This window comes from Phyllobates terribilis, unplaced genomic scaffold, assembly GCF_046119375.1.
Source record: "Phyllobates terribilis strain yellow unplaced genomic scaffold, ASM4611937v1 Scaffold_11__3_contigs__length_659146591, whole genome shotgun sequence".
NCBI classification, from domain to species: Eukaryota; Metazoa; Chordata; class Amphibia; order Anura; family Dendrobatidae; genus Phyllobates; species Phyllobates terribilis.
The window spans coordinates 571,321,655-571,465,833 of NW_027362771.1; the positions used below are offsets into that span (position 1 = coordinate 571,321,655).

General features: G+C 44.5%; 1 protein-coding gene, 1 long non-coding RNA gene and 1 other non-coding gene across 3 annotated transcripts; 2 read left to right on the forward strand and 1 right to left on the reverse strand.

Moving 5' to 3' along the window:
* Positions 1-17,341: 17,341 nt before the first annotated feature.
* Positions 17,342-47,454, reverse strand: PIN1 (peptidylprolyl cis/trans isomerase, NIMA-interacting 1). Its single transcript, XM_073654170.1, has 4 exons — positions 47,312-47,454; positions 40,624-40,824; positions 38,766-38,876; positions 17,342-21,671 (listed from the first exon to the last, which is right to left on the reverse strand). Exons 1-4 carry the CDS (start codon positions 47,367-47,369, stop codon positions 21,562-21,564), a joined length of 480 nt encoding a protein of 159 aa, XP_073510271.1. The 5' UTR covers positions 47,370-47,454; the 3' UTR covers positions 17,342-21,561.
* LOC141166943 (uncharacterized) lies at positions 47,399-92,489 on the forward strand. Its single transcript, XR_012251362.1, has 4 exons — positions 47,399-47,584; positions 49,343-49,429; positions 90,236-90,389; positions 90,559-92,489. It is a non-coding gene; the product is annotated as an uncharacterized lncRNA (long non-coding RNA).
* Positions 47,684-47,755, forward strand: TRNAE-CUC (transfer RNA glutamic acid (anticodon CUC)). Its single transcript has one exon. It is a non-coding gene; the product is annotated as a tRNA-Glu (tRNA).
* Positions 92,490-144,179: the final 51,690 nt, after the last annotated feature.

The following is a 144,179-nucleotide window of genomic DNA, read 5'->3' on the forward strand; positions in this document are numbered from 1 at the left end:
TTGTCATATAGTGTATCATTGTATTATGCTGCCCTCTGTTGGAAATTCACAGAATCACGGGTGACAAATTGCAAGGCTCTAAGAACCTTTCGCAATGTAAGTTTTTGAAAAACTAGCAATTTATATAAGATAAAAACTTAGAAATAACATCACAGAGATAGAGCTTTTTATATTAAGGCATCCTAGATACCCAGTAGGGTTATTTAGTTGTTAAATTAAGGTTCTTCCAATCAGGGGCCTATTAGATAAAGTGGTAGTCACACCCTAAACATTTACAGAATAACAGCATTTCTAATACAGTGCTGCTCACCATTGCTGTACTCCTTCATTTTTTTCATAGACTGTACAATATCTTCAGAAATAAATTGAAATGTACCAAAGTTATATCCTCAGGATTTTTTAATTAGTGGTCCAAAGTAATACAACAATAAAACATTGTTTTTCAACTTCCATTTTGCAATTTCAAAGAAAAAAACAGAGTAAACACCATGTGCAGCAATAAGGGCACCCCTAACTAATACTTGGTTGCACACCCTTGGGCATTGCTGACAGTCTCCAAACATTTCTTGTAGCCATCTATAAGCTTCTTGCTCTTGTCAGCTGGAATTTTCTCCCACTCTTCCTTTGCAGTTTGTTCAAACTCTTGAATGTTTTAAGGGTTCTTTTTCCCAATGGCAGATTTCAGCTCACCCCAAGGATTTTCAATGGGATTGAGGTCAGAATTAATTGCTGGCCATTTTAAAACAGTCCATTTTTTTCTTTTCCAACCATTCCTGTGTACTTTTGGATGTGTACTTTGGGTCATTGTTTTGCTGGAGGACCCATGATCTTCGACTCAAACCAAATTTGCTTACACTGGGTAGGACATTTTGCTCTAAAATCTTTTTATAATTCTCTGATTTCATGATTTCTGTGATATAGTCAAGGCCTCCAGTAGCAGACGCAGCAAAGCAACCCCACAGCATTATGGATCCTCCACCATGCTTAACTGTTGGTAAGGTGTTCTTTTCCTTATAAGCTTCATAGCAAACAAACTGTTTCTTTGCATTGCCAAAAATCTCTATTTTTGTTTAATATTTCCACAGTACATTTTCCCAGAAGGATTTTGGTTTATCAAGGTACTCTTTGGCAAAGATCAGTCGTTCCTTTTTATGTCTTTTCTTCAGTAATGGTTTCTTCCTTGGCCTTCACCCATAAAGCTCTACTTGGTTTAGTGTGCAGCATATGGTACTTGTTGAAACCTTTCCCGGCTGGCCTTCAGGTCTTTGGATATTTGACGTGGTGTTTTTACCACCATTCGCACCAACCTCTTGTCAATTTTCCTCTTTCCCCCATGTCCAGGTAGGTTCTTAACGGTTCCATGCTTGGAAAACTTCTTAATAACATTGCGCACTGTTCAAACTGGGATACCATGGTCTTTGGAGATTGCCTTATACCCTTTGGAAGTTTTGTGCTTGCTAATAATAGGAGTTCTGATGTCCTCAGACGGCTGCTTTGTCTTCACCATTGTGACAAAGGAACAGGGCTAATTCATGTCACATGGGCACCAACAATTATTCGCAGGTGAATCTCTTTTGCAATATACCGCAGGCGAGTCAAATGTATTTCCATACTAAATTAATGTAAAGGTTGCCAATACCAGTGTCACAGCAAGCTTTAGGTTTTTCTACTGCGCTATATAAAAAAACAGTTTCACTTGATTCATTTTTTTCAGGAGATATTCCACATTATGCACTTATACTTCATGGGGCCCAATAACGATGAGCAGGAATGTAGGTGTAACTCCTGGGCATAATGTGGCCACATCTCCATTGATTTCAGTGATGAAAAAAGAGCTACTGATGGACAAGTCAAATCAGTGAACATAGGTCACAGGATCCTGGTTTCTCCAATAAGTGAAGGTATTTGATATATCCTTGTCTGAATCTGCTCCAACAACTTTTGACACTCTGGCCAGGTGGCACTGCTCTTACACTGTAGATGGTGTAGGCATAGTTCAGCCAAACATATTGGCATGGCTGGACTTGTGGTACTGCCCAGGCAGGGAGCCTGTGTTTTTCTGCAGAGCAGTTAATCAGCAGATGTATTGAGCTTTGGGTGGAACTACACATGATTTAAACTCCTAGTTTTTAAGGAGTTGCCAGTTATACTGACACTCGTCTGTTTTCCTGTGATGCCTTGTTACCTGACCAAGCTTATGTGATAACCATAGTTGACCCTGGACTGGTTTAAACCTCCTTACCTGACGATTTTGCCTCTGACACCATTCATCTGGTTTTTACGTCCTGTCTTAATTATAATAGCACCCCCCTCCCTGAATGTCACAGTGCCCTGAAACGTGCAGTTTCAGTGCCGTAATCCCGCACCTGCGCCCTGCACTCCCTTCCATCATCCGCCGTCACCTGCGCAGAAGATTAAAGTATATACACTATTCAGTGATCCTGGGCGCAGGCACCGGCGAGTCACTTCTGGCGCCTACGCAGAAGATCACTGAATAGTGTATACCGTGATCTTCTGCCCAGGCGCTGACGAGTGACGGCGGATGGTGGAAGGGAGTGAAAGGCACAGGCACGGGATTATGGTGCCGCAACTGCACGTCACAGGGCACTGTGATGTGAAGGGTGGGGGGTGCTATTATAGTTAAGACAGGAGGCGGGATTTCTTCCGGGCCCAGTGCTTTGAAGGCATCATTAACATAAATATACAGAATAAAATTTCACAACAACAAGACCATTAACATGAGGCATATAGGTAGGACTAGATTAACATTTCTATCACTTGTATGCCCATATTAACAGGTTATACGTCCCAGGGGGTGACAGATTCCCTTTAAGGATTAATCCAGGAGAAATTTTCTCTAATAAGCTATATTACAGAAGTTTTCATTTTCCATGTGTAATATTAACTTATGAAATAAAAATTAAAACGATGTTCACTCTAAGACCTGCCAGGTGTTCATGTACAGTATACCCTTACAGTACTACAAGTGCATAGTTACCAACATTAGTGTTGGCAATTTAGGAATAATTTATGCCTCTAGCCTAATCTTTGGCAGAAACTTATATTTGTGGGGGTAGTTTGTGATAACTCTGCCCCTTTCCATCTGGACAATCCCAGCAAATTTATGTTAACATGTCCCCAACCCTTTTGGGTCTAGTACATGAGGGAGCGAATGCCACCTTAAAAACAGCTTCCTACTCTCTATTTGATTGACAGCAAGGAACTGAGCTTATTAATTTCATGCTTCACAATTACAGGTGGATTGTTAGAAAGACATAAGACAATGCTCTAAGATAGGTTATTAAAAGAGCAAGGGTCCCCCTCCTATTGGCCGTCCCTGCCTCGTGTGTAAGGCTGTGTGCCCCCTGTGCGTTTTTTAAGCGTTTCCTCAGCGGCAATTCCGCTGCAGAAACGCTAAAAAAAAGCTTGGTAGAAGGTCTGCCATGTTCCCCAACGATAATCCGCATGTGCTGTGCACATGATGCGGAAATTTCCGCTGCGGATTATCATTGCGGAAAAATCCGCAGCAGTACCAATTATTTTGCGTAATCGCGGCGTTTTCGCCGCCATTGACTTGCATTGAATTGCTTAATATCCGCATGACTACATGTGCACATGCGGATATTAAGCGATTCAATGTGCGGATGGTACCCGGGTCTGGAGAAGAGGAGACTCTCATTCAGACCCAGGTACCATAGTACCTGTAAAAAAATAAAAAATATACATTATACTCACCTTCTGATGGCCCCCAGTCTCCATAGCGATGCGTCCTGGCTCCCCAGCAGCTCGCGATGGTCTAAAAGGACCTGCCATGACGTCATTTAGTCCTGTGATGGGTCACGAGACCGCTGACGTCGGCGGTCGCATGACCTGCACATGTCTAAATGATGTCATGGTAGGTCCTTTTACACAACCGCGAGACACCGGGGAGACCGGACGCATCAGATAAGGAGACCGGGGGCCATCGTTCGGCGAGTATATGTTTTTTTTTTTTTTTTTTAACTAACTTGGTCACACTATATAAAATCCATGCCGGTTGCATGGATTTATATAGTGTGACCAAGTTGTCAAGCACTTTCCAAGTGATGCTAAAATCGCTTGGAAAGCGCTTGACAACCCGCATGCGAAATTACATGATGAAAACGCTTCACTTATAATTGTCCCTGGCAGGAAAAACGCATGTACAATCCGCATGTACAATCCGCATGCGTTTTTTCTGCCAGGGAGATGCAGAAATGCTCAGGGAAAATCCGGAGCATTTCTGCATCGTGGGCACATAGCCTAACATACATAAGTGAAATTCGTTTGGGTCAAATGCGCATGTTGTTCTAATAAATAAAAGTGAAATAAAGTCCTTAAATTAATAATACTGTGGTAGGCTGTAGTTGGGGGTCATTTAGCACACATAATAATTTCAATTAGGCCTTTTAATTTACCCATATCATTCAAACTCATTGGAAAAGATGTGGAAGGGGTGTTTTAGCCTAAAGTTAGGTGATAACTGTTCTCTGGGATCCCCAACTAATCGCCAGAATAGGAAACTTCTGTCCCTAGTTCTACACTGGCTTCCTAGACAGCAGCCAGGAGGAGATGAATGTAGTGGCAGGTTGCACATTTGCTCTCTTTGTCAGTGTCATAGACCTGAAAGGATTGGTGGCACTAGGAGAACCAATTTTTTTCTACGTTATAAAGTCGGTTTCACAGAAGTAATATTCACAGTCCAAGTATGGACCAAGAGTCTCATGACCTAAACTCAACAGCCTCAAATGTCTGTGAGGCTGCTAGGTTCAGGTCAAGAGACCAGCTGCCGATCTGGATTGTGGTCCATGTTCGGGCCGTGAATTTTGGAAGCAGGATGAACATCACTACTATTTTGACAAAATTCCTTTAGCATGGAAGTATCTGAATAACAGCAGTACATCTTTCACTACTGAGGTCCACCTTGCCTCTGGAGATGACATCAGCACAAGAACTTTGCGTCAAGAGATTTGCGAAACGGAGTAAAGCATATTGCCACTGGCCTTTGGAGTCGCAAGGAGGAAACTTAGTGGAGGTAGGATAATGTTATTGGGCTTTTATTCAGGGTATAAACACTTATTCAGGCTTACATTGTAAAAGTGACTCCCAGCTCACACATAGAGAACAGTGTGAGCCGGCTAGTTGGAATATTCATCACTTGACCCAGAAGAGGACAGTGACGGCACTGGATACAAGGTGAAGGCAGCTATCTGTAATTATATTGATGCACCTACCCCACATTATATACACATTTAGCCCATAACATTTTTTTATGGAAGTGCTTCTCTCACACACAAATTTCCACAAAACCCCTTACCAGAAGAGTATAATGATGTCCAACTCCATACTAAATGGGTTGGACACCTTAGAGGACATTTTTTTTTTTACTTCATGTATTGTAGACTAAAAATATTTTCTTTCTTTGTTTTCTGCACATTAAACCTTAATGAAGTCCATTGCAATAAATTAGCTGAAAGGAGCTCAGAAAGACAGATAAAAAGGATCAGTCCACCAGCCTCCTCCAATAGAACAGCAGCTTTCCCGTAGAAGGTGATTTACAACTGGAGGAGGCTGATGGGAAGGTCTGGTCACCTATCCATATAATAGCTGCTGTGGAGGAATATAAGTGTTTGGTCAGTTTGTGGTGGAAAGCTGCACTAACAAGAAGAAGTGGACATTTAGATGTGAGCAGATCGATTTGTGGGATTCCGGTCCAGAGTCCAAGGCAGTGGTACCTGGCGTCTAAACAGGAGACCTGTGTATCTCTTACCTTCCGGTGTCCCTGGCAGAGCTTTTGATTAGCCAAAGCTGGCATGACGCCCTCTGTGCATCACATCGGATGAAATTGCATCAGTCCTAACAAATTAAATGCCGTGTCGAGGATGCCGAAACATAAGAGATCCGGGGGACTTTTGTCTACCTGCCAGGTACCAATGACTGGAGTCCCACAAATCGATCCACTCATCTCTTCTACTGAGAACCCATCGTTGAGCTCGTTCTGACAGTCTAATAGGAGAGTTTGTAACTCTTTTTTGATCTCCTATCGGCTGATTTATGACCACAAACTACATTAAAGTTGAATTTTGCAGAGAAACAAAAGAGCCCGTAAAAGCAAAACGGTGAAAAATTTGTAATGGAATCCAATTTGAAAAATTATTTAATGGTCAGATGAGATCAGAAGTTTTTAAGCCAATGTTCTCTAACAGCTGGATCTCAGGGGGGAGAATCAATAGCTTCTGAAACTTTTCATGAACTCTATTGAGGAGAGAAGTCATCGACAAGTTGTAGAAATGTTGCCCGTAAGCTCTACAAACATCTATGAAACTGAACAACAAGCACCAACATATGAACAGAACCTTATGTTACAAAGGAAAACAAGACTAACAACCAAGACAGATTAGACTAACTACTGCAATTCTGTGTCATTAATCAATATAAATCTATCGCTTGTATGGATTACATAGGCTCTGGTGCATGAGATCCACTCATATCAGAAGCTTTGACTGTTACTAACCCTCCATAGTTAAGGTATTACATTGATAACAATGCCGTTCCCTTGAGGCCAGCATAACAATTGATTACAAAAGGTAGGAGTTAATTGGAACCTCATTTCATTTTCCACACCGACACAGAAATAATCAAATTTCCGTGTTACAAAAACACTTTCCTAAATGAGATAATAGATGATGTTCCTCTACAATAATTCAGGGTGTTTTATTGATCACTGAGAAATATTCGGCAAAAAAAATAAACGATGTCGGGGCCTTAACGAAGTTATTTATGGCTCACAACAGCAATGCAATTAAAATAAAATACATTTCCGGCAAAAGCGAGAGTCTCCTTGTCTAATTGTCTTACAAATACCACAAGCGAGGATGGCCTTATCAGATCTAAAAGCAATTTTGTCTGCTAGAACGAATATTACAGGGCAAAGTTTATTCTGATTGATCCGCTGTGGGTAATCTGTCTGTGCTCCCAGCACCAGTAATAGAGATAAATTATATCATCCCCCTGCACTTATTGCTGGGCGCTTCATTATCCTGCCGTTTTGTGTGACTGATGAAGGGCACTGCTGAGAAGTAGCGATTGTGGTTGCTACAGTACCACTAATTCTAGCACAATGCTGTGGACCCTACCTCTTATTCTTCTGACAAATAACTGCTATTCAGTCTGCGAAACTCTTCCAAGTATTAGTGCCGACACAGTAATGAATACTAAACTGGACAAAACTAATGCTTAAGCCCCATAAAAATAATTAAAGAGATTGGCCATTAGGACTATCACTCTGAACACGACCACTCGAAGCTGCGGTCTACGAAATAAAACAAGCCACCGTTCTTGCTCTCCCAGACTCAAGACGCCTATACACATTGGGTAATTGTCGATCAACAGCTATTTCTCCCGACTATCTCATACACATGACTAGAGATAATCGGATTGATCTGCCGAAGATAAAAGTTTGTGTCGAATTTTTCTGAAATTCACAGTTTCAAACTTTTTGAGATTCGATCAGTCCACAAAAAATAAATAACTAAATACATAAACTAGCTCGGACCCATTTCCCACACTGCTGAAGCATCAGAGCGTGGGCTAATGTCATTCTGCATTGCCACACGGGCTTTCCCATAATGCCCTGCAGCTATGACATCTAGCAGATTATCATACCTTGTACAGCGGTGGTCAGTACCTAGTCCAACAGATCAGCGGTTCCCTGGGGAGCACAGTTTATACGGCAGAATTGTTTTCCATCTCTAGTCATTGTGTCCTCTCTCCGTCTTGTCTGTACAGTGTAAGCGCTTATGGTCAGTGGGGTCCTCTCTCTCTCCTGTAGAGTGTAAGCGCTTATGGTCAGTGGGGTCCTCTCTCTCTCCTGTAGAGTGTAAGCTCTTATGGTCAAGTGGGGTCCTCTCTCTCTCCTGTAGAGTGTAAGCTCTTATGGTCAAGTGGGGTCCTTTCGCTCTCTACTGTAGAGTGTAAGCTCTTATGGTCAGTGGCGTCCTCTCGGTTTCTCTCTCCTTTAGTATGTAAGCTCTTATGGTCAGCAGGGTCCTCTCTCTCCCCTGTGGAGTGTAAGCTCTTATGATCAGCAGGATTCTCAGTTTCCTTTGGAGTGTAAGCTCTTATGGTCACCAGGGTCCTCTTTCTCTCTCCTGCGGAGTGTAAGCTCTTATGGTCAGCAGGGTCCTCTCTCTCCTGTGGAGTGTAAGCTCCTATGGTCAGCAGGATCCTCTCCCTCTCTCTCTCCAATATAGTGTAACCTCTTATGGTCAGTGGGGTCCTCTATCCTGTGGAGTGTAAGCTCTTATGGTCAGCAGGATCCTCTCTCTCTCGACTGTAGAGTGTAAGCTCTTATGGTCAAGCAGGGTCCTCTCTTTCCTAAAAAGTGTAAGCACTTACGGTCAGCGAAGTCTTCTCCCTTACATGTATTTTCTGATCAATTACAAGCTTTCCAGTATTGAGAGACTTGCGCAAATTAATTTGCCGCAAACCAAGTTATATTTGTGAAAATTCAGCGAATTAGCATTTCAGAAGATCAGCTCAATCCAGACATGAACACTAAGCACAGATGAGTGTTCACTGTTCATTTGTTCTCTGAGGGAAGTAGGGAGTAAGCTCCTGCCAAACTTATCAGCAGTTTATTTGTCTGAATAACAAAGGGATGGGTATATTACCATCGATAACTGTCGGGAGAGTTGGGAGGCCCACGCACACACTAGATAATCAGCCTACTTTAATGAGTATAGAGGCCTTCAGATTGTCCATGCGTTACAATGACAAGTCATTGATTTGAAGAGCTACAAGTAATACTTCATTAGTGGCCGTTTGGCAGGGGTCTCAGGAGACGGAACCATAGAAATCACCTAAACACTATGCAGCGATATTTAAGTGGTTGACTTTGATAAGATAAACCTTTACATACTTGTTCTCTCAGACTAGTACAGAACTTTTAATTGCATGGGATTAAAAAAAACTTGTTCACCTTGTGGCTTAAATTTTGGAAGAGACCTTATGTATCTTTACTAAATATTGTGGTCACTGTTTTCCTTAATGTTTTTTTTTTTTTATTGCTCATATCATATCCGGGATATTTTTCCAACCCAAAGAAGCGTCTATCAAACACTAATGAATCCCACCCATCATATTACCTTCATTATTTAAGGTAGATCCATACATTTAACTGCAAGCTATGAATTAGGGTTTATCGAGCCAAAACACGCACTTCAACGGTGAGCATTTTTAATTATGCGTGTAGTACGTATTCTCACAATTTTTAATTCCATGCAACTAAAGAAAGTGGGCGTTCTCAAGTTTTAAAGTTATACCCTAGCCACGGGATTACTTTCCCATCACTGGTGGTCTGAACTCTGTGGCCCACACTGATTCCGAGAACTGGGGCCAAATTGAGCGGAGGTCAATCATGCGCACTACCGTTCCATTCGTTCCTATTAGAATGAAAGGAGAGGCAAGATAGACCTGTGCGCCATTCTGCCGGGGGTCTGAGAGCCCCAGTTCTTGAGATCAGTGGGGGCCATGACAGGCAGGCTCCCAGTAATCAGAAAGTTATCTTCTATCCAAATAAAGGGGTATTCTCGAGTTTGAAAGTTAACAGTTATGTTTTAACTCCCTTCTTTGGGGCTAGAGGCTACTCTCGTGCTGAAGCTGTTTGATCTGGGAGCCAGCCAAGTGTTTCTTGATCACCTGGACCTCAAAATGTCTACATAATTATTTGAACTGCTACATATCCTATTAGGCGGTGAGCTGATGTCATCCTTTTCTTTTCTATGAAATACCCATACGCCAGTAATAGTGCCCCTACAAGACAACGTGGCTATCTCCCCTATGACCCGCTGCTTCTCAGGTATAGGTAGTCACAGACCAGCACCATAAAAGAAAAGTACTATGATGTGTTTTGGGACAGGACCAGGATTCTAGGAGTGTCTCACTGAATTCATGGACAGTACACATAGCTGTACAGGCCACAATCAAGCAAATGTTAGTCTCTTTCCTAACACACACAGTCACTGGTTTTGAGAAGAAGGAGGTTTTATTTATCAAGTGAATACAATTCTGCCAGGAGAAGCAGAATACTGGACCTGCAGGTTCTGTAACATGACAGTAATAAATGTTATATTATTTGCTTTGGACAATAGAAAATAGAGCAGATCCAGTATTGAAGTAACTACACAGAGCCCTATAGACCATTAGCGATATCATGGCCTAGGAAAGTACGTAGCCCACGGAAATAAAGAAAGTCCGCTTTCTGTTTGTCACGGAATAAGTCTATGGAGGAAGCTGCTGCTGCTCTTTATAAACTCTGCGGGACTCATTCTGATGGCCTTAAAGCGGTTTTCCCAAGAACAAAAGTTCATTTTATTCACTAGATCTTTGAATACAAATAAGTTCCCCAATTGGATGTGACTAATAAAAAATCTCCCTGTGCTGAGATAATCTTATAAATGAGCCCCTGCTCTATACTGTGTAATGGCTGTGTCTGACCGTACAGGAACATGGTCTGATCATACCACAGCTCCTGGGCAGGGGAGGGAGAAAGAGTATACAGACAGGACAGCACGGGATCGCAAATAATTCTGTGAGGTAAAAACATTACTTAAAAACAGGCAGGGAAATGTTTTGCCTCAAAAACAATTAGCTGTGATCCCCTGCTGTAATGTCTGTATACTCTTTTGCTTCCTCCCCTGTCCAGGAGCTGTGGTATGATCAGACTATGTTCCTGCACGGTCAGTCACAGCCATTACACAGTACACAGCATGAGCACATTTATAAGATTATCTCAGCACAGGGACATTTTTTTTTCAGTCACATCCAATTGTGGCTCCTGTTATTATTATTCCAAGATCTATTGATTAAAATTAACTTTTGTTCGTGGGAAAACCCCGTTAAGGTTTATGTCTCTAATAGACGATGTTCAAATGGGTGATATTTAACACATATTTTGTGTTAAGACCTGTCAAATTTGATAATCAGTATGTGAATGGGGTTACCATAACATCATTCACATTCAATGGAGAATTGCCATGCAGATTATTTGGTGCTGCTGCAAAACATGCTACATACTGATGTGAATGACAATGGGGCTAATCCTCATGCATATCTGAGGCAATGCAAATCTGATGGGAAAAAAAAGAAACAAACAAAAACAGGTCAGCCTTAAATTTCTACCGTTTGGAATTTTATTCCAAAAAAGTAAAAAAGGGTTTGGCACCGTGCTATCCAGTTGAAAAAAAAAAAAAAAGATTGCTCTTAGTGGGAAACACAAGATAATCTTGTAATTGGGATACCTTTTAATGGCTAACAAATAATAAATAAATGTTACAACAGCAAGCTTTCGAGACTTCTTAGATATACCATGCCCGAGGAAGAGACCTATGACGTCTCGAAAGCCTGAGGAAGAGACCTAAGAAGTCTCGAAAGCCTGAGGAAGAAACCTAAGAAGTCTCGAAAGCCTGAGGAAGAGACCTAAGAAGTCTCGAAAGCCTGAGGAAGAGACCTAAGAAGTCTCGAAAGCCTGAGGAAGAGACCTAAGAAGTCTCGAAAGCCTGAGGAAGAGACCTAAGAAGTCTCGAAAGCTTGCTTTGTGACATCATTTATTATTTTATTTTTGTTAGCCATTGAAAGGTATCATAACTACAAGATTATCTTGTTTTTCCCACTGCGAGCAACGAATTTCATTCCAACACGTGAACCTTTATAGTTCTTCCTTTTAATAAACTAGTTTAAAATGATTCTGTCCACTGATCTAAAAAGGTCCCATAAATAATTTTCTTGTCCAACTCCTAAAAATGCAAGAGATTTCCTCAAAAGCCTTAACTGGTGTCAGATTTTGTAATTACTGAAGACTTTAAAATATTGGTAGATGGATTAATGTAATTATACTATGTAGCATAAAGTAGAATACTTTGGTGAGTTGTGCCGGATATGCATCCACCTCCATGGAAATTCAAAAGTTCATATAAATGAGGAAAATACTGGTCCTCCATATGATAGATGGACATCTCAAGTCACGCAGGGGAGCCACTGTGCTCCGGCTCATTATAGGGGGTTATACGGTGGGGAAGACAGGTACAGGAGGGCTTTCAAATGCTCCAATAAATGAAATTAAAATGAAATGTAGCCTGTCTTAGGGGCCACTGTACAAGCTTCCGTTATGTATGGTCATATTTGACTCATTATTAACATCATGCAGGACCTTGACATCTCACAATCACCTTTCGCTAAAAGCATTACTAAGTAGCTGCCAGCAAGGATGGTGATGGAAATTCCATTATTAGTATTGTATTGACCAACTCGTTCACACTTGTATTTTAAGTTTTCGGAAAATGAAGTTAAAAAGCTTTTCCAGCTTTCTCGTACAGGAACCCTTCCTGTTCTTAGTAAAAACTGCATGGGTAAAATTCAATCAAAAATACCATTGTGTAAATGAGCCCTGACACGAGATGACATCACATTGCATTAAAATAAATCTCTGAAGGACAAATACAAAATGTAACTCCATGAGAAGATGGATAAGCAGGAAAGGAAGGAGATGGAAAAATACCAACATTTTTATTAACCTGGAATTATCACAACTAGGGATGAGCAAAAATATTTGCAACACCAAGTTCCGACCTCTGGTCTAATACGGTTGCAACCAGTCTTCATTTCTACTGCTGGCGCGATTGGAACTGGGTATCGCAAATCTTTTTGCTCTTCTCTAGTCCCAACACTGATTGTTAGGCTTTCCCACACTTTCTTTATCCATTTTATCAAAATTCTGTGTGTAATACTCTGGCTATACAATACCAGTCAAAACATTCAACTAGAGGTGAGCGGATCAATCCACTGTAAATTGATTTTGAGTTGTATTTCCTGAAATTTGCAGGTCCCCTTGAATTTGAAGGAGGAATAATTTTTGGACAGCTTGTGAAAAAGCTTTCACGTCTTCATTTAACAAATAAAAGCTTTTAAAACTCCCCAAAACAGGGATCCATTTAGCACCACTGGGTGTGAAAAAGCCATGGCTTATATGGTTTATAAAACAACAGCAAGACAGGAACGTGCTCCCAAATAGGAGTAATTTTTGGACTGTTTTTACAATTTAAGCAGCTCAAAAATGTCTGTTATTGTAGTGTTGTTAAATAGGTTGTTGGTTACCATGTTTTCCTCTTTCCACTTAGGTTGAGATAACTGACATTATTAAGGCTGTTTGCATTAAAGAGTTCACTGGGGATTCAATAGAGTCCTAGGAGACCTCAATTTTGGGGGCAATCAGAGGCTTTACAAATTGAGACAAATCTTCTGCCAATTCTCCATTGGAAGATTCAGCATAGGTGAATTCGAATTTCAGAGGATCCGCTCATCTCTACTTTCAACGGACCTAAACAAGCATTTCCTATGCCTTCTCCCGAACTTAGCATAATTTAATTAGTCCCTAGGTAGGTCAACCTATGGCATTTTTGATGGGTAGTTTAGTTGCATCTCTGACAAGGCAAAAATTAATAATCCATGTGACCAGCTAACACAAAATGAGTTTAAAAGCTCAAAGCATAATCTTGTCCCAGCTCTTAATCATCAGTAAACTGTGAATATCTATCTTTTTCCCCACTATATAGTGCACCAACATTTCTGTATAAGGGCAATAAAATATAGCTACTTGTAGTCCCCTGTTGACCAGGAGGAATAACTACCAACACAGTAGTAATCAGGGCTGTGGAGTCAGTAAGCCAAACCTCCGACTCAAACTCAGACTCCTCAATTTCCATGACACCGACTCCAACTCCGACTCCCTCACACATGGCTCATGTCGAAGTGATAAATTTACTGTAGCACAGATTCATCTCCGCTAAAAATCTAGACTCTTAATCAGGAATAGGACAGACATTTATAGGACATATCATAACTTTCCCAAATTCTGAAGAAAAAAATATTCCCCAAACTGCATTGAACTACTGCACCCAATTTATTATATATTTTAGGAGTTGGAGTCAGTCCATTTTATACAGACTTCTACTCCACAGCCCTGGTAGTAATAGGACTGTAACAAAACTGCTGCCTAAGTGCCATGAAAAAAATGCAACAGTAGGGTCTAATCCACGTAAATAATTGGTAAAGAAATAACAGAACCACTCACCTAAAAGGGTTGTGTGAGACACATAAAAAGCTTGGAATCCAGATGCAGCAACTTCCTGGAGATATGTCAGAAATAGGTGCCAAGAATGGAAGTTGTTCTGCGCTCTCTGGAGTCACGACAAACCAGTAGTAAGTATAAAAATGTGGGTTTATTGTCCACGCGTTTCAGAGACCACAGACTCTTTCCTCGGGACAACCTTATAATGCTTTTGTATGGTTATGTCTGGTTGTCCTGAGGAAGGAGTTGGTGGACTCTGAAACGCGTACACAAACCCACATTGGTCAGTGCGCTATCCATGTGATATCTGATTTTAACACGAGCTTATAGTACGCTCGTCTGAACAAGCCCTTAGGCTGTATAAAAACTAAAAACTGCACTACTGGGCACATCAAAAGAACAAGAGGGGGCATAACTACAGCCATGGCATTAACAATTGATATTTGTGGTTTGTCCCGATGAAGAAGTTTGTATACTTAGAAACGCGTTGACAAATAAAAATAACATTCATACTTCTTTGGTCTTCTATTGAATGTTGGACCATCGGCAACGCAGCATTAAATCCACATTTCCTACAATTCTAGATGTAATTATCAATTAGATTGATTTAATATACAGGTCCTTCTCACTAAATTAGAATATCATCAAAAACTTAATTTCCGTTATTCATTACAAAAAGTGAATCTCGTATATTATATAGAGTCATTACACAGAGTGATGTATTTCAAGTGTTTATTTCTGTTAATGTTGATGATTATGGCGGACAGCCAATGAAAACACAAAAGTCATTATCTCAGTAAATTAAAATACTTTATAACACCAGCTTGAAAAATGTTTTTAAAATCTGAAATGTTGTCCTACGGAAATGTATGTTCAGTAAATGCACTCAATACTTGGTCATGGCTTCTTTCGCATCAATTACTGCATCAATGCGGCGTGGCATGGAGGGATCAGCCTGTGGCTGCTGAGGTGTTATGGAAGCCCAGGTGGCTTTGATAACAGCCTTCAGCTCGTCTGCATTGTTGGGTCTGGGGTCTCTTATCTTCCTCTTGACAATACCCCATAGATTCTCTATAATAGATTCTCTATGGGGTTAAGGTCAGGCGAGTTTGCTGCCAATCAAGCACAGTGATACTGTTGTGTGTAAACCAGGTATTGGTACTTTTGGCAGTGTGGACAGGGGCCAAGTCCTGCTGGAGAATGACATTTCCATCTCCAAAAAGCTTGTCGGCAGAGGGAAGCATGAAGTGCTCTAAAATGTCCTGGTAGACGGCTGCACTGACTTTGGTCTTGATAAAACACAGTGGACCTACACCAGCAAATGACATGGCTCCCTAAACCATCACCGATTACGGAAACTTCACACTAGACCTCAAGCAGCTTGGATTGTGGCCTCTCCACTCATCCTACAGACTCTGGGACCTTGATTTCCAAATGAAATGCAAAATTTACTTTGCATTTACTTAGTGTCAATGACTGCCTTCTGGACATCTGTCAAGTCAGCAGTCTTCCCCATGATTGTGGAGCCTACTGAAACAGGCTAAGGGACCTTTTTTAAACGCTTAAGAAGACTTTGCAGGTGTTTTTTGTTAATTATTCTAATTTACTGAGATAATGACTTTTGTGTTTTCATTGGCTGTAAGCCATAATCATCAACATTAACAGAAATAAACACATGAAATACATCAGTTTGCAATGACTATATAATATATGAGCTTCACTTTTTGTATTTAAGAACTGAAATTAACTTTTTGATGATATTCTAATTTAGTTAGATGCACCTGTAGATGAAGGCCAATATCCCTTACTTCTTGCTTCATGTTCCTCAGCACAGGTATCTTAAGCAGGCCGGCATCTGAAACCGCAGTGGCGTCTAAAAGATGGGCTCGATGACCAAAACATGGGGAATCTTACAGCAACATTCATTAAGTTTTACCATAATTCTGCTTTAGGTTTCCGAAGCTCAATGGTCACATTTGGTGGTGTCCATTTGATTAAATACATCAATACTGGGGTTACTTGTGTACATACTGCACTTTTATTGTCATACAAGTTCTCAACAAAAACCAGTAGAAAAAGGGAAAAAAAAAAAAAAAAAAAGTTTCACACCAAAGCTGAACAAATATTAGGCAAACCACAACAGTAGCTTAATAAATATTTTGTTGCGTACGTCTTATGCTGGAAGAACTCAAAAGGCATTTGCAATCAGCCCCTACAGCCATGGTAGGTGATCGAGGGGTGCATTCTCTGCTTGGGTCGGCAGAGACAAGCGGAGGTTTAGTTACATGCATTGAACACCGTATCAGCCCAACTATCCTTGGCTAAAAGAAATAGATCTTCTGTTCTTTATACATGTAGGGTGCTAGTCAACAGCTTTACGTCACATTAAAAGGGGAATTCCACCTAAACCTGTACTCTTACGACAAGAGAGCAAAGACTCGCCAGCTCTTAGGCTTAAGTTAACTCTCGCGTCAAATGTATGTTGATGGACCTCGTTGACTTCTATGTACCTGGTCTGCGATTCGTGCATCTCTAAATAAAATTAGCTACAAGTCGCAGAGATGTTCTTGGTCGCATGACACGTGGCGCCATGTAGCCCTTGTATGAAAGCTGTAACCTCTGCACGACCAGAGCCGCCACCATAGCACAAGTCTTCTCGTACCAATGGAGGATTAGTGAGACGGTTTATGGAGCCGTGGTGACAAGAGCACTACTAGTTTAAACTGATAGTAATTTTGAAAAACTTAAAAACCAATCAAGCATAGGAAGTTATGAAACTTTGCAAATCACTTCATTAGGGGATTTGCCTTCATTCCAGTATATTTGCCTGCACAGCTATCAAAGCATACCTAATTTGGGGTACAGATGATGGCAGTGATGGGTCAGCTCCCGTCTCCCCCTCTAGGTGTTGTGCTCTGTAGAACAATCTCCTGTAGCAGCTTATCCCTAGAGTTAAGGCCTCATTCACACGTCAGTTTAGAGTTCCAACTGTGTTTCTCACGGAGAGCATTCATATCCAATGAATGTCTACGGGGCTGTTTACATGGCCGTGAATTTTTGCGGACCACAAAATCGCAGAGACACGTCTGATAGATGAAAATCTATGGGACAGTGGAAAAAAAAAAATTCAGACAGCAGTGGATGCCATCTGAGTGCTGTCCATTTTTTTCAAGGACTGATAGATAAAAGGATGTGACGAAAAAAAAAAAAAAAATTATCTTCAGAGAAACACCCTGATGTGTGCATGAGCCCTTAGGAGATACTCAGGTGCTGATTCTTTCACTACCATCATCTGTACTCCAAATAAGTAGGTTCTGAAATTAATGAAGTTGAAGCCAAGCAAATGGACTGGGGAAAAGCAGGGGCTTGGAAGCCATATTATATATTTATTTTTTTACAAGAATGAAGATATATCCTTTAATAAGTCACTTGCAAAGTTTCAGAACTTTCCATGCTGGACAAAATTATTTATAGAAAAAGTTTTAAGCAATCCATGTTTTGGTGCGTTTTACGGAACTTTTTAGGGCACTGGGTTCTTTTCTGCTTCAATTAGTTTAGTAGTAAAACCTGGAAGGGTTTTTGCAAGCAGAAACAATTGACTTTTTCACTTTTTTGGGAAAAAGTAGTAAGCACAGTGTGCATTGTAGACGTGTTTTCCTATGGAATTACATAGGATGCTTATTCAAAGTTTTTTTCCATGTGAATTTTAGAGCATAATGTGAACATACCCAAAAGCACGCTGCAACAGAAGCCTGGCGGATCCATTAAAATCAACTGGGGGCAATAAAAAGAGATCATAATGGATCTTGTGAGGATGGCGTCACCACAACTTACCACCCTACTTTATTCTACGAAGGTTGGCAGAGATGAACAGTTGACACCTCTTATGTTGTTCTAGTGGGGAAGGCAGAAAGGGTCAATGTCCGATATCTATCCTGCAGTAAGTTTTTCCAAAGTTTCCATGTCAGACAAGGTACAGTATAGCTCCCTAATGATCCTGTTGGTAAATCTATGGGCAGCCTTTATACTGCATAGCAAACTGTTTTCTAACAGAGGACGCTAACAGTTTTCCTGTCCCTTTGTCCCATCTCTGGGATATAGTCCGTTACTTTTTGGAAGTTTTTCAGATGACCAAATTGGGTTCAAGATCCAGATTTTAACTAAGGATGTAAATGGATTCCCCCGATGTAGAGGGGTTTCTTGCGCTCCTCTGTTTATTTATGGAAATAAATAGGAGGATGAAGATTGACTGTAGGAACCCAATCTGAAGTGGGTCTTCGTAATGAGCAGGTACACTCATACAAATAACATTAGTAAACCTGTGTGTAAAATTGATAATGCCAAATAAATAACCCAGTGATTGTGAAATGGTATAAGGTGTATTCACACGTATAAACTAAGATCTCTTCATATATCGAAATGAAAGGTTTTCCCATGAACAAAGTTGATTATAATCAATAGATCTTAGAATAATAATAAGTTCCACAATTGGAGGTGGTTAAAAAAAAATGTTCCTGTGCTGAGAATCTTATAAATGTGCTCCTATGTACTATTATTGGCTGTGTCCGACCATGCAAATCTGCTCCAGTTCATGGTCGGCCCATTGCCCACCTCCTGGTCAGATGGGGAGGAATCACAAGTCACTTATGATAAGAATATACCCATGAAACAGCAAGGGCTTGAAGCTGCTGCTTTCTGAGGTAACAAATTTACCTGCATGTTTTATCACAGGAGCAAGTGTTTCTGCCACATCTCCAGCCCTCTGAGCTCTTCATAAATCAAGACTGCAACAGGAGCTCCAGCGCCTGTTGAGCTTATATGTATCAGACTTGATTTATGAAGAGCTTACAGGACTGATGATGTGGCAGAAACACTCGCCCCTGTGATAAAACATGCTGGGAAATTTACCTGAAAGTAGCAGGTGCTAGCCTCTGCTGTTTTATCTGTAAACTTGCTTATGATAAGTGACTTACGCTTGCTCCCCCTACTTAAGGAGCTATAGTATGTACTGATTATAAACTGGAGCAGCTCTGCATGGTGACACACAGCCATTACACAGTACATAAAAGCACATTTAGAAGATAATCTCAGCACAGGAACATTTTTTTGTAACACCTCCGATTGTTGTACTTATTATTCCAAGATCTATTGATTAAAATGTACTTTATGGGATAACTCCATTAATCAATTGGGCCATTTTAGCGTTCTATTCACAAGCAAGGAAGTTAGGTTGTTCTGCGATGAAAGTTGGCAACCGAGACTTATTTGCAGGTTGTGCATTAATAGCAGTAGTGTCACAGAAAGAGGACTATAAAAATAAAACTTGCCATGTGTCAGGAGCTCGTCTTGGATATCAGTGTGTAACCTAAGAAGAAAATTCTAGTTTCCTGCACGGCTTCATGAATAAGCTAATCCCACGGCTCCACATGTACATATACTCGAGCCATCTGAAACACAGCAGGAACTCCGGCCATTTTTAGGCATCCAATTACAAGTCAGGATCGAAGACAGAGCTTCATTAAATGGCAAAGCGTGAGGAAGCATTTCACATATCACGTGAAGAATCTACAGATATAGATGTGCCAATTTTCATGTTGGTCCCAAATTTTAATTAACAAAAAAGGAATTTGGCCTGAAAATACATGGCTGAAAGAGAAAAAGAAATAAAGAGGTTCTGAGGGGTCATGACAGCTGAAAATAATTTGGTCGATTCTGCCTCGTAGCACTGTAAATGTAGAGATTGCAGGACATGGGCGCCTCTCTCCGTTTACTTCTATGGGATTTGCAAAAATAATTGAGCAAGCTTTCACAACCCTCATAAAAGTGGATGGAAAGAGCTGCAGATGGGCAGAGGTGGGAATCACACTTAAAGGGGTTTCCACACGAACAAAACTTCACTTTAATCAAATAGATCTTGGAATAATAATAAGTTCCACAATTGGATGTATTTAAATAAAATGTTCCTGTGCTGAGATAATCTTATCAATGTGCCCCTGCTGTGTACTGTGTAAAGGCTGTGTCTGACCGTACAGGAACATGGTCTGATCATACCACATCTGCTGGCCAGGGGAGGAGGCAAAGGAGAGTCTATAGACAGGACAGCACAGGATTGCAGCTTATTTTTTCTTTTGAAGTAAAACATAGTTTAAAAACAGGCAGTGAAATGTTTTAATCAGTTGTGATCCCATCCTGTCCTGTCCTGTCTGTATACTCTTTTGCTTCCTCCCCTGCCCAGGAGCTGAGGTAAGATCAGACCATGTTCCTGCACGGTCAGACACAGCCATTACACAGTACACAGCAGGGCCACATTTATAAGATTATCTCAGCACAGGAACATTTTAATTAAACACATCCAATTGTAGAACTTATTATTATTCCAAGATCTATTGATTAAAATGAACTTTTGCTCGTGGGAAAACCCCCTTAACATCTCAAACTTGGGCTATGCCATAAATGATTGATATGGTCTTCACATCTCTCTGAATAAAGAGGTCTGCTCATGCGCATCTATATCACTTTTATGGTGGTTCTGAAAATATCCAACCAAGCCTATGGATATGCCAGAAATGTCTGAGATGTTAATACTCCTTTTGGAGGAGTTGTCAGAGACCCCATAAGGATCTGCTATTTAAAAATAGAAACAGTGCCCCTCCTGAACAGCCTGTCTCATATTGTAGCTCAGCCCCCTTAACTTCAGGGATAAGGTGCAATACCAAGCACAGACACTGAACCAGAGTGGCGCTATCTTGTTGTCCCAGAAAACCTGTTGCACATCGATTTAGTATCCATGTTCTATAAACTGATTAATCCGACTATTTAGAACACTACGGCCAATACCTATAAAACTGGCCCCTGCGTCAATGTCTCGGGGTGAATAAAATAGCCTATTCCACAGCGGATCGATGACAGGAGCTCTTTAATGGAATGGCTTCATTTAACACAGAAATCACATGCAGTAGAGAAGACCTCCAGCAACGAGTGATCTGGCTCTTTGAACCATTGTGGTAGATGCACGGGCCACAACGACCGGCATGCAGGATGGTAAGCAATGCCATTAGTGAGTATACGGCCGATCATTCTAGCTAGCTCCAGCACATATACACGTGGCCCACAATTTAAGATGAAGCCCCCAACCCCTCATGCAAACCCTTTGCTGTATAATGAAATGTTCGACATCCGATACTAAACTCCCCATTATCGCTGAGACCCATTGCATGTAACGCTGGATAAAAAAAAAAGAAAAAAAAAAAAAGACCCTCTGAAATCTTCCATAATGGTAAAGAGGAATTCCCAAGGTATTGTAAAGCCTAGACTACCCCGTCCGTCCCACCTCCTCCTCTACATCCAAGGACTTAATGGTCTCCAAAGCCCCCAGATCCCTTCTACTAAAGGGCCGGGGTTCCCCTATAACAAGGGATTCATTCGGTGCGAAGTATAATGTGGATGCCAGAATCTGTGAATACCGGGCCGCTCATCTCTCCAGGCCGCAGGGCGAAAGAAGCATCTTCGAAGGGTTTCTGCATGTCACCTGCAGGACAGAGAGGGAACACAATGAGCAGTCTAAAAAAGGAACGCTGCATATTCTGGCAATCTCACAGTCATTGTTACACTCTGTATGCAAATTGCCTCCTCAAAGAGGAAGAGGACTAGAACTCTATAGCGCCACCCGTTGGAAGCAGAGATCCTTGAAGTCACTATTGACCGTTCAACGAGCCTTCCAATATAACTTGGGATAAAAGCCAAATCAGAATCTCAATTTGCAGACACGGTGTTTCGGGATATTGCCCCTCGTCAGTGCCAAGTATGAGATCACCTAGCCAGGTCAGAGCTCATACTTTGCACTGACGAGAGGCAATACCCCCCAAACACTGTCTGCAAATTGAGATTCTGATTTGGCTTTTATTAAAGTCATATTGCAAGGCTCGTTAAAGGGTTGATAGTGACTAGTAGGATCATTGCTTCCAACAGGTGGTGCTATAGAGTTCTAGTCCTCTTCCTCTCTGAAGAGGCAATTTGCATATTTAATCTACCAGAGGAGCTTTGCACAACTAATAAGCCTCCTAACATTGGCATGCCAGGACCGGTATGTCACTCTCCACATGGAGAAATATTACTTCTTGTTTCACTCTGGTAATCTCACAGTCATTGATTTCATTCTTATGGTACAGCACGGTGGCTCGGTGGTTAGCACTGCAGTCTTGCAGGGCTGGGGTCCTGGGTTCAATACCACCAAGGACAACATCTGCAAGGAGTTTGTATGTTCTCCCCGTGTTTGCGTTGGTTTCCTTTCGGTTTCTCCGGTTTCCTCCCACACTCCAAAGACATAATGATAGGGAATCTAGATTGTGAGCCCCAATGGGGACAGTGCCCATAATGTCTGTAAAGCGCTGACTGGGATCTTTACCCCTTCATGCCATAGCCATTTTCCGCTTTTACCTCTAGTCATAACTTGTTTATTTTGTCGTCATTTTCCGAGACGCATAACGTTTTTATTTTTGGTGATCTAGGGCTGTGTGAGGGCTTGTTTTTTGCGCCCTGAGCTGACATTTTTACTGATGCCATCTTGGGGAAGATATCATGTTTTGATTGCCTCTTATTGCAATGTTGTGGTGGCCAAAAAAAAACGTAATTCTGGCATTTTGATTTATTTTTTTTCGTTATGCCATTTACCAATTGGATTAATTTATTTTAAATTTTGATAGATCGAACTTCTAGGAATGCAGCAATACCAAATGTGCATTTTTTTTAATGGTTATATTTTTAATGGGACAAACAGGGGGGCAATTTGAACTTGTTTATTTTTATTTTTTCCCCCACTTTTTACTGGATTTATATGTCCCCTTAGGAGACTTGAAGCTGCGATCATTCGATCACTTGTGCTACACATGGCAGGGTTGATGCGCTGCCATATAAAGAGAAAGTCACCATCTCCTATGAATGCCGGCTACAGGCTGGCTTTTACAGGAGGATCCTAACAGGTATGGGGGTCTGCAGCAGAACCTCGCCCGTCATGATAACCTATTGGCGCCATGCGAGCACGTCTCAGGCGCACCAATGGGAGCATAGAACGACACGCGCCCCTGCCGGCGCGTATTATAGCAGGTTAACAGCCACAGGCGAAGCTCCACTCCACCCGCAGCTGTTAGAGGCACATGACGGCTGATTAAATCAGCCATCATGTGCGGTGAAAGTTGAGGGCTCGGCTTGTGAGCTCACAAAGGCAGGTACATAACATAGGACACAAATTTACGTCATATGTCGTGAAGGTGTTAAAGGGGGGTTGCCAAGGTATATAATATTGATGACCTATCCTTAACCCTCTATAAAGGGGTTGCCCCGATTTGGGGTACAAGTCACTATGTGCCTGCAGACTTGTGAATCCTCACAGCGTGCACACTGAGGATTATCCACTGCTGGGAGCGAGCAGGCATGTAACTGGAAATATGCAATGTGCATTTTCCCGGCCACATTCCGACTAGACATGTCCAGCCTTGCTCAATTCCCTTGTACTGAGGGAGGCCGCGCACATCTAGTTGGCAGGTGACGGCATGTATGTGTGACACCCCAGGGGTCTGGTTGCCACAGTGATAGAGATATTATGTCTGAGAGCAGGTGGGAGGTCCTTTGGTCAGGGATCCTGTGCATGCCACACCTCCTGCCCAGTCTTGGGAGGGGAAGAACTTCCCCTATATAAACCCGGGGCTGAAGCAGGGTGAGCAGTCAAGGAGAGTAGAGACAAGAAACAGCAGAAGCAATACTGCTACGAGTCAGGGGCTGGCAGCTGCAGAGCTCGCCCTGACTGAGAAGCTTTCTTACCGGACCCGGCGTCCGAGGCTGTGGGGACTAACTCTTACCCAGCAGCAGAAGCCGACCGGCAGGGGATTTCAGGTCCTCAGGCCCAGAAACCCGAAGGCACGGTCACACGCGTGGGACCAGCACCGCCATCGTGGAGCGGAAGCCATTAGAAGGCCCCGAGTCACCGGCCATACGGGTGAGCACCACACGGCACACTCAGGGACGTGGGCTACTTATATCCGCTTCTAGCAAGGTAGCCAGAAGAGTACAGTCAGTTTGGGAGGCCTACAACTCCGCCTGGCCAGGGGAGATCCCATCTGCTCAAGGACTGACCAGGCCCCGTTCACTAGCAAGTACTCCGGGAGGGTCTATCGTTGTTACCAGTAAAGACCCTGAATTACACCGCACCGTCTCTGAGTGGTTCCTGCTACCCCCATCATCCACATCTGCTGCCCTGAGGCCATACCCCTCCCGTTGGGGGTTATACCATCTACGCTGCACCATCCATCCACCGGCCTCAGCGGACTGTCCTGCAGCGGCAGCTCCACAGCTGCATTCAACGGGTGGCGTAGTCGTCCTACATCTACCGCTGTTACATCGCCGCTCAGTTTGACTCCCTGGGCACGGACCGGGTCACCGCCACGAGACTACAACCCTCAAGAGATCCGGCTCCGGGTAAGCTCCCGCGTGCGCAACGCAGCGCGACACAGGCCCAGGGGCGCGTCATATGCACATTTCGCCTGCCTGCTCTCGGCACCAGAGAATCCTGACAGCGCGCTGTGAGGATTCACAAGTCTGTATAGTCACATTCACAGACAAACCCTTTAAAGGACTAAAGAATTTCTAATTTTTGAGCTTTCGTTATTTTTCTTTGCCTTCTTCCAAGAGCCACACATCTTGTATTTCTCCGTCCACGTGGACATATGAGACCTAGTTTTTTGCAGGACGAGTTGTAGTTTTGAGGACATCATTCATTTTACCATATTATGTATTGAAACACGGGAAAAAAAATTCCAAGTGTCTTGCAATTTTCCAATTTTTTTGGGGGGGGGGGGTTGTATTTAGAGTTATTTGTATGGTAAAAATGATCTGGATAAAGAAAGAACAAGTGGATGGGTTTCTATTGGCTAGGTGCAAAAGGTTTGCTTCAAAAGAATAGAATATTTGTAAAGTATAACCCAGAAAAATTCCAGGTCAGCCCGATTACGGCGACACCAAACATGGGTCCTTTTAAGTGATGAAAAACATAAAAATCTAAATATTGCCAAAATTTATTACATTTTTTGCTTTGCAATTTTCCAGGACCTTTTTATTTTCCTGTCGATGAGGCCGATTGCCTGTTTTTTGTACGGTAAGCTGATATTATTGATGCCAATTTTGTGTACATACAACGCTTTGATTTCTTATTAACACATTTTTTAGGGAGGCAAGATGACCCGAAAAACCCTGCAACTTTGGCATCTTAATTTGTTTTCTCTTGACGGTTTCCAATTAGGTTAATTTCATATTGTAATAGATCAGACTTAAGAATGCCGTGTTTCCAAATATCTTTTTTCCCTTTTATTTGTACCTGAGAGAAAATAGGAGTGTGATTTAAGATCTATATATTTTTTGTTTTTTTAAACTTTATATTTTTAAAAACTTTATTTTTACATTTTTTTTAAAGGGACTTAAACCTGAGATTGTTTCATAGCTTGTACTATACACTGCAATACCAAACTATTGCAGTATAAGGTGATAATTTCGGTTTCCTATCAGCTTCACAAGAGGACCAAGTTGACGAGAGGGGTCTCCAGCAGACCCCCGGCTGTTATAGTAATCCATTGGTCCCCCTTGATCATGTCGCCGGGGCTGATTGGGAGTGCGTTCCATTTAAATGCCGCTGAAAGTGGCATATAAATGGCTAACAGCCGCGGCCAGGACACGGCGCCAGCCATGGCTGTTAAGAGATAGATGCCGTTAATATAGGGAGCCAAGCTCCTCTGCTTCCTCCACATATGAGGACCCCCCTGCCTAGGACCTGAATACAACGTCTTTTTGCGGAAAGGGGTTAAGATAAGTTATCAATATTAGATTGTTGGGCGTCTGACACCTCCACAGATCGGCTGTTATTCACTTTCCATTGCAAATTCTGGTAATTAGCAAAATTTACTGCTGTTTACATTAAGCCAAACAAGAACATTGTTAACATCCCAATTACCAAGTGGTTTCTCAAGAATCAACAAAAAAAATGCCACTTTTACTGAAGACTGCAGTCATTATTCACCCCTCTATGACAAGTGTTTTTACTAGTGATGAGCGAGCACTAAGATGCTCGGGTCGAGCACATTGGAATACTCGGGTGCTCGACCCGAACAACGAGCCTAATGTAAGTCTATGGGAAACTCGAGCATTTTTCAGGCGGCTCCCCCTGGCGGTCTGCAGAGGGCCTAAAAATTGCCCAAATCGATGGGAACAGTGCTCAAATTACATGGAAACAGAATGGGGAAGACCCCTGGAAGCATTTCTGACTCCCAGGTCACTGCTGTCAACAACGTTGTCACAGTATTATGCCACTTTTACGGACTCACAATAAAACATACAAAAACAAATCCAAAATGGATTTTCCTGGGAAATATGTTAAGGAACATCCTTTCCAGGGCAATGACTTGTATATAAGGCAAAATAAATAACCAAAAACAAAAATACTCCTGCACACCTTGGGCTATGTTCACACGTAGCGTTTTTGATGCGTTTTTTCACTTTTGCATTGCTTTCAACCGTGACAAATGCATTCACTGGGAAATGTCATTTTAACATTTTACAACCTTATCTGGCAATGTGGTGTGTGAGACATCATCAGACACATCCTGTTTTATTAATGAAGGAGGGACTCAAAGTCACAAAGCCTATTTTTATAGGTCCATCAGGCAGCCTTTACTATTCTTAAAGGGCCAGCAGTCGGCTATGCTTTGTTCTTCCCATTATTAACGAGTGGGTCTCCTATACTGTTATTGAGTATGCAGTAACTGCAAGGGCTGCCAAGAATTTGGACGCACCCTAATACCCCTTTGAAGAGACAGAGGAGGGTCTACATACAAAATTTTTTTTCTCATTATAAAGGAGTGGGTCTCCTATAGTGGTAATGCCCATGCAGTGACTGCAAGGGCTGGCAAAATTTGGGAAAAACCCCAATAACAATTTAAAGACACAGAGCTGGGCCACATTAACGACATGTTCCCATTAGAAAGGAGAGGGTCTGCTACACAGTTATAGGGTATGCAGTGAGTCCAACGGCTGTCAAAAATTTGGAGAAACTCCAATGCCCCTTGCAAGAGATGTAGAGGTCGGAGTGCCTCCTAAAAACAATGTTCCCATTAATAGGAAGTGGGTCTCCCATACCGTTTGCCTATGCAGTGAATGCAAAAGCTGCCAAAAATTTGGAGGAACTCCAATGCCCCTTGCAAGATACGTAGATATGGTGGTGAAGGGTGAGGAGAAGGAGCACAAGAGCAAATAGACAAAATAAGGAAGCGTATACCCATGTCTGGGTGTGAAAATGTGCATGGGAATAGTTAGACCTCCCCAAAAAACAACAACAAAAAAAAAACTGTATTTGAGTTTCTTACGCTGCTATCATTCGGTGGTGTTGAGAAGTCTGGCCCAATCCAGCCCTTGTTCATTTTTATAAGAGTCAGCATTTTCAGTTGACAGGCGGATGCGCTTATCAGTTATAATTCCACAAGCAGCACTAAAAACCGGCCCTGATAAAACGCTGGCGGCAGGACAGGCCAGGACCTCCAAGGCATAGAGAGCCAGTTCATTCCACGTATCCAGCTTGGATACCCAATAATTATAAGGCAAAGGAATCACATAGGACGTTTGTACGGTCGGCAAGGTACTCCCTCAGCATCTTCCCAAACTTTGCACTCCTTGTGAGAGTACCCCACGCCTCAGGGCCTGTGCGATGGGAGGGTCTGAGAAAACTCTCCTAGAACCTTGACAGTGATCCCCTGCCTCTGCTGGATTGCATTTGTGTCTCTCGCCTGTACTCCTTGGTTGTCCAAAAAACTGTGACCTCTGCCGCCAGCATTTTCAGATGGGAATTTTTTTAATAATTCCGCAACAAGGGCCTTCCGGTACAGCCCCATTTTATTAGGCCTGTCCGGCGTGGGAATAGACAGAAAGTTATCCTAGTACTGTGGGTCTAGAAGCGTCACCAACCAGTAATGACTGTCACCCAAAATTTGGACAAGGGTCAAGGGAAAGGCAGCGTAACAAACTCAGCCATGCGTGCCAGACTGCAAAGAGGCAAGACTTTCGTGTCCTCATCAAGAGGATGACTGACTATGCTCTCCTCCTCCTCCTATCTGTCCTCTGGCCATCCACACTGAACAGACGGTATGACAGTTGTGCAGGTAGTATAGTATATAGCGCAGGAAACTAGCTTCTGTTCTTCCTCCTCCTCCTCTTCCTCATTGTCACCCAATCCATGTTGGGATGAGATGAGGCTGGGCTCTGTGTAATCACCCTATATGTTTCCTTGCTCCATCTCATCGTGCTCTGCCTGCAATGCATCCTCTTTGATCATTAGAGAGTTTCAGAAGACAGCGTAGCGGGATGGTGACACTAAATATGGCGTCATCGCCGCTCACCATCTTGGTGGAGTCCCCAAAGTTTTGGAGGATGGTACAGATGTCTGACATCCACTCCTGAGGTCTTATGTGTGGAGTCTGAACTGAATACCGACGGCCTTGTTAATACTGGTAGTCAACAACTTCCCTCTTCTGCTCACAAATCCTTTCCAATATCTGCAATGTAAAGTTCCAAAGCGTGGGGAAATCACACACACCAGTCTGTGAGCCGGAAGCTGCAAACGCTGCTGAAGCATGGCAAGGGCGGCGGAAGCCGTAGGAGACTTTCTAAAATGCGCACACAGGCGGCGTACTTTGTTGACAAGCAGCTCGGGGTAGGTTGCGACATTACGCTTTCAAACCGTCGCCTTCGTGTGACCGTGGCTGCTCAAATATTTTGGCATCGCTACACGCGTTCTAATCTTGAATAGCTTGAAGCTGGCCGGGCCCGAATTTATAAATGGAGAAGTGAACAGCTCTTCTGAACGTCCAAGTGTGGGATCAGTTGTCTCCGGGCACTTGGCATGCTGGGAGGAAGGAGGATCAGGGTGAGGAATATGCGGTCCAGACTCACGGCTACTGAGACTTGACCGTGTGGAAGACAGGGTGGTGGTGGTGGCTAAGTGACTGGAAGCATTATCTGCTATCCAACCAACAACCTTTTAACACTGCTCTGTGTTCAATAGTGGTGCTCTGCGGTCCCCTAGTAATTGGAACAGGAAGGTCGAGTGACAAGACGTGGGTGTTTGTTGTGGATAATTTCAGGTTGCCCTCGGCCACGGCCTCTCCATGCACAATAACCATCACGTCCACTTCCGTCCCTTGCCACACACCTTGCCCATTTTAAATGGAGGACAATATTTTCCACGTTCACTAGAAATGGCAGATTTTGGAACGCAGTTATATGTGATACGTCTGACAGAGAACCACGGTTTTAAATAGCAGGCCTGTAGTTTACTAATATTATTCTTCAGAGACCTCGTGTGAATAGCTTCACCGACACCCTGCAACATAATGGAAATGGAGGCCAATATTTTCCAGGTTCAGTTCAAATTTCTGAATTTTTATCGCTGTAATATGGAAAAGATCTGGTTGTATTCTGCAGTGCCAACAAGCAAATGGAGCAGAAAAATGAAATGGTGTACTCTGCATTGCTTTTTAAGCAAATAACCAGGATTAAGATAAAAAAAAAATAATTAGCCCTGGCCTCTGATACCTGGGGCTATTTCTACTAATATTTGTCAAAGCAGGAAAAGTCAGCAGTTGAACATGCAATGGACCCTCTTGCTATATGCACTGCAGTCTGCCACATACCCTGTCTACCTGCCTCATTCCTGCTATCACCACTGAATATATGCAGCTGGATTAGTCCTCAGAAGGACTGTTAGTTCAGTTGGAAATATACTGCTCAAAAAAATAAAGGGAACACTCAAATAACACATCCTAGATCTGAATGAATGAAATATTCTCATTGAATACTTTGTTCTGTACAAAGTTGAATGTGCTGACAACAAAATCACACAAAAATTATCAATGGAAATCAAATTTATTAATCAATGGAGGCCTGGATTTGGAGTCACCCCCAAAATTAAAGTGGAAAAACACACTACAGGCTGATCCAACTTTGATGCAATGTCGCTCTCCACGGCGTCTCCAGACTCTGTCACGTCTGTCACATGTGCTCAGTGTGAGCCTGCTTTCATCTGTGAAGAGCACAGGGCGCCAGTGGCGACTTTGCCAATCCTGGTATTCTTTGGCAAATGCCAAGCGTCCTGCACGGTGTTGGGCTGTGAGCACAACCCCCATCTGTGGATGTCGGGCCCTCATACCACCCTCATGGAGTCGGTTTCTAACCGTTTGTGCAGACACATGCACATTTGTGGCCTGCTGGAGGTCATTTTGCAGGGCTCTGGCAGTGCTCCTCCTGTTCCTCCTTGCACAAAGGCAGAGGTAGCGGTCCTGCTGCTGGGTTGTTGCCCTCCTACGGCCCCCTCCACGTCTCCTGGTGTACTGCCCTGTCTCCTGGTAGCGCCTCCAGCCTCTGGACACTATGCTGACAGACACAGCAAACCTTCTTGCCACAGCTCGCATTGATGTGCCATCCTGGATGAGCTGCACTACCTGAGCAGCTTCTGTGGATTGTAGAGTCCGTCTCATGCTACCACGAGTGTGAAAGCACAACCAACATTCAAAAGTGACCAAAACATCAGCCAGAAATCATTGGTACTGAGATGTGGTCTGTGGTCCCCACCTGCAGAACCACTCCTTTATTGAGGGAGTCTTGATAATTGCCAATAATTTCCATCTATTGTCTATTCCATTTGCACAACAGCATGTGAAATTGATTGTCAATCAGTGTTGCTTCCTAAGTGGACAGTTTAATTTCACAGAAGTTTGACTTACTTAAATAAATCACGATTTAGTTATATTCTGTTGAAGTGTTCCCTTTATTTTTTTGAACAGTGTATATATTATATATATATAGTGGTATACCTATACTAACTATAAACAAGCAAATCTCTCCCTAGCTCAGCAGCTCCTCTCCCTACTCTGCCTGATTCCGGAGTAGACTGACGAGCATGGCGGCGCCCGGTCTGATATAGACCTGATGACGCTGTGCGGCCAGCCAATCACTGTAATGCCACAACCACCATGGCTGCGGCATTACAGTGTGTGGCAGACAATCCCTGCATGTTCATTGGCTCTCTAAAGAGCGCCAAACATGCAGGGAGGGGGCCCGAGTTCCTGCCCGAGCAACTCAAATACTCGCTGAGGACAGTGATGCTGGGGGAGTACCGAGTAGTGGCGAACACGTTCGCTCATCACTAGTCTTTACTACTTAGTACTGCCTCGTGGCTGTTATAACCTGCTGCAAACGTGATGCATGCCTAGACAAAAGCTTCTGGCAGTGTCCTGAGGAGTCTTAAGCCCAATCCTCATTGGCAATGGCCTCCAATTCACCAACATTCTTGGGTTTCCATGCTGAATATGCCTTCTTCACATCCCACTAAATCTTTATTAATGCGGCTATAAACTCAAAAGACTGACGTCGGAATTCAGCCTTAACCATATTTCTAAGTTGAAATCAAGTCTCAGTCTACAAATCCCCTAGCCAGTCCAGGTATTTGATGTGTTTTATCTCAAGCCTTCGTGATGCAAGTAATGAAGTCCTTGCTGCTTCAGTTATTCCCCAATTTGCAGATTCTCTATCTTATGGGGTATTCTTAGACTGCAGTAGTAGAAGTGGCACTTTGTGCTGAATCTGGAGAAACCAATTGATATATTAGTTTGGTTTATGGTGAAAAGAAAGTTTGTAATTTGTAATGAGGAGGGTATTATTTTGATTCCAATTATAGCCAGGAACTGATCTTCAGTTCTCGGGAGCTGCTGCTACACATTAACCCCATAGCACAAATGGAAATAGGAGAGGAGGGTTCAGGAGCTGAACTCTCTCCACAAGCACCAGATGCCAGCTATTATTCATAGCTGGTATCTGTCATTAACAGAGGTGGCCGGAGCTGAGATGTGATTGCTGCTGTTAAACATTTAGATGCTGCTGACAATCTCAGACAGTGGCATTTAAATTGAATGCATGCGCGCACTGCCCCGATCAGCCTCCCTTGACGCAATCGTGGGGTACCGATGGGTTACCATGCCAGCCAGCCTAGGCCCACATCGTGCTCCAAAGACATACTGATAGGGAATCTAGATTGAACCCCAATGGGAACAGTGATGATAATGTCTGTAAAGTGCTGCGAAACTAATGGTGCCATATAAGTGAGTAAAATAAATAGCTGCCATCTTGATATTCCTGGGATGCCCAGAAACAGGTTGAGATTCATAGGAGACTGCAATTCACTCTATCGCAATATATTGTGCAAGCGATCAGATGATCACAGGATCAAGTTCTCAGAGGGAATTATAAAAGGGAAAAAAAAAAAAAAAGTTTAGTAAGAAAAAAAAATTTATATATATATATAATAGTGTTGAGCGATACCTTCCGATATCAGGAAATATCGTATCGGATTGGATCGGACCGATACCCAAAAAGTATCGGATATCGCCGATTCTGATACCGGAAACCAATGCAAGTCAATGGGACAGAAATATCGGAATGAAAATAAACCCTTTCTTTCCTTGTAGGTTAATTCTACATGAAGTAAAACAACTAACAATAATGTAGAATGTATTATGCAAAAAGCCGGCAATTCAGCAGCGGCATACACCGGTACCCGACAATTTACAACAGAAAGAATAGAGCTTCACACATAGATTAGATAGATAGAAACATGTCAGTCACATATATATGAAGTACAGTGACAGTGTTGATTACTGTACTTGTCATTTAGTGTAAAGGATTTATTAAAAAAATATATTAGTGTTTTCATGCACCGTCTCTTTAAAAAAGCCGGCCGGCAATTCAGCATCTGTACCCGACAATTTATAACAGACAGAACAGAGCTTCACACACAGATTAGATAGATAGAAACATGTCAGTCACATATATATGAAGTACAGTGACAGTGTTGCTTACTGTACTTGTCATTTAGTGTAAAGGATTTATTTAAAAAAATAATAGTGTTTTAATGCACCGTCTCTTTAAAAAAGCCGGCCGGCAATTCAGCATCTGTACCCGACAATTTAGAATAGAAGGAATAGAGAATCACACATAGATTAGATAGATAGAAACATGTCAGTCACATATATATGAAGTACAGTGATAGTGTTGGTTACTGTACTTGTCATTTAGTGTTAAAATAAAGGATTTAAAAAAAAATTGGCGTGGGGTTCCCCTTAATTTTAGTCTCTAGCGGAGGTTAAGCAGACAGCTGGGGCAGATATTTGAAGCCTGGGAAGGGGGTAATACCCATGGAGCTTCCCAGGCTACTAATATCAGCCCCCAGCGGAATACTTAGCCTTTACTAGCTATTAAAATGGGGGACCCCCCCCAAAAAATGACGTGGGGTTCCCCCTAATTTAATAGCTAGCAAAGGCTAGGCAGACAGCTGGGGGCTGATATTAATAGCCCAGGAAGGGTGCCATGAATATTGGCCCCCTCCCAGGCTAGAAGCACCAGCCGTCAGCCGCCCCAGAAATGGCGCATCCATAGGATGCGCCAATTCTGGCACTTAGCCTCGCTCTTCCCACTGCCCTGTAGCGGTGGCAGTGGGGTAATAGGGCTGGGGTTGATGTCAGCTTATAATGCCAGCTGACATCAAGCCCAGGTTAGTAACGAAGAGGCGTCTATAAGACACCCCCATTACTAATCCCATAGTCAAAGTTACAAAAAAAACACAAACACCCAGAATAAAGTCCTTTAATTGAAATAAACACACAACTCTTTATTGTTCTAAATTAAACCATACTTACCGTCACGCCCATTCCAGCTGAAGCCAACGATCTCCTGCAATAAAAGAAAAATAATAAAGCAACCTCATCCTTACCTTTCCATGGTTCCCACGATGGCTCCAGCTCTGCTACATTGAGATGACAGGCTGGACCGCAGCAGAACGCTGCCATCCAGCCTGTCATCCGGCAGACACTGAGAAGCGCAGGCATGCTTGCGCTCCTCAGTGTCTCTCTGTGACGTCATCCAGATGAGCCGAGTTCATGTCCAATGAACTCAGCTCACCTCATGCACGTCACTGACAGCGTGGGAGAATTCTCCTGCACTCAGCGCTTCAGCGTGAGAATTTTCCCACGCTGTCAGTGACGTGCATGAGGTGAGCTGAGTTCATTGGACATGAACTCGGCTCATCTGCAGAGAGACACTGAGGAGCGCAAGCATGCCTGCGCTTCTCAGTGTCTGCGGGATGACAGGCTGGATGGCAGCGTTCTGCTGCGGTCCAGCCTGTCATCTCGATGTAGCAGAGCTGAAGCTGTCGTGGGATCCATGGGAAGGTAAGGATGAGGTTGGTTTATTATTTTTCTTTTATTGCAGGAGATCGTTGGCTTCAGCTGGAATGGGCGTGATGGTAAGTATGGTTTAATTTAGAACAATAAAGAATTGTGTGTTTATTTCAATTAAAGGACTTTTTTCTGGGTGTTGTGTTTTTTTTAAATACTTTACTAGAAATTCATGGTGGTCATGTCTAATATTGGCGTGACCCCATGAATTTCGGGCTTAGGGCCAGCTGATAATGCCAAGCTGGCCTTAACCCCTTTATTACCCAGTGAGCCACCGCACCAGGGCCCTGGATGAGTTGGGTACAGCGCCAGAAGATGGCGCTTCTATGAACGCGCCATTTTCCGGGGCGGCTGCGGACTGCAATTTGCAGCGGGTGGGGCCCAGAAAGCTTGGGCCTCCCTGCGCTGCAGATTCCAGCCCCCAGCAGCCTAGTTGTACCTGGCTGGACACAAAAATAGGGCGAAGCTCCACGTATTTTTTTTTTAAATTATTTCATGAAATTCATGAAATAATTAAGAAAAAAAGGGCTTCCCTATATTGTTGTGTCCGGCCAGGTACAAATAGGCAGCTGGTGGTTGGGGGCAGTCCGTTCCTGCCTGCTGTACCTGGCTGGACACAAATATAGTGCGAAGCCCCACGTCAATTTTTTTTAAATTATTTCATGAATTTCCTGAAATAATTAAAAAAAAATTGCCCTGGGGCTTCGCACTATATTTGTGTCCAGCCAGGTACAGCAGGCAGGAACGGGCTGCCCCCAACCACCAGCTGCCTATTTGTACCTGGCCGGACACAACAATATAGGGAAGCCCTTTTTTAAAAAAAATATTTCATGAAATAATTAAAAAAAAAAATATGTGGGGCTTCTCCCTATTTTTGTGTCCAACCAGGTACAACTAGGCAGCTGGGGGATGGAATCTGCAGCGCAGGGAGACCCAAGCTTTCTGGGCCCCCCCCCACTGCAAATTGCAGTCCGCAGCCACCCCAGAAAATGGCGCGTTCATAGAAGCTGGATGCTGTACCTGGCTGGCATACAAAAATATGGCAAAGCCCACGTCAAAATTTTTGGGAAAAATTAATTAAGAAATAAATAATAATTTAGGGACTGCATCTTTATTAACTCCTCAAATGTCATTTAGTGTTAAAATAAAGCATTTATTTAAAAAAAAAAAATTGGCGTGGGATCCCCCATAATTTTAGTCTCTAGCGGAGGTTAAGCAGATGGCTGGGGCAGATGTTTGAAGCCTGGGAAGGGGGTAATACCCACGGAGCTTCCCAGACTACTAATATCAGCCCCCAGCTGAATACCTAGCCTTTACTAGCTATTAAAATGGGGGACCCCCCCAAAGAAATGACGTGGGGTCCCCACTATTTTAATAGCTAGCAAAGGCTAGGCATACAGCTGGGGGCTGATATTAATAGCCCAGGAAGGGAGCCATGAATATTGGCCCCCTCCCAGGCTAGAAACACCAGCCGTCAGCCGCCCCAGAAATAGCGCATCCATAGGATGCGCCAATTCTGGCACTTAGCCTCGCTCTTCCACGCTGCCCTGGTGCGGTGGCAGGGGGTAATGGGGCTGGGGTTCATGTCAGCGCCAGCTGCCATGAAGCCCAGGTTAGTAATGATGGGCGTCTATAAGACACCCCCATTACTAACCTACAAAGTGTTAAAAAGAAAACACACACTACACCCAGAAAAAAATAATTTATTTGAAATAAAACACACCATTTTATTTAATTCTTAGTTTACTAAAAAAAAAATAGTTACCTGTCCACGTTCCTGCGCTGATCTCCCATGCACAGCTGTCACATCTGGAGATGGTGACAGCTGTGCATGGCTGCTGTAAGCTCACACTGCCGGGAACACGTCCGCTCCCGGCAGCGGGAGCCACTGACTGAGGTCACCGGAGTGCATTCAGGAAGCGCAGCTCCGGAGACCTCCTTTACGGCACTGCTGTACCGTGGGAATTTCTCACGATACAGCAGGGCCGTAAAGGAGCTAACCGGAGCAGCGCTGCCTGAACTCCGGTGAACCCGCTTATGCAGTGACGGGGCTGCTTTACGGCCCCATCATTCTAGCGGCGGCAGCGGTTCAGAGCGGTCACATTCTATGTGGCTGCTCTGAACTGGAGATCATCATGGGACACTCGTGGACTACTACGGAGGGGTAAGGATAAGGTTGTGGTTTATTATTTTATATTTTATTACAGGAAATCGATGGCTTCGGGGAATTAGGTGTCTAGGTGAGTATAGGTGTAGTTTTTTATTTTTTACTTTATTTTAGGTGGCGATCGGCGGGGACAGGTAATGTATGAACTAATTTATTGTAGGTAACCACTGGCCACCAATGACATGTATTTAAAATTTATTGGGGACACAGTAGGGCAATTTAAATAGCAGGATCAGGCTGATAGGAACTACTGCTCCCATCGAGCTGATCCTGCTGGCACGAGTGGACGGGGGACAGACATAGGCCGATGGGAGTAGTAGTGTCACATCGGCCTATGTCTGCCTGAACGCAGACACCGCGCAGACACCGCGCAGACACCGCACAGACACCAATCATGACGGGTCTGGGAGGTGAGGCTGACCTGTGCGACCATGGGAAAGTTCATGTGAGTTCATGCAGTGAAGCATGAACTCACGTGAACCCTCTGAGGGCACTGCGGCTACTTCAAATTAACAGCTGATCGGCATCACCTGATACCTCAGCTGTTCATTTGAAATAACCGGCGGGAAAGCGCAGCACAGAACGGGAAAGCCGGCGGTGAAGTCTTTTCACTGCCGGCTTCCCCGCCCGGGTTGTTCGCTCCCCGCTCCTTGGTGCTGCGCTCCCCGCCCGGTCCTAACTTACGATCGGGATGGGAGGTGGCGAGGGGAGCGGAGGATCGGGGTGGGAGGCTGCGGGGAAGCAGTATGGGGCTGTGTGATTGTTTAAAAGCCGGCGGCTTTTTACCGCCCGCCGGCTTTTAAACAATCAGAATTCTCCCACGCTGGGATGGCATTCTGATGACAGGCTGGATCTCAGCTGAGCGCTGCCATCCAGCTTGTCATCCTTCAGAGACACTGCAGAGCGCAGGCATTATGGGAACTTCCGATTCCGGTATTCGATATTGTAAAAGTATCGGAATGCTCAACACTAATATATAATATTCGAATCACGTCCCCGTCCCCCCCCCAATTAAAAATAAATAGAAAAAAAAATCATATTTCAATGTTTTTTTGCATACAAGTTCTATCCATGTTTTTCACGGCCTGTTTTCTCTGCGAAAAAGAGCGGACACATGTCCAATATTGACCAGAGTGTTGGATTAAAATCGGCAATGCAAATCTATGGATTCATGAAAGAAAAAGAAAAAAAAAAATCAAACAGCACTCGAAGTAATAGAAATGTCGGTGCTGGTGACTATTCTTTATTTCAGAGCATTCTATGTATATTTTCACAAGTGGCAGATATTTTTTGTAGAAGTTTCTGCAAATGTCCTATTTATATGATGAGACTTTAGAAAAAAAAAAAAAGAAAATCTCGCAATAACCACCTAGATGAGGTGATTAGCCAAAAGCATGACCCTTTCATGAGCCTTGCAACAAGACCAGGAAAAAAAATAAGGCCAAGTCAGAAACGTATGTACAGGCAGCCTGTTTCAGGGTGTTTGCCCCTCATCAGCGTGGAGCAGAGTCGAGCTGTGAGGCAAGTATGGGCTCTCCTAACAGAGTACGGAGCATCACTAGCATTGCTCTCTACCGATGAAGGACAAACTCCCCAAATCATCGCGTCTTTGGGCAATGCTCCAAGACTTCCTAAAGGTCAGACGTACAGGTTTACCTACCTCTCATAGATGGTTACTTTATTGCAAGAGAGCTGATTTGTAATGACACCTGCAGAAATCCATGTGCTTCCTGCCAAAACCGCCTCATTCTTGGTAAATGGACCATATTTACAGTTGTTGAAACATCTCCCAACAAATGTGCCGTGTGTGAATATCCCCTGAGAATTCGCTGGAGAAAGTAGGAAGCCACCACAGAAAAATAGCAGCGTGTTCAACTCCTGCACCGAAGATTTACAGGACAAGGGCTGACTGTGACTACACAGGGACTTTAGTAGGACAGGAGCATCAGGCACAATTTATAGGGCACATACAGTATCTTAGGGCCGTGACTCGCAAATTTACAGCTACAGCGACGCACAAACTTTGATTTGGATTTTTGCGGCAATAACTTGTGGGTCACATGAAGATTTTGTGCAGATTTCTGCTGAAAGGCGTGAAGCAGAAAACGACCATTAACGTTTGGAAGTAGTAAGGACTTACCTCTACCAAAATTTCCCAAGTCACCTCCGGCCTTAGCAGAACTGCAGTCGCTAAACTGTGAGGCTAAAGCTTCAAAGTCCTCCGCTCCAGATTTGATTTTCTGTATATAGCCTGAAAAGGACAATATAAATGCCTTAAGAAGGTACAGTTATGGTTTATCTTTCATATCTAAAGTTATGGGCGAGAAGTGTTGGCACCCTCAAAATTGTTCCAGAAAAAAGTATTTCTTCCAGAAAATTATTGCAGTTACAAATGTTTATTTCCTTTGTGTGTATTGGAACAGCACAAAAAAAAGGCAAAGTGGAAATAATTTCACACAAAACCCCAAAAATGGGCCAAACAAAATTGTTGGCACCTTTCCAAAATTATGGTTAAACAACTTTGTCTTAAGCATGTGATGCTCGTTCAAACTGCTGGAGATCAACCAGAGCGGCGCTGATAAGTATAAGGACGGGGCCACACGGCCGTCGATTCTCATGCAAGAGAAAAGGGACAATTATGCTAATGTCACTCACACCAAACACGGTCAGAGTCTGAGCTGACTCATCTTACCGTGCTCCGATTCTCTCACATGAGAGAATAACCTCACAACTGTGGAGAAGATGGATAACTTAATTTCTCCATCTTCTGTATTGTCTCTGTCCGCAGTTGACATCCAAGTGCAGTCCGATGTTTCACACGCACCCTTAGACTTTTATGGGTGCGCGTGATCTCTTCATTGGATGCACTTGTAGTATCACATTGGGCTGAGTGCTATCTGATAAAACATCGGATAGCACTCAGCCGTGATATACGCTCGTGTGAGAAAGCCCTGAGACTAAGTGCAGGGAATTTAGATTACTGGCACTATGCCAACGCAGCAATAATAAAAAAATGAAGTTGAAGTGGTGGTTTTAAGGATAATGTATACTATGCCATCAGCAAGAAAAGTTAGGCTGCATTCACATAAAGCAACTGCAGTTTTTTTTTTTATGTGATTTTCCAAAACCCTGGGAAAATTAATACGTTTTACTGAGATGTAGAAAAATGCAGCATGATCACAGAATGTAATCTACAAATCCAAGCTAGCAGTGATAAAGGGTTATTCCCCAAATGACAAGGTATCTCCTATATGATAGGGATCCTACTGTTGGGGCCCCAAGACATCCAGCGGTCGGGGCTCTGCAGCCCCGTCTTGATTGGAGAGGTGGTGCGCATGTTCAACCTCTGCTTCATTCATAGTTTATGAAACTATGTTTTTACCCCGTAATCCGACTGACAATGAATGGAGCGGAGGCCGAGCTTGCCCACCATCACTTAAACAACAAGCCATCTCCGGCCGATCCTCAGAGAATGAATGCAACATGTGCACAATGCAAACAGAAGACCCTCGTTCTAGCAATTTTCAGCGGTCAGACCCCTATCGATCTATGTGATCACCTTTCATGTGAATAGGCAATAACTTCTTTTTAACCCTTTAAGACTCTGCTCACATCTGTGATAGAAGCTCAATTAAAATTATGCTGGCTTCTGTTGAGTACTTTGGCTAAAACCAACGTGATCCGTCCTATGCCGCTGCTGTCTGGCATTACAGATTGGGCACAGGGCCACAACATGTAGGTTTACATTGACAGGAATTGCCCAGTGTTGTGCCCGGGCACGTCAGCGGTTAGCCGCTTTGCCTACAGCACTTCTTTTATGTCTACAGAGAATCTATCCAGCCACCTGGGAAGAATTATTTCTCTTAGATGATCAGGTCACAACACCGTGGGCTCAGATCCCTATAAGGGGACTGGCGATGGCCCCACTGGCTTCTATGTAATGTGAGCTGCTATCTTTGGATGCATTATTCCCCACACTTATTCCAGTGCTTACCTACCATTAATCAGCTCCAGAGCCTCATCTTTGGTGCGTGTGATTCTCTCCTGCCTCCACGATGAAGGGCGTCTGGACTGGGTATGCTTCACTAGCAGGTGAGAACATCGCACCTTTGCCGGCTCACCTTGCCCGTTTTTCCCGGATGCGGTAGGTCGCTCCCACTGGCTGGCGTTAGTCATGTGGTTGAAATAATACACACGTCCTGAAGCAAAAAAAAAAGCAAAATCAAACTAACCTTTAACAACCAGGCCTGAGTCTTAAAGGCGTAATCTCAAGTTCGAATTGGACAGTATCTAACTCCTGACCACCGGGACCCCATGGATCCAGAGAATCGGGCTCTGAAGAGAACCGTGTGAATGGATCAGAGGTCAATCATGAGCACTGCCGCTTCATTCATTCTCACGGGAGAGCCGAAGACCAGCTGAGCGCAGCAATGATCTCTGGCAATCCCATTAAGAATGAATAGCGCGGCAATGCCCATGACGGACCACCGCTCCATTTACACGGTTCTCTTCAGAGCCTTGGTTCTTGGGATCGGAGAGAGGTCCCAGTGGTCCAGAAGTTATACCAGCTCTAACGGCTTTCTTTTTTTTTGTGCTCTGAGTCGTCAGTTTTATGGAGTCTTCCTTAGGTGGAGCGTTAAAGGGGTCTCAAAATGAGTCTAGCTAGCAAATGCAGAAATACAGCGAAAAACTGAGCTGAAACTTACAGTCTCAAGCCCATTTTTCTACGAAGTGTTATATCTCAGCCAAAAAGCTGGATTCACATCTGCACTGCTCAGTATAATGTCCTCCATTTTGCTGAATATGGGTTACATAGGGACAGGAGAGCAGGAACTCCTCATATCTGTGTGTGCTGTATATGGGAGACCTTTGACAAACTATTTTTTTTTTTTTTATGAGCACAATTTTTCTGGATATATTTAATTGATTAGCTTTTATTAGAGGGGTTGTCTACTTCATTAAAAAAAAACATATACTTACCTACCAGACTGGCACCACACTTGCGATGTCAGCACGTGATTTCCCAGTCACGTGACATTTATGTCAGGTGATCGATGCGGAAAATTAGAGGCTCCAGAGCTCAGTTTCATCAAACAGAGCAGTTCCTATTGACAGAAGTAGGAAAGTGCAGAACGGCACATACTGAAAAGAATAGGAGTTGGGGGCGCAGTGGCCGGCAGCGGTCACCACAGTGTCCAGAACTGTCATTTCTGTCTCCGTACGCAGCCAGAGTAGATAACTGCTGATCGGTGGCTGTCGGACCACCACAAATCAGATATTGATGAAGTATCCCAAAGTTAGAACATCAATAGTATATTCCTAAAAACCATTTTTAAACCAAAACAAAAAAATGGTAGGTTAGACGTGGGGCTGATGGTTGTGCCTAAAAATAAATATTCCATTGATAAATCTACACCAAAGTTCACATAGGAGGGATGCAGGCATACAACCGGAGGTGGGGAGACAGGTGTGAGCAGGGGGCTTTACCGAGCCATCATTCAAGCATCTAGTCACGTTTCATGTCTCTCAGGTCCAGGTTCTGGGGCACATAATGACGCTCTGAGGTTTACAGCTCCTGCTGTTCTTGGGTTATGTGAGTGGTTACATGTTATCCTATAGATAGGCAATAAACATTAGATCACGGAGGGTCCCAGCAGTAGGACCACTACTGAGCAGGACAGGAGAGTCCTGTATCCCTCTAGTTTAAAGCACCACTACAGCAGGTTTTTTTCAGCGCTGGAGTGGTGCTTTAAACTCAAGTCCCCTGCCCCCGGTCACTTACCCTCCAGTGTCGTCACCGTTTTTTCAGTGCCGCTCCGGTCCTGCGGCACCATCTTGTGAGCGCAGCATCTGAGTGGCCAGAAGTCAGAAACTACGTCACAAGCTCTCAATGCAGGTCTATGACAGAACGAGGCTCTCATAGTCTTGTACTGATAAGTGACCTCCGCTCCATGAAACACTGGAGCAGCCGGCAGGTCACAAACTGCAGGAGACGGACCAGAGCGGTGACGAAAACTGATGAAAACGCCCGAAAGGGAGTATCACACAGGGGACTTGGATTCTAAGCACCACTCCAGCAGTGGTTGAGAGTGTGGTGTTGCTTTAACCCCTTTCTGACCCAAGGCGTACTAATACGTATCTGTGCCCTGGGCCTTATGGGCCAGATACGTATTAGTATGCCCTGGCGATTTTGCCCGCACACAGGCTGTGCGGGCGCGATAGCCGCCGGGTGTCAGGTGATTGTGCCAGGGGTGGTCCCACACTGCTCCCTGCACATTAACCCCCGAAATACTGCGATCGAAGTCGATCACAGCACTGCAGGAGCAAGGGGGTAGGTAAGCGCCGATACTTACCTCCTCTCCGGTGTCACGCGGTGTCTGTGCCGGGTCCCGGATGTCGTTATGACAACATCCGGGTCACCAGGAGGCAAGAACTTACTTTGGAGATCTCTCCCATGACCTGTTTATACCAAGGATGGTGACAAAGACGAGGGGGCACACTATGCGTCTGGAGGAAAGGAGGTTCCTGCACCAGCATAGAAGGGGATTCTTTACGGTCAGAGCCGTGAGACTCTGGAACTCTCTGGGAGAGGAAGTGGTGATGTCCAACTCACTTAATGAGTTCAAGAGAGGCCTTGACGCCTTTCTTGAGAACAATAAAATTACAGCTTATGCTTAGTGATAGTTAATTAATCCAGGGATTTAATCTTACTGCCAGATTGGTGTCGGGAAGTGAATTTTTCCTCAATGATGTAAATTGGCCTATACCGCATGGTTTTTTTTTTTACTTCCCCTGGATCAACGCTGCGGAATAGCTGCAGTGCACAAGAAATAGGCTGAACTGGATGGACGCTTGTCTTTTTTCAGCCTTATAAACTATGTAAACTATGTGATGCGCAGTGCGCGACCAAAGTAACTTCTGTAAGCAGAGCTGACAGGCTGCATAGCTATACAGCCGATCAGAATGTAAAAAGTGAAAGTTCCAGAGTGGGACAAAGTGTAAAATCTTCAAAAGTGTCAAAGTGGAGAGAAAAAAAAAAAAAATTGTACAAATATTAAAAAAAAAAAAAAGAAAAAATAATCCCCCAAAAAATTAATATACTGTACCCATAAATATTCTTATGAAAAAATAAACCAATAAAAGTACACATATTTGGTATCGCCGCGTCCGGAACGGCCTGACCTATAAAAAGGTCCCACTAGTTAACCCCTTTAGTGAACAAAGTAAAAAATAAATAAATAAATATGCTTTATCATACCGCCGAACAAAAAGTGGAATGAAACGAGATCAAAAAGGCAATGTAAATAAAAATGGTACTGCTGAAAACGTCATCTTGTCCCGCAAAAAACAAGCCGCCATACAGTTCCATCAGCCGAAAAATCAAAAAGTTATAGCTCTCAGAATAAAGCGATGCAAAAACAAATCTTTTTTCTATAAAATAGTTTTTATTGTATAAAAGCGACAAAACATAAAAAAAAAGATATAAATGTGGTATCTCTGTAAACATACTGACCCAGAGAATAAAACTACCTTATCAATTTTACCACATGTTGAACAGAATAAAAAATTTTTTAAAAAAATCAATTCCTGAATTTTTGGTTTTTGTTTACTCAGCCTCCCAAAAATCAGAATAAAAAGCGATCAAAAAATGTCACGTGCCTGAAAATGGCACCAATAAAAACATCAACTTGTCCCGCAGAAAACAAGCCGTCACATGACTCTGTCGGCCGAAATGTGGAAAAATTATAGCTCTCAAAATATGGCGATGCAAAAACTAGTCTTCAAAAAAAAATAAAAAAAAAGGTTTTTTTAGTGTGTGACAGCTGTCAATCATAAAAACCCGATATGATTATGGTATTGCTGTAATCGCACCGACCCGAAAAATAAACTCGTCTACTCAATTATACCACACGAGGAACGGCGTAAAAAATAAACTGTAGGGTTAGAGTTGGGCTAGGATTTTTTCAGAAGGAAAAGAAAAAAAAATTATGACGATACGGCGACTAGTGGAGCGCAAGTGCGCACTACTTGGGTTTGCATCGGGTGCTCAGGTATTCACCATGTATCGTGGGTGCTCGAGTGACATGCTCGAGTCTCCGTCCCACATGTTATGCAGCTGTTATACAGCCCAAAAAAACACGAGGGGATTGCCTGCCATGCACGACCGATCGCCGCATGTCTAACAACCATGAAACATGCGGAGCAGGGACTCGAGCATGTCACTCAAGCACCTGTGATACATGGTGAATACCTGAGTACCCGATGCAAACTCAAGTAGCGAGCACTTGCGCTCAAGACTAATGAAAACTTATCTAATATATATAATCGTCTTATCCCGTCTGTCTGCCTAGGAAATCCCGCGTCGCTGATTGGTCCAGCCGCGGCCAATCAGCGACGCAGGATTTCAGAAAAAGAAACCAGCCAGCCGTTAGCGGCTCATCTGCCGCACGGAGGTCAGCGGCGATGCAGCCGGGAGATGACCGGTGCTAGCCGGTCATCTCCCGGCTGCTCGCAGCAGAAGTACCCCGACCGGCGGCGCCACTGACCTCCATGCGACTACCGTCGGGAGATCAGCTGCTAGGGCCGCTGATCTCCCGACGGCAAGTGTGAAGGGAGGAGCAATCAGCGATATTGGCGTGACTTCAAATGTGATATCGTCCCTAAAAAAATGGTTTTGTAAATTTTGTTGTAAAAATGAGAAATCGCTGGTCAACTTTTAACCCTTATAACTTCCTAACAAAAAAAAAAATAAAAAATTTGGTTCCAAAGCTGTGCTGATATAAAGTAAGGGTGTGGGAAATGTTATTCAATAACTATTTTGTGTGACATATCTCTCTGATTTAAGGGCATGAAAGTTAAAAATTGTGAAATTTTCTAAATTTTTGTTTTTTTTTCACAAATAAATGCAAGTCATATCGAATAATATTTACCATAATCATGAAGTACAATATGTCACGAAAAAACAACCTCCAAATCAGGGGGATCCGTTGAAGCGTTCCAGAGTTATTACCTCATAAAGTGACAGTGATCAGAATTGTAAAAATTGGCCTGGTCACTAAAGTGAAAACCACCTTGGGTTGTAAAGGGGTTAAGAGACTTCTAATGATAGATAATGGGGCAATGGCATCGTGCATGGGCAATGGTAGTGGGGCAATGGCGGCGGGCATGGGCAGTGACGGTGGGGCAATGGCGGCGGGCATGGGCAGTGACGGTGGGGCAATGGCGGCGGGCATGGGCAGTGACGGTGGGGCAATGGCGGCGGGCATGGGCAGTGACAGTGGGGCAATGGCGGCGGGCATGGGCAGTGACAGTGGGGCAATGGCGGCGGGCATGGGCAGTGACAGTGGGGCAATGGCGGCGGGCATGGGCAGTGACAGTGGGGCAATGGCGGCGGGCATGGGCAGTGACAGTGGGGCAATGGCGGCGGGCATGGGCAGTGACAGTGGGGCAATGGCGGCGGGCATGGGCAGTGACAGTGGGGCAATGGCGGCGGGCATGGGCAGTGACAGTGGGGCAATGGCGGCGGGCATGGGCAGTGACAGTGGGGCAATGGCGGCGGGCATGGGCAGTGACAGTGGGGCAATGGCGGTGTGCATGGGCAATGGTGGTGTGCATGGGCAACGGTAGTGGGGCAATGGTGGTGTACATGGGCAATGGTAGTGGGACAATGGTAGTGTGCATGGGCAATGGCAGCGCTCCTTTTCCTGCCAGTCTCGTATGCATCACTGGGATTAAAAGCAATGTAAACCTCTGCACACATTAAACAGAGGTCGGTGGAAGCCAGATACCGACGGGCTCGGCCAACAGTCTCATGTGTATGGAGGTCCCTGACAAATGATTGTAGGGGGAACTAAGGATCCGATAGGTCTGCCTTTACACTGCCGATCCTTGTGTTCTCCCTGGGACAAGCCCCCAGAGACGTCTGGCAGCAGCACTCCATCATGGAGAACACAGGAGCGTTCGGACGAGCGAGCGCTGCTCTTTATGGTAGTGATGGACACCGGCCAAGCGGTCATTCGGCCATTAGCCATCTAAGGTGAAGGGGGAGGTGAACTGAAGAACTCAAAAGGGAAGATTTTTTTGCTTTTAAAGCAGATGTCATTAAAAAGGGGAGGGATCAATTGATCTTTATTGTCCAGCCATTGGCAGAGAGTAGACTTTACCAGCGGCCATTGCACCTAGCCGGGCCTTTCTGTACCCTGCACTTTTACATGGCGACCACTGGTTGAGCGGCCGATCACATAAAACACACAGAGGCCACAGCCAAATCGGGACCGTGTTCTGCCCTGTAGTGGGGGGTCCTGAGCGGGGTCTCGCTCCCACCTTGGATGAAGTCCGTATGGTATGGTGACCAGATGGTCTTGGCTTGTCTTCAGGAGCCAACCCCTCTAAGGGGCTTATCTGCCACTTTCACCTCTCGGCCACTCGCCCTCCTGGCTCTTAGACACAAGTACACGATGGCAGAGATCTATAGGGGGCGCTATCCCATCAACCATCGCTATAGTGGCCCCTGAGGCGATCAGTTCTGCCCTCCAGCCATGAGGAGCACGGCAGGATCAATGAATGAGCCCCAGAGGTGGCAGCACAATCGCAGCCAAGTGCCGGCTCTCCACAACAGAGCTGCGCAGATCTGAGCGGCCGCAGCGGTCACCGCTGGTCTGCCCGTCACTTCTTCCCTCCATTTACCAGAGCTGCGGCTCATCCGCTTCTCCCACCCGGACGGCAGCTTCTCCTCGTCCGCCATCTTGACTTCTGCGTCCAGCTATGCACCGCCCTCTATGACGTCACATCTAGATCAACGTTCCCTATTGGTCGTTCATCTCTGAGGCGCCGACGATGACGATGCAGACACCGGCCATCGCTGCTACTGAGAGAGGAGTAAAGGGCGGGAGAAACCGAACCAATCCAGATGTTTGTTATGTAGCTGCACATAGCCAGAACGTGTGAGGAAGGGGGCGGGTGGGTAAGAACTGCGCATTGTACAGCTGACTGCGCATGCGTGTCATATGTGGGCTGGAAAAGCGCTGTCTGGACACGACTCTGAAGTGACTGTCAGCTTCCCTGGTGGTCTAGTGGTTAGGATTCGGCGCTCTCACCGCCGCGGCCCGGGTTCGATTCCCGGTCAGGGAATAGATCGTTTTATTTATTTTTTTTCCATTTTATTATATATAAGTATATATATAGTAAATATATAGTTTAGTATATAATTATAATATATATACTTATATACTATAATTTATAAATATAATTAGATATTATAATATATACACTAATTACATATATTAAATATTTTATTATATTTTAAATTTGTTTCCATATGAAAAAGTTCATCACTATATTTGATGATAAGGAAAAACTTCCTTATTTGTCGACATTTATTTAATAAATATCAAGATGGACCACGACTTTGGCCAAGCTTTTAATTTTTTTCCATCTGTGTATTTAAGAGTTTGACATCCCTGCTTTAGATAGTAGTTAATGTCCCCATACACATTCAAGGCTGCCATCAGGGCATTACTGCCCTTACTGGCGTATGGGGCCCCGTTCTTCTGCTCACCGGGCCCCCGTGGCAGGATTCTGCCAGTTCAGTTACTGTGAACGTGCGATCTCGGAACGCACGTTCACTTGAAATCTATTGCCGTGTGGGAAACTTCCCGCATGGCAATAGTTAACAGCCGCCAGCCAATCACATTGGGGTCAGAATGGGGAGATAATGAGGGCAGCATGGAGACATTGGGGGCAGAATGGAGAGACATGGGGGTAGGATCAGAAACATGGGTCAGAATGGAGAGACACTGGGGGCATGATGGAGACATTGGGGGCAGGATGGAGACATTGGGGGCAGAATGGAGACATGGGGGCAGGATGAGACAATGGGGGCAGGATGAGACAATGGGGGCAGGATGGAGACATGGGGGCAGAATGGAGTCATGGGAGCAGGATGAGACAATGGGGGCAGGATGGAGACATGGGGGCAGAATGGAGTCATGGGAGCAGGATGGAGACATGAGGGCAGGATGGAGACATGGGGGCTGGATGAAGACAATGGGGACAGAATGGAGACATGGGGGCAGAATGGAGTCATGGGAGCAGGATGAGACAATGGGGGCAGGATGGAGACATGGGGGCAGAATGGAGTCATGGGAGCAGGATGGAGACATGAGGGCAGGATGGAGACATGGGGGCTGGATGAAGACAATGGGGACAGAATGGAGACATGTGGGCAGGATGAAGACAAATGGAGACATGGGGGCAGGATGAAGACAAATGGGGACAGGATGAAAACAAATGGAGACATAGGGGCAGAATCGAGACATGGGGGTAGGATGAAGACAAATGGAGACAATGGGGGCAGGATGAAGACAAATGGAGACATTGGGGCTGAATGGAGACATTGGGGTAGGATGGAGACATTGCTGGCAGAATGGAGACAAAATTGAGACATTGGGGACAGGATGGAGACAATGTGGGCTGGATGGAGATATGGGGGCAAGATGTGGGACATTATTACTGTAGGGGCTAATTAAAGAATATTATTACTGCTGTGATGTATTTTATTTTTGAAGATACTGTTTTTAGTGAGGGGGGTCCTGTTACTGTTCAGGGCGGCACTATGTCGCTTTTTTTTCTTAACCATGGTGTATTGTTGAAGTTTGGAAAAAATTGGGGAATGTGCTCTGAAAGCGGTGCTCTAGATAACTGTGCTATTTTATGCAGCGATGAGTCCTGGCTGGTAGAAGTGATGGCGGTCTGTGCTGGATGAAGAGGAAAAGCGATGAATGACTTCAACTAGAGACATCACTGGTGAGTCAGTATTACCTGTACACTGACACTATACACTGTATACTATGTACAGAGATCCTATGTGTAATGACACTTATGGTAATATAAGTATTTTGTTTTCTTATTAATGATCAGTATTGTAGTATTCGGTCACTATGTGGCAGTAATATGTGGTCAGGTCATGGTGTGACGGTATTTATTCCTTGTATGTGGTATTATTCGGTCACTACAGTACAGACCAAAAGTTTGGACACACCTTATCATTTAAAGATTTTTCTGTATTTTCATGACTATGAAAATTGTACATTCACACTGAAGGCATCAAAACTATGAATTAACACATATGGAATTATATACAGTACTTAACAAAAAAGTGTGAAACAACTGAAAATATGTCTTATATTCTAGGTTCTTCAAAGTAGCCTCCTTTTGCTTTGACTGCTTTGCACACTCTTGGCATTCCCTTGATGAGCTTCAAGAGGTAGTCAACAGATATGGTCTTCCAACAATCTTGAAGGAGTTCACAGAGATGCTTAGCACTTGTTGGCCCTTTTGCCTTCGCTCTGCGGTCCAGCTCACCCCAAACCATCTCGATTGGGTTCAGGTCTGGTGACTGTGGAGGCCAGGTCATCTGGCGTAGCACCCCATCACTCTCCTTGGTCAAATAGCCCTTGCACAGCCTGGAGGTGTGTTTTGGGTCATTGTCCTGTTGAAAAATAAATGATGGTCCAACTAAACGCAAACCGGATGGAATAGCATGCCGCTGCAAGATGCTGTGGTAGCCATGCTGGTTCAGTATGCCTTCAATTTTGAATAAATCCCCAACAGTGTCACCAGCAAAGCACCCCCACACCATCACACCTCCTCCTCCATGCTTCACGGTGGGAACCAGGCATGTAGAGTCCATCTGTTCACCTTTTCTGTGTCGCACAAAGACACGGTGGTTGGAACCAAAGATCTCAAATTTGGACTCATCCGACCAAAGCACAGATTTCCACTGGTCTAATGTCCATTCCTTGTGTTCTTTAGCCTAAACAAGTCTCTTCTGCTTGTTGCCTGTCCTTAGCAGTGATTTCTTAGCAGCTATTTTACCATGAAGGCCTGCTGCACAAAGTCTCCTCTTAACAGTTGTTGAAGAGATGTGTCTGCTGCTAGAACTCTGTGTAGCATTGACCTGGTCTCTAATCTGAGCTGCTGTTAACCTGCGATTTTTGAGGCTGGTGACTCAGATAAACTTATCCTCAGAAGCAGAGGTGACTCTTGGTCTTCCTTTCCTGGGGCGGTCCTCATGTGAGCCAGTTTCTTTGTAGCGCTTGATGGTTTTTGCAACTGCACTTGGGGACACTTTCAAAGTTTTCCCAATTTTTCGCACTGACTGACCTTGATTTCTTAAAGTAATGATGACCACTCGTTTTTCTTTACTTAGCTGCTTTTTTCTTGCCATAATACAAATTCTAACAGTCTATTCAGTAGGACTATCAGCTGTGTATCCACCAGACTTCTGCACAACACAACTGATGGTCCCAACCCTATTTATAAGTCAAGAAACCCCACTTATTAAACCTGACAGGGCACACCTGTGAAGTGAAAACCATTTCCGGTGACTACCTCTTGAAGCTCATCAAGAGAATGCCAAGAGTGTGCAAAGCAGTCATCAAAGAAAAAAGTGGCTACTTTGAAGAACCTAGAATATAAGACATATTTTCAGTTGTTTCACACTTTTTTGTTAAGTATATAATTCCACATGTGTTAATTCATAGTTTTGATGCCTTCAGTGTGAATGTACAATTTTTAAAGTCATGAAAATACAGAAAAATCTTTAAATGAGAAGGTGTGTCCAAACTTTTGGTCTGTACTGTATGTGGTGGCAATATGTGATCTGGTTATGGTGTGATGGTATTTGTCCCTTGTATGTGATATTATTGGTCATTTTAAAAAATGTATGTGACACACTCCTTTAAGCAAAAATATACCCAAAAAGGGTATTATAAGAAATGTTAGCTAGGTTAGAGTAGAGTAGGGTCCGGCCAGAAGAGTCTACCTTGTCCAGGTGGCGGCTTAAAAAATCTTTTGGCCAAAACAAAAGCTGCTGGCTGTGTGTTATATGGTGTTTAATGGGAACTGTTAATGTGTGATTTGTGAGGAGTCGGACGTGGTGCAGAAAGTAGAGTTTTTCCAAGAGTGGGCGGTGGGACTGTGTAAGGTTCGAGGGCTGGAGGCGGAGCTGGGGTGGAGGCGGAGATGGGGTGAAGCCTTGGCGGAGTTTCAAGGGGGCCCGAAAATTTTGCCAGTATGGGGCCCTGAAATTCCTAGTGGCAGCCCTGTACACATTAGACTAAGGTCGGCCAAACCCACCGATATCACCAGGTTCAGACAACAGTCTAATGCTAATCCATGTGTTACAATCCAAGAGAAACGGACTGATTTTTTTTTCAGTTGTCATCCTAGTTGCTTAAATTTTTTTCTCTTCCATTTTTTTTCACTGAAGAGGTTCTTGCTTCCAGCCATTACCAGCAAGCCTTGGAAGGTCATGTTTTAATTCATGTTTATCACTGAGCAACAGATTCGTAAGACACAGACACAAAACAGAAAACTTCCGATTTGCATCGGTGTTTCATGGATACCCGTTGATTTGAGTGTCCAAATCTAATCCACAAATCTGATCAGAATAGGATCAGCTCTGAGTCACACAGTTCCGTAATGTAACAGATGTGTGAAAACATCCATTCTACTCTATGGGGCCGAGTACTGACCAAGAAAAAAGATCAGAACAGCACTAGGACATGTCACATGAATGTTTGAAAGCTGCTCATGGCTACTTTTCCACGATGAGGTTTTGGTGAATTTTGTTGCTGCTGCAGATTTTATGCAACATTTCTGCACCAATAAACTAAATTAGGTTACTTGCGTTTCTTCATTGCATTTTTGAGTGTATTTTTTACATGAGTTTTTATCATGTTTTTCCGCTGCTGTTTTGTCTATTTTTGGTGTCATTTTTTTAAAAAAAACATTTTTTTAATGGAAACTTCCAGTTATTTGACTTTCATAAAACTTCACTGATACAGTGGGTACGGAAAGTATTCAGACACCTTTAAATTTTTCACTCTTTGTTTCATTGCAGCCATTTGGTAAATTCTAAAAAGTTCATTTTTTTCTCATTAAAGTCCACTCTGCACCCCATCTTACCTGAAAAAAAAGCATAAATGTAGAAATGTTTGCAAATTTATTAAAAAAGAAAAACTAAAATATCACATGGTCATAAGTATTCAGACCATTTGATCTGCATTGAGTAGAAGCACCCCTTTGAGCTAGTATAGCCATGAGTCTTCTTGGGAATGATGCAACAAGTTTTTCACACCTGGATTTGGAGATCCTCTGCCATTCTTTCTTGCAGATCCTCTACAGTCCCGTCAGGTTGGATGGTGAACGTTGGTGGACAGCCATTTTCAGGTCTCTCCAGGGATGCTAAATTGACTTTAGGTAAGGGCTCTGGCTGGGCCAGTCAAGAATGGTCACAGGGTTGTTCTGAAGCCTCTCCTTTGTTATTTTAGCTGTGTGCTTAGGGTCATTGTCTTGTTGGAAGGTGAACCTTCGGCCAAGTCTGAGGTCCAGAGCACTCTTGGAGAGGTTTTCATCCAAGATATCTCTGTACTTGGCAGCATTCATGTTTCCTTCAATTGCAACCAGTCGTCCGGTCCCTGCAGCTGAAAACACCCCCATAGAATGATGCTGCCACCACCATGTTTCACTGCTGGGATTGTATTTTGCAGGTGATGAGCAGTGCCTGGTTTTCTCCACACATACCGCTTAGAATTATCACCAAAAAGTTCTATCTTCGTCTCATCAGACCAGAGAATCTTATTTATCATAGTCTGGAAGTCCTTCATGTGTTTTTGAGCAAACTCTATGTGGCTTCCGTCGGGCCACTCTGCCACAAAGGCCAGACTGGTGGAGGGCTGCAGTGATAGTTGACTTTGTGGATCTTTCTCCCATCTCCCTACTGCATCTCTGGAGCACAGCCACAGTGATCTTGGGGTTCTTCTTTACCTCTCTCATCAAGGCTCTTCTCCCACGATTGCTCAGTTTGGCTGGATGGCCAGGTCTAGGAAGACTTCTGGTGGTTCCAAACTTCTTCCATTTAAGGATTATGGAGGCCACTGTGCTCTTAGGAACCTTGAGTAATGCAGAAATTCTTTTGTAACCTTGGCCAGATCTGTGCCTTGCCACAATTCAGTCTCTCAGCTCCTTGGGCAGTTCCTTTGAGCTCATGATTTGGTCTGACATGCACTGTGAGCTGCGAGGTCTAATATAGACAGGTGTGTGCCTTTCCAAATCAAGTCCTATCAGTTTAATTAAACACAGCTGGACTCCAATGAAGGAGAAGAACCATCTCAAGGAGGATCACAAGGAAATGGACAGCATGTGACATAAATATGAGTGTCTGAGCAAAGGGTCTGAATACTTATGACCATGTGATATTTCAGTTTTTATTTTTTAATAAATTTGCAAAAATTTCTACATTTCTGTTTTTTTTCAGTCAAGATGTGGTGCAGAGTGTACTTTAATGAGAAAAAAAATGAACTTTTTAGAATTTACCAAATGGCTGCTATGAAACAAAGAGTGAAAAATTTTAAGGGGTCTGAATACTTTCCATACCCACTGTACAGTCATGTGCTTTTATCTGTAGATATTCCTCACAGTGCTGGGAACTACAGCAGCCAAAGTGCACTGAGCAACATAGTGTAGATCGCTCAGTGTGCATTGTTTGTGCATTCAAACATCCACCAATCGGTAAAAGTTTACCGATCGGCAGTAGTATTGTGCCGTTGGTCAGTCGTAAATAGACATTAACTTTTTCACACCGAAGCCTGTTTTCACCTTCCTGACCAGGCCATTTTTTTTTTATTCTGACCAGTGTCACTTTGAGGTAATAACTCTGGAACGCTTTAACGGATACTGGTGATTCTGAGATTGTTTTTTTCATGACATATTTTACTTCATGGTAGTAGTAACATTTTATTTGATATGACTTACGTTTATTTTTGATAAAATTGGAAATTTGGCAAAAATTTTGAATATTTTGCAATTTTTAAACTTTTAATTTTTATGCCCTTAAATCAGAGTCATGTCACACAAAATAGTTAATAAATAACATTTCCCACATGTCTACTTTACATCAGCACAATTTTAGAAACATCATTTTTTTTTGTTAGGAAGTTATAAGGGTTAAAAGTTGACCAGCGATTTCTCATTTTTACCATAATTTACAAAACCATTTTTTTAGGGACCACATCACATTTAATGTCACTTTGAGGGGTCTGAATGACAGAAAATACCCAAAAGTGACACCATTCTAAAAACTGCACCCCTCAAGGTGCTAAAACCCCATTCAAGAAGTTTATTAACCTTTCAGGTGCTTCACAGGAATTAATGGAATGTCTAAGGGAAAAAATAAATATTTAACTTTTTTTCACAAAAATTCAACTTTAGAGCCATTTTTTTACTTTCACAAGGGTAACAGGAGAAAATGCACCCCAAAATTTGCTGTACAATTTCTCCTGAGCACACGCATACCCAATATGTGGGGGAAAACCACTGTTTGGGCGCACGGCAGGGCTCGGAAAGGAACGGGCGTCATTTGACTTTTTGAATATAAAATTTGCTTGAATAATTAGCGGATGCCATGTCACTTTTGGAGAGCCCCTGATGTGCTTAAACAGTGGAAACCCCCCCACAAGTGACACCATTTTGGAAACTAGACAGCTCAAAGAACTTATCTAGATCTGTGGTGAGCACTTTGATCCCCCAGGTGATTCACAAAAGTTTATAAAGTTGAGCCGTGAAAATAAAGAAATCACATTTTTCCACAAAAATGCTTTTTTTAGCCCCAAATTTTGCATTTTTACTAGGGCACCAGGAGAAAATGGACCCCAAACTTTGTTGTGCAATTTCTCCTGAGTACCCTGATACCTCATATGTGGTCAAAAAACTACTTTTGAGGCATAGTGCAAAGCTCAGAAGGGAAGATTCGATATATTGGAGGTCATATTTTGCTGGACTGGTTTGCCATGTCACGTTGGTAGAGCCCCTGAGGTGCCACATCAGCCTTACCCCACATAAGTGATCCCATTTTACAAACTACACCTCTCAATGAATTCATATGGAGGATCATATTGACACCACAGGTGTGTCACACCATTTTTTACCATTGGGCAGTGAAGAAAATATAATTACATTTTTACCACCAAAACTTTGTTTTAGTCCCAGATTTTACATTTTTACACTGGGAAATGAGTAAAAATGGCACCAAAAATTGTCCCATAATTTCTGCTGAATGTAGAAGTACCCCATATGTGGCTGTATAGTACTGCTTAGCCATACGGCGAGACTCAGGACAGACAGAGCGCTTTTTGGCTCCTGGAACACAGATTTTCCTAGAATACTTTGCGGACTCCATATACTGAGCCCCTACGTGCTAGCAGAGCAGAATCCCCCTCAAGTGACCCCATTTTGGAAATTAGACCCTTTTGTGAATTTATCTACTTGTGTATTGACGATTTTGACTCCATGGGTGTTTTCCAGAAACAAGCAGCAGTGGATGTTGCTAAGTGAAGATTGCAAACTGCCATTGTAGTGACCAAAACGCTGTACTGACCAGTTCATGCTTCTGGAGACATGCACCCGTAAATTAGGCCGGCTTTCATCGCTACAGGAATGCCAAACATGTGGACGCTAACTGCGGTTCAGGCACATTGTGGAGCTCTGAAGGGAGGGGGACATTTGGATTTGGGAGCACAGAATTCACTGGATTTCTTTTGAAGGGCGAGGAGCCATTTCGCTTTTCCAGAGCCTTTGTGCTACCAGTAACATGGAAGCCTCCTATATTTCCGTTAACAGATGACAGACCTGAGTAGGAAACTTACTTTTATTTGTGAATGTAGTGGAAGCTTTTATTGGGAACATTTTACATAACATTTGGGATCACATTTATCCAGCGTTCTATGCTGAGCATATATATCGGGGTTTCCATCTAAATCTCCGAGTGACGTGATTCCGATGAAACTCTGAGGGATCCATTCACTATAATGATGCAGCAGAGTTACTCTGGACTCCATCTGGCCTCTGTTCAGTGTCGTCCTTCTTTTCAGAAGTGCACAAAACTGTGGCCGATGGCACTGTTATGTACACCTAATAAAAAGACGGACATCACCAGATCATAGGCCAGATGGTGTCCACAGTGCCTCCATCTGCCTCATTATAGGGAATCTTCCGCCGGGGCTTCCATCTGAATCACGTATTTCAGAGATTTACATGGAATCCCCGGTGTAAGCGCTCAGCGCAGAGGGCAGGATAAATGTGAGCTGAGCCTTACTGCGATCTTTGAGAGGCAGAATGAACAAATCAACAGAATGTGAACAATTAGTTTTATTTATTTTTTTACGCTGTTCCTCGTGCAGTATAAGTGATTAGGCAACTTTATTCTTCGGGTCAGTGCGATTACAGTAATAAAAACAAGATTTTGCACCCCTACATTTTGATAGCTATAATTTTTCCATATTTCTGTCATTTGACAGCTTGTTTTTGGCAGGACAAGTTGACTTTTTTATTGGTATCATTTTCGGGCAATTGACATCTTTTGATCGCTTTTTATTCTGTTTTTTTGGAAGGCAAAATTAACAAAAACCAGCATTTCAGGAATTGTTTTTTGGGGATTTTTTTATGCTGTTCCGCGTGTGGTAAAATTGATAAGGCAGCTTTATTCTTCAGGTCAGTATGATTACAGCGATGCTACATTTATATAGTTTTTTTATGTTTTGGCGCTTTTACACAATAAAAACTATTTTATAGCAAAATAATTATTTTTGCATCGCTTTATTCTGAGAGCTATAACGTTTTTATTTTTCCGCTCACAAAGCTGTATGGTGGCTTTCTTTTAGGCGGGACAAGATGACGTTTTGAGTGGTACCATTCTTATTTACATTCGTCTTTTTTATCGCTTTTTATTCCACTTTTTGTTTGGCAGTATGATGATAAAGCATCGTTTTTTGCCTTGTTTTTCTTTTTTTTTTTTTTACGGTGTTCACTGAAGGGATTAACACGATGTACAGCTTTATAGGTCTGGTCATTCCAGATGTAGCGATGCCAAATATGTGTACTTTTTTTTTTTTTTTCACAGATAAATGTATTTATTGGAATAATATTTTTTCTTTTTGTTCTTTTGTGATTTTTTTTTTAATTATTTATCATTTTTATTATCTTTTTTTTTTTTTACTGTTTCACATTATCCCAGTATGGGACATCAACTTTCTCTGCCTTGATCGCTGATCTAATACTCCCCCCGCAACCTGCCGCCCTAGTCACCCACCCTCCAGTGCCTAGTGGCTAATATGGCCCTGCCCATGACACAATATTTTGTTTTTGCACTTTCAATTATTTTCTTCTTCTTCTTCTTCCAAAACCAATATCCTTTTTTTCCCAGCAATATTGTTGCACAGCTTCTGGATACCCACAGTTGTGGTAGAACCTATACCAACAAATATATCTGTGTGAGGGTTTTGTTTTTTATGGGACAAGTTGTGTTTTTGAACGACACCAGTCATTTTATTTGTATCATGTGCTGAATAACAGTAAAAATTTCAAGTGAAGCGAAATGTTGAAAAACATGCAATTCCAACATTATTTTTTGGGTTTTGTTTTCACAGCAATCATTGTAAGGTAAAAATGACTTGGAGACCTGACGGTGCATGTCAGTACAATTACAATACAATTCATGCTAAACTTCCATTTTTTTTTATTTAAGTAATGAAAGAAAGTTTAGAATTGTGTTGTGTCACCATTTTCTAAGACCCATAACTTTTTTACTTTTCCATCACTGGAGCTAAATGAGAGCTGTTTTTTGTGTGAAGCGAACCGATGTTTTCATTGATACCATATTGGGGTACATACAGAATTTTGTTCACTTTTTATGGTGCTTTTTTAGGGGGGTGTTGTGACTGAAAAGGAAAAGGACCCAGTTCTAATATTTAGATTTTTTTTTCCATTACGGCGTTTACCGATCGGGTTAATTATTTTAATAGATTGGACTTTTACAAACATGGCAAAAACATAAATGCATATGTTTTTATTTATTTTTTTTAATGCGTGTTTTGCCAAGTATTTAAAGGGCTCGGATACGGCTTTAAAGAAGCCGATTAATTTTTATTATAATTAAATGATTACACAAAATAGGAAATAGTGTGATACACTTTTGCATAATATAGATGACAAAGGTAAAGTACTTACAGTGCACACTATACAGTAAAAACTTCACCAGGAGCAACATACATCATCTAAGAAGCAAAACAGCGAAGACAGAGAAAAGTCCTGGGATGAATCCACACTGCGACGTCAGGGCGTCCCCTTTTAGTCCACAGGTCAACAGGCTTCTTCTGTCCTAGCTGAAAACTTCACTAGCTTATATCTTGTTTGAAAACAAATGCTTGCGTAACCAAATGTTGCACAAATTCTGACAGGTTCTATTTGTTCGATATATTATCTTTCTTCTGAGTGGCCAGCTCTGAAGATGTCAATTAGCACCAAACAAATATATGAAACATATCACCGGAGATGAAACATGCCAAAGGCTCCGGGTACCTGATGTTTTACCATTCTATAAACACAGCATATTCTCACCAAATATTGGTAACGAATATAAACATGCATCGTTCTCACTAAACATTGATAATGAAGCTATGCGGTCCAGGTGTTGGGAAAATTACAGAAAGTACAAGGCTAACAAGTTGAACTGTTACTGTGAAATATCTTAAAGGGTTCTTTAAAAATAGGCTACCAATATGGATTCCTGATGGCCATTAACATCTTAGCACTACAATCCACCCTTAGCAATCTGGAAGCCATATGTCATTTATATACAATACCATATCCCAAAGGAATAGCTTCAGCAGATGCAATATTTTGAGTCTTTATAGTTATCATGTCTTCAGTAAGGAAGTCCTCTCCAGTACAGTTTGTACAAGCGTAATATGGGTTGTATGTATAATTCTGGATCACATCTCCTTCTTCAATCTCCACATCTTGGACAAATCCCCCTATCAATTTTGTCCACAGTTGCAAGGGGGTTGGTATAGCTACCATACAAGTCTCTAGTATATTGGTATCGGTAGTAGTTTTTGTCATACAAAAATGGCTCATGTTCATCAATTGTGCCAAGTAACTCCATATGTTCTGTTTAATTTTCCACAATGCCACATTTTCTTTGACTGGCACTTCTTCTCTTTTTTGATACAACGGTTGGGTAGTGACAGAAACCAAAAGGACCATGCCTGTAACACCGATCAGCCACCATCTCCATATTTGAATTGGACACTAAAAAGAAAGAACAGACTTATTATTCTCTGAGATAACACCTGTTTGCTGGAACATGTTCCCATTTTTCCTGTCCTGGTTTCATCACTTTTAACACATTACCTGCCCCTCTAGCAATCACTTCTGCAGGCTCTGGGTGACCCTTATCCCCAGCTTGTTTTACCCAAATTTTTTCACCATCATTTAAAGAATGAGTGGATCCAAAACCTTTAACTCCTCTGACACTTATTACTGTGGGGGCTGTTCCCTTGATCACCTTCATTTTCTGGATAGACACATTCAACAATTGAGCTATCCTATCTCCTTTTTGAATCAACAAATCACTATCCCCACTATTCAGCAGAAGTACCTTAATTTCACCTTGATAGTCCTGATCTATCACTCCTCCCATCACTTGAATTCCCTTTAAGGCTAAACCTGATCTTGGAGCTATAAGACCAAAATGCTCAGGAGGCATTTGTAATCCTATAGCAGTTCTGATTGCCTTTACAACTCATTTCTCTAATCTTATTTCCTTATGGGAATGTAGATCTAATCCTGCAGCTTGTGGAGTAGCCCTATAGGGTCCTAGAACTCCTGGCTCCAATTCCCAATAGAGAACTGTCTCTTATGTGGTAGAAGCTTTTAAGAGCATTATCTGTAAATTGGGGGTAATCATCCTCATTAATGGTGTTTCCTGTTCTCCAATTGGCCTGTTGTTAAGAATATTAAGGGCTTCATTTAAATGTTTTCTCCACCCTTTTTAAGTTCCATCTCCCAATTTTTTTAATTGTTCTTTCAATAACCCATTCATCCGCTCTACCAATCCTGCGTCTTAGGGATAATATGGGATATGAAAGATCCACTCAATGTTATGTTCTGAGCAAAATTCTGCAACCTTCTTGTTCCTGAAGTGACTACCATTGTCACTCTGAATCTGTAATGGAATTCCGTAGTATAATACTATGGTTTCCATTGTTTTGATGGTACTGTTGGCATTGGCCGCTTTACACGGACAAGCCATCATGCACCCTGAGTATGTTTCCACAGCTGTGCATACATACATACATCCTTCATCTTGTGGAAGGAGACCAATATAATCCACCTGCCAAATTTGTCCAGGCAATTTGCCTCGGACTATATGGCCCCTAACCACATGGGGAAGTAGCTTTTTCTCCAAGATGTCCCCATTTCTGATGTGCCCATTGAGCAAATCCAAGTAGCTTTCCAGCTGAATCAGGCTCCTCACTGGCATCAGCAACTGATATTTTGCAATGTTCATACGCTATTGAATTGAAGAGTCTTTTCAGGTTATCTGAAGCACAATGAGCGTCAACGTGAAATACAGTCACTTTAATTCTTTGCTCAATTGCCCAAATATCTTGCCACAGTTCTTTCCCCTCACACATCTTTGCTGTATATTTTCCAATCATTCTGAGCCCAAGTTGGTAAACAGGTAGTCAACCCATTTGCCACAGACCATGAATCTGTATACAAATGACATTCACTCAGTGACTCCTGTCTGAAGACACTGTAGATTGCATAAAGTTCTGCATATTGGCTACTCTTTTCCTCACCAGTGGTAACTAGCATCCTGTTGCTGGATGGCTGATACCCCACTGCTTTCCACACTCGATTATTACCCTGATATCTGGCAGACCCATCAGTAAACCAAGCATGTTTTTGCTGTTCAGGACTCAATTGTTCAAAAAGAACCCCCCATGTCACCGGTGATTCCTTATATGACCTTTGTAATTCTTGCTGCTGAAGTCCTATAGGAAGTTTAACTATTTTCTCATGCAATGATGTAACCCCACTCACTCCTGGTTTTGCCCCATCTTGAATATATCATTTCCATTTAATTACTGCTGATTAGTGTTGAGTGAGCACTAAAATGCTCCGGTGCTCGAAGCTCAGGCCGAGCTCACCGTGATACTCGGGTGCTCGACACGAGCAACGAGCCCAATGTTAGTCTATGGGAGACTCGAGCATTTTTGCGGCGGCACCCCCGGCAGTCTGTAGAAAGCCTAAAAAGTGCCCAAAACGATAGTGACAGTGCTCAAAAGACATGGGGACAGCATGGACATCGGCCCAGGAAGCATTTCTGACCCCCAGGTCACTGCTGTCAACAACGTGGTCAGAGGTATTAAGCCACTTTAACGGGCTCACAATAAAACGTTCAAAAACTAAACTGAAACGGTTTTCCTGTGAAATATGTTAAAGAACTTCCTTTCCAGGGTGAAGACTTGTGTATAAGGTAAAATAAATAACCAAAAACAAAAATACTCCTCCACACCTTGGGCTATGTTCACAAGTAGCATTTTTTATGCGTTCACCGGGAAATGTCATTTTAACATTTTACAATCTTATCTGGCCATGTGCTGTGTGACACATGCATACAGTGATGAAAAGACATGAGAACAGCATGGGGAAGACCCCTGGAAGCATCTCTGACACCCAGGTCACTGCCTAAAAGTGTGCCCATCAGAAGTGATCCTTTCCGCATCAGAAGATGCAGACTTGCAACTAGCCCTGTACAAGTACATGTCCCAGGGCAGTGTTCAATTGTACCTCCCCCATTCCTTGCAATGCAAGCGCAAGTATACAGCCTGCCACCCACCCACCTCCAGGCTGCAATACCATACTGCTAGCTTGCTTGCACTTGAAATGTGGCCTTTTAGTTTAGAGGATGCCGAAGCTGGTCACTACCTCATGGCTGCTTCGGCTGCAAGGTATCCATACTCAGTCCCCAGCCGCCCGGCGCCTGGGTGTCCACGCTCGGTCCCCAGCCGCCAGTGGGCGGCCAGGTGTCCATACTCGGTCCCCAGCCGCCCCGTAGCCGGGTGTCCACACACGGTCCCCAGCCGCCTAGGGGCGGCCAGGTGTCCATAAATGGTCCCCAGCCGCCCCTATTTCTCCTTGGAATATCCCAACACAATCTTTTCTTAGCCCGGCCTGCTATATGGCAAATTGGACGAGCCCACCACAGAACCAGACTCCTCCGGTGGGCCCTGGCTTCTCCATCAGGGGAGTTGAGAGTGCCAAGGTGAGGAGCATGATGATGATGATAGAAGTTAGCATCTGCTTTGTTTTCTTGGAATGCAAGCATAAGTGTGCAACCTGCCACCCACCCACCCCCAGGCTGCAATACCATACTGCTAGCTTGCTTGCACTTGAAATTGGGCCTTTTAGGCATGTCGAGGCAGACGCCGGCCACCATGTCATGGCTGCTTCGGCAGCCTGGTATCCATACTCAGTCCCCAGCCGCCCGGCGGCCGGGTGTCCACGCTCAGTCCCCAGCCGCCAGGGGGCGGCCGGGTGTCCATACTCGGTCCCCAGCCGCCCCGTAGCCGGGTGTCCACACACGGTCCCCAGCCGCCTAGGGGCGGCCAGGTGTCCATAAACGGTCCCCAGCCGCCCCTATTTCTCCTTGGAACATCCCCCCACACTTTTCTTAGCCTGGCCTGCTTTTGGGCAGCATTGGACGAGCCCACCAGAGAACCAGACTCCTCCGATGGGCCCTGGCTTCTCCATCAGGGGAGTTGAGAGTGCCAAGGTGAGGAGCATGATGATGATGATAGAAGTTAGCATCTGCTTTGTTTTCTTGGAATGCAAGCGCATGTATGTAGTAGCGGCTAGGCCTGAGGTGGTCAGCGTTTTGGCGCATATCCTACCTCCTCCGAGGATTGCTGGATGTTTTCCTGCTACTATCCCGGTTCTATGACTCCCGTTAAAACTAAGCTTCAGGTGATGAATGATGGATGAGGTGGTGGCAAAGGAGAAAGATCAGGAGGAACAGGGACCATTCACATCAATATCAGGCCAGTCAACCACACATGTCTAGTAGGATATGTTTGTGTACCAAAAGGAGAGGTTCGGCTACACAGTTATAGGGCATGCAGTGAGTGCAATGCCTACCAAAAATTTCGAGGCACTCCAATGCCCCTTGGAAGTGACATGGAGGCCAGAGGGCCTTAACTAAACCGTTTTTCCCATTTATAGCAACTGGGTCTCCTGTGCACTGTTCTCCTAAGCAGTGAATGGAAGGCTTTCCAAAAATTATGAGGAACTGCAATGCCCCTTGAAACAGACGTGGATTACAGCATACTAAAAACCTTCTACCCATTATTGGGGAATGGGTCTCCCTTAATGTTCGCCTATGCATTGAAAAGCAAAAGCTGACTAAAATTAGGAGGAAATGCAATGCCCGTTAGAAGAATGGTGGAGTTCGCAGTGGAATAAAAAGACAATATCAATGCCCCTTGAAAAAGTGGTGGAGGTCGCAGTAGCTTAACAAGACGGTTTTAATGCCCCTTGGAGAAGTGGTGGAGGTCGCAGTGGAATAAAAAGACAATATCAATGTCCCTGGGAAAAATGGTGGAGGTCGCAATAGCTTAACAAGACAGTTTTAACGCCCCTTGGAAGAGAAGTGGAGGTCGCAGTGGAATAAAAAGACAATATCAATGACCCTGGGAAAAGTGGTGGAGGTTGCATTAGCTTAACAAGACGGTTTTAATTCCCCTTGGAAGAGCGGTGGAGGTCGCAGTAGCTTAACAAGATGGTTTTAATGCCCCTTGGAAGAGTGGTGGAGGTCACAGTAGCTTAACAAGACAGCTTTAATGCCCCTTGGAAAAGTGGTGGAGTTCACAGTAGCTTAACAAGACAGCTTTAATGCCCCTTGGAAAAGTGGTGGCGGTCGCAGTAGCTTAACAAGACGGTTTTAATGCCCCTTGGAAAAGTGGTGGAGGTCGCATTAGCTTAACAAGACGGTTTTAATGCCCCTTGGAAGAGACGTGGAGGTTGCAGTAGCTTAACAAGACGGTTTAAATGCCCCTTGGAAGAGTGGTGGAGGTTACAGTAGCTTAACAAGACAGCTTTAATGCCCCTTGGAAAAGTGGTGGAGGTCGCAATAGCTTAACAAGATTGTTTTAATGCCCCTTGGAAAAGTGGTGGAGGTCGCATTAGCTTAACAAGACGGTTTTAATGCCCCTTGGAAGAAACGTGGAGGTTGCAGTAGCTTAACAAGATGGTTTAAATGCCCCTTGGAATAGACGCGGAGGTCGCAGTAGCTTAACAAGACGGTTTTATTGCCCCTTGGAAAAGTGGTGGAGGTCGCATTAGCTTAACAAGACGGTTTTAATGCCCCTTGGAAGAGACGTGGAGGTTGCAGTAGCTTAACAAGACGGTTTAAATGCCCCTTGGAAGAGTGGTGGAGGTTACAGTAGCTTAACAAGACACCTTTAATGCCCCTTGGAAGAGACTTGGAGGTTGCAGTAGCTTAACAAGACGGTTTAAATGCCCCTTGGAAGAGACGTGGAGTTCGCAGTAGCTTAACAAGACGGTTTTAATGCCCCTTGGAAATGTGGTGGAGGTCGCATTAGCTTAACAAGATGGTTTTAATGCCCCTTGGAAGAGACGTGGAGGTTGCAGTAGCTTAACAAGACAGTTTAAATGCCCCTTGAAAGAGTGGTGGAGGTTACAGTAGCTTAACAAGACGGTTTTAATGCCCCTTGGAAGAGTGGTGGAGGTTACAGTAGCTTAACAAGACTGTTTTAATGCCCCTTGGAAGAGACGTGTAGGTTGCAGTAGCTTAACAAGACGGTTTAAATGCCCCTTGGAAGAGACATGGAGGTCGCAGTAGCTTAACAAGATGGTTTTAATGCCCCTTGAAAGAGTGGTGGAGGTCACAGTAGCTTAGCAAGACGGTTTTAATGCCCCTTGGAAGAGACGTGGAGGTCGCAGTGGAATAAAAAGACAATATCAATGCCCCTGGGAAAAGTGGTGGAAGTCGCATTAGCTTAACAAGACGGTTTAAATGCCCCTTGGAAAATACGTGGAGGTCGCAGTAGCTTAACAAGATGGTTTTAATGCCCCTTGAAAGAGTGGTGGAGGTCACAGTAGCTTAACAAGACGGTTTTAATGCCCCTTGGAAGAGACGTGGAGGTCGCAGTGGAATAAAAAGACAATATCAATTCCCCTGGGAAAAGTGGTGGAGGTCGCATTAGCTTAACAAGATGGTTTAAAAGCCCCTTGGAAGAGACGTGGAAGTCAGAGTGGTTTAACAAGACTGTTTTAATGCCCCTTACAAGAGCCATGCAGTACAGCATATTAAAAACATTATTCCCATTATTGGGGAGCGGGTCTCCCAAAGTCTTTACCTCTGCCTTCCAAGCAAAAGTTGCCAAAAATTAGTATGGAGGAACTTGCAATGCTGGCAACACGGACCACAGTCACGCTGGTGGTATAGTGGTGGTGGAGGCTGAGGATAAAGAGAAGAGCAAAAAAAAGCCGAATTGAGGAAGCGTATACCCATGTGTGGGTGTGAAGCGGTGCATGGGAATGCACCTCCTGAAATAACCCAGTGGATTTGACTTTTTGTTACTCTGCTGTCATTTGGTGGTGATGAGAAGTCTGGCCCATTCCAGCCCTTGTTCATTTTGATAAGGGTCAGCTTGTCAGCATTGTCAGTTGACAGGCGAGTGTGCTTATCAGTTATAATTCCCCCAGCGTCACTAAAAACACGCTCCGATAACACGCCAGCGGCAGGGCAGGCCAGAACCTCCAAGGCGTACAGAGCGAGTTCATTCCAAGTGTCCAGCTTGGATACCCAATAATTAAAAGGCACAGAGGAATCATGGAAGACGCTGGTACGGTTGGCAACGTACTCCCTCACCATCTTTTGAAACTTTCCACTCCTTGTGAGAGTACCCCGCGCCTCAGGGCCTGTAAGCTGGGCGGGTCTCAGAAAACTGTCCCAGAATGTTGACAGTGTTCCCCTGCCTCTGCTGGATTGGAGTTGCGTCTCTCTCGCCTGTACACCTTGGTTGGTCAACGAACTGTGACCTCTGCCGCTAGCGTGTTCAGATGGGAATTTTTTTAACAGTTCTGCAGCAAGGGCCTTCTGGTACTGCCCCATTTTTGTAGACCTCTCCACCTCAGGATTAAGAGAGTGAAAGTTTTCCTTGTAGCGGGTGTCTAAAAGTGTCACCAACCAGTAATGACTGTCACCCAACATTTTGGCAACGCGAGGGTCACGGTTAAGGCAGCGTAACATAAAGTAAGCCATGCGTGCCAGACTGGTAACAGGCAATACTTCCGTGTCCTCACCAAGATGACGACTGACCATGCTCTCCTCCTCCTCCCCCCTGTCCTCAGGCCACCCACTCTGAACCGACTGTATGACAGTTGTAAAAGTACTACCGTCTACAGCGCAAGATACTAGCTCCTGTTCTTCCTCCACCTCCTCCTCTCCCTCATTGTCCCCCAATGCACGTTGGGATGAGATGAGGCTGGGCTGTGTGTAATCGCCCATTATGGGTGCTTGATCCTTCTCATCATACTCTGGCTGTAATGCCTCCTCTTTAATTCTCTGCAGAGAGCGTTGCAAAAGACAGACAAGTGGGATGCTGACGCTAATGATGGCGTCATCGCCACTCACCATCTTGGTGGACTCCTCAAAGTTTGTCAGGATGGTACATATGTCAGACATCCAGGTCCACGCCTAAGGTCTTATGTGTGGAGTCTGACCTGAATATCAACGGCCTTGTTGCAGCTGGTACTCCACAACTGCTCTCCTCTGCTCACAAATCCTTTGCAACATGTGGAGGGTAGAGTTCCAACGTGTGGGGACATCACACACCAGTCGGTGTGCTGGAAGCTGCAAATGCAGCGGAAACACAGTAAGGGCGGCGGAAGCTGTAGCCGACTTGCGAAAATGAGCTGACAGGCGGCGTACTTTGACGAGCAGATCTGGCAACTCGGGGTACGATTTAAGAAATAGCTGAACCACGAGATTAAGCACATGAGCCAGGCATGGTACGTGTGTGATCTCGCCTCGCCTCAGAGCCGCCACCAGGTGACGGCCATTGTCACACACGACCATGCTTGGATGTAGGTTCAGCGGTCTCAGCCACAGATCTGCCTGCTCTTTCACAGCTGTCCACAACTCACAAGCAGTGTGAGGTTTATCAACTAAGCTTATGAGTTTCAGCACAGCCTGTTGCCTCTTGGCTGAGGCAGTACTGCAGTGCTTCCAGCTTGTAACTGATGTGGTGATATCTGAGATGGAGGCTGAACATGAGGAGGAGGAGGAGGATGATGCGCAGGAGCTGTACACTGTGGGGGCAACTCTGACTGATATAGGGACCACAATCCTCGGTGTGGGGAGGATGTGTTCCGTCCCAAGGTCCAACTGGGTCCCGGCTTCCAATATGTTTACCCAGTGTGCCGTCAGAGAGATGTACCGTCCCTGGCCACAAACACTTGTCCACGTGTCTGTTGTCAGGTGGACTTTCCCAGTAACTGCTTTGTTGAGGGCACGGCAGATGTTTTGGGACATGTGCTTGTGTAGTGCGGGGATGGCACACCAGGCAACATAGTGTCGGCTGGGGACAGAGTACCGAGGGACGGCCACCGCCATAAGGTTGCGGAAGGATTCCGTCTCCACCAGCCTAAAAGGCAGCATTTCCAATGCAAGCAGTCGTGAAATGTGCGAATTTAGGACTGTGGCCTGTGGAGCGTTGGCTGAGAATTTGCTCTTTCGTTCAAAGCTCTGGGATATGGACAATTGAACGCTGCAGTGGAACGTGGACGTGGACGTTGATGATGTTTCTTGAGAAACTGCCTTAACAAGTGAAGACTGAGAGGAGGGGGCATCTTTGCATGCAGTATGGACAGGGGATTGCCTTGCACACACAACAGGGGGTTCTATTGCACGCACAACAGTGGAAGAAACAGTGGTGACACCCGCTGACACTGGTCGTGGACCCTGGGGTTCGCCCTACAAAGTCGGGTGCTTTGCTGCCATGTGCCTGATCATGCTAGTGGTGGTCAGGCTGGTAGTTTTGTCACCCCTGCTGATGCTGGCATGGCAGGTGGTACAAATGGCCTTTTTGGGGTTATCAGCACAGTCTTTAAAAAAATTCCAGACTCTGGAAGACCTACCGGTTGTACTGGCAACGTCCCTCGTGTTGGTGTTACGGGAAACTGTTGCCCGCCTTCTGTGTGCGGCCACCACACTGCTTCTTCCTGCCTGTTAGGATACTCTGCTTCCCTCCCCCTGTGTGCTGCTGGCCTCGCTCTGCGTGTCCTCCTGCCACGTTGGCTCAGTTACTAGATCATCCACCACCTCCTCCTCTTCCACTTGCGCACCACGATCCTCCTCCTCACTTCGTGGCAATTGTGTCTCGTCATCGTCCACCTCTTGTTACAAATTGCCAGCGTCGACTTCCTGTGGCCATGGCTGTTCAAATATTTGGGCATCGCTACATGGAATCTCCTCTTGCACCACTTCAAGCGGAGAAGGCGAGGGGCACAAATATGGAAATGGACCAGTGAACAGCTCTTCAGAGTGACCAAGTGTGGGATCAGTTGCTGTCTGACGACACTCGGCATGGTGGGAGGAAGGAGCATCAGCGTGAGGAGGAGTATGCGGTCGAGACTCACGGCTACTAAAACTTGACCGTGTGTAAGACTGACCGGAGGTGGTTGTGCCCAGGTAACTGGAAGTATTATCTGCTATCCAATTAATAACCTGTTCACACTGATCAGTTCGCAATACTGGTGTTGTAGTGTACTTCCCTAGTAATTCGGTCAAGAAGTGGGAGCGAGAAGATGTGGCTGTTGGTTGTGGCACATATTCATCTTGGCCACGGCCCCGTCCTCTACATGCACCATCACCAGAGCGTCCAGTTCCACGTCCTTTGCCACGCGCCTTGCCCATTGTAAATGAAGTAAAATAGCTTACACTCGCACTATCAATGGAAAAAGGGTAATAAAAAGGAGATTAGAACCGTGGAAGAGGAAAACCACAGTTCTATTTATCTGGCCTACACCAGACTCTTTTAAACAGATATATTGGTGTCTGACCAGTCAGGGAGACACTATTACAGTTTTGTTTTATGGCAAAAAATGCCCAAAACAGGATAATACAGAGATTTGACCCGTGGAACTGCAAAACCACAGTTCTATTTTTCTGGCCTACACCAGACTCTTTTAAACAGATATATTGGTGTCTGACCAGTCAGGGAGACACTATTACTGTTTTTTTTTGCGGCAAAAAATGCCAAAAATAGGATAATACAGAGATTTGACCCGTGGAACTGCAAAACCACAGTTCTATTTTTCTGACCTACACCAGACTCTTTTAAACAGATATATTGGTGTCTGACCTGTCAGGAGAGACACTATTACAGTTTTTTTTACTGCAAAAAATGTCAAAAACAGGATAATACAGAGATTTGACCCATGGAACTGGAAAACCACAGTTATAGTTATGTGGCGTACACCAGACTCTTTTAAACAGATATTTTGGTGTCTGACTAGTCAGGGAGACACTATTACTGGTTTTTTTTTTACGGCAAAAAATGCCAAAAACAGGATAATACAGAGATTTGACCCATGGAACTGCAAAACCATAGTTCTATTTTTCTGGCCTACACCAGACTCTTTTAAACAGATATATTGGTGTCTGACCAGTCAGGGAGACACTATTACTGTTTTTTTGTACGGCAAAAAATGCCCAAATCAGGATATTACAGAGATTTGACCCGTGGTACTGCAAAACCACAGTTATAGTTATGTGGTGTACACTAGTGTTGAGCCACCCCCATAGTGTTCGAGTTCGGTTCGGTTCGTCGAACACCCGTATGTTCGCCGAACTGTTTGTCGAACTGTTCGTCGAACGCCTTTGAACACCGTTAAAACCAATGGCAGGCAAACAAAAACACATAGAAATACATAGAAAACACCTTCAAAGGTGTCCAAAAGCTGACAAACTGCTCAGAAGACACAACTAACACATGGAATAGTGACAAGTACATATAGTCATGCGAAAAGAAAAGAGGTGGAGGAGTAAAAGGAGGGGGAAACACAGATATAGGCATGTCATGCCCTTCTAAAACCAAAAAAATGCGAAGCTGACACGGCCAGTCCGTTCCTGCCCGTGCGACCTCCGTGTCGCCGGGTTTGTGCCAGAGCTGCGGTGGACCCTGACGGCCAGCCCCCCTCTCCCAATACTGGTGCCTGTCCGCTGGTGGGTCAAGCGAGCCCCCCTGTGGTGGAGGCAGGTCTAAGCTTTTTAATTTAAATTGTCTCTCTAATTTGAATGAATACATTTTAAATCCTTTTACAAGGATCTATTGGAGGGCAAGTCTCATGCCAGCAGCCGCGTAATTCCAGCTCCAGTAGCGTCCACTAAAGCTGCTGCAGTTAAAAAGCTTTTATAAGGATCGAGCTCGGCGGTCCACGGCAAGGCGTCCTACCGCCAGTCCCAGCCCCTATGCCTTGGGGTGTCTCCCCAATGCTCTTCACTGAGTATCCCGGGGGCCCGAACCATTTCCTTTGAAAAAATTAAGTGTCCAAACTACAGGTGGTGTAGCTTGCTTAACAGCTGGGATAATCCGCTGACTAGCAGACACTGCTACTAGGCACAAAGTATTTCCTGGGCTAGATGCAGTTAAAAATTTGTAATTAGATACTCTCGTTGGATGCTGAGAAAGCACTCCATGGAGTCTCCTGGCACGCCATATATTATTCCCTTAAAAAACTTGGGGTAGGGGTCTAGGGGACCCTTTTATAAGCAAAATCACGGCCCTGTATCGCAATACGTCACCTAGGCTGAAGATAAATGGAACATTTTCATCACCTTTCATAATCACCAATGGGACAAGGCAGGGATGTCCTCTGTCCCCTCTCTTATACATCCTAGTGACGGAGCACCTGCTCTCATCAATTCGCCATAACCCCAATATTATGTGGATTGAGGTGGGAGGCACCGAGTACAAGTGCTCTGCATTTGCTGATGATGTCCTAGTATATATCACTCAATCACATATATCCATCCCTGCTGTTATGGCTGAAATAGATCACTTTGTTACATGGTCAAATTTTAAAATCAATGCAGCGAAGTCTGAGGCCCTCGATGTCTCCCTCCCCAAATCCATACAGGATTCCATCCAGTCCAACTTTCACTTTGCCTGGCCCTCACAGGGTATCAAATACTTAGGAATTCCTATTCATAGAGACCTCTCCCGTCTATGTTATCTTAATTTTGGGCCCTTTATTGAACAACTCCATACAGACCACGGTTCGCAAGTTAGAACTGTAAGATTCACTACGTGAACCACTGGTGTTTTGTGGAAAAGCACATGTACACTGTGTTCCAAATTATTATGCAAAAAGTGTTTAGGAGTGATAAGGAAAGAATTTGGTTGTTTGTCAGTTAAACTCATTGATGGTGATGTGTGTCAGGGCTCTTTATATCACTGTAAGCAATTGCTGACACCTCTGCTAATTAGTTTGGCAGATGTGTACAATGAAAGGCAAGACTACTTAAGAAGGCTGTCCCACATTATTAAGCAGCCTACATTTTCTGCCAAAATGGGAAAGAAAAAGGATGTGTCGGCTGCTGAGAAGCAACAAATTGTGGAGTGTTTAGGTCAAGGCATGACTACAATCAACATTGCCAAGACACTTCATCCTGATCATCGCACAATCAAGAAGTATGTAGCTGATTCACAGTACACACGTGTGCGTGCTGATAAGGGAAAATTGAGGACTCTTTCCACCAGGCAATTACGTCAGGTTAAAAGAGCAGCGACAAAAAAGCCTTGTCATAGCAGCAGACAAATTTTTGAAGCTGCGGGTGCCTCCAACGTCCCCCGAACAACAAGATGCAGAGTCCTTCTGAGGTTTGCAGCTGTGCGTAAGCCATCCTGTTGACCTCCTCTATCCACTGCACACAAGCAGAAACGGCTCCAGTGGGCCAAACAATACATGAAGACTGACTTCAAAACTGTTTTGTTCACCGATGAGTGCCGTGCAACGCTCGATGGTCCAGATGGATGGAGTGGAGGATGGCTGGTTGATGGGCACCCCACGCAAACACGGCTACAGTGCCATCAAGGAGGAGGTGGAGTAATGTTTTGGGCTGGAATCATGGGGAGATAGATTGTCGGCCCCTTTAGGATCCCTGAAGGGGTAAAGATGAACTCCATAATGTATGTGGAGTTTCTCAAACAGCACTTCCTGCCATGGTTCAAGAAGAAGAACCATGTATTCCACAGCAAGATCATTTTCATGCATGATAATGCACCGTCTCATGCTGCACATAACACATCTGCATCTCTGGCTGATATGGGCATAAAAGGGGAAAAACTTATGGTGTGACCCCCATGCTCCCCTGACCTCAACCCCATTCAGAACCTCTGGAGCATCATCAAAAGGAGTGTCTATGATGGCGGGAGGCAGTTCACATCTAAGCAACAGCTCTGGGAGGGTATTCTGTCCTCATGCAAAACAATTGAAGCAGAAACCATCCAAAACCTGACAAATTCAATGGACGAGAGAGTTCAGAAGCTCCTTTCAAACAATTGGGGCCTTTGTGCAAATGTAACATCACCCAGAATAAAGTTTTGAGTTGAAAACTGTTTGATTTCAGTTTCTAATAACCTGCTAATGCTTATAATTTCAAAAATGACCATTTTTTTGTTCTTTATTAAAATGAAAAGGTTGATCGAAGAGTGTGGGGGATCTAAGAGTGTGGCAACCCAGTAGTCAGGATTACTTCGAATTCTGACAATCTGAGGGTCATGTTGCAGGTAGTGCAGCAAGAAGGCACTCATGTGTCTTGCGCATCTAGGAGACCCAAAATTATTTTCCGGGCTAGATGCAGCTAAAAATTATTATTGATTTGAAAGCTGGTGGAGCTTAGTATAGATGGCCTAATAGAATCAGTACTGCAAACTGCTACAAAGCCCAAATTATTTTTCAGCCAAGATACAGATAAACATGATTAGTAATTATAAATCTGGTGGAGCTTAGTATAGATGGCCTAATACAATCAGTACTGCACACTGCTACAAAACCCAAATTATTTTCCAGCCAAGATAGCGATAAACATGATTAGTAATTTTAAATCTGGTGGAGCTTAGTATAGATGGCCTAATAGAATCAGTACTGCACACTGCTACAAAGCCCAAATTATGTTCCAGCCAAGATACAGATAAACATGATTAGTAATTTTAAATCTGGTGTAGCTTAGTATTGATGGCCTAATACAATCAGTACTGCACACTGCTACAAAGCCCAAATTATTATCCAGCCAAGATACAGATAAACATGATTAGTAATTTTAAATCTGGTGGAGCTTATTATAAATGGCTTAATAGAATCAGTACTACACACTGCTACAAAGCCCAAATTATTTTCCAGCCAAGATACAGATAAACATGATTAGTAATTTTAAATCTGGTGTAGCTTAGTATAGATGGCCTAATAGAATCAGTACTGCACACTGCTACAAAGCCCAAATTATTTTCCAGCCAAGATACAGATAAACATGATTAGTAATTTTAAATCTGGTGTAGCTTAGTATAGGTGGTCTAATAGAATCAGTACTGCACACTGCTACAAAGCCCAAATTATTTTCCAGCCAAGATACAGATAAACATGATTTGTAATTTTAAATCTGGTGGAGCTTAGTATAGATGGCCTAATAGAATCAGTACTGCACACTGCTACAAAGCCCAAATTATTTTCCAGCCAAGATACAGATAAACATGATTAGTAATTTTAAATCTGGTGGAGCTTAGTATTGATGGCCTAATAGAATCAGTACTGCACACTGCTACAAAGCCCAAATTATTTTCCAGCCAAGATACAGATAAACATGATTAGTAATTTTAAATCTGGTGGAGCTTAGTATAGATGGCCTAATAGAATCAGTACTGCACACTGCTACAAAGCCCAAATTATTTTCCAGCCAAGATACAGATAAACATGATTAGTAATTTTAAAGCTTAAAACCGTTGGTGAGGTGATTTTAACAAATCATCAAGCTTTTACTCTCCCCAGGATGACACAGGGGTAGAAAAGTCGTTTCGGATCCAAGATTTGTTCATCTTTATGAACGTGAGTCTGTCTACATTATCAGTGGAGAGCCGCGTGCGCTTATCTGTCAGCACACCACCAGCAGCGCTGAACACACGTTCAGACAGAACGCTGGCTGCAGGGCATGACAAAATCTCCAAGGCGTAAGTGGCGAGCTCCGGCCATTTATCCAGATTGGAAGCCCAAAAAGAGCAAGGATCCAGTGACACAGTCATGGCTTCAATGTTTACTTGGAGATACTCCTGTACCATCGTCTCTAGGCGTTGACTATGTGTCAGACTTCTTGTCTTCTGTGGCCTTGCCAAGGATGAGCTAAAAAAGTGGTGAAATTATTCCGCAAAATTGATGTTACCAGCAGATACTGTGTTTCTGTTATGGTTTGAGTGCTGAACACTCGACGGTCCCACGGTTGGCAAGTTGGAACTGTGAGATTCACTACGTGCACCACTGGTGTTTTGTGGAAAAGCACATGTAAGTTTCTGCAACAGTCTCTGCTGATACTCCTGCATGCGTGCATCCCTTTCTATGGCAGGAATAATTTCTGCAAATTTACTTTTGTACCGGGGATCTAACAGTGTGGCAACCCAGTAGTCAGGATTATTTCTAATTCTCACAATTCGAGGGTCATGTTGCAGGTAGTGCAGCAAGAAGGCACTCATGTGTCTTGCGCATCCAGGAGCACCAAGTCCCTGTTGTGTTGGTGGCGAGGTAACAATCATGCTTCCTTCCTCTGTCCTCTCCCCCCAACCTCGCACAACAGAAATGTGATCAAGTTCTCCCTCATCTGATGAGTCTTCCATCAGTTCGTCCTCCACTTCTTCCTGGGCTCCTGCACCTTCCTCACTAGTTTGGCTGCTACCATGCGCCCTGGTAAAACCATCTCCCCCACCCTCACATGCCTGCCGCCTTGGTGCTGCCGACCGTCTGGACCTTGCAGATGTTAGCCCTTCCGCATGCAACTCCTCCTCCTCTACTTCCTCCACCTCCTCTTGTGCCACCACCTGACTCCAAATTCTGTTTAACATGTGCTCCAGCATGTAAATCACCGGAATAGTCATGCTGATAATGGCATCGTCAGCACTAAACATCTTTGTTGCCATTTCAAAACTGTGCAGAAGGGTGCATAGGTCCCTGATCTGAGACCACTCCTACAGCGTGATTTGCCCCACCTCTGGATCTCGTTGGCCCAGGCTATACGTCAGAACGTATTGCACCAGGGCTTGTAGGTGCTGCCACAGTCGCTGCAACATGTGCAGAGTTGAATTCCACCGGGTAGGCACATCGCATTTTAGCCGGTGAAGTGGCAGGCCCAACGACTTCTGTAGAGATGTAAGTCGCTGAGCTGCGGGATGCGAACGGCGGAAGTGAGCACACAGCGAAAGTGCCCTCTGCAGAAGGCCATCTAGTCCGGGATAGTGGGCTAAAAATTGCTGGACAACCAGATTCAACACGTGAGCCATACAAGGCACGTGTGTGACATTGCCCCGGCGAAGGGCCGCACCCAGGTTTGCAGCATTGTCCCACACGGCCTTCCCTGGTTTCAGGTCCAGTGGAGACAACCATTCATGAACCTGGTTCTCCAGAGCTGACCACAACTCCTCAGCTGTGTGACTCACATTTCCCAGACATTTCAAAGTAAAAACCGCCTGATGACGTTGAGCCCTGCTGCCAGCATAGTAAGGAGGTGTGCAGGATCCCTTCTGCGCAGTTAGAAAGCTTGTGGCATGACCAGATAGGCTTTGGGTGCAGGTGGAGGACCGAGAGCAGGTTGAGGAGGCAGAAGCAGTGGAGGAACTTTGAGATAAAGAGGATTGATGCACAACTCGTGGAGACGGCAAGACTTGGACAGCAGCCCCTTGACCTGATGTCACCATAGTTACCCAGTGCCCAGTCAGCGACATGTAACGCCCCTATCCATGCCTACTCGTCCAAGTGTCTGTGGTGAAATGCACCCTGTCACACACAGAGTTTCTCAAAGAAGCTGTGATGTTGTGTGCGACATGCTGGTGGAGTGCAGGCACACCTTTCTTTGAGAAGTAGTGCCGACTGGGCATCTGGTACTGGGCACTGCGACGGACATAAGGTCTCGAAAATCCTCTGTGTCCACCAGGCGGAAAGGAAGCATTTCTGTAGCCAAGAGCTTGCAGATGGTGAAATTCAACCTCTTAGCTTTCTCATGGCTAGGAGGAAATGGTCTTTTACTTGTCCACATCTGAGGGACCGAGGGTTGGCAGTTGTGCTTAGACGGGGTTGAGAAGGGTGTCCCCGGCAAACTGCCGGTCTGTGAGGAAGATGCAGGCGGACGTGATAGGTTGCCTTGATCCAAAGGTGGTGCTATCGATGTCGGAAAATGATGACCTGCCAATCACGCTGGCTGTTGCGAGTAAAGAGGTGGTAGGTCTGCGTCCCAAAACAGGTGTGACTGCTGTCCCCCCAGTCACAGAGGATGAAGAGGCCGCGGATGCACAAGATGTGCCAGACGGCGGTTGGCCCGGCCGGCTAGGCCGCATTGTAGCACAGTGAGCTTCCCACTGCCACTTATGCTTCATGTCCATGTGCCGGTTCATGCAAGAAGTACTCAAACTATGTATTTTATGGCCTCTACTTAGCTTTTGCTGACAAATGTTACAGATAACACGAGTTGGGTCATCTTTATCGATCTGAAAAAATGCCCAGGCTATGCAAGGCTTAGCACCCATGCGAACTGAAGAGCAACCACGACTTGTGGTCAGAGGCAGAGTTGTGTTTGAGGATGCAGTTGTTGACATGCTTCCAGTACTACGTCTCTGTCCAGGAAGGCGCAACCTGACCTCGTCGTCACTAGCATCCTCCTCCACCTCCTCTGCTGACCTCATCTCTTGGCTGACTGTGGGTTGACAGTAAGTGGGATCTCCAACCTCATCATCATCACCCTGTGTGTTATCACACCCGTCGTCCTCAGAGCCTACCTGTTCCTGCCCTGACAAAAAACTGAAGTTGTCGCTCCAATCAGGTATTTGAGTCTCATCATCGTCTTCCTCATTGTCTCCACCAACAGGAGTTACAGTTTGGGAACGAGGGTCTACATTATGGTCAGAACCTTCTGCGTCTGGTCCTGGATCCGACTCATAAAGATTCTGGGCATCAGTGCAGATCATTTCCTCGTCTGGATTCACAGAAGCTCTGGAGCCGACCTCTGATTCCCAGGCTATAGTATCAGTAAACAGCTCTGCAGACTCAACCATCTGTTCTACCCCATACTCAGACGGGCAGCTGGAGACTTGGGAGCTGTGAGGAAGCAAGTGCAATTGGGGTGACACCTCTGAGGACTGGAGTATTTGTGATGTTGAAGTTGAGGTGGAGGAGAGCCCACTCAAAGGAGCAATTGATATCCGTTGAAGCACCTGCTGTTTTTGTGCCTCATTTGGAATTTGTAGCGATTGGCGTGGCCGTAAGAAAGGGATCTTATCACATTGTCCGCTAAAAGAAGTAGACATTTTAGTTTGGCTGGAAGATGGTCTTTCTTCTGCAGATGTTACTGTTGCTTTAACACCTACCCCACGGACTCAACCTTTTTTTCCCTTCCCAACACGCCTATTCCCCTTTCCACCAGCAGCAGGCCTTTTTCTACTCATTTTGGTGGTTAACTAATTCACAACTCTGGAGTTGTTTGCACAGAAAACAATGGATAGGAACCGAGCAGAGCTGAGTGGCCAAACTGTGGTATTAGCCCAAAAGTATTGGCTGGGTTAGATGCAGATAAAAATTATATTGAATTTGCAACCTGGTGGAGGTTAGTATAGATGGACTAATAGAACAAGTCCCACACATTGCTAGAAGCCGAAATATTTTTTCAGAGCTCGATGCAGAAAAAAATTATATTGAATTTGCAACCTGATGGAGGTTAGTATAGATGGACTAATAGAACAAGTCCCACACACTGCTAGAAGCCGAAATCTTTTTTCAGAGCTCGATGTAGAAAAAAATTATATTGAATTTGCAACCTGATGGAGGTTAGTATAGATGGACTAATAGAACAAGTCCCACACACTGCTAGAAGCCGAAATCTTTTTTCAGAGCTCGATGCAGAAAAAAATTATATTGAATTTGCAACCTGATGGAGGTTAGTATAGATGGACTAATAGAACAAGTCCCACACACTGCTACAAGCTGAAATATTTTTTCAGAGCAAGATGCAGAAAAAAATTATATTGAATTTACAACCTGATGGAGGTTAGTATTGATGGACTAATAGAATGATGCTATGCCCAAAAGGTTTTACTTCACTAGGTGCAGTAAAAAAAATTGTATTCTATACACAGGTGGTGTAGCTTGCAACACAGGCTACTCCACTGACTAACACACTCTGCAATAGGCCAAAAATTATTTGCTTTGCTAGATTTAGCCAAATGCTGTGAAAAAAACGTGCACAGCACTGGCACAGACCTGCCTGGCAAAAAGTGATAGGAACTGATGTAACCTAGCCCTGAAAAGGACTGCAATTAGAATTAGTCTTTACTCCCAACCTATCTATTTAATAGCACAGACCTGCCTGATAAAAGTCGTAGGAAATGATGTAACCTAGTCCTTAAAAGGACTGCAATCACAACTCTTCCCTACTCCCAAGCTACCTGTAGATTTGTGCGAAAATTGGCTTGAAATTAACAAAGTATAGCGCACACAGCAACAGCGTTGCCGTCTAACACGCAGCTGCAGCAGTGAGAAAATGGTGGCGACGGGGAAAATGGCTGGGTCTTATAGGGCAAGGACATGTGACATACACTGCCAATGACACATGCCCTTGCTTGTGTGAAAAAAAGCATTTCGCTCGGTGTGTGCACTGCTGATAGGCTGACAGACTGCATCGCCCCACTGTAAATGCAGGGAGGAGAAAAAAAAATGGAGATCTTCATTATTTCTGCAGAGATCCATCCCCTGCCCCTCCCCCCGCCCCGCTGTACATTCAAACTGCGTATTAACATTAATTTTCAGCATTACTGAGAAAAAATCCAGTTATGATTTTGGTGCACGAACAGTTATCGAACATAACCTCGAACAGCCGAATTTTTTTCAAATCGTTCGTGTTCGAACACCGCCCAAAACAGCTCGAATTTGAGATTGGCGAACAGTTCGAGTCGAACACCGCTCATCTCTAGTGTACACCAGACTCTTTTAACCCCTTAATAACATCTGACGTACTAATACGCGTCTGTGCCCTGGGACTTAAGAGCCAGACCCGTATTAGTACGTCATCGCGATCGCGCCCGCACACAGGCTGTGCGGGCGCGATCGCCGCCGGGTGTCAGCTGATTGTCACAGCTGACACCCGGTACTATGTGCAGGGAGCGGTCACGCACCGCTCCCAGCACATTAACCCCCGCGATGCTGCGATCGAAGTCGATCGAAGTCGATCGCGGCATTGCGGGGGCAAGGGGAGGTGATCGGCGATACTCACCTCCTCTTCCGGCTTCCAGCGCAGTCTGCAAAGGCTTCCCGGGTGTTGCCATGACGACCCGATGTCGTCATGACAACATCCGGGTCACCAGAGAGCAGGAAGATTGCTTGGACATGCGCAGTGCATCTCCAAGCAATCTTCACACTGTGCACTTCTGACAGCCTTCATGGCATAGGGATGGTGCTCCATTCCTGTGCCATGCAGGCGATCAGAAAAAAAAAAGTGAAAGTCCCAGAGTGGGACAAAGTAATAAAGTGTATAAACTGTGTGAAAGTGGGAAAAAAAAAAAAAAAAAAAATGTGCAAAAATATTATAAAAAAATAAAAAAAATAATACACCAAAAATAAAAATATAATGTACCCATCAATAAATATTATTATAAAAAAAATAAAAAAAAAACAATAAAAGTACACATATTTGGTATCGCCGCGTCCGGAACAACCTGACCTATAAAACTGTCCCACTAGTTAACCCCTTCAGTGAACACGGTAAAAAAAAAAAAAAAAAAAAAACCAATCAAAAAACAGTGCTTTATCACCATACCGCCAAACAAAAAGTGGAATAACACGCGATCAAAAAGACGCATATAAATAAAAATGATACCGCTGAAAACGTCATCTCGTCCCGCAAAAAACAAGCCACCATATAGCTCCATCAGCCGAAAAATAAAAAAGTTATAGCTCTCAGAATAAAGCGATACTAAAAAATATTTTTTTCTATAAAATAGCTTTTATTGTGTATAAGCGCCAAAACATAGAAAAATGATACAAATGTGGTACCGCTGTAAACGTACTGACCCGAAGAGTAAAGCTGCCTCATCAATTTTACCACACGCGGAACAGAATAAAAAAAAAAAAAAAAAACAATTCCTGAATTGTTGGTTTTTGTTTATTCTGCCTCCCAAAAATCGGAATAGAAAGCGATCAAAAAATGTCACGTGCCTGAAAATGGCACCAATAACAACGTCAAGTCATCCCGCAAAAAACAAGCCATCACATGACTGTCTGCCAAAATCTGGAAAAATTATAGCTCTCAAAATATGGCGATGCAAAAACTAGATTTTACAAAAAATGCGTCTTTTAGTGTGTGACAGCTGTCAGTCATAAAAACCCCATATGATTCTGGCATTGCTGTAATCACACCGACCCGAAGAATAAAGTCGTCTAATCACTTATACCGCACAAGGAACGGCGTCAAAAATAAACTCTTGAGTTAGGATTGGGCTAGGGTTAGGGCTGGGTTTGGGGCTAGGGTTGTGCTGGGGCTAGGGTTGTGCTGGGGCTAGGGTTGTGCTGGGGCTAGGGTTGTGCTGGGGCTAGGGTTGTGCTGGGGCTAGGGCTGGGGTTGGGATTTTTTTCAAAAGTAAGAAAAAAAGATGACGATATGGCGACTAGTGTTGAGAGCAAGTGCTCGCTACTTGAGTTTGCATCGGGTGCTCTGGTATGCATTTAGTATCGTGGGTATTTGAGTGACATGCTCGAGTCTCTGCCCCATATGCTTCGCGGCCAAAAAACTTTACGGGGATTGCCTGCCATGCACGAGCGATCCCCGCATGTTTTTTTTTGGGTGTCTAATAACCGTGAAACATGCGGAGCAGGGACTCGAGCATGTCACTCGAGCACACGCTGTACATGGTGCATACCTGAGTACCCGATGCAAACTCAAGTAGCGAGCACTTGCGCTCAAGAATAATGAAAACTTATTCAATATGATGACCTAATGTAAACAAATAATGTGCCGTACCTCTGGGTTCAAAATGTTCACTATACACCTTAATAAAATCTTTGAGGGGTATAGTTTCCAAAATGGGGACACTTGTGGGGGAGCTCCACTGTTTAGGCACATCACGGGCTCTCCAAACGCGACATGGTGTCCGCTAACAAATTGAATGGAAAATCGGCTCAAATTGTTAGCGGACGCCATGTTGCGTTTGGAGAGCCCCTGTGTGTCCAAACATTGGAGCTCCCCCACAAGTGACCCCATTTTGGAAACTAGACCCCCCAAGGCACCTATCTAGATGCATAGTGAGCACTTAGAACCCCCAGGTGCTTCACAAATTGATTCGTAAAAATGAAAAAGTGAAAATAAAACACTTTTTCATTTTTATGAATCAATTTGTGAAGCACCTGGGGTTCCAAGTGCTCACTATGAATCTAGATAGGTGCCTTGGGGGGTCTAGTTTCCAAAATGGGGTCACTTGTGGGGGAGCTCCAATGTTTGGGCACACAGGGACTCTCTAAATGCAACATGGTATCCGCTAACAAATTGAATGGAAAATCGGCTCAAATTGTTAGCGGACACCACATTGCGTTTGGAGAGCCCCTCTGTGCCCAAACTTTGGAGCTCCCCCACAAGTGACCCCATTTTGGAAACTAGACCCCCCAAGGCACCTTTCTAGATGCATAGTGAGCACTTGGAACCCCCAGGTGCTTCACAAATTGATTCGTAAAAATGAAAAAGTGAAAAAAAAAACACTTTTTCATTTTTATGAATCAATTTGTGAAGAACCTGGGGTTCCAAGTGCTCACTATGAATCTAGATAGGTGCCTTGGGGGGTCTAGTTTCCAAAATGGGGTCACTTGTGGGGGAGCTCCAATGTTTGGGCACACAGGGACTCTCCAAATGCAACATGATATCCGCTAACAAATTGTCGGCTCAAATTGTTAGCGGATATCATGTTGCATTTGGAGAGTCCCTGTGTGCCCAAACATTGGAGCTCCTCCACAAGTGACCCCATTTTGGAAACTAGACCCCCCAAGGCACCTATCTAGATGCATAGTGAGCACTTGGAACCCCTAGGTGCTTCACAAATTAATTCGTAAAAATGAAAAAGTGTTTTTTTTTCACTTTTTCATTATTACGAATCAATTTGTGAAGCACCTGGGGGTTCCAAGTGCTCACTATGCATCTAGAAAGGTGCCTTGGGGGGTCTAGTTTCCAAAATGGGGTCACTTGTGGGGGAGCTCCAAAGTTTGGGCACAGAGGGGCTCTCCAAACGCAATGTGGCGTCCGCTAACAATTTGAGCCGATTTTCCATTCAATTTGTTAGCGGATACCATGTTGCATTTAGAGAGTCCCTGTGTGCCCAAACACTGGAGCTCCCCCACAAGTGACCCCATTTTGGAAACTAGACCCCCCAAGGCACCTATCTAGATGCATAGTGAGCACTTGGAACCCCTAGGTGCTTCACAAATTGATTCGTAAAAATGAAAAAGTGTTTTTTTTTTCACTTTTTCATTATTACGAATCAATTTGTGAAGCACCTGGGGGTTCCAAGTGCTCACTATGCATCTAGAAAGGTGCCTTGGGGGGTCTAGTTTCCAAAATGGGGTCACTTGTGGGGGAGCTCCAAAGTTTGGGCACAGAGAAGCTCTCCAAACGCAATGTGGTGTCCGCTAACAATTTGAGCCGATTTTCCATTCAATTTGTTAGCGGATACCATGTTGCATTTAGAGAGTCCCTGTGTGCCCAAACATTGGAGCTCTCCCACAAGTGACCCCATTTTGGAAACTAGACCCCCCAAGGCACCTATCTAGATGCATAGTGAGCAGTTGGAACCCCCAGGTGCTTCACAAATTGATTCATAAAAATGAAAAAGTGTTTTTTTTTTTCACTTTTTCATTGTTACGAATCAATTTGTGAAGCACCTGGGGGTTCCAAGTGCTCACTATGCATCTAGATAGGTGCCTTGGGGGGTCTAGTTTCCAAAATGGGGTCACTTGTGGGGGAGCTCCAATGTTTGGGCACACAGCAGCTCTCCAAACGCAACATGGTGTCGCTAACAATTTGAGCCAATTTTGCGTTAAATTTGTTAGCGGACACCATGTTGCATTTAGAGAGCCGCTGTGTGCCCAAATATTGGAGCTCCCCCACAAGTGACCCCATTTTGGAAACTAGACCCCCCAAGGCACCTATCTAGATGCATTGTGAGCACTTGGAACACTCAGGTGCTTCACAAATTGATTCATAAAAATGAAAAAGTGTTTTTTTTTTTCACTTTTTCATTGTTACGAATCAATTTGTGAAGCACCTGGGGGTTCCAAGTGCTCACTATGCATCCAGAAAGGTGCCTTGGGGGGTCTAGTTTCCAAAATGGGGTCACTTGTGGGGGAGCTCCAAAGTTTGGGCACACATGGGCTCTCCAAACACAACATGGCGTCCGCTAATTATTCAAGCAAATTTTACAATCAAAAAGTCAAATAGCGCTCCTTCCCTTCCGAGCCCTGCCGTGCGCCCAAACAGTATTTTTTCCCCAAATATTGGGTATCTGCGTGCCCAGGGGAAATTGCACAACAAATTTTGGGGTCCATTTTTTCTTGTTACCCCTGTGAAAATAAAAAAAATTGGGTCTAAATTAACATTTTTGTGAAAAAAGTTAAATGTTCATTTTTTTCTTCCACATTCAAAAAATTCCTGTGAAGCACCTGAAGGGTTAATAAAGTTCCTGAATGTGGTTTTGAGCACCTTGAGGGGTGCAGTTTTTAGAATGGTGTCACTTTTGGGTATTTTCTGTCATAAAGACCCCTCAAAGTGACTTCAAATGTGATGTGGTCCCTAAAAAAATGGTTTTGTAAATTTTGTTGGAAAAATGAGAAATCGCTGGTCAACTTTTAACCCTTATAGCTCCCTAACAAAAAAAAATTTTGGTTCCAAAATTGTGCTGATGTAAAGTAGACATGTGGGAAATGTTATTTATTAACTCTTTTGTGTGACATATCGCTCTGATTTCAGGGCTTAAAAATTCAAATTTTGAAAATTGCAAAATTTTCAAAATTTTCGCCAAATTTTCGTTTTTTTCACAAATAAACGCAAGTGATATCGAAGAAATTTTTCCACAATCATGAAGTACAATATGTCACGAAAAAACAATCTCAGAATCAGGGGGATCCGTTGAAGCGTTCGAGAGTAATTACCTCATAAAGTGACAGTGGTCAGAATTGTAAAAATTGGCCTGGTCATTAACGTGCAAACCACCCGCGGGGCTTAAGGGGTTAAACAGATATTACAGTTTTTTTTTCACTGCAAAAAATGCCAAAAACAGGATAATACAGAGATTTGACCCGTGGAATTGCAAAACTACAGTTATAGTTATGTGGCATACACCATATTCTTTTAAGCTGATATATTGGTATCTGACCAGTCAGGGAGACACTATTACTGTTTTTTTATGGCAAAAAAATGCCAAAAATAGGATAATACAGAGATTTGACCTGTGTAACTGCAAAACCAGAGTTCTATTTTTCTGGCCTACACCAGTCTCTTTTAAACAGATATATTGGTGTCTGACCAGTCAGGGAGACACTATTACAGTTTTTTTTTACGGCAAAAAATTCCAAAAACAGGATAATACAGAGATTTGACCCGTGGAACTGCAAAACCACAGTTATAGTTTTCTGGTCTACACCAGACTCTTTTAAACAGATATATTGGTGTCTGACCAGTCAGGGAGACACTATTGCAGTTTTTTTTTCACGGCAAAAAATGCCAAAAACAGGATAATACTGAGATTTGACCCGTGGAACTGCAAAACCACAGTTATAGTTATGTGGCATACACCAGACTCTTTTAAACAGATATACTGGTGTCTGACCAGTCAGGGAGACACTATTACAGTTTTTTTTTATGGCAAAAAATGCCAAAAACAGGATAATACAGAGATTTGACCCGTGGAACTGCAAAACCTCAGTTATAGTTATGTGGCATACACCAGACTCTTTTAAACAGATATATTGGTGTCTGACCAGTCAGGGAGACACTATTACTGTTTTTTTTATGGCCAAAATGCCAAAAACAGGATAATACAGAGATTTGACCCGTGGAACTGCAAAACCACAGTTATAGTTATGTGGCGTACGCAGACTCTTTTAAATAGATATATTGGTGTCTGACCAGTCAGGGAGACACTATTACAGTTTTTTTTACGGCAAAAAATGCCAAAGACAGGATAATACAGAGATTTGACCCGTGGAACTGCAAAACCACAGTTCTATTTATCTGGCCTACACCAGACTCTTTCAAACAGATATATTGGTGTCTGACCAGTCAGGGAGACACTATTACAGTTTTTTTTTATGGCAAAAAATGCCAAAAACAGGATAATACAGAGATTTGACCCGTGGAACTGCAAAACCTCAGTTATAGTTATGTGGCGTACACCAGACTCTTTTAAACAGATATATTGGTGTCTGACCAGTCAGGGAGACACTATTACAGTTTTTTTTTATGGCAAAAATGCCAAAAACAGGGTAATACAGAGATTTGACCCGTGGAACTGCAAAACCACAGTTATAGTTATGTGGCGTACACCAGACTCTTTTAAACAGATATATTGGTGTCTGACCATTCAGGGAGACACTATTACAGTTTATTTTTTACGGCAAAAAATGGCAAAAACAGGATAATACAGAAATTTGACCCGTGGAACTGAAAAACCACAGTTCTATTTTTCTGGCCTACACCAGACTCTTTTAAACAGATATATTGGTGTCTAAACAGTCACAGACACACTCAATTTTTTTTTTTTGGGGGGGGGGGGAAATACCAAAAGGTTAATAAGACGTGTATTTGTACAGTCTAACTGAGGAAAAAAGAAGGATTTAGATTAAAAAAAAAAAAAATTTTCCTGGCCCCTGAGACCGGGTGATAAGTCTAGCAATTTGACCAACAGGAGCACACAGTACTGTAATGCAGGGTTTGGTGGTATACCCACTGCATCTCCTATACAGCCTGCCTGCCTGCCTGATATCTAGGATGGATATTAGTCCTGAGAAGGACTGTTTGTTTGATTTGGCAGCCTTTAGAGACCCTACACTACCTATTTCGCTCTATATATCTCTCCCTAACTCAGCAGCACTGACCCTACATTGGCTGATCCGGAGCGACTGTGTCCAAGATGGCGGCGCCCGTTTTTAAATACTCGAGGTGACGCTGTGCGGCCAGCCGATCACTGTAATGCCCACAAACAACATGGCTGCGGCATTACAGTGACTAGCTGGCAATCCCTGCATATTCATTGGCTCTTTAAAGAGCGCCAAACGTGCAGGGCGGAGACTCGAGCTCCTGCCCGAGTAACTTGGAAATGCTCGGTGCTCACCGAACATCCCGAGTAGTGAGATGCTCGGGCGAGTAACGTGCAGTGTCGAGCATCCTCGCTCAACACTACTGATGATTCCTGGGCATGCCCTATGCGAAGGGTTTTTGGAGTGCTGCGTAGCCACTGCATGATTGGGATCTCTGGTCTCATAGTTACGTCATGTCCTATTGTTAATTGCTCTGTATCAATTAATGCCCAGTAACATGCCAATAGCTGACATTCAAAGGGAGTATAACGCTGAGCTGCTTCAGGTAATTTTCTATTCCAAAACCCTAAGGGTACTTTGTTCCTTCCCTGTTTTTAGTTATACTTTAGTTTGTACTGCTTCTATTTGTTTGCCTCCTAATCCTTTGATTATTACTTTCCTTCCTTTTAAATTGTTTTGGATTACCATAGATCAGGCTGGCCTCCGCCCCCGTATCCAACAGGGCTTTCACACATTGCCTATTCTTATTTTGCCAATTAATGACCAAATTTACATGAGGGCGTCTATCCATGTGGAGGGCTAGGCCAAGAAGTCAATCACTTGTGTCTCCCTCTGACTGGGAAACCGCTCTGGAAGAAAAAGTCAACCACTGTCGCTGTGTTTTGACCTCCTGCAACAGAGATTTTACTTCAGCGGAAAGATCCTCAAACCCCAGCGCTGTGGGTTTCACTGGGGATGAAGAAGGAGTGAGCCCTCTCTCTCTCTGTCCGACTACGCCCACGCTGTGGGGATCCAGAATCTTCCACTGTCACCTTTTTATTTTGTGAACTTCCTGATTTCTTATGAAGCCCTCGCTTTTGGTATAATTTTCACATTTCATCAGTACCAATCCCATCAATTTCCTCTTTGGGAACCCCATCTTTCAACAAGGCAATAAACATTAAACATATCCTTGCGCGATATGTGGGAGCTATTGTTATTATTTTTAGATCTCTACCCTGCTCTCCGGAAACAAAATTGCCACTATTCCTGGGGCCCCAATCTCCCAAATCCCCCAAGTGCCGAATTGCCTCTAGGGTGTTGGAGATGGTCTTCCCAGTCCGGTTTACCATCAGGGTCATCATTATATGTTTATAAGCTGGGGGAGCAGCCCTGATTAAGCGATTTCTGACAGACACACTAACAAGGACTGCCATGTAGTCATCATAGGTCCCTGCAGAAATAGCATTTTTCATGACCTCTTCCTTCAACCTCTGGGAACAATCTTTTAATGTAATCCATGGCTTCTCATTAGGGCGCCAATCTGCTTCAGATGGATATTTATGCTGTAATGCCATAGCCACAACATCCAGCATACTGCAGGTCGAATGTTGCGACCGAATCCACAGTGTACTGAATTCTTCTTTCTCTACAGGTTCATGATCAGTTGCACAAACTTGGGACCATCTACTTCATCCACTTGTACTCCATGGGCCCCTATCTCCCACAGTCTTACCGCCCAAGTAATCAATGATTCATTGGCTTTTTGAGAAAAACGATCATGAGGCTAAGTGCCCACGATGCAGAAATGCTGCATATTTTTTCCGCTTCTCCCTGGCAGGAAAAACGCATGCGGATTTTACATGCATTTTTCCTGCCAGGTAGAAGTGTTTGTCAAGTGGTTTTGCATGCATTTCTGCTTGCGGGTTATCAAGCACTTTTCTAAGCGATTTTAGCATCACTTGGAAAAGTGCTTGACAACTTGGTCACACTATATAAATCCATGCAACCGGCATGGATTTATATAGTGTGACCAAGTTAATAGTTAAAAAAAAAGAATAAAAATGGTAAAAAATAAAGATTATACTTACATTCCGATGGCTCCCGGTATTTTCTCCGCTCCATCCAGTCTGTCGTATGGCTCGCGATGGTCTAAAAGGACCTGTGGTGACGTCATTTAGTCATTTGACAGGTCACGCAACCGCCGACGTCAGCGGTCGCATGACCTGTCACATGACTAAATGACGTCATGGCAGGTCCTTTCACACCACCACGACCCATACAACAGACCGGATGCATTGCTGAGGGGACCGGGGGACACGAGAAGGTAAGTATAATCTTTTTTTTTTACTTTAAATTCTTTTTTTAACAGGTTCTATGGTACCCGGGTCTGGATGAGAGTCTCCTCTACTCCAAACCCGGGTACCATCCACACATAGAAACGCATAATTTCCGCATGTTCAAATGTGTTCACGCGAATGTTATGCGTTTCAATGCAAGTCAATGGCTGCGTGTCCGCAAAGTTAATGGACATGCTGCATATTTTTCCGCAATGATAATCCGCAGCAGAATTTTCCGCAGCATGTGCATAGCACATGCGGTTTTTCATTGGGGACCATGGGGCACGTATTACCAAGCGTTTTTTAAGCATTTTCGCTGCGGAAATTCTGCGGCAAAACTGCTTGAAAAACGCATAGTGGGCATGCAGTCTGAAGATCATTAACTTCTTGCTGACTATAATCCTCCAACACATCTCTATGTTGTGCACCTGCAGGGGTATCTATGATCCGCCTGCGATGTATGGGATGTGCACTTACTGAGTCAGTGGGGGAATTAATCTCTCTTTCCTCATTAAAGCACTCATCCTTCTGATCAGAATCAGAATCAGTGGAATCCCACACATTGCCATCCCATTGATCGGGATCCCACTGAACCCCAGCTTTGGCTATGGCCAAAGCGACCTTTTTCTTATTCACTTTACCACTTCTCTTTGTATATTTGTACTGTGCTACTCGTATGGCTGCTTTTTCCGCGACATGTTGATATCCATCACATTTATCCATAACCAGCCTGTTCTGTCATTGTGCTACTGTCAGAGCACTCTGCATCTCACACACTTGCTGTTCTAATGCTTGCATTTTTTGCAACAGCTGAATATGCTCTTCATGCTGCTTCCTATAAGCATGTAACAAGATCTAACCTCTTCTGCTCACTGCATTCAGCTCCTTGTTACTTTCAACTTTCACGTTTTGCAAACATGTCACCACATCAGCTGGTTCAGCATCTTTCATACACTTATCCCATGATTCACTTAACCCTCCGTCACATACAATAGGCCTGACAGGCACATCTCTTTTACTTTCATTTCTCCTTCCTCACCAGATTGTGAGGAAATCCCCTCCCTCCAGGTAGTCTCCTGTCTCTAGCAGCTCTGTGAAACCTCATACCACAGTTGGATTGCAGAGCTTCAGGAGGACAGATATAACTGCGCTAATCTCTCAGGCTCATTGCATGTGAACACGTCACACTCAATAAGGTTGGTATTTTATGTTTTTATTCATCACAATTGTTTATTTAGCTTGTTTTATGAATGTATAGCACAAAGTGTGAGGATATTTCATAGAAATAAGGCAGATTAAAAAAGAAAGTGTGCTGCTCAGGCATATACAGTAGTTCCCTAACACATATTCCTTCTCTTGCTTCAGATTATCTGCTGAAATGGAGAGGAAAATGTACAATTTATCAAAAAACCTTGATGTTGAGGAAGTAACAAACATGCTGTTAGATGATGCAGACCCCACACTGAATGAGGATTTAGGAGAGGAAAGTGAGATTGATTCTCATGATGAGGTGGAAGTATGTGAAGTGTATTCTGAAACAGAGCAAGATGGTGACAGTGATGAGGATGAAGATGTAGAATCTTATTAAATGGGAAAAGATAAAAAAACCCAATGGAACAAGAAGCCACTCCAGAAAAAACGTAGGGAACCTCAAAACATTATTACTCACCTTCCTGCAGTTATAGGAACTGCAAGTAATGCAAAAACTGCAGTTGAATGCTGGAATAGTTTATTCACAGATGACATTCTGGACTCTATTGTCACATATACCAACCAATATATAGACATTATAAAGGACAAGTTCATCTGCAACAGAACCATCAAGGCCACAGATGAAATAGAACTGCGTGCTTTTTTTTGATTATTATACCTTGCAGGAGCTTATAGGACAAATAGACAAAGTTTGGAGGAACTTTGCAGTAAAGATGGGGATGGAGTTGAAAAATTTGGCCTTGTTATGTCCATAAACAGATTCAAGCTTCTAATTCGTTGCCTTCGGTTTGACGACAGAACTACCCGAACCGAACGTAAAACACATGACCGACTTGCTCCAATTCGTGATATATTCCAAAAATTTGTTGAAAACTGTAAAAAAAGCCATGGGGAGAATCTCACTATTGACGAAATGCTCCCTGGTTTTCGTGGTAGATGTGCCTTTCGTCAATATATTCCATCAAAGCCTAACAAATATGGAATAAAAATGTATGCCCTTGTTGATGCCAGTAAGACCTACACTTACAACCTGAAAGTTTATGCAGGAAAACAACCAGAAGGTCCTTACTGTGACAGCAACAAACCCAGTGATGTTGTAAAAAGACTGGCTGAGCCCTTATTTGGATCGGGTCGCAATATAACAGCTGACAATTGGTTTTCAAATTGTGATCTGATTGATTATCTGAAAATGCAGAAGCTTTCATATGTCGGAACTGTAAGAAAAAATAAAAAATAATTGCCTACACAGTTTGTAAGTGTGAAAGGGAGACAACAGTACAGCAGTATGTTTGCATTCCATAATGGAAAGGTTTTGGTTTCCTATGTACCACAAGCAAAAAAAATTGTACTTCTTCTATCAACACTTCATGATGATGATGCCATCGATCCTGGGACTGAGGCACAAAAAACCCTGGAGATAATTACATTTTATAATGCAACCAAAGGGGGTGTTGATACAGCTGATCAGATGTGCTCAACTTTCAACGTCAGCAGAAACACCAAACGCTGGCCAATGGTCATATTTTTTGCTATGTTGAATTTGGGTGGTATAAATTCACAAGTCATTTACCTTGAAAACAAGCTTGAACCACTCCGTAGACGATTCTATCTGAAAAAATTGGCCCATGAACTAGTGCTTGGAGAGCTACGCAGGAGAAGTATGAAAACAATCGGTATCCCCTCTCGCCTTCAAGTTCAGCTCAAAAGATTCCGCCCAGAAGATGATAGTGAAAATTCACCACCTGCACCACCTCCCAAAAGAAGGAGATGCACCACCTGCACCACGGAAAGCGGAATCAGAAGGCTTTCTAATTATGAATGTCACAAATGTCATAATGCAATCTGCCTGACACATGCAAAAATGATGTGTAATTCTTGTTCTTTGCTCTGCAAGTGTAATTTTTCTGGGGAAACTTAAGGATCTAATTCTGATTGAATATGTGTTTAATAGTACTTAAGGTACCTTAAAATTAAGTTTGTTTCCATAAATTTTCTTTGTAGAGTTTTTTGACAGAGTCGAACTGGGGACTATTTGGCGGGAGTTTTGAAATGTTTGTATTTCAGAGTTATTAGTTTAATGTTAAGTAAATGGGTTTTTTTTGCACCTGATTATGTGTAGTCTCTTTTATTACATCCCTATGAAGGTCACTGATCACTTTTAGAGCACTGAAATTGCAAACATTAGATATTATAGGTATTTTTCTAGCCTGCGCCTGACAGTCACATTGTATGTGAACTCGTTAGAACCGATATTGTATGTGACGGAGGGTTAATCCAACACATTGCGACCACTCACTGCTCCCAGCCTGGAATATCAACTGATATATTTACAACCTCTTTTTTTCTTAAAGAGAGACATGTTTTATGCAACTTTACACACTTCTCCGGACTATTGGAATTTGGTCTCAAATTTCCAGATTATCGGAATTTAGCTGAAATTTAATTTTTTTTTCCAATTCTTTATTTTAATTTTGCAATACAGAAGAAACACTATGCAACACAGAGACATATGTCGATACTAAAAGTAAAGAAGACAAAATCACTGCAATGCACAGACTTAATACTGTACATACAGTATTTAACAATTTTCTCTTAAGCAGAGAAATAATATTAATCGAAACAGTTCAAAACATTCCCAATTACAGGAGATTATCAATAAAGCATAGCTCATTCCTAAAAATTAAGTAATTCTAGAGATATACCGAAATTAAATATACATTAGAGAAATCTGCAATTCTCGGCCCTCACTGGACCAATGCCCAAAGGGCAACATACTCCCAATTCAACCTACCAGAATTGGCTATATATGTGAAAGGTTAGTATTGTGATACACAACACCTAAACAAGGATTTGGTACTCAACTGACAACTGTGGCGCCCCCCAGACACCCACGGACTAAGAAACAGAGCCCCTCATATATTGTATCCACGGGGCCCAGATCCTCTTAAACTTCTCATGCGTCCGGGAATCCCAACTCGTCAGTTCCTCCAGCCTAAATAGGTCTCTCATTTTACATTTCCATTCATCTAAAGTTGGTGGGGTTTGCAGCTTCCACTTGAGGGCTATCAATTGTTTCGCAGCCCCTAACATCAATGGGGCCAACTCATGCTTTTTAGGGTGGAAGTTATTTGTAGGAAGGGACAAAAGCATTTCTACTTCGGTCAAATCTGCAACAAGTAGTTTGAGAAAACGCATAACCCCCATAACCTCAGACCAAAATTGTCAAAGGACCTGACAGTACCAAAAGACATGGGACAAAGTATCTCGGTACCTCTCACACCTCCAGCATTAAGGAGAACTAGTTAGTCCCAAATGATAAAGTTTATCCGGTGTGTAGTACCAACGCGAGAGCTATTTGTACGCCATTTCCTGAGACACCACACACCGTGAAAAACCATGTGAATTGAGGCATATCATTTGTTTGTCTTTTGGGGAGAGTTGGATATTCAATTCAGATTCCCAAGAGTGTAAGAATATCGGTGGGGCATTATCTGTCATGTTTGCGAGACTTGAGTAAAGTTTAGAAACAATTTTCGGAACAAGATGGTTAACTTTTGTTAGAATCTCAAGCCAAAGCCAATTAGTGTGGGGTTCAGGTAGTTTTGTGATCAAGTTCATATAGTGGGCAATATGTGAGTGTTGTAGAAAATTGAGAGGGCGTTTCCCCGGAGCCAATGGGCAACCGTTAACACACGGAATTTTCCCCTGAAGCAGATGTGAAATGGGTTTAAGTGGTAAGGAGGACCACAGATCGTAAGGATCTGTGAAATCCGGAGAGAAGAGGTAAGGTAGAAGTCCCATAGGTATTTTATCTAGAAAATTACAAGATGGTGCTTGGATTGGAATCAAGGCACGTCTGGTTTGTAGAGTAGCTAGGAGAATGTCTCCCAGTCCCTCTCTAGGAAGGGGGCAGTCTGTCCATAAATATTTCAATGCATGTTTTCCCAAAAGTTGCATTTCAATGTGTGAATCATGACCTTGTTCCGCCCATCTTATTAATTTTAGCCAGTTAGCCAGGAGAATGGCCTGATGATAAGAAGCTAAGTTCGGTAAACCCACACCTCCCCCGCATTTTGAGCGCATCAAGAGTTTCAAAGGTAATCTGGCTTTTTTAGATTTCCAAACAAATTTGGCTATTAATTGATTGAGAGAGCGTATAAAAGAAACGAGGAGTTGAGTTGGGATCATATTCATCACATAAAAAATCTTGGGAAAAACATAAGACTTAAACACGTTAACTCTGCCGAGCCAGGACAGGAGAGGAGTATTATAGGAGTGTAAGAGAGCTTCAGTTAGACCTATCAGAGAGAAGAAATTATGTTGGAAAAGTGTACTGGCATCATCTGTTATATATATCACAAGATATTTAAGTTTGTGCTGTCGCCATTTAAAAGGGGCAAGGCCCTTAAAGATTTGTACATCCTTTTCGGCTGCCGATATATTCAGTGCTTCAGATTTATCCAGGTTGATCTTAAAGTTGGAGAGTTCTCCAAATAGGGAGAAAAGCTCCAAAATCTTTGGGACTGCTATTTTTGGGTTGGACAAGAGGAGCAAGAGGTCATCCGCAAAGGCAGCCACCTTCAACTCTAAATGGTTGATCTTCAACCCCTCAATCCCAGGCTGTTGTCTGATTGCTTGGATAAAAGATTCCATCACTAGAACAAATAAAGAAGGAGAGAGAGGGCAACCCTGCCTGGTACCATTATTGATATTAAAAGATTAAATTCCATTCACCCTGACCCTAGCCGTAGGGAAAGTACACAGTGACATGATTGCGTCTATGAAAGGAGGGGGAAAGGTGAACCTTCGCAAAACACACGCCATAAAACGCCAACTGATACGGTCGAATGACTTTTCAGCATCTGTGGAGAGTAATATAAGCGTCTGATGGTTGTGTTTGGCATAAGAAATCGCCTGTAAGACTTTAATGGTATTGTCCTTTCCCTCTCTTCCCCGAACAAAACCAGCCTGATAAGGGTGAACTAGGTCTGCCAACACTAAATGTATTCTATTGGCTAAAATTTTTGCCCATAGTTTAAGATCTGCTTTCAACAAGGAAATAGGGTGATAACTGCTGCATAGGGTGCCATCCCTTACCTCCTTAGGGAGCACAGTGATATGTGCCTCTAGAGCCTGTGGTGGGAGTACCGAACCTGAGAGGAAGAGGTTAAACAATTCAACCAGGTGAGGAACGAATACCTCCGCAAACATCTTGTAATATATGATGGGGAAGCCATCTGGACCGGGGATCTTTCCACTAGGAGTAGAGGCAAGTGCTTCCTCGACCTCACGAGAGGAAATTGGGGCAAGTAGGATAGAATGACCCGAAGCAGAGATCTCCGGTAGCGCAAGAGTAGAGAGAAAATCATGTATGCGGTGGAGTGCTGTAGGAGGGTCAGACATGGAATCATGGGGGTGTAGGTTATACAGGAAATGATAATATGTGCAGAAGGCTTTCGCTATCCCTTCTGATTCCGAAGTTACTCCCCCCCCCTCAGATCGAATCTGCCTGATGAAGCATTTGTCCCTCTGTGCCTTTAGCATTCTGGAAGTAAGTTTGCTACCTCTGTTACCGTGTACATATATTTTTTGCTTGCAACACGCATACATTTTAGCTGAGCGTACATTGAGTATGTCCTTTAGTTTTTCTCTCAAATCCCACAACTCTGTTTGGATGCCATCCGTTTTTTTTTGTTTATGTAAACGCTCCATAACATTAATTTGGTGCAAAAGAGAGAAAATTTCTTTGTCTCTTTTCTTTTTTATGTAGGAATCAAGGGAAATCAGTTCCCCCCTTAAGACAGCTTTATGGGCTTCCCATACCATGGGGGTAATTTTCCCATTGACCTTATTCTCCCTAAAGAACCTTTGCAGTGAGGAGGCAATCTGGGAAACATTATCAGCATTACCTAAAAGAGTTTCGTTCAGACGCCAAGAGGGAGGGTGTCGCGATAAAGAAACTATTTTAACCGAAAGGAAGATCGGGGCATGATCCGATAGTGTTATGGATCCGATTGAAGCAGAAGTAATCAATTTAATGGCAGAGGATTGAACTAATAAATAATCGATTCTGTGGTACGTGTCATGAGTAGTGTTGAGCATTCCGATACTGAAATATTGGGTATCGGCCGATATTCGCGGTATCGGAATTCCGATACTTAATTCCGATACTTTTAGAATATCGGATACCGGAATCGGAAGTTCCCATAATGCAATGAGCCAGTTTCATTTTATTCAGCTAATGAGGATCCTAAGAAGTGTGGGCACATCCTGTTAGGCATGTAGGCATGTTAACTAATGGCATGGCTGTGATTGGCTGCTGAAATGATGTCATGATGCACTATAAAAGCCGCCGCCGCCATTTTGAGCTCACTCTGCTGTGAATTCAGTTAGGGATAGGACGCTGCTGTTCTGAGGGACAGTTTTAGCTACCTATTTGCTCTATTCTGCTTTACCCAAGCTACTTTATAAATCGCTGTGCCTTGCAGCACTAGTGCACAGTTCTCTGTGCTGTTCACCGCTGTCTGAAAGGTCTCTGTGTGTGAGTGCAGCTCACGCTGTAGTGTGTGCTTCAGCCACGTCTGGTTGTAGTGCACTCAGCGTGTGTCACTGCCTCATACATTGTCCTTTTTTGCTAATTGATCATTGTTCCTGATTTCTCCTATTAGTGTGGTGGTTCCATCCGTATTCAGCTACATTGGTTCCAAACATACTATATAGGAGTAGATAGAGAAGTTTTATTTTGTCTTGCAGCGCTAGTGCACAGTGCTCTGCATCTGCACTGTTCACGGCTGTCTGCAAGGTCTCTGTGTGTGAGTGCAGCTCACCCTGTAGTGTGTGCTTCAGCCACGTCTGGTTGTAGTGCGCTCAGTGTGCGTCACTGCCTCATACATTGTCCTTTTTTGCTAATTGATCATTGTTCCTGATTTCTCCTATTAGTGTGGTGGTTCCATCCGTATTCAGCTACATTGGTTCCAAACACACTATATAGGAGTAGATAGAGGAGCCTTTCTGCAGCATTGTGCCCTGCAGCCCCAGCCAGATTAGTATTAGCCTATTTTTTGTAGCCTCATCTATTGCATTGTAGGTTACCTTCCTGCATTGTAATAGCTACAAAAAGTTTGTGATACTATCGGTATTACATCTTTGGGCACATCCAGTGTCATTTTGTGACAAAAAAAACGTAAATAAAGTTCACCAAACACTCTACTTTACAGTTGTGTAGGCCACATTAGCTCATATTAAAGTCTAGTCCACACTATATAAAATTAGTGTTTCTTATACCTGTTAGCAGCTGTTCAGGAAAAAGCACACTAAGCCCTTAGTACTTTTCTGCCTATCTTTATCAGTCTACCAAGATGAAGAAGGCAGGGAGTAAGGCATGTGGTCGTGGGCGTGGGCTTGGAGTTTCTGCAGGGAGAGGACGTGGGGATTCTGTGCCTGCTGCGGGCACCAGTGACTCAGCATCCCCCAGTTTTACCAGGGAACAGTCCTTTATGCGCAGCTTTGTAGGAGCTAGCCGTACCCCACTGCTGCGGGAGGACCAAATTGAAGCCGTTGTCGGATGGATGGCAGCTAACGCATCGATTTCAATTAGTTCCAGATCCTCTCAGGTCCTGAGCACTGAAGAGCACCCATCTGTCTCTTCACCACCTGCCAAATTGCCCAGGCAGTCATAGAGCCCTGGACAGGAGCCATCTCTACTTCTGATCTCTGAATCTCTTGGCTTGGAAAGAGGGGGCCAGCCAAGCAGAATTAGAGAGCTTGAAGAAGAGGTAGTCTGCAGTGATGTGCAACCGTTTTTTCTCTCTGAATCTGAAGAGGCGGGTGGGCCAGTGCCTATGGTCAGCAGCTGACCTCAGTACGCATCTGATGATGAGACTCCGGTGCCACTTTCTGGTGCGTACTGTGCTGTCGAGACTACCCAGGAGAAGCAGTTGTTTGAAGAGGGTGGCGTAGATGATGAGGTCCTTGACCCATCATGGCGTGAGGGACAGGAAGGTGGTGGGAGCAGCCCTGAGGAAGAGATTCCCCAAACGGCCCAAAAAGGAGGGAGAGGGAGGGGGCAGACTTGGTTGCCTGTAGCCTCCACTTCGGCACCCATTAGGAGCATGGCTCTTCCAAAATCCAAAGCGGGCGCTCCCAAGACTTGCAGTGCCTGTTCCTTTTTTGACACAGTTGCAGATGACATTTGCTTTGTCAAATGCAAGCTGTGTAATCAGAAGGTGAAAAGAGGAAAAAGTGTCAGCAACCTCAATACCACAAATATGTGGAAACATGTGCGGACCAAGCACGTGGTGGAGTTACAAAAACACACTGAAGACCTAGGCTAACCTACAGCGCCACCTACCACCTCTTCAGCTCGTGTTGTAGCCTCTTCCTCCAGCTCACACACAGCTGGTTCGGCTTCCTCACAGGATCACCATGGAAGAACCTCTGGCACTGTTGTACAGAGACACAGTGTAATTCCACCCACAGAACCTCGTTCCCTGTCATCCTCACACTCTCAGGTCAGTCTACAGCCATCGTTAGCACAGGTATGGGAGAAAAGGCGCCCATACTCGGCAAACCACCCCCGAGCACAGGCTCTGAATGCTGGCATTGCAAAACTACTGGCCCTTGAAATGCTATCATTCTGGCTGCTGGAGACTGACACCTTCCGTAACTTTATGGCATTCGCAGTAGAGATGAGCGTTGTTCTACTCGAACTGTTCGCCAATCTCAAATTCGAGCTGTTTTGGGCGGTGTTCGAGCCGGTCGGCGAACACGAACAATTTGAGAAAAATTCGGCTGTTCGAGGTTATGTTCGATAACTGTTCGTGCACCAAAATCATAACTGGATTTTTTCTCAGTAATGATGAAAATTAATGTTAATACGCAGTTTGAGTGTACAGCGGGGCGGGGGGAGGGGCAGGGGATGGATCTCTGCAGGAACAATGAAGATCTCCATTTTTTTTTCTCTTTCCCGCATTTGCAGTGGGGAGGTGCAATCTGTCAGCCTATCAGCAGCGCACACACGGAGCGAAGTGCTTTTTTTCACAAAAGCAAGGGCATGTGTGATTGGCAGTGTATGTCACATGTCCTTGCCCTATAAGACCAAGCCATTTTCCCCGTCGCCACCATTTTCTCACTGCTGCAGCTGCGTGTTAGACGGCACCGCTGTTGCTGTGTGCGCTATACCTTGTTAATTTCAAGCCAATTTTCGCACAAATCTACAGATAGCTTGGGAGTAGGGAATAGTTGTGATTGCAGTCCTTTTAAGGACTAGGTTACAGCATTTCCTACGACTTTTATCAGGCAGGTCTGTGCTCTTAAATAGATAGATTGTGGGAGTAAAGACTAATTGTAATTGGAGTCCTTTTCAGGACTAGGTTACATCAGTTCCTATCAGTTTTTGCCAGGCAGGTCTGTGCCAGTGCTGTGCAAGTTTTTTTCACAGCATTTGGCTGAATCTAGCAAAGCTAATCCTTTTTGGCCTATTGCAGAGTGTGTTAGCCAGTGGAGTAGCCTATCTGTGTTGCAAGATATACCACCTGTGTATAGAATACCAATTTTTTTACTGCACCTAGTGAAGTAAAATCTTTTGGGCATAGCATCATTCTATTAGTCCATCTATACTGACCTCCATCAGGTTGCAAACTGAATATAATTTTTTTCTGCATCTAGCTCTGAAAAAATATTTGGGCTTCTAGCAGTGTGTGGGACTTGGTCTATTAGTCCATCTATACTGACCTCCATCAGGTTGCAAATTAAAAATAATTTTTTTCTTCATTTAGCTCTGAAAAAATATTTGGGCTTCTAGCAGTGTGTGGGACTTGTTCTATTAGTCCTTCTATACTGACCTCCAGCAGGTTGCAAATTGAATATAATTTTTTTCTGCATCTAGCTCTGAAAAAATATTTGGGCTTCTAGCGGTGTGTGGGACTTGGTCTATTAGTCCATCTATACTGACCTCCATCAGGTTGCAAATTAAAAATAATTTTTTTCTGCATCTAGCTCTGAAAAAATATTTGGGCTTCTAGCAGTGTGTGGGACTTGGTCTATTAGTCCATCTATACTGACCTCCATCAGGTTGCAAATTAAAAATAATTTTTTTCTTCATTTATCTCTGAAAAAATATTTGGGCTTCTAGCAGCGTGTGGGACTTGTTCTATTAGTCCATCTATACTGACCTCCATCAGGTTGCAAATTAAAAATAATTTTTTTCTGCATCTAGCTCTGAAAAAATATTTGGGCTTCTAGCAGTGTGTGGGACTTGGTCTATTAGTCCATCTATACTGACCTCCATCAGGTTGCAAATTAAAAATAATTTTTTTCTGCATCTAGCTCTGAAAAAATATTTGGGCTTCTAGCAGTGTGTGGGACTTGGTCTATTAGTCCATCTATACTGACCTCCATCAGGTTGCAAATTGAATAAAAAAATTTTCTGCATCTAGCTCTGAAAAAATATTTGGGCTTCTAGCGGTGTGTGGGACATGGTCTATTAGTCCATCTATACTGACCTCCATCAGGTTGCAAATTAAAAATAATTTTTTTCTGCATCTAGCTCTGAAAAAATATTTGGGCTTCTAGCAGTGTGTGGGACTTGGTCTATTAGTCCATCTATACTGACCTCCATCAGGTTGCAAATTAAAAATAATTTTTTTCTTCATTTAGCTCTGAAAAAATATTTGGGCTTCTAGCAGTGTGTGGGACTTGTTCTATTAGTCCTTCTATACTGACGTCCAGCAGGTTGCAAATTGAATATAATTTTTTTCTGCATCTAGCTCTGAAAAAATATTTGGGCTTCTAGCGGTGTGTGGGACTTGGTCTATTAGTCCATCTATACTGACCTCCATCAGGTTGCAAATTAAAAATAATTTTTTTCTGCATCTAGCTCTGAAAAAATATTTGGGCTTCTAGCAGTGTGTGGGACTTGGTCTATTAGTCCATCTATACTGACCTCCATCAGGTTGCAAATTAAAAATAATTTTTTTCTTCATTTAGCTCTGAAAAAATATTTGGGCTTCTAGCAGTGTGTGGGACTTGTTCTATTAGTCCTTCTATACTGACCTCCAGCACGTTGCAAATTGAATATAATTTTTTTCTGCATCTAGCTCTGAAAAAATATTTGGGCTTCTAGCGGTGTGTGGGACTTGGTCTATTAGTCCATCTATACTGACCTCCATCAGGTTGCAAATTAAAAATAATTTTTTTCTGCATCTAGCTCTGAAAAAATATTTGGGCTTCTAGCGGTGTGTGGGACTTGGTCTATTAGTCCATCTATACTGACCTCCATCAGGCTGCAAATTAAAAATAATTTTTTTCTGCATCTAGCTCTGAAAAAATATTTGGGCTTCTAGCAGTGTGTGGGACTTGGTCTATTAGTCCATCTATACTGACCTCCATCAGGTTGCAAATTGAATAAAAAAAATTTCTGCATCTAGCTCTGAAAAAATATTTGGGCTTCTAGCGGTGTGTGGGACTTGTTCTATTAGTCCATCTATACTGACCTCCATCAGGTTGCAAATTAAAAATAATTTTTTTCTGCATCTAACCCAGCCAATAGTTTTGGCCTAATACCACAGTTTGGCCACTCAGCTCTGCTCGGTTACCATCCATTGTTTTTTTGTGCAAACAACTCCAGAGTTGTGAATTAGTTAACCACCAAAATGAGTGGAAAAAGGCCTGCTGCTGGTGGAAAGGGGAATAGGCGTGTTGGGAAGGGGAAAAAAGGTTGTGTCCGTGGGGTAGGTGCAGAAGAAAGACCATCTTCCAGCCAAACTAAAATGTCTACTTCTTTTAGCGGACAATGTGATAAGATCCCTTTCTTACGGCCACGCCAATCGCTACAAATTCCAGATGAGGCACAAAAACAGCAGGTGCTTCAACGGATATCAAGTGCTCCTTTAAGTGGGCTCTCCTCCACATCAACTTCAACATCACAAATACTCCAGTCCTCAAAGGTGTCACCCAAATCGCACTTGCTTCCTCACAGCTCCCAAATCTCCAGCTGCCCGTCTGAGTATGAGGTAGAACAGATGGTTGAGTCTGCAGAGCTGTTTACTCATACTATAGCCTGGGAATCAGAGGTCGACTCCAGCGCTTCTGTGAATCCAGACGAGGAAATGATCTGCACTGATGCCCAGAATCTTTATGAGTCGGATCCAGGACCAGACGCAGAAGGTTCTGACCATAATGTAGACCCTCATTCCCAAACTGTAACTCCTGTTGGTGGAGACAATGAGGAAGACGATGATAAGACTCAAATACCTGATTGGAGCGACAACTTTAGTTTTTTGTCAGGGCAGGAACAGGTTGGCTCTGAGGACGACGGGTGTGATAACGCACAGGGTGATGATGATGAGGTCGGAGATCCCACTTACTGTCAACCCACAGTCAGCCAAGAGATGAGGTCAGCAGAGGAGGTGGAGGAAGATGCTAGTGACGACGAGGTCAGGTTGCGCCTTCCTGGACAGAGACGTAGTACTGGAAGCACGTCAACAACTGCATCCTCAAACACAACTCTGCCTCTCACCACAAGTCGTGGTGGCTCTTCAGGTCGCATGGGTGCTAAGCCTTGCATAGCCTGGGCATTTTTTCAGATCGATAAAGATGACCCAACTCGTGTTATCTGTAACATTTGTCAGCAAAAGCTAAGTAGAGGCCAAAAAATACATAGTTTGAGTACTTCATGCATGAACCGGCACATGGACATGAAGCATAAGTTGCAGTGGGAAGCTCAGTGTGCTACAATGCGGTCTAGCCGGCCGGGCCAACCACCGTCTGCCATATCTTGTGCATCCGCGGCCTCTTCATCCTCTGTGACTGGGGGGACAGCAGTCACACCTGTTTTGGGGCGCAGACCTGCCACCTCTTTACCCGCAACAGCCAGCGTGATTGGCAGGTCATCATTTTCTTTGGAGGTGGTAACACCAGCTGGTCTTGAGCGCTGTCCGACATCGATAGCACCACCTTTGGATCAAGGCAACCTAACATGTCCGCCTGCATCTTCCTCACAGACCGGCAGTTTGCCGGGGACACCCTTATCAACCCCTTCTAAGCACAATAGCCAGCCCTCGGTCCCTCAGATGTGGACAAGTAAAAGACCATTTCCTCCTAGCCATGAGAAAGCTAAGAGGTTGAATTTCACCATCTGCAAGCTCTTGGCTACAGAAATGCTGCCTTTCCGCCTGGTGGACACAGAGGATTTTCGAGACCTTATGTCCGTCGCAGTGCCCCAGTACCAGATGCCCAGTCGGCACTACTTCTCAAAGAAAGGTGTGCCTGCGCTCCACCAGCATGTCGCACACAACATCACCGCTTCTTTGAGAAACTCTGTGTGTGACAGGGTGCATTTCACCACAGACACTTGGACGAGTAGGCATGGACAGGGGCGTTACATGTCGCTGACTGGGCACTGGGTAACTATGGTGACAGCAGGACAAGGGGCTGCTGTCCAAGTCTTGCCGTCCCCACGAGTTGTGCGTCAATCCTCTTTATGTCATTTTTCCTCCACTGCTTCTGCCTCCTCAACCTCCTCTCGGTCTTCCACCTGCACCCAAAGCCTGTCTGGTCATGCCACAAGCTTTCTAACTGCGCAGAAGGGATCCTGCACACCTCCTTACTATGCTGGCAGTAGGGCTCAACGTCATCAGGCGGTTTTTACATTGAAATGTCTGGGAAATGTGAGTCACACAGCTGAGGAGTTGTGGTCAGCTCTGGAGAACCAATTTCATGAATGGTTGTCTCCACTGGACCTGAAACCAGGGAAGGCCGTGTGCGACAATGCTGCAAACCTGGGTGCGGCCCTTCGCCGGGGCAATGTCACACACGTGCCTTGTATGGCTCACGTGTTGAACCTGGTTGTCCAGCAATTTTTAGCCCACTATCCCAGACTAGATGGCCTTCTGCAGAGGGCACGGTCGCTGTTTGCTCACTTCCGCCGTTCGCATCCCGCAGCTCAGCGACTTACATCTCTACAGAAGTCGTTGGGCCTGCCACTTCACCGGCTAAAATGCGATGTGCCTACCCGGTGGAATTCAACTCTGCACATGTTGCAGCGACTGTGGCAGCACCGACAAGCCCTGGTGCAATACGTTCTGACGTATAGCCTGGGCCAACGAGATTCAGAGGTGGGGCAAATCACGCTTTAGGAGTGGTCTCAGATCAGGGACCTATGCACCCTTCTGCACAGTTTTGAAATGGCGACGAAGATGTTTAGTGCTGACGATGCCATTATCAGCATGACTATTCCGGTGATTTACATGCTGGAGCACATGTTAAACAGAATTCGGAGTCAGGTGGTGGCACAAGAGGAGGTGGAGGAAGTAGAGGAGGAGGAGTTGTATGCGGAAGGGCTAACATCTGCAAGGTCCAGACGGTCGGCAGCACCAGGGCGGCAGGCATGTGAGGGTGGGGGAGATGATTTTACCAGGGCGCATGGTAGCAGCCAAACTAGTGAGGAAGGTGCAGGAGCCCAGGAAGAAGTGGAGGACGAACTGATGGAAGACTCATCAGATGAGGGAGACCTTGATCACATTTCTGTTGTGCGAGGTTGGGGGGAGAGGACAGAGGAAGGAAGCATGATTGTTACCTCGCCACCAACACAACAGGGACTTGGTGCTCCTGGATGCGCAACACACATGAGTGCCTTCTTGCTGCACTACCTGCAACATGACCCTCGAATTGTGAGAATTAGAAATAATCCTGACTACTGGGTTGCCACACTGTTAGATCCCCGGTACAAAAGTAAATTTGCAGAAATTATTCCTGCCATAGAAAGGGATGCACGCATGCAGGAGTATCAGCAGAGACTGTTGCAGAATCTTACATGTGCTTTTCCACAAAATACCAGTGGTGCACGTAGTGAATCTCACAGTTCCAACTTGCCAACCGTGGGACCGTCAAGTGTTCAGCACTCAAACCGTAACAGAACCACAGTATCTGCTGGTAACATCAATTTTGCGGAATCATTTCACCACTTTTTTAGCCCATCCTTTGCAAGGCCACAGGAGACAAGAAGTCTGACACATAGTCAACGCCTAGAGACGATGGTACAGGAGTATCTCCAAGTAAACATTGAAGCCACGACTGTGTCACTGGACCCTTGCTCTTTTTGGGCTTCCAATCTGGATAAATGGCCGGAGCTAGCCACTTACGCCTTGGAGATCTTGTCATGCCCCGCAGCCAGCGTTCTGTCTGAACGTGTGTTCAGCGCTGCTGGTGGTGTGCTGACAGATAAGCGCACGCGGCTCTCCACTGATAATGTAGACAGACTCACGTTCATAAAGATGAACAAATCATGGATCCGAAACGACTTTTCTACCCCTGTGTCATCCTGGGGAGAGTAAAAGCTTGATGATTGGTTAAAATCACCCTACCAACCGTTTTAAGCTTTCAAATTACTAATCATGTTTATCTGTATCTTGACTGGAAAATAATTTGGGCTTTGTAGCAGTGTGCAGCACTGATCCTATTAGGCCATCTATAATAAGCTTCACCAGATTTAAAATTAAAAATAATTTTTAGCTGCATCTAGCCCGGAAAATAATTTTGGGGCTCCGAGATGCGCAAGACACATAAGTGCCTTCTTGCTGCACTACCTGCAGCATGACCCTCATATTGTCAGAATTCGAAGTAATCATGACTACTGGGTTGCCACACTCTTAGATCCCCCAAACTTTTCGATCAACCTTTTCATTTTAATAAAGACCAAAAAAATGGTCATTTTTGAAATTATAAGCATTAGCAGGTTGTTAGAAACTGAAATCAAACAGTTTTCAACTCAAAACTTTATTCTAGGTGATGTTACATTTTCACATAGGACCCCTTGTTCGAAAGGAGCTTCTAAACTCTCTCGTCCATTGAATTTGTCAGGTTTTGGATGGTTTCTGCTTCAATTGTTTTGCATGAGGACAGAATACCCTCCCAGAGCTGTTGCTTAGATGTGAACTGCCTCCCGCCATCATAGACACTCCTTTTAATGATGCTCCAAAGGTTCTGAATGGGGTAGAGGTCAGGGGAGCATGGGGGTCACACCATAAGTTTGTCCCCTTTTATGCCCATATCAGCCAGAGATGCAGATGTTTTATGTGCAGCATGAGATGGTGCATTATCATGCAGAAAAATGATCTTGCTGTGAAATACACGGTTCTTCTTCTTGAACCATGGCAGGAAGTGCTGTTTGAGAAAATCCACATACATTATGGAGTTCATCTTTAGCGCCTTCAGGGATCCTAAAGGGGCCGACAATCTCTCTCCCCATGATTCCAGCCCAAAACATTACTCCACCTCCTCCTTGTTGGCGCTGTAGCCGTGTTTGCGTGGGGTGTCCATCAACCAGCCATCCTCCACTCCATTCATCTGGACCATCGAGCGCTGCACGGCACTCATCCGTGAACAAAACAGTTTTGAAATCAGTCTTCATGTAATGTTTGGCCCACTGGAGCCGTTTCTGCTTGTGTGAAGTGGATAGAGGAGGTCGACAGGATGGCGTATGCACAGCTGCAAACCTCTGAAGGACCCTGCATCTTGTTGTTCGGGGGACGTTGGAGGCACAAGCAGCTTCAAAAACTTGTCTGCTGCTATGACAAGGCTTTTTTGCCGCTGCTCTTTCAACCTGACGTAATTGCCTGTAGGAAAGAGTCCTCAATTTGCCCTTATCAGCACGCACACGTGTGTACTGTGAATCAGCTACATACTTCTTGATTGCCAAGACACTTCATCCTGATCATCGCACAATGTTGATTGTAGTCATGCCTTGACCTAAACACTCCACAATTTGTTGCTTCTCAGCAGCCGACACATCCTTTTTCTTTCCCATTTTGGCAGAAAATGTAGGCTGCTTAATAATGTGAGAGAGCCTTCTTAAGTAGTCTTGCCTTTCATTGGACACACCTGCCAAACTAATTAGCACAGGTGTCTGCAATTGCTTACAGTGATATAAAGAGCCCTGACACACATCACCATCAATGAGTTTAACTGACAAACAAACAAATTCTTCCCTTATCACTCCTAAACACTTTTTGCATAATAATTTGGAACGCGGTGTACATGTGCTTTTCCACAAAACACCAGTGGTTCACGTAGTGAATCTTACAGTTCTAACTTGCCAACCGTGGTCTGTATGGAATTGTTCAATAAAGGGCCCAGAATTAAGATAACATAGATGGGAGAGGTCTCTATGAATAGGAATTCCTAAGTATTTGATACCCTGTGAGGGCCAGGCAAAGGGAAAGTTGGACTGGATGGAATCCTATATGGATTTAGGGAGGGAGACATCGAGGGCCTCAGACTTCGCTGCATTGATTTTAAAATTTTACCATGTAACAAAGTGATCTATTTCAGCCATAACAGCAGGGATGGATATATGTGATTGAGTGATATATACTAGGACATCATCAGCAAATAGAGAGCACTTGTACTCGGTGCCTCCCACCTCAATCCACCTAATATTGGGGTTATGGCGAATTGATGAGAGCAGGTGCTCCGTCACTAGGCTGTATAAGAGAGGGGACAGAGGACATCCCTGCCTTGTCCCATTGGTGATTGTGAAAGGTGATGAAAATGTTCTGACGCACCCCCTGGGCCTTGGGACACCCGGAGCCGGACCCTTTTTGGTGGATGCTGGTGGTTGTAGTCTTCGTGGCGGCGATCCGGTTCCGTGGCTCAGGGCGGTCAAACCAGTGGCGGAACTATTTATGTGGTTTTGATGTTTAAATGTCCGACTACGCCACCCGTGGATTGCGGTCAGAGTGAACCGCCGCTACAGGGCAGACCACTAAGGCTGGTGTTGTGGGTGCAGCAGAGCGTAGCATAACTCCCCACGGGAGGAGTATAGCCTCAGGGCAGTGTATGCGGAGGATGGGGGTGATGGTGCAGGGCAGCAGCAGTAATGACACGGAGTCAGTGATGCAGTTCAGGGCCTTTACTCACAGTTCTTATTATCCAGACCACGTCTGCAGGTAACGGCTGCCCACGTCGTACTGTGCTCACCAGGTGAGGGGCTCAGACAACTCCCAGATAACTTTGGAGCGCTTCACAGGACCCCCTTTGTGTGTCCTTTGTCTGGCCTTTCTTACCAACACTTCTGTCCGGCTGCCTCGGGCCTCCTCTTGGTAAACTTGGCGCCAGTTTCCCTGACCCTATGTGGTGCCTTCCTAGCGGGTGGAGCAAGGGGCTGCGCCACATAAAATGTCAGAGCCTCCGGTTTCTAGCTGAGGGTCGTTTCCTGCCTCCACTAGTTCGGGGACCGGTCTCCCCCTTTGGCCTGACCCCTCCACGCAGGTGGATTCGGGCGTGCGGTGGCGACTCGCCCGTCCACACCCCTGGGATCCCTTCATTCCTCGTTCCTGGAGCCTTCTCCGCTCCTCTTCCTTCCTTCTCCCTCTTGCAGGCCTGGGCCTCTGTTACTAGGCCCGCCTCCGGAGCAGAGCTCATGCAGAGCCCCTGCTCCCTGCCACTTCTGCTCAGACTTCTCTGCACTGAACTAAGATGGTGCCCACCTTTTATACTCCCTTCTCAATGCACCCAGGAACTGCTTCCTCCCTGCTCCTGCACTGCAGGGTTCCCCTTCCTCAGTGTTCCCTCCCCCCACTCCAGCCAGGGACAGGGACTGTCGTGCCCATCTCAGGGGCATATTGGTCGCCCTGCCCCACGGCAATGTGGTGTAATGCATGCAGGTGTCGGGTCCTGATCCACACTCCATCCTTATCTGAGAGTGAGATATCACACCTCTGGGTGAGGTGCAATACGTCTGTAGCAACCGAGCCCTCGGTGCTACAGTTCCATTTATCTTCAGCCTAGGTGACGTATTGTGATACAGGGCCGTGATTTTGGCTATAAAAGGGTCCCCTAGACCCCTACCCCAAGCTTTTTAAGAGAATCATATATGGCGTGCCAGGAGACTCTATGGAATGCTTTCTCAGCATCCAACGAGAGTATCTACTTACAAATTTTTAACTGCATCTAGCCCAGGAAATACTTTGTGCCTAGTAGCAGTGTCTGCTAGTCAGCGGATTATCCCGGCTGTTAAGCCAACTACACCAACTGTAGTTTGGACACTTAATTTTTTCAAAGGAAATGCTTCGGGACCACGGGATACTTAGTGAAGAGCATCAGGAGGCACCCCAAGGCATAGGGGCTGGGACTGGCACTAGGATGCCTTGCGGTGGACAGCCGAGCTCGATCCTTATAAAAGCTTTTTAACTGCAGCAGCTTTAGTGGACGCTACTGGAGCTGGAATTACGCGGCTGCTGGCATGAGACTTGCCCTCCAATAGATCCTTGTAAATGGATTTAAAGTGTATTCATTCAAATGAGAGGGACAATTTAAATTAAAAAGCTTAGAGCTGCCTCCACCACAGGGGGGCTCTCTCGACCCACCAGCGGACAGGCACCAGTATTGGGAGAGGGGGGCTGGCCGTCAGGGTTCACCGCGGCTCTGGCACAAACCCGGCGACACGGAGGTGGCACGGGCAGGAGCGGACTGGCCGTCTCGGCTTCTCACTTTTTGGATTTTAGAAGGGCATGACATGCCTATATCTGTGTCTCCCCCTCCTTTTACTCCTCCACCTCTTTTCTTTTCGCATGACTATATGTACTTGTCACTTTTCCATGTGTTAGTTGTGTCTTCTGAGCAGTTTGTCAGCTTTTGGACACCTTTGAAGGTGTTTTCTATGTGTTTCTATGTGTTTTTGTTTGCCTGCCATTGGTTTTAACGGTGTTCGAAGGTGTTCGACGAACAGTTCGACGAACAGTTCGGCGAACACACGGGTGTTCGACGAACCGAACCGAACTCGAACACTACGGGGGTGGCTCAACACTAATTGGCAGTCCCACAATACAACGTGCCCAGCCGCTTTTATTTCAGCAGGCAAGCCGTCCCTGCCCTGCTACAGCATGTGAAGGGAAAAATTAAACATGCGCTACAAAACGCCGTCAGTAGCAAGGTCCACCTGACCACCGATGCGTGGACCAGTAAGCATGGACAGGGACGATACCTTTCCCTCACTGCCCATTGGGTAAATGTTGTGGAGCCGGGTACAGATCTTGAGAGTGGCGCTGTACGTGTTCTGCCAACTCCAAGGATTGCAGAAATCCAGTCTGTACACATTGATTCCTCCTCATACTCCAGTTCCTCTGAATCAGCGCTGCAGGAGCCATCACGGTCTACCTCCACATCGACCCGTGAACGGTTACCTGTTATGATGACCGACATGAGCACAGCCATGGCCAAACGTCAACACGCCGTATTAAAATTAATTTCTTTGGGGAATCGAAGCCACACAGCGCAGGAGCTCTGGAATGTCATCAAGCTGCAGAGCGACGTGTGGTTTGTGCCAGTGAATCTCCAGCCAGGTATGGTAATGTGTGACAATGGCCAAAATCTGGTGGCAGCTCTGGGCCTCGGCAACCTCACTCACATCCCATGTCTGGCACATGTGCTCAACTTGGTCGTGCAGAGTTTTTTGAGGGACTATCCGGATCTTGATGCACTGCTGCACAAGGTCCGCATAGAGTGCGCTCACTTGCGGCATTCCAGCAACGCAAGATCGCGCATTGCAGCTCTGCAGCGCCGATTACGTCTTCCGGAACATCGCATCATATGTGACCACCAGGTGGAATTCAACGTTACATATGTTGGAGAGGTTGTGTGAGCAGCAGGCAGCAGTAATGGAGTACCAGCTGCAGCAGGCGCAAACAAGTCGCAGTGCGTGCCGCTCACACTTCACCACCACTGACTGGGCCTCTTTGAAAGACTTTTGCCACGTTTTGCGTGCCTTCGATTATTCCACGCGGATGGCGAGTGCAAATGATGCACTAGTCAGCATGAATATTCCCTTTATCTGCCTGCTTGAAAAAACACTGCAAGCACTAAGGGAGGAGGTTTTGGAAGAGATGGAGGATGAGGAGTCACAAATGCCATCTGCTTCTGTGCAGTCTGCGCAACGTGGTTCCTCACAAAGGCCTAGGCAGGGGACACTTTGTGAGGAGGATGAGGAGGAGTCAATGGAGGAGGAAGACATCAGTCCAGAGGAGGGAGGTACACAATGCTCTAGTAGTCAGTATCTAGAGCGAGGGTGGGGTGATGCAGAGCAGGCAGAGATCACGCCTCAAGCAGGGGACAGCATTTCTTGGCCAGTTGGCAGTCTGCAGCACATGGTTGATTTCATGCTGCAGTGCCTGAGAAATGACCGCTGCATCGTCCACATTCTCAACACGGCTGATTATTGGGTGTCCACCTTCCTAGATCCCCGCTACCGGGACAACTTACAAAGCCTCATAACACCGTTGAACCGGGAGCGTAAAATGCGGGAGTACCAAGACGCACTGGTGCATTCCATCATGTTCTCCATTCCAACCGAGAGCAGTGCTGCTAGTGCTTTACAAAGCAGCTCAGTGCGTCGAGGCAGTAGAGGAAGCTCTGCACAAAGAGGGAGCAGAAGCAGAGCTTCAGCACAAGGCAAGACCAGTATGGCCCAAATGTGGCAAAGTTTTGTGTCCCCGCTGCCACAAATGTCTACACCATCACAGACCACTCCATTCAGCAGGAGGCAACGTTTCCGTCAGATGGTGACAGACTACATGTCTTGCCCTCTCAGTGTACTCCCAGACGGCTCTTCCCCCTTCAAGTTTTGGGTCTCTAAGCTGGATACATGGCCAGAGGTTAGCCAGTATGCATTGGAGGTGCTGGCTTGCCCTGCTGCTAGTGTATTATCGGAACGCGTCTTTAGTGCCGAAGGTGGTGTACTAACAGACCGTCGCTGCGCCTATCCTCCGATAACGTTGACCGGCTTACTTTTCTGAAAATGAACAAGGCCTGGATCTCGCATGAATTTGCCAGTCCTCTTCCAAAATAAATAATTGGTTGGCAACAGTATCCAGGTCTCCTGTTGTGTTCATGTTTCTACCACCTTAACTGTAATCCCTGAGCTCCACCACCGCCAGTTGCTGCTCAGAAGTGCCGTCTGCACAGTCAACGCTTGCTGCCGTGTTATTGGGGTTCAGTACCGTCAGCTGATCCCCTGCTGTGTGCCTGGAAAATTCTCCTGGTCTGTCCACATCCACTCTACTACTAATTTAAAACTTGCTCCAATTACATCTCTGGCTCCTCTGTTTTTAGTATTTACCCTGGTCTCCAACACCGCTAGTTGCTGCTCAGAAGTGCCGTCTGCACAGTCAACACTTGCTGCCGTGTTATTGGGGTTCAGTAACGTCAACTGTTCCCCTGCTGTGTGCCGGCAAATTCTCCTGCTCTGTCCACATTCTCACTACTACTACAGATTTAAAACTTGCTCCAATTACACCTCTGGCTCTTCTCTGTTTTCAGTATTATCCCTGAGCTCCAACACCGCCAGTTGCTGCTCAGAAGTGCCGTCTGCACAGTCAACACTTGCTGCTGTGTTATTGGGGTTCAGTAACGTCAGCTGTTCCCCTGCTGTGTGTCCGGAAAATTCTCCTGCTCTGTCCACATCCACTCTACTACTAACTTAAAACTTGCTCCAATTACACCTCTGACTCCTCTGTTTTTAGTATTTATCCTGGGCTCCAACACCGCTAGTTGCTGCTCAGAAGTGCCGTCTGCACAGTCAACACTTGCTGCCGTGTTATTGGGGTTCAGTAACGTCAGCTGTTCCCCTGCTGTGTGTCCGGCAAATTCTCCTGCTCTGTCCACATTCTCACTACTACTACAGATTTAAAACTTGCTCCAATTACACCTCTGGCTCCTATCTGTTTTCAGTATTACCCCTGAGCTCCAACACCGCCAGTTGCTGCTCAGAAGTGCCGTCTGCACAGTCAACACTTGCTGCCGTGTTATTGGGGTTCAGTAACGTCAACTGTTCCCCTGCTGTGTGTCCGGCAAATTCTCCTGCTTTGTCCACATTCTCACTACTACTACAGATTTAAAACTTGCTCCAATTACACCTCTGGCTCCTCTGTTTTTAGTATTTACCCTGGGCTCCAACACCGCCAGTTGCTGCTCAGAAGTGCCGTCTGCACAGTCAACACTTGCTGCCGTGTTATTGGTGTTCAGTAACGTCAGCTGATTCCCTGCTGTGTGTCCGGCAAATTCTCCTGCTCTGTCCACATCCACTCTACTACTAATTTAAAACTTGCTCCAATTACACCTCTGGCTCCCCTGTTTTTAGTATTTACCCTGGGCTCCAACACCGCTAGTTGCTGCTCAGAAGTGCCGTCTGCACAGTCAACACTTGTTGCCGTGTTATTGTTAGAACCCTCCTGTTTGTTTTTGTTTCTATCTTGTGTTTTGCGGTCACGTGACCATCTTCCTATATATTCCAGCTCCGCCCTTCTGGCCTTGCTGGACTTCAGTGTTGTTTAGACTGTCTTTCTAGCCACGTGCTTTTGTGCCTATCTATCTCTAGTTTGCTTGGTCCTCTGGACCTCTGTGCAGCTGGATAGATTCATGCAAAGACTAAATCAGAATGAATTGAACATTAAACTTACATTTCAACAAGGTAGAAAGGTCAATTTTTTTGACCTACACATATGGACTTCTAGTGATGATCACATTGTGAGTGATGTGTACAGGAAGGAGACTGCCACTAATTCCTTACTGCATAGTTCTTCCTCCCATCTTCCCTCTACAATTAGGGGAATACCCACAGGACAATTTCTCAGAATTAGGAGGATATGCTCCGATAATGAGTCCTTCTTTAAACACTCTCAGGATCTCATTAGGCGTTTTAAGGATCGCGGGTATAGCCATAGGAATATCAAAACTGGATATCGGAAAGCAGCAAATTCCAATAGAGAACAACTGTTATTTGGGACCAATAGCAAAAGGGTGAATGACCAACAAGTAGTCAGATTTATATCTGACTACAATGTCCAATGGCCGGAGCTTATGGACATTTTGAAAAAACATTGGAATATACTCCTGACCGATCCAATTTTGCAGAAAATTCTACCTCATAAACCTGTAACAGTGGCTAGACGATCAAGGAATCTAAAGGACTCCTTGGTCCATAGCTACTATGAGAGGGATCAATGTGCCACTGGACCTAGTTGAAAGAGGTTGGGCTTCAGCAAATGTGGTAGATGTAAGGCCTGCAGGAATATGATCAATAGTACTGAATTTTCCAATCATGACAACAGTAGAGCTTATGAAATCAGAAAAACCCTCTCTTGTGATTCTAAGGGTGTCATTTATTATGCCGAATGTCCGTGCAAAAAAGTTTATATCGGCCTCACTACTCGGGAGCTTAAGGTAAGGACTCGGGAACATATACTAGACATCGAGAAATCGATTCCTATGGATGAAATTTCTCGTCTACGAAACTCTCCCCAGACACTTCAAAATGTTCCTTAATAGTGATCCCAGGGGGTTGAGAATAAAGGGCATTGACCAGATTGACTTGGGAAGTAGGGGTGGTGACTTGGGCCAAGCCCTTGCCAGACTTGAAAGTAAATGGATTTTCAGACTGGGCCCTGTTTCACCTCAGGGCCTGAATGAACAATTTGGCTTCTCTGCCTTCTTATAGTTATATTTTTATGGCTATATTTATCTGTTTTCTCCAACATCTCTTCATATCACCTTATTGATTATATTAATATAATAATATATATTGCCCGCACCATCTCTTTTTCCTTCAGCGAGGTACAATTTTACTGTGTATGTTTTCTTTGTGTTTTTATATGGTTTTAACTTTGTACTTACCTTCTTTAGTATTTATTGCTGATCTTTGCTGTGGGTACAGTCTTGGAGTGGATCCTCCATTTCTGATGTTTGGAGATGTGTTGCGGTGACTGAAGTTTTTTCTTCCCAAGTTCCTGTTCTTTCACGAATATGAAGACAAAGGACAAGAAAACACTGAAATTCAGAATTATAATGTATCTTCTATGATTCACATTTTGGTCTTTGTAATTTATCTTGTATTATGATAATTCTAACTATTTTGCACTGTATTTTCTTTTGCTCATCACTACAATATTATTTTTCTTTTTCTTTTTTATTACTATTATATACCATTGATCTATGGTTCCTTCTCAACCCTTATTTTATCACTTACATTATCATTTCACTTCATGTATTATTATCAATATATGTTCTTATACTACCATATATGTTTTTTTTACACTTTTTTCCCCTACCACACCAACTTCTCTTATCCCTTCATATTTTCACCTCACTTTTACATTGTTTCATTATTATGCCTTTTTCCCCCCTCTTTTTTCTTGCCTTTTGTTCAGACATAACAGTCATTACCGCAGTGTCCCGATAGACACGCCTCCCTCCAACCTCGCCACCTCTATATGGGGATTCCGTGATGGAGAGTGTGCGTGCGTACGAAAGGACCCGTTCGACTTCCGGCTATGCGCAATAGACACCAATGCGTTCCACCGCATGCGTGTCAAGCGCTATACCCCGGAAGACACTTTGATTTTAAACGGGAGTCCGAGTAGTAAGTGCACGCGCCGCATTACCCCATCAACCATTCCTCTTAAACAGCTGATTACCACCATATGTAAACTAGACAGTCTACACATGTATACACGCCCCCTTGGAAGAAGCACTTTGCGAAGCGGCGTCGTCGGGGTAGGTTCCTTCCCTCCTCATGTGAGTTAATACATATATCCTCTAGTCCGGTTTTGATTCACTACTTATCTACTTATATCTGTTTATCTACATCCAGCTGTCTCTACTCATAATAAGGGATTTCCCTGATATATGCACTTTGCACCTTTATGTCTGAGATTAGTAACCAAGTCCAGTATTGTCATTTAGTCTGCAGTTTTGGGTGTATTTACCTGGTTACTTTTGGCTGATATAGGACGATTTGATATTGTATGGGACTATGTTATACAATCATTTTGTATTTATTTGAGAAGCTGTGCTTCCTATTATCTATGCATGATGTTGATGGATGGAACCCGAAGATCTCTGTTTTTTAATTATTTTTAATTATTTGTTGATTTTAAAAGATTGGAAATAAAATGTATTTTTTATCTACAAATTTTATCCATCTTCCTTTTGAAGCTGGGCCACTTGAGCTTGAGCTTTTTGTGCATTATATTGTGAACTCAGGAAGTATATTTATGTGACCTTTGTGACTTGTACTAATTATCTACTGTTTTCGAACAGATGGTCCTTGTACTTGAAATGGATCTGAAAGCCAGGGAGTCAGCCTGGAGATCCAAGGCATCAGACTTGTTTAAACAGAGCCTTCGTGGTATTTCGCAGGAAATAGAAAAAGAGAATAGGGACTTCATGATACAGTATAAAAATGAAGTCCAGAGAAAATTAAAGGTGTGGTGGAATAAAACAACTTTAGAACATTATTATGAGCAACAAATAATCCCGAGAGGTTTACGGGTGCAGGTATATCCGTCATTCAACCTGGAAGAAATTGAATTCATCAATAGATGGAAAAAAGCTGCTACTACCTGTTCCCTGGAGTTCCTTAAAATCATTATTGAGAGACACACTCTATCTCTCAGTGTCATTGATCATAATATTGAGGATCTCCATAAGAATCTCCAGAAGGAGATTAGTCCAGAAAGACTAGACATCTACCTTAGGACCATTGAACAGGATATTGACAAATGGGAGGATGATATTGTTAAAATTAAACACAAAAAGTATGTACGGGACCTACAAGACTATGAAAATAACATGGTCTTTAAATGGCAACTACCTAAACGCAAGAATGCTATTGCATCAAACGCAGTATCTTCTACAATTGGGGCAACTACTGATTCAGAGGCTAGCACTTCGTGCAGCGAATCTGAAGAAACTATTGACAAACATAGTAGGCCGAACACCAGATATCAGAAGAAATATCCCGAGATATTTACAAGAAAACCCAATAAACAGAATGATCGTTTAAAGGTAGTGAATTTGTCCAATATTGTACTTTCAGATGCACAGGTTAGGGTTCCCTCTTTCCCACTGAAATGGAAAAGAGGGCTCTTATGGATCTGGAGGAGTTGGAGGCTGAGAACACATCTAGTAGTGGAGGTAGGTTTCCTGTGTATCTACTAAAGAAATCAAAAACTTTTCCTCCTCTATCTACGTGCTCAGCGGTTTACATCTTTACTAAGATTGTCACCTCTGAGGTTGAAAAACTTCCACATAGCCCGAGAAATAGGTTGAACCTCAATAGAGATGAAAAAATGGCCCTTGAGCAGCTGAGAAACTTACCCAATGTTGTCATTAAGCCAGCTGATAAAGGTGGTAATGTGGTCATTTGGCCCATCCACCTTTATGAAAAACAGGCACATAAAATTCTAAACTACCCGGGATGTTATCAAAAACTGAGTTATAACCCATTGACCCAATTCCAGTCAGAGTTGATTACCATTCTCGAAAGAGCTTTTGAAGCCAATATCATCCCCCAAAAATTAGTTGATCTAGTGAAAAAAACTCGACCTAAATTGGCAGCTCTATATTTATTACCCAAAGTACATAAAGATCAATTTGACCCTCCTGGGAGACCTATAATCTCTAGGAATGGGAACCTTTGTGAGAGTGTCTGTACCATCATTGATTTCTATTTGCAGCCTCTGGTTCGTAATCTTCCATCTTATATTAAAGACTCTACTGAAGCTCTGAGAAGACTAAATTCTATACAGATTGAACCTGGATCAGTGATGGTTACAGCTGATGTGGAGGCTCTATACTCCTCCATTAGGCATGAGGATGGTCTTGGGGCTGTAGCACTCTTTTTGAGGGAAAGCAACATAGATGAACCCACTACCAATCTGATTATAACACTTCTGAGATTTGTCCTTGAGCATAATGTTTTTATTTTTAACAAGCAAATTTTTCTACAGAAACAGGGGACTGCTATGGGGGCTTCGTGTGCTCCCTCCTATGCAAATTTGTTTTGGGGAGCATGGGAAAGGTGCCTCTTTCAGGGAGACGTCATCGAGGACATCCACCTCGTACAGGGGTGGATGAGGTTCATCGATGACGTCTGGTTCATCTGGGAGGGCACCTCTGTGCAGCTGGATAGATTCATGCAAAGGCTAAATCAGAATGAATTGAACATTAAACTTACATTTCAACAAGGTAGAGAGGTCAATTTTTTGGACCTACACATATGGGCTTCTAGTGATGGTCACATTGTGAGTGATGTGTACAGGAAGGAGACTGCCACTAATTCCTTGCTGCATAGTTCTTCCTCCCATCTTCCCTCTACAATTAGGGGAATACCCACAGGACAATTTCTCAGAATTAGGAGGATATGCTCCGATAATGAGTCCTTCTTTAAACACTCTCAGGATCTCATTAGGCGTTTTAATGATCGCGGGTATAGCCATAGGAATATCAAAACTGGATATCGGAAAGCAGCAAATTCCAATAGAGAACAACTGTTATTTGGGACCAATAGCAAAAGGGTGAATGACCAACAAGTAGTCAGATTTATATCTGACTACAATGTCCAATGGCCGGAGCTTATGGACATTTTGAAAAAACATTGGAATATACTCCTGACCGAACCAATTTTGCAGAAAATTCTACCTCCCAAACCTGTAACAGTGGCTAGACGATCAAGGAATCTAAAGGACTAGAAAGAGGTTGGGCTTCACCAAATGTGGTAGATGTAAGGCCTGCAGGAATATGATCAATAGTACTGAATTTTCCAATCATGACAACAGTAGAACTTATGAAATCAGAAAAACCCTCTCTTGTGATTCTAAGGGTGTCATTTATTATGCCGAATGTCCGTGCAAAAAAGTTTATATCGGCCTCACTACTCGTGAGCTTAAGGTAAGGACTCTGGAACATATACTAGACATCGAGAAATCGATTCCTATGGATGAAATGTCTGGTCTACGAACTCTCCCCAGACACTTCAAAATGTTCCATAATAGTGATCCCAGGGGGTTGAGAATAAAGGGCATTGACCAGATTGACTTGGGAAGTAGGGGTGGTGACTTGGGCCAAGCCCTTGCCAGACTTGAAAGTAAATGGATTTTCAGACTGGGCACTGTTTCACCTTAGGGCCTGAATGAACAATTTGGCTTCTCTGCCTTCTTATAGTTATATTTTTATGGCTATATTTATCTGTTTTCTCCAACATCTCTTCATATCACCTTATTGATTATATTAATATAATAATATATATTGCCCGCACCATCTCTTTTTCCTTCAGCGAGGTACCATTTTACTGTGTATGTTTTCTTTGTGTTTTTATATGGTTTTAACTTTGTACTTACCTTCTTTAGTATTTATTGCTGATCTTTGCTGTGGGTACGGTCTTGGAGTGGATCCTCCATTTCTGATGTTTGGAGATGTGTTGCGGTGACTGAAGTTTTTTCTTCCCAAGTTCCTGTTCTTTCACGAATATGAAGACAAAGGACATTACACTGAAATTCAGAATTATAATGTATCTTCTATGATTCACATTTTGGTCTTTGTAATTTATCTTGTATTATGATAATTCTAACTATTTTGCACTGTATTTTCTTTTGCTCATCACTACAATATTATTTTTCTTTTTCTTTTATATATACCATTGATCTATGGTTCCTTCTCAACCCTTATTTTATCACTTACATTATCATTTCACTTCATGTATTATTATCAATATATGTTCTTATACTACCATATATGTTTTTTTTACACTTTTTTCCCCTACCACACCAACTTCTCTTATCCCTTCATATTTTCACCTCACTTTTACATTGTTTCATTAATATGCCTTTTTTCCCCCCTCTTTTGTCTTGCCTTTTGTTCAGACATAACAGTCATTACCGCAATGTCCCGATAAACACGCCTCCCTCCAACCCCGCCACCTCTATATGGGGATTCCGTGATGGAGAGTGCGCGTGCGCACGAAAGGACCCGTTCGACTTCCGGCTATGCGCAATAGACACCAATGCGTTCCACCAAAAGATTGGAAATAAAATTTATTTTTTATCTACAAATTTTATCCATCTTCCTTTTGAAGCTGGGCCACTTGAGCTTGAGCTTTTTGTGCGTTACCTCTAGTACTTTTGTCAGTTTATCTTTTGCTCTGCAACTACTTCTGTTAGGAGGTGTCCCATTTTTTGTCCCAGTCCTTAGTTATTTTAGGGACCCCTCCCTTTCTCTATAGGTCTCCGTTCAGGCTAGCCGAGGACGAAGGCGGGTCTGTTCACAAGGAACAGGTTGCCCGCTACAACGTAGGGACTCAGCTTAGTCTTATTGTAGTGACAGCTCTCCCCTTCTTTCCATAGTTTATGTTGCAGATCATAACAGTAAGTCCAGCCCAAACAAACAAAAAAAAAACTTTAAGGAAAGAAATCCGGGAATCAGTATGGTTTCTGTTCAAGATTTGGCTCAACGCCTGCAGGAATTGTCTCTGGAGGTGTCCGAGCTCCGGCAACACGTGAGTAGCTGTCCTGGAGCGCATTTTGTGGAACCGAAGGTAGGACTCCCTAATATTTTTGATGGTTAACAACAAGATTTTTTTTCCTTTAAAAATGCTTGTTTATTATATTTTTGTTTGAGACCAAAGTCCTCTGGGAATGAATCACAGCGCATTGGATTTATCATGTCACTTTTGCGCCAGGAACCACAGGGGTGGGCCTTTTCTCTCCAACCTAATGATCCGTGTTTTAGATCAGTGGAGGATTTTTTTTCTGCGATGGGGCTATTGTATGACGAACCTGATCGAGTCTCATCTGCTGAAACAGAACTGAGATGTTTGAATCAGGGGTCAGGTGATGTTGAAAATTATTGTACACACTTCAGACGGTGGTCCTCAGAAGTGAAATGGAATGATTTAGTGTTAAAATGTTTTTTTCTTGCTGGTCTAAGTGAAAGGGTTAAGGATCTGCTGATTGCATTTCCTGCACCTGAAACCTTGCAAGAAGCCATGCAATTAGCTATAATTGTGGACAGGAGACTGCGTGCCAGGGTTTATGATGAAAAGATTCCTGCAATGGCAGCTCCTAGTTCCCAGAGGGTCTGCTCGGACGGCGGAGAACCGATGGAGGTTGGGGCGATGTCACTCTGCTCTCAGGAAAGAGACCGCAGGTTTTCCAAGGGATTGTGTTTTTATTGTGGTAAATCTGACCATTTGATTAAGAACTGTGAGCTTCGTTTAAGTAAAGAAAAAAAAAAGGTCAGTTACGCCCGTATTGCTTGTTTAAACTCTAAGGGAGTATTTCTTTCAGGGAGTACCTCATTGCAGGAAGATTTGATTGAATTTCAGGTATTTGTAGATTGTGGTTCAACACTTAATGTGATTGATAAGGGTTTTTTTGAAAAACTTAAATTGGAATCCAAACCTTTGTCATCACCTATTTCTGTGATTGCTATTGATAACACTCCTTTGAATTGTATTGCTCACAAGGTTCCTGCATTTCCCCTCACTATCAATGGCATTCACCAAGAAAATTTGGATTTGGTGGTATTAAATAATTTACCCTCTCCAGTCGTTTTAGGTTTGCCTTGGTTAAATCTGCACAATCCTTTACTGGACAGGTCTACTAATGAGATTAAGTCTTGGAGTCCTAAGTGCTATGATAAATGTTGTAATGGTCACATTGCGGCTGTGGAAAAAGGGGAATTACCTGTACCTATTCAGGATTTTTGGAAGGTTTTTTCAGAGGAGTAGTCGCAAGTTTTACCTCCTCATAGGGACTATGATTGCACCATTGAGTTTGTTCCTGGAGCTACTCTTCCCAAGAATCGCTTATTTAATCTGACTATCCCTGAAAGAAAGGCCTTGGAGGAATACATACAGACGAGCTTGGCTGCTGGTCACATTAGACCTTCTAAGTCGCCTGTGGCCGTTGGATTTTTCTTTGTAAAAAAAAAGACAGTGGTTTACATCCATGTCTGGACTTTCGTGAAATTAATAAGATTACCTTATGCAATTCCTACCCATTGCCGTTAATTCCGGACTTGTTTAACCAGTTAGTAGGGGCCATGTGGTTCTCTAAAATTGATCTCCGGGGGGCATACAATTTGTTACAAATGAAGGAGGGTGCTGAATGGAAAACTGCTTTTAACACTCCGGTAGGTCATTTTGAGAATCTGGTGATGCCCTTCGGTCTTACCAATGCTCCCGCGTTCTTTCAGAACCTTATTAATGACATCCTGAGACCTTTGATTGGCAAGAATGTGGTTGTGTATTTGGATGACATTCTGATTTATTCACCAGATCTGGAGTCCCATTGGCAGAGCGTACGTGAGGTGTTGCAGTTATTGAGTGAGAATTCACTTTTTGCTAAGCTGGAGAAATGTGAGTTCGCTGTGCAGAGAATTAGTTTTTTGGGCTACATTATCTCCAGCGAGGGCTTTGAGATGGACCCGGTGAAAGTTCAGACTGTGCAGGAATGGCCTAGGCCTATTGGTTTGAAATCAATGCAGAGATTTTTGGGTTTCGCCAATTATTACAGGAAATTCATTAAGAATTTTTCCATAATTGTTAAGCCGCTGACCGATCTCACTAGAAAAGGTGAGAATTCGGTCCAGTGCACTACTGAGGCCATTGAAGCTTTTGTGTATCTCAAGGAGAGGTTCAATTCTGCCCCTATCCTTATGCAGCCTGATGAGACCAAGTCTTTTTTGGTCGAGGTTGATGCTTCTTCGGTGGGGGTCGGTGCAGTTTTGTCTCAGGAGAACAAGGATGGAGTACATCCCTGTGCTTTTTTTTCGAAAAAATTTTCAGAAACCGAACTTAATTACGATGTTGGTAATCGGGAATTGCTGGCTATTAAACTTGCGTTTGAACATTGGCGTCATTTCTTGGAAGGTGCTAAATTTCCTGTTCAGGTTTTCACAGATCATAAGAATTTGATCTATCTGTATGCTGCCAAACGCTTGAATGCCCGTCAAGCTAGGTGGGCACTTTTTTTTTCTCGGTTTAATTTTTCTGTTACCTATATCCCTGGTACTAAGAATGTTAAAGCCGATGCTTTATCTCGCAGCTTTTCTCCCATGGTTGGTACCGAGGAGGAGGAGAGCATTTTAGAGGAAGGAATTGTGGTAGCAGCATTGGACTCCGTTTTGGAAGAAGGGATTCTGAAAGCCCAAGAGGATGCCCCATCTAACACTCCTCATGGGAGTATGTTTGTGCCTAGAACCTCTAGGAGAGATTTGTTTGTGGAGTGTCATGAGTCTCGGTTGGCAGGTCATCCAGGAATTTCTGAGACTAAGAGACTTATTAGTCGCAGTTTTTGGTGGCCTGGGAGGCAGAAGGAAGTCATCAAGTGGGTGCATCAATGTACGGTGTGTGCTAGGTCAAAGGCTTCCCATACCCCTGCTGCGGGGTTGCTTTGCCCTCTGGAGGTTCTTAGTGCGCCTTGGACGCATCTGGCATTGGATTTTATTACTGACCTTCCTGTGTCTGAGGGTTTCACTGTCATCTGGGTGGTCGTGGACCGTTTAAGCTAGATGTGTCATTTGGTTCCTTTCATTAAGCTACCCTGCGCTAAGACACTCGCTAAGGCATTTGTTAAGGAAATTGTCAGGCTCCATGGCGTTCCCACTGACATTGTTTCTGATAGGGGACCTCAGTTTGTGGCTCGCTTTTGGCGTGCTTTTTGTGACAGGTTGGGGTCCATTTGTCATTTTCGTCTGGTTATCATCCTGAGTCTAATGGATAGACTGAAAGAAAGAACCAGGATGTTGAACTGTTTTTGCGTTGTTTTGTGGCGGACAATCAAGAGGGGTGGTCTGAGTTTCTGCCACTCGCAGAATTTGCTCTTAACAACCATACATCCTCCTCTGCTGGGTGTTCTCCTTTTTTTTGTTGTACTGGGAGACATCCGACTTTTGGTTCGTTCTCCAAATTGGGGTCGGCGGTGCCGGAGGAGGAGAATTTTTCCGGTGATTTGGAGAGAGTTTGGACTAATGTACGTTGTAACCTTCAAGAGGCTAACAAAATGTCCAAGAAGTATTTTAACAGGAAACGTAAAGATGTTTTGTTTACTGTGGGTGACATGGTTTGGTTGTCCTCAAAGAATCTGCGGTTGAGGATTCCCTCTAAAAAATTGGGTCCGAAGTTTGTGGGGCCATTTAAGGTGCTTCAGGTGGTTAACCAGTCTGCTGTTAGGTTGGAGGTTCCCTCCTCCTGGAAGATTAATCCTGTATTTCATGTTCCTTGTTAAAAAAGGCTGATGTATCGGATAGGCAGGCCACTGTCACAGTTCCTCCGGTGGTGGAAGATGGCGAATATGAAATTTCTCATATCCTGAATTCCAGAGAGCATAGAGGGAGATTGCAGTATCTCATCTCTTGGAAAGCTTTCGATCGCGAGGATAACTCCTGGGTTAAGGCGGATGATGTCCCTGCCCCTAGACTTGTCAGAGCTTTCCACAGGAGATTTCCGGATAGGCATGGGCCTGAAGGATCCGGAGGATCCTCATAAAAGAGGGGGTACTGTTAGAACCCTCCTGTTTGTTTTTGTTTCTATCTTGTGTTTTGCGGTCACGTGACCATCTTCCTATATATTCCAGCTCCGCCCTTCTGGCCTTGCTGGACTTCAGTGTTGTTTAGACTGTCTTTCTAGCCACGTGCTTTTGTGCCTATCTATCTCTAGTTTGCTTGGTCCTTTGGACCTCTAGTACTTTTGTCAGTTTATCTTTTGCTTTGCTACTACTTCTGTTACGAGGTGTCCCATTTTTTGTCCCAGTCCTTAGTTCTTTTAGGGACCCCTCCCTTTCTCTATAGATCTCTGATCAGACTAGCCGAGGACGAAGGCGGGTCTGTTCACAAGGAACAGGTTGCTCGCTACAACGTAGGGACTCAGCTTAGTCTTATTGTAGGGACAGCTCTCCCCTTCTTTCCCTAGTTTATGTTGCAGATCATAACAGTTATTGGGGTTCAGTAACGTCAGCTGTTCCCCTGCTGTGTGTCCGGCAAATTCTCCTGCTCTGTCCACATTCTCACTACTACTACAGATTTAAAACTTGCTCCAATTACACCTCTGGCTCCTCTCTGTTTTCAGTATTATCCCTGAGCTCCAACACTGCCAGTTGCTGCTCAGAAGTGCCGTCTGCACAGTCAACACTTGCTGCTGTGTTATTGGGGTTCAGTAACGTCAGCTGTTCCCCTGCTGTGTGTCCGGAAAATTCTCCTGCTCTGTCCACATCCACTCTACTACTAATTTAAAACTTGCTCCAATTACACCTCTGGCTCCTCTGTTTTTAGTATTTACCCTGGGCTCCAACACCGCTAGTTGCTGCTCAGAAGTGCCGTCTGCACAGTCAACACTTGCTGCCGTGTTATTGGGGCTCAGTAACGTCAGCTGTTCCCCTGCTGTGTGTCCGGCAAATTCTCCTGCTCTGTCTACATTCTCACTACTACTACAGATTTAAAACTTGCTCCAGTTACACCTCTGGCTCCTCTCTGTCTTCAGTATTATCCCTGAGCTCCAACACCGCCAGTTGCTGCTCAGAAGTGCCGTCTTCACAGTCAACATTTGCTGCCGTGTTATTGGGGTTCAGTAATGTCAGCTGATCCCCTGCTCTGTGTCCGGAAATTTCTCCTGCTCTGTCCACATTCACACTACTACTGATTTTAAACTTGCTCCAATTAGGCCTCAGGCTTCTCTCTGTTTTCAGTATTTACCCTGGGCTCCAACACCGCCAGTTGCTACTCAGAAGTGCCGTCTGCACAGTGAACATTTGCTCCAGTGTTATTGGGGTTCAGTAACGTCAGCTCATCCCCAGCTGTGTGTCCAGCAAATTCTCCTGCTCTGTCCACGTTCACTGTACTACAGATTTAAAACTTGCTCCAATTACACCTCTGGCTCCTCTGTTTTTAATATTTACCCTGGGCTCCAACACCACTAGTTGCTGCTCAGAAGTGCCGTCTGCACAGTCAACTCTTGCTCCAGTGTTATTGGGGTTCAGTAATGTCAGCTGATCCCCAGCTGTGTGTACAGCCATTTCTCCTGCTCTGTCCACATTCTCACTACTACAGATTTTAAAGTTGCTCCAATTAGACCTCTAGCTCCTCTGTTTTCAGTATTTACCCTGGGCTCCAACACCGCTAGTTGCCGCTCAGAAGTGCCGTCTGCACAGTCAACACTTGCTGCCGTGTTATTGGGGTACAGTAATGTCAGCTGTTCCCCTGCTGTGTGTCCGGCAAATTCTCCTGCTCTGTCCACATTCTCACTACTACTACAGATTTAAAACTTGCTCCAATTACACCTCTGGCTCCTCTATTTTTAGTATTTACCCTGGGCTCCAACACTGCCAGTTGCCGCTCAGAAGTGCCGTCTGCACAGTCAACACTTGCTGCCGTGTTATTGGGGTTCAGTAACGTCAGCTGATCCCCTGCTGTGTGTCCGGCAATTTCTCCTGCTCTGTCCACATTCACATTACTACTGATTTTAAACTTGCTCCAATTAGGCCTCTGGCTCCTCTCTGTTTTCAGTATTTACCCTGGGCTCCAACACCGCCAGTTGCTGCTCAGAAGTGCCGTCTGCACAGTCAACACTTGCTCCTGTGTTATTGGGGTTCAGTAACGTCAGCTGATCCCCTGCTGTGTGTCCGGCAATTTCTCCTGCTCTCTCCACATTCACACTACTACTGATTTTAAACTTGCTCCAATTAGGCCTCTGGCTCCTCTCTGTTTTCAGTATTTACCCTGGGCTCCAACACCGCCAGTTGCTGCTCAGAAGTGCCGTCTGCACCGTCAACACTTGCTCCAGTGTTACTGGGGTTCAGTAACGTCAGCTGATCCCCTGCTGTGTGTCCGGCAATTTCTCCTGCTCTGTCCACATTCACACTACTACTGATTTTAAACTTGCTCCAATTAGGCCTCTGGCTCCACTCTGTTTTTAGTATTTACCCTGGGTTCCAGCACCGCCAGCTGTTTCCCAGCAGTGTCTTGGGCACGGGTACTCCCTCCTGCCCAGCCAGGTTCCAGCACGCCAGCTGTTTCCGAGTAGTGTCAACGTCACTTTGCCTCCAATGCGTTGTCCTGTCGTGTTGCGGTCAGGTTAGCCGAATCTATTGTGCCTGCAGTTTAGGTGACTCCTGTGTGGGCTGCTGGATCTGGCAATGAAAGCTGGTACCATAGTGCCAATAGGACAAGCACCCGCTGTAGGCCTGTGGGTTTCGTTAACTGCGGCCGGCTAGCGACCTTGCAACTTTTTTTTTAATGAGTACGTTCTGCTACCCATCCGAGTTCCAGTACCGCCAGCTGGTTCTCGGCAGTGCCTTTGGCTTAGGTGCCTCATTCTCAGTATCCAAGTTCCACCAACGTCTGCTGGTCCTTGGTAGTCCTTTCTGGCACAGGTACCTCCTGCTTAGTAACCGAGTTCCAGTACCGTCAGCTGGTCCTCGGTAGTTCCATTGGCACTTGTACCTTCTGCTACCCATCTGGGTTCCAGTTCCGTCAGCTGGTTCTCGGCAGTTCCTCAGCCTTCTTGTACCTTCTGCTATATTTCCAAGTTCAAGCTTTTTGAAATGGTTCTTGGTAATCACTCTGGATCTCCCTGACAATGACCCTGAAGACAAGGACCCTGAAGACCACCCCGAAGAAGACGAGGACCCCGAAGACAATGACCCTGAAGACGAGGACCCTGGAGACCACTCCGAAGAAGATGAGGACCCCGAAGACAAGGACCCTGAAGATGAGGACCCTGAAGACCACCCCAAAGAAGACGAGGACCCCGAAGATGAAGACCCTGAAGACAACGACCCTGAAGAAGACGAGGACCCCGAAGATGACGACCCTGAAGACGAGGACCCTGAAGACCACCCCGAAGAAGACGAGGACCCCGAAGACGACGACCCTGAAGACAACGACCCTGAAGACCACCCCGAAGAAGACCAAGAAGATGACCTTGAAGAAGATGACCAAGAGGACAAAGAACAAGAAGACAACCACCATGATACAGAAAAACAAGAGACAGAAAACCAAGAAGCAGAAGAACAAGAAGCTGCAGAGCAAAAAGCGGAAGAACATTAAGCATAAGACTAAAAATCAGAGCAAAAGATATTATCTAAATTATAAGCAGAAGAAGACTAAGCAGTGTATGGGGGTGAGTCCGTTCCTCCTTGTGGTTCCCCTGGAAAAGACCTGCTGCTGCAGGCCAAACTGAACGTGGACAAATCCTGTTGTAAATCTTTTGTGACGGGCAGAACAATAGGTGTAATGTTCAAACTTTTATAGATAACAACTACAGGAATGCCTGTCACAAATAAGAATATGATGAAGAAGAAGAATATGAAGAAGATGAAGAAGTAGAATATGAAGAAGAATAATAGTTGAATAAGAAGAATATGAAGAATGTAAAAAAAAAGAATAATACGAAGAAGGTGAAGAAGAAGAAGAAGATGAAGAAGGTGAAGATGAAGTTGATGAAAAAGATGCTGATGCTGAGGATGATGAAGGAGAAAGTGTGGGAGAAGTAAAAAAGAAGGTGAAGCGCATGGAAGTAGTGAAACATAAATATCTGACAAAATATAAAAAAACTTAACATAGTCAATATTTCCGTAACTCAGAACGTCTTAAAAAAAATATTAATTCCTGCTATTCCATTTGATTGGGCTAACCCTCTATGCCTTTATTGTCTCCCCCACCTCCCCCAATTCATTCTACATTATTCTTAGTTGTTTTCCTTCATGTAGAATTAACCTACAAGGAAAGAAAGGGTTTATTTTCATTCCGATATTTGTGTCCCATTGACTTGCATTGGTTTCCGGTATCGGAATCGGCGATATCCGATATTTTTTGGGTATCGGTCCGATCCAATCCGATATTTCTTGATATCGGAAGGTATTGCTCAACACTAGTCATGAGGGGAAGAATAAAACGTATAATCCTTTTCATTGGGGTGGGCTAATCTCCAGGGATCTAATAAGTGGATAGTTTGCAATTTATTAATAAATTTTCTCCGGTCTTTATGGGAGATTTTAGACTTCCCTGAGGAAGAGTCCAGGTCATGTTGAAACGTCAAATTAAAGTCTCCCCCCAAAATTAATAGTCCCTCCATGAACAGTGAAAGCGTGTCCAAAGTGTTGGACAACCATTCCACCTGTCCCTGGTTCGGTGCATAAACATTTGCAAATGTAATTGGGATATTGGTCAGAAAACCCTTCAAGAAAACATATCTGCCTTCTGAGTCCGTGATGCTATCTTTTAAGATGAAAGGAAGACCCCTCTTTAAGGCTATACTGACCCCCTTAGAAGCCGACCTTGGACTGCTATGGAACCAAGTTGGTTATTTAGAAAAGGACATGTTGGGATATCTACCCCTCTTAAAATGGGTTTCCTGGAGAAAAATTACCTGGAAGTAAGCTTTATTCAGAAGGGACAAGATCTGGCTACATTTGGAGGGGCTATTCAGTCCCTTCGTGCTGAGGGACGCCACAGTGAGCGAGCCTTTCCCAGTGCCACTAACCATATTCAGATATATCATTGGTGAACTCAATCTGCAAAATAGACCTATAGTGGGAATGAAACAAATTCAAAACAGAATTATATACATAAACAGAAATAGTCTCATCTTAAGCAGGGGGGGTTGTAAAGACCCAATTGTTGAAGATGAGTTTCTTAGCAACCAAGTGGTGTACAAATATAGATCAGGTAATATTCTCGTATAACAAGAGAATGACCTATACACATTTAGCTAACAGCTATAAACCAGAAAGGATTAATCAGCGACAGGCGCAGTCCTACACCTTTATGGACCACACTAAAAATCAGAATAGACCAAAGACCGCAAATTGCCAGTTGTTCTAGACAGAGGAACGAGCGGTCCCCCCCATGACCTAATACCCCTGAGGGGAAAAGGACAGCATGAGCAATCTGTCTCGAAGTGCAATTAAAGAAAGGTGATAGTCATATTCATGTGTGTTGTTGCCTATTCGCTTGCTTTTTGGCCTTAGGTGAAGTCAGTTGTTTTTTTTTGACCAGTCGTCGGGCTTGTCAAGCCGTGGAATGGGCAAACCAATGTCAAGGGGCATCCACGAGGGAATGGATATGGGATCCATTTGTAAAGGTTCCCAGGCTGCTTCCCGGTCTTCCGGGTTGCGAATGATGATCTGACGATCTTCTTTAGTGATACCCACTCCAAAAGGAAACAACCACCTGAATCGTAGACCTTGGCCTAATACTGCATCTGTCAATGGTTGAGGATTTTTCTCTTGACCAGTGTAGCTGGGGAGATATCTTGGAAAATTTGAAAGTTGACGTCTCCATACGTCAAGGGTGATTTTTCCCTTGCTCCAGACAAAATGGCCGCCGTGTCGACATAGCTAAGGAGACCACAAATTATATCCCTTGGGCGTTCCTTAGGTTTGGGCTTTGGTCGAAGAGCCCTATGAACCCTCTCGATGATAACAGCGTCCGCCCTTTCAGCGCCCAGTATAGCCGTGAATATTTCTTTGGACACCTTTTTAAGGGATTCAGGAGCAAACGACTTGGGGATGCCGCGGAGGCGCACATTTTTTCTCCTGCTCCTGTTCTCCTGGTCCTCTAGTGCCAGATAAACGGAATTAAGATGTTGCTGGTGGACTAGGATATGGTCACCAAGGGTATTAGAAGCATCTATTAAGTCCGTCTGTGTGTTCTCAAGTGTTTCAACCCTATGCCCTATATGTCTTACATCAGATCTAAGTTCAGCCAATTCCTTGAGCAAGGGTTGAATAGTAGATTCCAGCAAAGATTTCATATAAGACCTAGAGAGAGGAGCCGAGTCTTCTGAGGTGGACCCGCAGTGGAGTCGCCTGTGCCTTCATCAGAGAGATCATTATCCACAGAAGTCTCCTCATTACGGTCTTTCTGTTTGTCTGAAGGTTGCGGCATTCCCAATTTTTTTTTTAGGAATTTATCCAAGTCTCCCTTAGATGTGGTAGACAGAGTTGAAGAGGTTTGACGTTGAAGGCTTTTTGCCTGTATTTTTTGATCTGTGCGAACCATTATAAGGCGGCTGATTACGGGCGGTTGTAGACACCACTTAGTTACATCGAAAAAGTCATTATATCAGCATATTTATGCGGCATTGGGCATAATTATAACATTTATAAACCCAGCATTGTAGAAATGTAGTAACCAAATTTTTCCAGCAGGTGGAGCTCACACCCCACAAATTGTTGATGCCCAGCACCTAGTCAGCTTATTATTGCCTCAGACACTGTGTACTGCTTCCCAACTTGTAGTTAGGGGAATAAAGAATAATCAATTCAAATGTTCCTATGGTTCAGATGATTATGAGATGGTGCCAAAGTCTTAGCAAGTTTCTCTCCAGACACTTGGGGGTTAACCAAGCCCTCAGCTTAGGGGAGCAGCAACAGGAGCCGAAGCACCAGTATAATGGCGCCTCTCCCACTCTTTGGGCTTCGTGGGCGGAGCTATGCAGAGGAAGATGGCGCCGGATTCCCGCACTCCAGGGCAGGCAGAGACAACCACCACCGGGTCTCACCCACTGCTCCCCCTCTGTCCATCGCAGGCACGGAACCCCGGGCACCAACCGATGACTCCAGCACCGTTCAAGAAGCGACGTCAGGTATGTCGTCACCGCCCTCTTGTCCTGTGCTTACCAGGAAGCTTGGGCCCTGCAGCCGCCCTCCGCTCCGGTTCTCCTTGATTGCTGGTGGACCGGCCGGTACAATCTTCCAGGAACTCCCGGAGCTGCACTTCTCACAGCCGCACCGGCGGCTCACCCGGTGCGGCACAGGCGTTACAGGCCGTGCGGGGAGCTCCGCAACCGCTCCAGTCGCGCCGCACCAAGGTCTCCTCAAAGTCCTCCTCGCTCTTCCCAGCCGACACTGAGGTGAAAACGATCCGGTGTCTCCACAGAGAGGTCACAAGGGGTTACAACTTCTTAAAATAATAAAAAAGCCGGGTTTTTTAGCGCTTTTCGTGATCTGGAGCAGGAGGAATTATCAAACACGTCCAGCCATGCCAGAGCCCAGGCCACGCCCCCAGCTGAAATTTAAATTTTAAGCCTTCTGCGTATCCCACTTCTGACACCAAATGCTTTGCCAAGTATTTAAAGGGCTCGGCTACGGCTTTAAAGAAGCCGATTAATTTTTATTATAATTAAATGATTACACAAAATAGGAAATAGTGTGATACACTTTTGCATAATATAGATCACAAAGGTAAAGTACTTACAGTGCACACTATACAGTAAAAACTTCACCAGGAGCAACATACATCATCTGTCCGGGAAACATCAGCCGTGAGAAGCAAAACAGCGAAGACAGAGAAAAGTCCTGGGATGAATCCACACTGCGACGTCAGGGCGTCCCCTTTTAGTCCACAGGTCAACAGGCTTCTTCTGTCTTAGCTGAAAACTTCACTAGCTTATATCTTGTTTGAAAACAAATGCTTGCGTAACCAAATGTTACACAAATTCTGACAGGTTCTATTTGTTCAATATAGTATCTTCTGAGTGGCCAGCTCTTCAGATGTCAATTAACACCAAACAAATATATCAAATATATCACCGGAGATATAACATGCCAAAGGCTCCTGGTACCAGATGTTTTATCATTCTTTAAACACAGCATATTCTCACCAAATATTGGTAACGAATATAAACGTGCATCGTTCTCACTAAGCATTGATAAAAGAGCAATGTCGACTGGGTGATACTATAAACTAAACATTGATAATAGAGCTATGCGATCCAGGTGTTGGGAAAATTACAGAAAGTACAAGGCTAACAAGCTGAACTGTTACTGTGAAATATCTTAAAGGGTTCTTTAAAAACAGGCTAGCAATATGGATTCCTGATGGCCATTAACATCTTAGTACTACATATGTGGAAAAAGCGGGTGGAGGATTCAAATTTTTTGTATTTTCTTCTACTTATGTTAGTCCCCTTAGAGGACTTGAACCTTTGATCGTTTGATGGCTTGTACTATATATTGCAATACCATGGTATTGTAGTATATAGTGTAAATTTTGGTCTCTTTTGTGCTTAGCATATACAGAAGATTCAGAAGAAGACCAAGATTGCGGCGACGAGGGCCTTTAGCCGGCCACCTTATGATCGTGTAATGGGTTGTCAGCACAAGTTCACACCAGCTGTGACATCATTTAAATGCCGCTGTTAAAGACTGAAAGCAGCATTTAAATAGTTAATAGCCGCGGCTGTTAGATTCCAGTAATTTACTATAGCCAGCATATATTTAGCCCTCCCAGCGCTGATCTACAGTTTCACCCATATATGCAAAGGGGTTAATGTTAAAGTATAATCAGAAAATGACTAGGTGGAGACTAGAGTTGGAGTGATAGAGGCTTCAGATCTACAAAAAGGTCTTCAGCCTCATTTGCAATCAGTCAATTTAAACGCTGATTTCTCAGTGGACTGGCCATGTAAAGGTATTGCTGGGCTTATCTCTGAAAGATGTGGATATGTTATGACCATGGACTTTGTGCGTCTCGTAACTTTTTATAGATGACAAATTTGGACTAACAATTGGTCTATCTAATTATTTCTTTATTACAATTTTTTGTAGCACACAATTATTTTACCTTTAAAGACTGTTTTTTTTCTACAGCTGCCCTCACATGCCACCCTGTTTCTGGGGCTGTGGGATAGAGAGATTGTCCAAATTATGACAGGATATGCGTCGTTGTCCAATGGCTACGTTACATCGATGACATACTTTTCATCTGGCAGGGTTCCACTGCATGATTTTCTTAACTCTCTTAATAGTAATAATTTAACACTACGTTAACCTGAAAATGTAGTCCTATCTACATCTAAATTCTTGATATCTTGATCACAAAAAGCCCAGACGGGTTTTTACCACCAAAGCTGTTCACCTAGGTTAGAGGTCCTAGTGAGAAAACATCCAATAATTACTAAACAGTATTAGAGGCACAAGTAATGCTTACCCTAAAAGTAATCTCTACCAAAATAGAAATTAAATTATTTGCATGTTCAATTTTATCATGATTTTACATATATTGGTAAGATATAGGATATGGTAATTGTAACATACCTGGCGGCGTCCTTGCATGGTGGTCCATCTCCCACTGTGCAAGAGGGCGCACTTGATCTCCTGTCCAGAATGTCTCTCTGGCTTCCCTCCATGCTGTCTGTTTGTGTCTGTTTCTGCTGCTTAAGGGCGGCGCCCGATCACTTCCTGCCTTTTGTACCTGCTGTGGGTCACACCCCTTGTGCGTCCTCAGCCTATTGCTGTCTGTCACTTGGTATATAGCTCAGCAGCTCCCTTCTATCCCTGCCTGAGCATAGTGTTTCCTTCAGTGTGTGCTTGCACTCTGAAGGTGCCAGGTCCCGTCTCTTGTCTCCTGCTTTTTGTATCAGTTCCCGTGTCTGAACTGAGTCCTGTATGTCTCCTGCTTTGCGGTATCAGCTCCCGTTTCTGAACTGAGTCCTTTCTGTGTTATCTTGTCTGTCCTGTCTGAACACGCTCCTAGCCTGTTCCTCCCGCCTTCTAGGGGCCGATTACCTAGATCCGTTCCTGTATCTTGTCTGTCCTGTCTGAACTCGCTCCTAGCCTGTTCCTCTCGCCTTCTAGTGGCCGATTTCCTAGACCCGCTCCTGTGTCTGGTCTGTCCTGTCTGAACACGCTCCTTGCCTGTTCGTTCCGCCTCTCTGGGGGCCGTATTCCCAGACCCGCTCCTGTATCCCTCTGCAGTGTCGGTCTCCTCCGTACACTCAGTTCCAGTCTGAACTCTCTCCTGTCCTTTACCTGTTTTGCCTCTATGTCCGTTCCCTTCCTTTTTCTGCAGAGTCTGAACTCGTACCTAACTCCTGCTTGTTGTCTCTGCAAGTACTGTGTGAGTATCTGGCTCTGTCTTTCCCTTCCTGTCTGTTCCGTGTGAACAGAGCCCTGTCCTCCCTGCTCAGCCTTGTCTGCACTCTAGCTGTGCTTGCCTGTAACCCTCTGCCTGTATTGTTCCTGAGTCCCGGTGTGTACTGGGTCCTATCCCGCCTGTGTTCCTACCTGCTAGTGCCTCCCTGTCTGCACTCTAGCTGTGCTTGCCTTTACCCCCCTGCCTGCATACCCGCCTGCCTGCATACCAGTCGTGCCTGCCTATACCCACCAGTCTGTGTGCCAGCCTACCAGCCTGTTCCTGTATTCCCCTGTGTGGGTCAACAGCCGTGTCCGGGGTCTGTCCTGGAGTAGCACCTGGTCCCTCTGCTCGGTTCCTCCTTGGTGCACTGGCGTCGTATGCCGTCGTGCGACCCTGGTCGGATCGGGTGAATACTTAGTCACGCCCCTCCAGGCATTCACTCTCCGGCACGGTCCAGTGGAATCACTACCAATCACACGCACACGCCGCTTAGCCCGGGCGTGTGCATAACAGTAATCATAAGTAGTGTTGAGCCACCCCCGTAGTGTTCGAGTTCGGTTCGGTTCGTCGAACACCCGTGTGTTCGCCGAACTGTTCGTCGAACACCTTCGAACACCGTTAAAACCAATGGCAGGCAAACAAAAACACATAGAAACACATAGAAAACACCTTCAAAGGTGTCCAAAAGCTGACAAACTGCTCAGAAGACACAACTAACACATGGAAAAGTGACAAGTACATATAGTCATGCGAAAAGAAAAGAGGTGGACGAGTAAAAGGAGGGGGAGACACAGATATAGGCATGTCATGCCCTTCTAAAATCCAAAAAGTGAGAAGCCGACACGTTCAGTCCGCTCCTGCCCGTGCCACCTCCGCGTCGCCGGGTTTGTGCCAGAGCCGCGGTGAAACCTGACTGCCAGCCCCCCTCTCCCAATACTGGTGCCTGTCCGCTGGTGGGTCGAGCGAGCCCCCCTGTGGTGGAGGCAGCTCTAAGCTTTTTAATTTAAATTGTCTCTCTAATTTGAATGAATACACTTTAAATCCATTTACAAGGATCTATTGGAGGGCAAGTCTCATGCCAGCAGCCGCGTAATTCCAGCTCCATTAGCGTCCACTAAAGCTGCTGCAGTTAAAAAGCTTTTATAAGGATCGAGCTCGGCTGTCCACCGCAAGGCATCCTACTGCCAGTCCCAGCCCCTATGCCTTGGGGTGCCTCCTGATGCTCTTCACTGAGTATCCCGTGGTCCCGAAGCATTTCCTTTGAAAAAATTAAGTGTCCAAACTACAGGTGGTGTAGCTTGCTTAACAGCCGGGATAATCCGCTGACTAGCAGACACTGCTACTAGGCACAAAGTATTTCCTGGGCTAGATGCAGTTAAAAATTTGTAATTAGATACTCTCGTTGGATGCTGAGAAAGCATTCCATAGAGTCTCCTGGCACGCCATATATGATTCTCTTAAAAAGCTTGGGGTAGGGGTCTAGGGGACCCTTTTATAGCCAAAATCACGGCCCTGTATCGCAATACGTCACCTAGGCTGAAGATAAATGGAACTGTAGCACCCTGAGGGCTCGGTTGCTACAGAGGTATTGCACCTCACCCAGAGGTGTGATATCTCACTCTCAGGTAAGTATGTAGTGTGGATCAGGACCCGACACCTGCATGCATTACACCACATTGCCGTGGGGCAGGGCGACCAATATGCCCCTGAGATGGGCACGACAGTCCCTGTCCCTGGCTGGAGTGGGGGGAGGGAACACTGAGGAAGGGGAACCCTGTAGTGCAGGAGCAGGGAGGAAGCAGTTCCTGGGTGCATTGAGAAGGGAGTATAAAAGGTGGGCACCATCTTAGTTCAGTGCAGAGAAGTCTGAGCAGAAGTGGCTGGGAGCAGGGGCTCTGCATGAGCTCTGCTCCGGAGGCGGGCCTAGTAACAGAGGCCCAGGCCTGGAAGAGGGAGAAGGAAGGAAGAGGAGCGGAGAAGGCTCCAGGAACGAGGAACGAAGGGATCCCAGGGGTGCGGACGGGCGAGTCGCCACCGCACGCCCAAATCCACCTGCGTGGAGGGGTCAGGCCAAAGAGGGAGACCGGTCCCCGAAACTAGTGGAGGCAGGAAACGACCCTCAGCTAGAAACAGGAGGCTGTGACATTTTATGTGGCGCAGCCCCTCGCTACACCCGCTAGGAAGGCACCACATAGGGTCAGGGAAACTGGCGCCAAGTTTACCAAGAGGAGGCCCGAGGCAGCCGGACAGAAGGGTTGGTAAGAAAGGCCAGACAAAGGACACACAAAGGGGGTCCTGTGAAGCGCTCCAAAGTTATCTGGGAGTTGTCTGAGCCCCTCACCTGGTGAGCACAGTACGACGTGGGCAGCCGTTACCTGCAGATGTGGTCTGGATAATAAGAACTGTGAGTAAAGGCCCTGGACTGCATCACTGACTCCGTGTCGTTACTGCTGCTGCCCTGCACCATCACCCCCATCCTCCACATACACTGCCCTGAGGCTATACTCCTCCCGTGGGGAGTTATGCTACGCTCTGCTGCACCCACAACACCAGCCTCAGCGGTCTGCCCTGGAGCGGCGGTTCACTCTGACCGCAATCCACGGGTGGCGTAGTCGGACATTTAAACATCAAAACCACATAAATAGTTCCGCCACTGGTTTGACCGCCCTGAGCCACGGAACCGGGTCGCCGACACGGAGACTACAACCACCAGCATCCACCAAAAAGGGTCCGGCTCCGGGTGTCCCAAGGCCCAGGGGGCACGTCAGAACATTTTCATCACCTTTCACAATCACCAATGGGACAAGGCAGGGATGTTCTCTGTCCCCTCTCTTATACATCCTAGTGACGGAGCACCTGCTCTCATCAATTCGCCATAACCCCAATATTAGGTGGATTGAAGTGGGAGGCACCGAGTACAAGTGCTCTCTATTTGCTGATGATGTCCTAGTATATATCACTCAATCACATATATCCATCCATGCTGTTATGGCTGAAATAGATCACTTTGTTACATGGTCAAATTTTAAAATCAATGCAGCGAAGTCTGAGGCCCTCGATGTCTCCCTCCCCAAATCCATATAGGATTCCATCCAGTCCAACTTTCCCTTTGCCTGGCCCTCACAGGGTATCAAATACTTAGGAATTCCTATTCATAGAGACCTCTCCCATCTATGTTATCTTAATTTTGGGCCCTTTATTGAACAACTCCATACAGACCACGGTTGGCAAGTTAGAACTGTAAGATTCACTACGTGAACCACTGGTGTTTTGTGGAAAAGCACATGTACACTGTGTTCCAAATTATTATGCAAAAAGTGTTTAGGAGTGATAAGGGAAGAATTTGTTTGTCAGTTAAACTCATTGATGGTGATGTGTGTCAGGGCTCTTTATATCACTGTAAGCAATTGCAGACACCTGTGCTAATTAGTTTGGCAGGTGTGTCCAATGAAAGGCAAGACTACTTAAGAAGGCTGTCTCACATTATTAAGCAGCCTACATTTTCTGCCAAAATGGGAAAGAAAAAGGATGTGTCGGCTGCTGAGAAGCAACAAATTGTGGAGTGTTTAGGTCAAGGCATGACTACAATCAACATTGTGCGATGATCAGGATGAAGTGTCTTGGCAATCAAGAAGTATGTAGCTGATTCACAGTACACACGTGTGCGTGCTGATAAGGGCAAATTGAGGACTCTTTCCTACAGGCAATTACGTCAGGTTGAAAGAGCAGCGGCAAAAAAGCCTTGTCATAGCAGCAGACAAGTTTTTGAAGCTGCTGGTTCCTCCAACGTCCCCCGAACAACAAGATGCAGGGTCCTTCAGAGGTTTTCAGCTGTGCATACGCCATCCTGTCGACCTCCTCTATCCACTTCACACAAGCAGAAACGGCTCCAGTGGGCCAAACATTACATGAAGACTGATTTCAAAACTGTTTTGTTCACGGATGAGTGCCGTGCAGCGCTCGATGGTCCAGATGGATGGAGTGGAGGATGGCTGGTTGATGGACACCCCACGCAAACACGGCTACAGCGCCAACAAGGAGGAGGTGGAGTAATGTTTTGGGCTGGAATCATGGGGAGAGAGATTGTCGGCCCCTTTAGGATCCCTGAAGGCGCTAAAGATGAACTCCATAATGTATGTGGATTTTCTCAAACAGCACTTCCTGCCATGGTTCAAGAAGAAGAACCGTGTATTTCACAGCAAGATCATTTTTTTGCATGATAATGCACCATCTCATGCTGCACATAAAACATCTGCATCTCTGGCTGATATGGGCATAAAAGGGGACAAACTTATGGTGTGACCCCATGCTCCCCTGACCTCTACCCCATTCAGAACCTTTGGAGCATCATTAAAAGGAGTGTCTATGATGGCGGGAGACAGTTCACATCTAAGCAACAGCTCTGGGAGGGTATTCTGTCCTCATGCAAAACAATTGAAGCAGAAACCATCCAAAACCTGACAAATTCAATGGACGAGAGAGTTCAGAAGCTCCTTTCGAACAAGGGGTCCTATGTGAAAATGTAACATCACCTAGAATAAAGTTTTGAGTTGAAAACTGTTTGATTTCAGTTTCTAACAACCTGCTAATGCTTATAATTTCAAAAATGACCATTTTTTTGGTCTTTATTAAAATGAAAAGGTTGATCGAAAAGTTTGGGGGATCTAAGAGTGTGGCAACCCAGTAGTCATGATTACTTCGAATTCTGACAATATGAGGGTCATGCTGCAGGTAGTGCAGCAAGAAGGCACTTATGTGTCTTGCGCATCTCGGAGCCCCAAAATTATTTTCCGGGCTAGATGCAGCTAAAAATTATTATTAATTTTAAATCTGGTGAAGCTTTAGTATAGATGGCCTAATAGGATCAGTGCTGCACACTGCTACAAAGCCCAAATTATTTTCCAGTCAAGATACAGATAAACATGATTAGTAATTTTAAATCTGGTGGAGCTTATTATAGATGGCCTAATAGAATCAGTGCTGCACACTGCTACAAAGCCCAAATTATTTTCCAGCCAAGATACAGATAAACATGATTAGTAATTTGAAAGCTTAAAACGGTTGGTAGGGTGATTTTAACCAATCATCAAGCTTTTACTCTCCCCAGGATGACACAGGGGTAGAAAAGTCGTTTCGGATCCATGATTTGTTCATCTTTATGAACGTGAGTCTGTCTACATTATCAGTGGAGAGCCGCGTGCGCTTATCTGTCAGCACACCACCAGCAGCGCTGAACACACGTTCAGACAGAACGCTGGCTGCGGGGCATGACAAGATCTCCAAGGCGTAAGTGGCTAGCTCCAGCCATTTATCCAGATTGGAAGCCCAAAAAGAGCAAGGGTCCAGTGACACAGTCATGGCTTCAATGTTTACTTGGAGATACTCCTGTACCATCGTCTCTAGGCGTTGACTATGTGTCAGACTTCTTGTCTCCTGTGGCCTTGCAAAGGATGGGCTAAAAAAGTGGTGAAATGATTCCGCAAAATTGATGTTACCAGCAGATACTGTGGTTCTGTTACGGTTTGAGTGCTGAACACTTGACGGTCCCACGGTTGGCAAGTTGGAACTGTGAGATTCACTACGTGCACCACTGGTATTTTGTGGAAAAGCACATGTAAGATTCTGCAACAGTCTCTGCTGATACTCCTGCATGCGTGCATCCCTTTCTATGGCAGGAATAATTTCTGCAAATTTACTTTTGTACCGGGGATCTAACAGTGTGGCAACCCAGTAGTCAGGATTATTTCTAATTCTCACAATTCGAGGGTCATGTTGCAGGTAGTGCAGCAAGAAGGCACTCATGTGTGTTGCGCATCCAGGAGCACCAAGTCCCTGTTGTGTTGGTGGCGAAGTAACAATCATGCTTCCTTCCTCTGTCCTCTCCCCCCAACCTCGCACAACAGAAATGTGATCAAGGTCTCCCTCATCTGATGAGTCTTCCATCAGTTCGTCCTCCACTTCTTCCTGGGCTCCTGCACCTTCCTCACTTGTTTGGCTGCTACCATGCGCCCTGGTAAAACCATCTCCCCCACCCTCACATGCCTGCCGCCTTGGTGCTGCCGACCGTCTGGACCTTGCAGATGTTAGCCCTTCCGCATACAACTCCTCCTCCTCTACTTCCTCCACCTCCTCTTGTGCCACCACCTGACTCCAAATTCTGTTTAACATGTGCTACAGCATGTAAATCACCGGAATAGTCATGCTGATAATGGCATCGTCAGCACTAAACATCTTCGTCGCCATTTCAAAACTGTGCAGAAGGGTGCATAGGTCCCTGATCTGAGACCACTCCTCCAGCGTGATTTGCCCCACCTCTGGATCTCGTTGGCCCAGGCTATATGTCAGAACGTATTGCACCATGGCTTGTCGGTGCTGCCACAGTCACTGCAACATGTGCAGAGTTGAATTCCACCGGGTAGGCACATCGCATTTTAGCCGGTGAAGTGGCAGGCCCAACGACTTCTGTAGAGATGTAAGTCGCTGAGCTGCGGGATGCGAACGGCGGAAGTGAGCACACAGCGACCGTGCCCTCTGCAGAAGGCCATCTAGTCTGGGATAGTGGGCTAAAAATTGCTGGACAACCAGGTTCAACACATGAGCCATACAAGGCACGTGTGTGACATTGCCCCGGCGAAGGGCCGCACCCAGGTTTGCAGCATTGTCGCACACGGCCTTCCCTGGTTTCAGGTCCAGTGGAGACAACCATTCATGAAATTGGTTCTCCAGAGCTGACCACAACTCCTCAGCTGTGTGACTCACATTTCCCAGACATTTCAATGTAAAAACCGCCTGATGACGTTGAGCCCTACTGCCAGCATAGTAAGGAGGTGTGCAGGATCCCTTCTGTGCAGTTAGAAAGCTTGTGGCATGACCAGACAGGCTTTGGGTGCAGGTGGAAGACCGAGAGGAGGTTGAGGAGGCAGAAGCAGTGGAGGAACTTTGACATAAAGAGGATTGACGCACAACTCGTGGGGACGGCAAGACTTGGACAGCAGCCCCTTGCCCTGCTGTCACCATAGTTACCCAGTGCCCAGTCAGTGACATGTAATGCCCCTGTCCATGCCTACTCGTCCAAGTGTCTGTGGTGAAATGCACCCTGTCACACACAGAGTTTCTCAAAGAAGCGGTGCTGTTGTGTGCGACATGCTGGTGGAGCGCAGGCACACCTTTCTTTGAGAAGTAGTGCCGACTGGGCATCTGGTACTGGGGCACTGCGATGGACATAAGGTCTCGAAAATCCTCTGTGTCCACCAGGCGGAAAGGCAGCATTTCTGTAGCCAAGAGCTTGCAGATGGTGAAATTCAACCTCTTAGCTTTCTCATGGCTAGGAGGAAATGGTCTTTTACTTGTCCACATCTGAGGGACCGAGGGCTGGCTATTGTGCTTAGACGGGGTTGATAAGGGTGTCCCCGGCAAACTGCCGGTCTGTGAGGAAGATGCAGGCGGACATGTTAGGTTGCCTTGATCCAAAGGTGGTGCTATCGATGTCGGACAGCGCTCAACACCAGCTGGTGTTACCACCTCCAAAGAAAATGATGACCTGCCAATCACGCTGGCTGTTGCGGGTAAAGAGGTGGCAGGTCTGCGCCCCAAAACAGGTGTGACTGCTGTCCCCCCAGTCACAGAGGATGAAGAGGCCGCGGATGCACAAGATATGGCAGACGGTGGTTGGCCCGGCCGGCTAGGCCGCATTGTAGCACACTGAGCTTCCCACTGCAACTTATGCTTCATGTCCATGTGCCGGTTCATGCATGAAGTACTCAAACTATGTATTTTTTGGCCTCTACTTAGCTTTTGCTGACAAATGTTACAGATAACACGAGTTGGGTCATCTTTATCGATCTGAAAAAATGCCCAGGCTATGCAAGGCTTAGCACCCATGCGACCTGAAGAGCCACCACGACTTGTGGTGAGAGGCAGAGTTGTGTTTGAGGATGCAGTTGTTGACGTGCTTCCAGTACTACGTCTCTGTCCAGGAAGGCGCAACCTGACCTCGTCGTCACTAGCATCTTCCTCCACCTCCTCTGCTGACCTCATCTCTTGGCTGACTGTGGGTTGACAGTAAGTGGGATCTCCAACCTCATCATCATCACCCTTTGTGTTATCACACCCGTCGTCCTCAGAGCCAACCTGTTCCTGCCCTGACAAAAAACTAAAGTTGTCGCTCCAATCAGGTATTTGAGTCTTATCATCGTCTTCCTCATTGTCTCCACCAACAGGAGTTACAGTTTGGGAATGAGAGTCTACATTATGGTCAGAACCTTCTGCGTCTGGTCCTGGATACGACTCATAAAGATTCTGGGCATCAGTGCAGATCATTTCCTCGTCTGGATTCACAGAAGCGCTGGAGTCGACCTCTGATTCCCAGGCTATAGTATGAGTAAACAGCTCTGCAGACTCAACCATCTGTTCTACCTCATACTCAGACGGGCAGCTGGAGATTTGGGAGCTGTGAGGAAGCAAGTGCGATTGGGGTGACACCTTTGAGGACTGGAGTATTTGTGATGTTGAAGTTGATGTGGAGGAGAGCCCACTTAAAGGAGCACTTGATATCCGTTGAAGCACCTGCTGTTTTTGTGCCTCATCTGGAATATGTAGCGATTGGCGTGGCCGTAAGAAAGGGATCTTATCACATTGTCCGCTAAAAGAAGTAGACATTTTAGTTTGGTTGGAAGATGGTCTTTCTTCTGCAGATGTTACTGTTGCTTTAACACCTACCCCACGGACACAACCTTTTTTCCCCTTCCCAACATGCCTATTCCCCTTTCCACCAGCAGCAGGCCTTTTTCCACTCATTTTGGTGGTTAACTAATTCACAACTCTGGAGTTGTTTGCACAAAAAAACAATGGATGGGAACCGAGCAGAGCTGAGTGGCCAAACTATGGTATTAGGCCAAAACTATTGGCTGGGTTAGATGCAGAAAAAAATTATATTCAATTTGCAACCTGATGGAGGTCAGTATAGATGGACTAATAGAACAAGTCCCACACACAACTAGAAGCCCAAATATTTTTTCAGAGGTAGATGCAGAAAATTTTTTTATTCAGTTTGCAACCTGATGGAGGTCTGTATAGATGGATTAATAGAACAA

Excerpts from the sequence above, each read along its gene's own strand:
- PIN1 (XM_073654170.1), bottom strand. The coding sequence starts at position 47,369 with ATGGCGGACGAGGAGAAGCTGCCGTCCGGGTGGGAGAAGCGGATGAGC. Across the intron at positions 40,825-47,311 it reads GCGGATGAGCCGCAGCTCTG|GACGTGTGTATTATTTCAAC; the intron begins GTAAATGGAGGG and ends TTTTTGCTTCAG. Across the intron at positions 21,672-38,765 it reads CTTGGGAAATTTTGGTAGAG|GTGACATGCAGAAACCCTTC; the intron begins GTAAGTCCTTAC and ends TCTGTCCTGCAG.